We start from the raw sequence: 137,967 nt of genomic DNA, 5'->3' as shown, positions 1-137,967 counted from the left end.
CTTGCAGCTGGCCTTCCCCAGTGGCTCTGATGGTCATGGCTGCCTTTCCCTGGGGCCCAAAGGCCAGACTTTAGTGACCTCAGTTTCCCCATCAGTGAAATGGCGATGGTACTAATCCTTAACTCTTTGGGTTGTTATGAGGATAAAACAAGTTACTATGTAAAAAGCATAGTGAGTACCTGGCACAGAGTAAGCTCTGTGAGTATCAGCTGTCAGTCCTTGGCACTTGGTCTCGAGCTGTGCTCTGTGTTAGGAGCTTCACACACACAACCCCTGACCCCTCACCACAACCTCACTGGAAGGTTTTAGGTTGCCCATTTTGTGGATGGGAAAATAAGGCCAGAGATGGGCGTGACTTGCTCAAGGCCACAGTCAGAGGCAGGGCTGGGACTTCACCTTTATTAATATCCCCTGGTAGGACAGGGAGCTCAAGCTCAGCTTCTCGGCACCTGATCTTCATGGCTGCAGGGAGCTGGGTGCGGTGGAGCCTCAGGTTCCAGGGCTCAGGGTGGGTGTGGGGTGGAAGGGACAGGCTGGCTTGGTGTCAGAGGACAAGGACGGGAGGCTCCTTGCTGGGGCATGTTCTCTACATGCCTGAGTGAACCCAGCCTTCCTCACTGCGTATCCAGAAATTGATGTGAATTTATTCATGGGGAGCAGTTTGCAAGTGATATCTACCCCTCCCCTGGTTATTCCTTCCTGGGCCTGGATCCTATTCTAGGACCACAAGTGGGAAGCCAGTCCTGGGTGCTGTCCAGGGTTCTGAAAGCGACCCGCTGGCCTCCCAAGAGATAAGGAGACAGCCTGAGAGGCTCACCCAAGCTCAGCTGCAGCCTCTCCTTGCCTTCCAGACTGTGGCAGGGTCATGGGTGAGCAGACAGCCTGACTTTTATAAGACCAGATCCCAGGGAATGTTCAATTAAAAAAAAATGCAAACTACATCTGTAACTACATCTTCTAGTAGTTATTTTTTAAAAGTTTTTAAAAGGTGGAATTCATTTTAATAATATATTTAATGCAACATATTAAAAAACATCATTTCAACTAATAAGTTATCAGCAAGATACTTTTAAATATATATATATATATATATATATATATATATATATATATATATATATATTTTATTGATTTCAGAGAGGAAGGAAGAGGGAGAAAGAGAATCATTGATCGGCTACCTTGTGCACGCCCCACACTGGGGACTGAGCCCACAGCCTGGGCATATGCCCTTGACCAGAATTGAATCTGGGAACCTTCATTCCGCAGGCCAACACTCTATCCACTGAGCCAAACTGGCTAGGGCTCAACATTCTTTTTTTGTACTACATCTTTTATTTTATATATTTTTAAATCTTTATTGTTGAGCTTATTACAGATGTGCCCCCCCCCATTGCCTCCCTCCACCTGGTTCCAGCCCCGCCCCAGGCCTTCGCCACCCTATTGTCTGTGTCCATAGGTAATGCATATATGCACATAAGATCTTTGTTTAATCTCTTCCTGCACCCCAGCCCCCTTCTCTCTGAGAATTGTCAGTCTGTTCCATTTCCATGCCTCTGATCCTATTTTGTTCACCAGTTTATTCTGTTCATTAGATTTCTTACTTGTTTCTTTTGATTTTTAGATTCAATTGTTGATAGGTATGTATTTGTTGCCATTTTGTTGTTCATATTTTTTATCTTTATCTTTTTTTTTCTTCTTCCTCTTCTTAAAGAATACTCTTCAACATTTCATATAATACTGGTTTGGTGGTGATGAACTCCTTTAGCTTTTTCTTGTCTGTGAAGCTCTTTATCTGACCTTCAATTCTAAATGGTAGCTTTGCTGAGTAAAGTAATCTTGGTTGTAGGTCCTTGCTATTTATCACTTTGAATATTTCTTGCCACTCCCTCTGGCCTACATAGTTTCTGTTGAGAAATTAGCTGACAGTCATATGGGCATTCAATTGTAGGTAACTAACTGCTTTTCTCTTGCTGCTTTTAAGATTCTTTGTCTTTAGCCCTTGGCATTATAATTAGGATGTGTCTTGGTGTGGTCCTCTTTGGGTTCCTCTTGTTTGGGATTCTCTGTGCTTCCTGGACTTGTAAGTCTATTTCTTTCACCAGATAGGGCAAGATTTTTGGCATTATTTCTTCAAATACGTTTTCAATATCTTGCTCTCTCTCTTCTTCTGTCACCCCCATAATATGAATATTGGTACACTTGAGGCTCCTTACACTACCTTCATATTTTTGGGTTCTTATTTCTTTTTGCTCTTCTGGTTGGATGTTTTTTGCTTCCTCATATTTCATGTTGTTGCTTTAATTATCAGAATCCTCTAGTCTACTGTTGAATCCCTGTATATTATTCTTTATTTCAGTCAGTGTATGCTTAATGTCTGACTGGTCCTTTCCATGTGTTTGGCCTCACTAAGATCCTTGAAAGTCTCACTATGTCCCTTAGATGTTTCTAGAAGATTCTTGAGTAACCTTATAACTGTGGTCTTGACCTCTATATCCAGTAGTTTGCTTTCTTCCATACCTTTCATTTGTGACATGTTTCTTTGTCTCCACATTTTGGTTGCTTCCCTGTGTTTGTTTCTATGTATTGGGTAGAGCTGCTAGGTCTCCTTGAGTTGATAGAGTGGCCTTGTGTAGTAGGTGTCCTATAGGGGTCCATGGGTCAGCCTCCCCAGTCACCTGAGGTGGACACTCTAGGTGCACCCCTATGTGGGCTGTGGGCTTGTTGTAGTTGAGTCTTGATTGCTGTTGGTGTCACTGGGAGGAATGAACCTCTAGGCCAATTGGCTGTGGGGACCAGCTGCTACTACAGTAGGAGAGCTGCTGTGCAGGAGACACCCTATGGAGCAGGACTTGCAGGTGCTCACTGAGTCTGCCCCTTAAGTGTGTTGCTTATGGATGTGTAGAGTTGTACTCTGGTATGGCCTGACACTGACCACCGGGTGCACTGGCTCTTGGGTCTCCAGGGAGGTGCAAAGTCAGCCACTGCCTGAGGTCACCCAGCAGGAGCTACAGAGAGATCTGCAGATTCCTCCTCTTTGTATCGGGTTTGAAGTGCCCAGATGAGGCCCACCTGTGAAGCAAGGAAGGCTGGTGCTAGTACCAGGTCTTGGGCCTTTTATTGATAGGTTTGGGGTTCCCTGACCCAGCTGCAGCTTGTTTGCTATTTTCAAAGACAGGCCATTCATATGCAAAAGCTGCTGCTGGCAGCTGGGGTGAGGTTGTAAATTGGATGAGGCGGGGTCTTAGGGAATCACCAGGGTGGAGCAAACAGAAATGGCTGCCAGTCAGTCCTGAGACCGGAGAGGTCCCAGCACAGGAACAATGATCCCTGTGAGTGCCTCTGTCAGGGAGAAAGCCACCCCCAAGTTCCTACCCTGATGCCAGACAAATGTGTCCCCCAGAGCCTCGCCCTGGTGCTGGAGCTCAGAGGAAGCAGGACCTTGTAAGTTCAGTTCATGGTGCCGGCCTTTTAAGAGGAACAGCTGGGCCTCCAGCAGCCTCAGTGTCACTGAGCTCTAATCTTCACTGGGTTTTACAGTCCGCAGCTATGGGACTCTGGGATGAGGGTCTGGTGTGGGACTGGGACCCCTTGCTCCTCCAGGCGGCCTCCAAAGAGACAATCTTCCTCCCGATTAAATAGTGGCCCACGTGGGCACAGGACCAGCCCGTTCCACGCCTCCGTACCTCCTACCAGTCTCAGTGTGCTTTCTTCTTTACTTCTCTGGTTGTAGGACTTCTAGTCAGCCTGCTTTCCGGCGGTTCTGGACGATGGTTGTTCTGTATTTTAGGGGAGGCGGTGAGTATAGGCATTTGCCTATGCTGCCATCTTGGTTCCTCTCCTTTACTACATCTTGGAAATCTAGTGTGCCTTACCTGTGCAGCACATCTCAATTCCATCTGGACACATTTTGAGTGCTCCATAACCACATGTGGCTAGTGGCTACCATATTGGACAGCACAGCTCCAGACAGAGAAAAGGCAGTGACCTTGGACAAGTCAATGCTGTGTCCTCTGTGAAAAGGAGGTGTGAGTCCTACCTTGCATCCCTGGATCATGGTGAGGGCTCAAGGAGGCGAGGCAGGGAAGGTTCCCGGCCCTAAGCCAGCGTTCCTGGAATCTACAGGTGGGCAGGGAGGGGAAGCAGAAGGAGGTCTTGAAGCCTATGGACTGGTATCAGGCCTACCTTAGCAGAGCTGGGGGCGGCTATCCTCCCTCCTCCCCCAACAAGCATCCCTGGATCCTGCCTTCCCTCTTCCCACCTGTTGCCCCAGACCCTGGGGGAACAGGGGCAGGTGGGGCCTGGCACTTGAACAGACACATTAAAACGCAGTTGGATTTAATTTCCTTCCATTAGACACCAAATAAAAGGAACTTACGTGGCCTAGGTGGCCTGGGGGAAAGCCTGGTTGTGGCATGCTGCCAACTCCTGCTTCTCTGGACTCATTCCCCTTGAGGCTTTCTCTTGCCCACCACAGCAGCTCATGGGGTCCACAGTTGGGGTTTTTTAGGGCCCCCCCCCAGCATCCCCATTATTTCCCCTGTCTTCCTCCAAGGCTACCAATCCCAGGAAGACCCCTACCCTCTCAGGTCCTAAGCTGTGCTAAGTGTCCAACTGAGACTCTAATCAGGGGCTTCAGACTAGTGGGCTGTGAAAAAGGGTGTTGAGCAGGGGACTGGCGTGATCAGATTTATATATTAACAGGATTGCTCTGGGTGGATGGGAAATGGACTGGGGTGGGGGGTTACTGAAGAGTGAGAGAGGATGTGGAGAGACCAGTGAGGAGACCATTCATATGAAGAAAACTTAACTAGTGGGGGTGCCATGCAGGAGGCATGGGATCTACGTATATGTATGTAGTAGGTGGAATTGTCAGCCTTGGTGTGGATGATAGGGGAGGAGCCAAGGATGACCTTTCGGCTTGTGTCTTACACACCTGGATAGATGACCTTGCCATTGGATTTGGGGTACAGGAAGAGGACCAGATTTGGGGGAGACAATCATGACTTTGGCCTTGGGCATGTTAACCTTGAAATACCTTAGAGATGGTCAAGGGGGAGTTTTGAGTGTGAAGTGGGTGGTAGGACAGGACTGGAACTCAGAAGGGCTGGGCTGGAATCACTGGCATGGCAGGAAGCTGGGTTGGAGCCGGCCATAGAGTGAGTGGGAGGAAATAAAGATGGTGTAGACAGTTCTTGAATTGGGGCTATGAAAAGAGGGAGATAAAGCTCAGGGCCCTCTGTAGGCTCTGAAGGTGAATTAGCTGGAGAGAGTGATGGAATGTTTCCAGGAATGGAGAGGCCCTTAACCCCTCCCCAAGATCCTACATAACGACAGACCAAAAATAACCAGCCCTACGGTCCTGGGAGGCAGGGTCCTGAGACCTGATAACAGAAATCATCACAGAGATTGATTCTGCTCATTTTTTGGGCTGCAGGCCAGCCCTGTTCCTGAAGGTGGGGGAGAGGTGGGCGCTCCACAAAACCTCAGACCTGGGAGGAGGGAACCTGGGCTCCAGGGGGTGCACCCAGGGCACAAGGTGGAGACATAGACAAGGTGCCCTGGCTCTCTGCAGCCCTTGCCCCTGCTCCCCCTGACCAGACAGGAGCAGAGGTGAGCCCTCCCCCAAGCCTCAGCTGCCACGGGCCTGCTCCAGGCGGGTATGTCCCCATCCCCTGTGGTGGTATGGCTCAGCCCCAGCCATCAATCCCGGAGTCCCTGGAGTCCACCAAGAAAGTCAATATTTAATTTGGGCACCATGTTAATGCCATCGATTACTGACTCCCCCCTCCACTTCCTCAGGCTCATTTGTCACTTCCCACTGGGGAAAGGGGCAGAGTTTGGACTCAGTAGAGGCAGAACTCAGCCTGGGGTTGGCTTGGGGAGACTGGCCTGCATGTGAGGGTTCTGCTACCCAGCTTGCTTTCTCCCTAAGAATCACTGATCTGCTTTGTTTGAGTTTCCTGAGCCTTGTCTCCAGGAGGGAGGTGACAGGGAAGGGGTGGCAGTGGAGTGTGGTGGAGTGTTGGGGGAAGGCCCACTTTCCTCCCAGGTAGGCCGAGACTAATTCCCTGCAGGGTCCGGAACCAGAGCAGGTGGCAGGTGGTGGGGGGTTGAATGACGGAGGGAAGGATAGAACCCGTGGAGTATGCCGCCACCATGCATGTCAGGTGAGAGGCCAAGGGCTGTGCTGGCTCAGGCTCCCGGAACCTCCCCTGGGTGCCCCGTGCTGAGCCCGTGGGATGCGGTGGAACCCACATGGGGACCTTGAGGCAAAGGTCCACCTCTGGGTCCCAGGCAGTACCTTTGGGTGCATCGAGCTTAGAGGCTTCGGGCCTACCTGGGCAGTGAAAGAGGCTGGGGGAGGGGCAGGACCCGTGTCAAGGCTGGGCTGCGTCCAGCTCCACTGTTTGTTCTTGTCAGTTCTGTGGACCCGGATATGAGCAGGAGAGCTGGGACCCTTGGCGTTCTCCCCCAGCCCCGCCCATTCGCCCTCAGGAAGGGAATGGCCTCTGCTTTGGGGGCCAGACTTGTGCTCAAGTAGCAACTGTACCCCCAACATGTTGAGTTGACTTTGGGCAAGTGAAGTAACCCCTCTGAACCTTTGATTCCTCTTCGGAGATGTCTCTTAGGACCTTTGTCATGTTGTACAGTTTCAGAGGGTCAGGGATGGGCAGGGACAAGCCTTCATGGACCAGAGGGATGTTCCCCAGGGTCCTGACACCGAGTCGCTGCTAAATCTGGTGTGGCCTTGAGAAGCTGCCAACAATACTGCGAGGCTGTCCACCGTCAGTCCCGGCCACCATGGGACCCTTGGTGCTCCTCATTATCCCAGCTCACAAGCCAAGACCCTGCCACCGAGGGGACAGTTGGGCCAGGCCTGCCATCTAGCGCTGGGTGGTGACTGACCGAATGGGCAGACCGTTCAGCTTGGGGCACCAGCAAGGTGGCAGCAGCACATGCGCGCACACACATGAGTGGAAGAGATTCTGCTTTGATGATCATATCCAGAACTCTGCAATTGAAAACCCAAAAAGAAGTTGCTTTCATTTCAGCACACGTGTACGTATTGTGCTTCATGGACTAATACCATTTCTATTATGAATTATGTATGGGGAACACCAGACTCTTTTCAGTGGGTAGGGCATCTAAATGCCTTAATCTGACCCAGATGACTCCCGTCCTGAGCTGCCCTAGGACTACCCAGCTGACCTTCTCTGAGCCACTCTGTCTAGCCTTGAACCAGAAGAGCCTGGCTTAGTCACTCATTTACTCAGTAAACATTGTCTGATGCCAAGTCGTCTGGCCAGGCTCTGAGCTGGACACTGACAAAGTAAAGATGAGGAAGGCATGGTCTCTAGGAAGGATACCAAGGAGGAGGGAAGCTGGGGGAAGGGATGGGCTTTGTTTTCTCTGCCCCAAACCTCCCATTGCTCTTAGAATAAAGTGAAGGCTCCACACTGTAGCCCAAGGGGTGTGGCCTGGTCTGGCCCCTCCCACAGCACTGACTGAGTCTCTTACCCCTCTCCTCACTGCCGGAGCTCTAGTCTTGTGGCCTTCTTTTGGCTCCTCCAACACATTTCATGGTTTCTCCCACCCCAGGGCCTTTGCATGTGCTGTACCCGGCACTTAAAAGTCTCCTTTCGAGCTTCATCTTTTGATTGAAGCTCTAGTGTCACCTCCTCAGAAAGGCCTTCCTTGCATACCCCTTGCCCCTCTGAGTCATTTTTGATCACATCACCCTCATCCATAGTACTGCTTCTCCCAATCTGAAATTATAGCACCTGTTTCCTATTTATTGCCCGTCTCCCTCACTAGACTATGAGCCTGAGGGCAGAACAGAGTGAGATTCACTGATACACACACACACACACACACACACACACACACACACACCATTGCCTGGTACATGACTGGAACGTAAAAGACGTTGTTGAATGAATGATGAATGAACGTAGTGCTTAAGGTTCCCACAGGACATCAAGAGGGTGGGTATCCTGGAAGCAGAGCGAGAGCTCTGGCCGTCAGTGCCCTGCCACAGGCCACCTGTGTCTGTCTCTAGTCCTGGGGAGTAAGTAGGGGGGATGGTGTTGCATGTGTCTGGGAAGGGGAGAGCCCCATAGGATTCCAGCCTCAGGGCATGCATATTGCAGGAGGCTCATTCCCTGCATATTAACTTGCTGCTGGACTGGCAGCTCCCACCGCTGCTGAATTTTTCAGTATCAGGGCAAATGGTTGCTTGGGGGTGGGGGTTGGGAGGACAGAGCATCCAAGTTCAGAAGGAAGGCCATATACATGTTTTGTGTCCATATCATTTGCAGCCATTTAGGGAGGACTTGCTCCTCGGTGGCCATGCGTGGATGCGACACGTGCAGCTGCATGTCTGAGTGTGCTGGGCCTTTAACTGGCCTGCAGTGCACTAGGTGACTTCTGTTTCACATGCCATCACTTCTAAACCCAACAGGGGGAAGGAAGTGCCCTTAGAGAGTCCATGGAGGGTCAGGACTAATGCTTCGTGGACCGTGAACATTTATGGAGAACCCAATGTGCCTGGCACTGTGCTGGGCACCGGGGACTTGCCACACTAGAGAAGCTGATAGTCCAGGATAGGGGGCTGAAGGAAGAGGGAGATAGACATGGACATGAGTAGGGGGGTCTCCTCGTTTAGCCTTCAGGGGGAGGCTAAAAGAAGGAAACACTTGCGCTGAGCTCTGAAAATGAATTGGAAGCTCAGCAGGCAGAGAAAGGGGAAAGGGCGCCCCAGGCGTAGGGTGCCACGTAAGCCCAGGCACGAGGCATGAAACTACCTGGCAAGTTTGCAAGTCGTGTGGTTTGGCTGCAGAGGAGAATGCCGGGAGGATGCTGGGCTGCGAGGGAACGGGTTCTGATCAGAGTGGGCCTGCTGGGCCGTGATGGGGGTCTGGATTTTATTTTGAGGACTTCCCGGGAATCACTGAAACCAACCTGGGTTTTAGAAAGATTTGTGTAGTTACCAAGGGAAAGTGAATTCAACAAATACGTTTCGAGCACTTACTCTGTGCCAGGCACATGCTGGGTCCTGAGGACTGGGTTCTGAATGAGGCACGCACATCTCAGCCCAGCAGTGCGAATACAACAGACGGGTGTAGCAGGTAGGAAGCTTGGCACACACACGCAAGAAGTACCCCATCTCTCTATTTCTGTTAAATCAGCTCCAATCTGACTCACTGTCCTATGAGTTGGCAGAAAATTCTACCTCAACCGTCACTGGTGCCCCCTGTGAGGCTTGTGCAAGGACCTGCTGTCCCGCCTGGGCCCACGCATGGAGGAGGGGCCTTGTCTTGGGTCTACATTGGTCACACGGAGATGGCGATTGTCCTGGTCTACGTGGTCCCTTGAGATTCAGCAACTCAGCTGCTCCTCTGCCACTTGGAGGCACTGAGGCTAGTACCCTAGTGCTTGGGCTCCAGCCTCCCCAGATCTCCGGTCATCTGTCCGGGGAGGTGCTGCTGGACACAGGTCCCCACTGCGTACGGATCCCCCACTTCCGCTCCCGCTCCAGCGAGCTGCTCTCTCTCCTTTCTCTGCCCACACAGGCTGCCCTCTTCTCCCCGTCTCTTGGGAACACTAGCACAGTCACTTCCAGGAGGTCAGCTTTTTTAACAGTCGGGGTGAGCCATCAGACTTCAAGCAGCTTTTGTGTTCCGCCCCGCACAGCTCCCCGAGGCTAGGAAAATCAAAGGGCTTGGCTACCAGCTTGGAACTGGGAGGAAAGCAAGAAAATTAACATTGCAACACATTATCCTGCTTCCAGAGTGGACAGATAGGAGAGACCTAGGCAGTGCTACTCAGAGGGCAGAGGCACCTGGGAGCTCAGACAGGGGACATCTAACTCACCTACGGGGTCAAGAAAGGCCTCCCAAGGAGGGGAGTTGTTTGTTTGTTTGTTTATTTGTTTTTGCCAAACAGCCCTGAGGACAGCAAGGAAAAGTTTTAGGAGGAGGGAACAGCAGGTGTGAAGGGCTCAAGGTAAGAGCCTGCAGGGGTGTGTGACGAACAGTTAGCTGCTCTGTGAGAATAGCTAGGACCGCAGGAGATGGGGCTGGGTGGTGGAGCCTCCTCAGCCCCAAGCCAAGGTTTGGAGTTCATCTTGACTATGAGAAACCATGGAATGATTTTAATCAAGAAGTGGCATTTCCAGATTTCTGGTTTAGAAACACTAGTTGGCTAGTAGTTGCAGAGAGGGTAAAATTGGAGGAAGGGGGAGCCCCTGGCAGGAGCTGCAGGGATCCAGGCAAAGGATGGTGGCTGCCTGGATCGGTGGCGGTGGTGGTGGTGGTGATGGAGAGAGAGGGCATTATCCATAGTCAAGTATGAGGAAGAAAGGACAGGACTTGGGGTTGGGGAGTGGGGAGTGGGGAGGGCAGATCTGTAAATGACTATGTGGGTGAATCCTTGAGATGGAGCAGCCTGAGCAGGATGGTGGTGTGTAGATGCCAGTGGGACAACCAGGGAGAGGAAGGGTTCCGGTGCAACGGATCCCTCCCACCACCCCACCTCTGCATCCCGAGATTCCCAAACTTTCCACTAGATGGAGGGCTGGTGCTGGGAGACCGGCTCCTCTTTCCATCCTCCGCCCCTTACCCCCCAGTGAGATGGGCCTCCACTTAGGCCTTCTCAAACCCCGCGTCCCTGAATTAGCCAGGCAAGCCCATGTATTCGGGGCCATCAGCTGCCCCCACACCCCAGGTCAGTGACCTCAGCCAATTGGGGTCCAGTAATAGGGGCATCAGCCCAGAGACCTCTGTCCCAGGTGACTCCGTGTGCCGCTCTGTGTATATAGGGGTGTCTCCGTGCTCGGGAATGCCTCAGCCACCCGGCCTGTGAGACCCTCCGCAGATACGTCCTCAGCCTGGAGGCCTCCCGGTCCAGTCCACGTCAACGGCGCCATTGTTGCTCTTCCGCCCCCAGCTCTCTCCTCCCTGACCCCACGGTGGGGGAGGAGGCCCCCTTTCCTTTCACTTCTGCCCCAGGCCCCAGAGGCAGGCCCAGGCTGTCAGATGTCCAGCATCTGCGCCATTCTGGATCTGGGGAGCAAGAGACGAGGTTGACCGGAGCTGGGCGGAGCCAGCTAGGAGGCGGGGCCTGGGGCGGAGCCGTGGGTGTGGCCCGACGCAGGTCAGGGGCGTGGCCAGAGTGGGCTGGGGCGGGGCCAGCGGAGGGCGGGGCCGGATCCCCCAACCTGGAAGCTTCCCTGAGTTTCCACCCACAGGCCCTTAGGTCGCCCGGAGCCCCGCCCGCTTTGGCCCCCAGTTCAATAGCGGGGCAGACCGGCTGTCTGGCCCCACTTAACAGAGGTCGTTTCTTGGGAGGCCGCGCCCAGCTCCCTAGAACTGCCAGGCCTTGAGGGGAGGCAGGGAAAAGGGGTCAGGGACGCAGTCTCCGGGCCTGCACCTCACCCTGCACGCCCCGCTCCCACCCCAAGGGCTCCCCTTCTTTTCTAGTTGTCGGCTGGAGGGCCTGAGGACTGAGCTCCCGAGCCCAGCCCAGCCCAGCCGAGCCGGAGGAGTTGGTCAGGCGCCTGCGCCCCCATGAGGCCCCCTTCCCTGCCCCTCTGTGCTCAGGCCTGGAGCCGGCTCTAAAAATAGACCAAGGCTGGGGACCGTGCCCACCCAGGAGGGGGTCTGGGAGGCCTGAGTCACCCTGCAGGGAGGGCATCCCGCCCTTCTCTGGAGCCCAGGCCGCCTGGACGGCCAGGCATCATTCTCTTGGCCCAACTCTGCGCTCTTGGCCGGGCCATGTCGCCAGGGAGCGGGCCAGGCTATGGGGGCCCAGGCCGGTGAACTGCGCAGTAGCAGCCACAGCCGGGAAGGATTAGTAGTTCCTGGCCCTGATTTATTTAGTTGTTTTTGTGTGTCTGGCGGCTGCGTAAAGCAAACCTCACACCCCCCCTCCCCCTTCTTTGGCGGGACAGTCGTGTCTACACCTGCCTTTCTCTCCCGCCCAGGCCCAAGGGACTGTTCTCTGGGTGGGGACCTGGGCTTGAAGAAACAGAAAGTCCCAACTTGGTTCTTAGTGATTCTGGAGCTAACACGCCCATTCTACAGATGAGGAAACTGAGTCCCAAAGAGAGGAAGGGGCATATCACACAGTAGAGATTCAAATCCCAGCTCTGCCTCTTAGCAAGACACTTCTTAGGGCCTGTGGTCTCACTGTAAAGTGCTCACATTGAGGATGACACCCATGCACCTGTGAGATGGGAATAATGACAGATACTTAGGATTGTCCTGATGGTTAAAATTATTTTTTAAAAAGCAGCATTGGCATGTTAGGAGTTACAGTATGCCTAGTTTCAAGCCCAGCTTGGCAAGTTAGTTACCATCAAACTTGGGGAATGGAAGGAGCTCAAGAGTCCCCAGGTTCAGCTTTCCCTTGTTGTCAAAGGGCATGGACCCTCCTCAGGGCAAATAATGCATCAAGGCAGACCTTGTTCTTGCACCCAGGTTCAGTCCCAAGCTCTTTCCTCCTGTCTTCAACCACCAGTCCTCACACCAGGGTCAGGCTTTCTGAATGGTCAAGGCTGACAATACTCCAAGTGATTTTATTTCTTTACATATTATTTGCTACTTAGGTCACTTTGTGGTGGGGGGGGGGGGGGGGGAGGGGGGGGGCGGGGAAACAAACCCTGTCTTATATTTATCAGAAATATCATTTACCTCTTAAAGCTACATGAGATCAGCTATGTAAATATTTAAGGGGGCCGGGGGACTCAGAGATGAATATGGGTGTGAGGTGCAGGGCAAGAGTGCTTAGTGAATTGCTATCCTTCCTCCAGTAAGAATAACGTTAGTAATGACACGTTTGAGTGTCTACTATGGGTTTGGCTTAGTTTCATATTATCTCATCTACTCCTCCCCCAAATTCCATGTGGTTAGGTGTCACTATCACCCCATTTTACAGGTCTGGAAACTAAGGGCTCAGAGAAGTGAAGGGATTTGCCTAAGAGAATAAAGCCAGGAAGCAGACGTAGCAGAACCAGAACCAAACCCTCTCTCAGATCTTTGATTTTATTTTCTGCCTCGATGAAAAAGTTGGGTTTTCGCTCTGAACTTTCTCTCCTTCAGCCTCCCCTCTGGGCTAGGTTGTCAGGCCTGCCCAGCCCAGCCCGGGGCACTATTGGGAGGAGCCGGAGCAGGCGCTGGGGCTGGGCAACCGCAAAAGCATCTCTCCACCCCGAGATTCCAGGATTCGAAGAAATTACGAGTCCAACTGTCTCAGTCTCTTACATGCAAGGAAAGAATCTGGGAGTCCCCGAATGCTCCCTTCCTCACCACACCTCACCCAGGACACGCCATGGAGGGGAGTTTGTCCTGGAAAGGAGCTGAGCCCCCTCTTTCATTCATCCAGCACATCTTTATAAAGTGCCTACTCTCTGTCATAGGCTCTGGGGATCTAATAGTAGCCAAAGCGGCTCTTTCTACGGCATACGGTCTAGCAGGGCAAAGACACTCAAAGGAATCAGTGGCTGATCATTGATTACACCCCTCCCTCTCCCAAGCTTCTGTTCGGATGTACCCTCCCAGCCGCCTTCCTCGCGGCCTAGTGGGAAGGGAGGTGAAGACAGTCTCAAAGCTAAACGCTGGGGTGGGAGCAGGAGGGGCGGGAAGCCTGCCAACAGATTGCGGGTGTTGTGGGGAGGATACACTTTCTCATCGTACGTGCAGAAGAGCTGGCATCTACTGGGTTCCAGGAACTGTGCTCACTGCTTTGTTTGTGTCATCTCAGGCAACCCTCACAGCATCCTTGTGAGCTGTGGACAATTCTGCTTTACCAGCGAGGAAAAGGAAACGCACTCCAAGAGGTGAAGTGATTTGCCAAAATTGAGGTGGGGTTTGAACCCAGTTATTCTGGGGCTGGAGCCCCCAGCCTTAGCCACTGTGCGGAGTTCTTATTTGATTTTTAGGTGAAGAAACTAAGATCCAGAGAGGCCTTGGGATTGGCTAAAGGCCCCACAGCACAGTAGGACTCACTTGAGTTGATTGGCAGCCAAAGGGATGCCTGGGTAAGGGTATACCAACGATCCCATCAGGGCCTTGGGAAGCAACTCTTGCCCCAAAAGAGACCATTGAGGGTGAGCAGGGTCTTGAGGACGGCTGGGGTCAAGGTCAGTCTGGGTGTCCTCAGTGGCACTGAGGCCTCTTGGATGCCTTGGCAGATGTGGGCTACCCACCACTGCCCGTTCTATGCTGCTCTGCGATGTCACGGCTGTGCCTTCTCTGTGCAGGCCCGAGGAGGTGGCTGGAGGCGGGAAGGGGAAGTTTTAGCCCTTCATCCTCTGGGGGCTGTCAGTCTGCCTGGAGGAAGGCGGACTGCCTGTGCTGGGGATCTTTACGCAGTGAGCTTGTCTGAGCTTTTCCTCGGTGCCGGCACCCTGAGAGCGGCTTTCCCTCGCCATTATCTCCTTTAATCCTGTCAGCAAACCCGACGCGGTAGACATGGCTGTGATTTCTGCTTTTCAGAGGAAGAGGCTAAGCAATACCTCCAAGGTATCAAGCCGGCAAGAGCCGGCGGCAGGATTTGAACCCAGGCACCGGCGATCTAACCCCACGCTCTCCGCAAGGGTTTTCCGACGTGGCCCCTGGGCCAGCAGCATCAGCATTGCTCGGGAACTTGTTCAAAAAGCAAACCACTGAGTCAGAAACTCTGGGGGGGAGGCCCGGCAAGCTGTTTAAGTCCTCCGAGCCCGAGGACTTATGCTCCACTGCTTTACAGCCCCTGGAGGGCTGCGGGGCACCTGTCTGAGATCACGACCCTTGTTCTACCACTTCCCAGCCCTATGACCTCGGGACTTAAATCTTGAATCCTGTTTGGCAGATGGCAAAATAAAGGCTCAGAGAGGGAAGAGGACTTGCCCAGACCTCTTCGGTGCGGGCTCTTTCCCAGGGAGGCCTCTGCCCTGTGGGCCTGTCCCCAGATGGCCAGTTCAAACCCAGCTCCGTCCTTGCCAGCTGTGTGACCCAGAGCCGATTACTCCCCTGCTCCCCGCCTGCCTCCTCATGCTCGGGAGGGGATGGAGAGAGTGCCGGGGCCTCCCGTGGTTACTGTGAGACTGAAATGAGTTTCTCTGTGCGTGGTGCCGGCCAGCACTTTAGAAGGGCTCAATAGATGTCAGCTGCTGTTATTAAAGGCAGAGCCAGCATCAAACTCTGGTGTCTTCGAGCGGCCCCCACCCCTGGTCAGAGAATGATTAAGAGTTGAAAGGGGGTCAGAGAGTGTGGGAGTTCTGAGAAGCAGGCTGTCTCCGCCTCGGCACCGGGACATTCTGGGTCGGATAATTCTGCCCTGTGGGGCCGGCCTGTGCAGTGCCGGTGTTTAGCAGCCTCCCTGGCCTCTACCCTCCGGGCATTGTCTCCGGACATTGCCCAAAGCCCCCTGGGGAGCAAAGTTGCCCGGGTTGGGAACTACGGAAGCCATCAGGCCTTTCTGGTGCTTTTAGAGGCTTTAACACGCCAGGTGGATTAACGTGGGATCCTACAGTGTACCTCATGGTGTGGTGGGCCCAGGGTCCCACAGTGGGTGGAGCGAGGACTGCCATCCAGGGCTCTTGTGCCTGTCACCGCTCCAGGGGTCCCTCAGGACAGGTGGGCAGTGCCAGGGGACAGCCACGCTGGGGCCTGGCGTGTTCTGCCTTCCTCCCGCCTGACCACCGCCACATCCACCAGGGTCTGGGCTGACCTCTCCAGAAGCACCCAGGTTACCAAACCAAGCAGGTGCCTGGTGCCAGGAGCTACTGAAGGAGGACGCCCTGGTCGGGCATCGAAAACTGTTGCCGAGGCCAGAGCTGCCAGGGCCCAGGGTGTGGAGCTCACCATGCCCTGCAGGGAAGGCGGGCATCGGCGGAGTGGCGCACCAGTTTGCCCGTTGAGACCATAAAGCTGCCATCAGAGGTGAATGATGGGTCTCCCTGCCACAGGGATGCAGACAGCCATGAGACATGGTGGCAGGGCTGATTTAGGGCCAGGAGAGGGCGGGAGGGAGAACGAGAGACGGAGTCAGAGAGTCAGAGAGCCAGAGCCAGAACCAGGGACGCGGGCAGACAGAGGCAGAGACAGGGTGGAGAGAAGCAAAGAGCAGGGCAGCTCTGAGATAAGCAGAGACAGGAGACAGGGACATCAAGACACAGGGAGTGCGAGCAGAAGACAAAGGCCAGAGACGCAGAGAGATAGAGACGCAGAGTTAGAGACACAGATCCAAGAGCAGAGGGAAGCAGGAGTAGAGACAGAGACAAAGGCTGCAGAGGGGCCAGTCACAGGGACGGAGAACCAGAGATCTGACTCAGACACAGAGAAAAGAGGACAGGGACGGCGAGAGACAGTGTAGGAAGGAGACAGGCCGGAGACACCCAGAGAAACCAGAGGAGGTGGAGACACACCTTGTCCTCGGCTCTCCGTCTCCGCTGTGACCCAGACACCGCGTGTGTGTATCTCTGCATACGTGCACGTTCATGTTTTGTTTTTCGTTAGTCCTCACCCGAGGATATTTTTTTCCACTGATTCTTAGAGAGATTGGAAAGGAGAGAGGAAGAGAGAGGGAGGGGGAAGGAAGGGGAGAGAGAGAGAAAGAGAAACATGGATTGGTTGCCTCCCACATGCACCCTGGCTGGGGCTGGGGATCGAACGTGCAACCCAAGTATGTGTCCTTGATCGGGAATGGAACTGAGACCCTTTGGTGCGGGGGCCGACAGGTTAAGCTTCGCCAGCCAGGGCGTGTGCATTCATGTTTGTGCTCTATGTCACACCTCCTGTGGGTGCATGTCTGTGTCTGAGCTCGGACCGTGGACAGTGCTCATGTACATCTGCCCACTGACTCCCCAGTGGGTGCCTGTGGGGTGCCAGGCTCGGCTGTAAGGCAGTGAGTACCAGCGGACAGGGCCCTCATGGAGCCTGTTGTTTATTAGTAGAGGACAACACACAAACAAACACATACCAGAGCTAGTCAGAGATTGACAACAGAGTCATGTGGCCCTAGATGGTTTGGCTCAGTGGATAGAGCGTTGGCTTGTGGACGGTCAAGGGCACATGCCTGGGTTGCGGTCTCGATCCCCAGTAGGGGGCCTGCAGGAGGCAGCCGATCAATGATTCTCCCTCATCACTGATGTTTCTATCTCTTTCTCCCTCTCCCTTCCTCCCTGAAATCAATAAAAGAAATAAAAAAAATTAAAACAGAATCACGTGATAGGAAGCGACTTGGGGCTCCTCTCGATCTGGTGGTCAGGAAAGGCCACCCTGGGAAGGTGCTTATGAGGTGAGACCTGTTGGAGAGCCAGCCTAGCAAAGCTCAGGGACAAATCCTCCCAGGAGGAGGGAAGCGTTGGTGCAAAAGGCCTGTGGACAAAACCAGTGTGGCAAATTCAGGACTGAGAAAGAAGCCGGTGGGGCCGCAGCGTCTGCAGCTTCTGGGGTGAGGTGTTGGACAGGAAGGCAGAGGCCAGACCATGAAGGACTTGGTAAGGCCAGGGAAAGGTTTTGGCTGGTATTGTGGGTGAAATGAGACCGGGAAGATTGAAGCAGGTCTTGCTGGCTGCTGGGTGGGAAGTGGAGGTTGGGAAGCTCCTACAACAATCCGGGCAGAAGAGGGTGGTGGCTTGGGTGAGGGTGGGGAGAAGTGGGTGGATACGGGCTGTATTTTGGGGTAGAATCGATAGGATGGTGGTGGTTTGCGGGGGCGGGACGGGGGGGAGGGTGGGGGGAGGGTGAAGGAAAGGAAGGAGCCAATGATGACTAGGTTCTTAGACTGAACATCCAAATGAATTATGGTGGCATTTACTAGAATGAGGTAGACAGGGAGAAACAGATCTATGGAGAAATAACCACGAGGTCTGTTTTGAAAGTGTGATATGCTTGTGCGCCTGTGTGTGTGCGCACATACGCTATGGCCCAGGTGTGTATGTGTGCATGTGGGGCTTCAGACCGCCTCTGCTCGGCTGTCTGGGGGCTCCTGGGCCTGTCTGGGACCAGGCCCTGTCTTGGCTCTTCACTCCCCCTCCACTCCCGCCCCAGGTGCTGCCGCTGCCAGGCAGGGATTCCCCACTGGCCAGCTGGGACGGTATGGTGGCTTGGCCCTTGGGCACTGCCGACATCTGGGCAGACTACTCCCGGCCCAGGAGGCCTTGGTAGGCCCACCCGGCAGTGGCAGCAGGCTCGAGGGCAGCTGGTGGCGATTAGTAGTGCTGATTACCTTGTGGCAATGCCATCTGGGGTGAGGGCACTGAGCCCAGACCCAAGGATACCCTGCTTGCTGGCGTGCAGGGATTTCTGGGGCTGAATGCATGTAATGTGTCAGCCTCACTACAGGCATACGTGTGTACATGTGTGCATGTCGGAGTGGGGGTTTCTGTGAGAGCCATTCGTGTCTGTGGCCACCTGTGTATGTGCTGTAGGTCTGCAGGTTTCTCTGCTTGCATGTATGAGTAATTGTGCCTGTGGGCACATGTGTGTGTTTCTGTGTGTATGTCTGTGGGTGTACATGTCTGTGGGTGCATGCATGTGTGTATGTCCAAGTCCCTGCAGTGCTGTGTGCATGCATTCTGAGAATTATGCACCTAGGTTTGTGTCTGTGTGTGTGTGTCTGTTTATGTGGAGGAGTATTATGTATGTACATGTGACTGCATATGAACATAAGTGCCTACATGTGCATGTGGAGTCTATGCACACATGTCGTGATAAAGCGTATCTGACTGCATGCTTCTGGATGTATGTACATATGTGTCGGAGGGAGGAAGGGGCACGGGCTCATTTCTAGACTGTGTCTATGACAGTGTGTCTAGGTCTAGCATGCACCCCAGGCTTGGCTGTTTTGGTGAGCACCTTCGGGTGCTGTGGGAAATATCTGGCCCCCCCCTTCTCAGGGCCTCCAGCTCTGGGTCCAGCCATCCCCTGCTGCCTGGGAGATCTGGGGAATGAAGGGTAGGAATTTCCCAGAATGGCACAGTGGTTAGGAACTTATGCTATGAGTCCAGGTTAGCTGGGCATGGGTCCCTGCCCAACTACCCACTAACCAAGGGCAAGTTGTGTTTCTGTGTTCCAGGTTTCCCCATCTGTAAAATGGGGATAAGAACAGAATTCTCCCTGCTGAGCGGTTGTGAGGATTGACCGAGTTAGCTTATGTGAAGTTTTCAACACAGAGCCTCACCTAGCTGTGTTGCCTAATTTTTCCCCACTGCCCACCACTGGGGCAGTGCCCTCTGGCCAGGCTGGCCTGTGCCTACCCACCCCTCAGGCCAGAGCACCCAGAAGGCTGCACCCCCTCCGCTTCCCGCCTGCTGAGCTCAGCGATTCCCAGGCTCCACCACTGTCGTAGCCACATCTGGGCCGGCTCCGTGCAGGGACCACAGCCGGGGCGCCTCCGTGGCCGTGGTTGGGGTTTCCGCTGACTCAGCGCCTCTGGTTCTGGAGGCGGGAAATCCTGGGTTAGATGGGGCCACAGGGCTACACCACGTCGCTTCTACAGAAGCCCCCCCCCCCCCAAACCAGTTGGTCCCCCTCACCCCCACACCATTCCTACCACTCATGGGCCTCTTGAACCCACGTCTCTGTAGCTGCTCAGCCTTGGTGTCCAGAAATTTGCTGCCTCTGGGGGAGACCCTTGGAAGGGTCACCTTGACAATTCCCCTGCCTCTGGACAGACCTGGACACGTGACCTGCTCCCTCCTCCTCAGAAGTCCAGTCTCTCATCCAGCCTCAATTCCTCTTGCTTCCCCAGACCCTGGATATAAAGCAACGCCTCTCCGTTGCTGGGTATAAGCTTGAATCCCAGCCTCACCCCTCACCCCACCCCCACCTCCCGCCTGGTTCGCAATAATAATGATCCCAACAGTGAATATTTATTGAGCTCCTCTTTTGTGCCAAGCCCAGTAGTAAGCATTTTTACAGATGTTAACTCGTTTCCTGCTCACAACAACCCTGTAAGGCATATAGGTCACTATTCTGTGCTCCAGAGGAGAAATGCAGCCAGAGGTAAACGGTATGTTTGAAGCCACAGAGCGGAGGACAGGGCCTGGAGCCCTGCTAACTGCCTGGAGCAAGGAAGAATAATGGGAAGAGGCCAGAGCAGAAGGGGTTAATTCAAACTCCCCTTCCCGGGTGGGGGCGGGGGGGGGGGGCGGACAGCACCCTCCCCCCAATTCAGACAGACCTAGAAACAGACTAACGGGAAATGCTAGGATGAGAAAGTGGGAAAAGCTGACCAAGGAGGCTTGGGCAGCAGCCACGTCACGGGTGCCATGGAAGTGGGGGGGGGGGGGGAGGGTCTCCACCCAGATACCCCAGCCATCAAGAGGCCCAGCCAGGAAAGGGGAAGGGGGTGGCGCAGGGAGGCCCTTTCAGCTCAGGCCTGGCTCTTAAAGGGCCGGCCTCCCCGCCCACCCACCTGCCCCCAGAGCCCCCTTGCAGGGCAGTTCTGGGCACGCAGGGTCCCGCCTTGCTGGCTGGCTGGCTGGCTCGCTCACCTGGCGGGAATTGGGAGGGCGGGCCTAGGAGGACAGCCAGGCCAGGAACGGGTTGTGTGTCTGCAGCCTCTGCCGCTGCCGAGCCCCCTCCTGGCCCTCCCGCCCTCCTCCTGCCTGGCGGGCGGGTCCAGCTGTGTTCCATTAGCAGCCCTGGCTGATCCCCAGCCCCCTAGAACCTCCCCTTCTTCCCCCACCCGGAGTGGCCGGCAGTCCCGCCAGTCCCGGCAGGCAGGCCGAGAGCCTGGGCAGCATTCAGCCCCAAGAGCTCAGGACCTGGGACACTGGGGACCCGAGGACAGCCAGAAGTGATCGAGGACTCCCCCGTGGGCCTGAGGAACCCGGGCCCTGCTCCCCCTGGCTGGCTGCACTGGGCTGCACTGGATTCTCGGTGAGGTAGGGGGATCTCCAGCCACGGTAAGTAGGGGGCGGAGTGGGCTGCTTCCTGGCTGTGGGCTGAAGGGGACCTTCTGCCCTGACTTGCTGTGTGACCTGGAGCAAGTGGCTTTCCCTCTCTGGATCTCAACTGCCTTCTCTATAGGGGATGAGCTCTAAGCTGAGTCCCAGTTCTGCCTCTCCCTACCCTCAGATCTGTGCCTTTGAATTGGGGTGGGATCATCTCCTAGGCAGGTTCTGTCCCTGTGGCCCCTGGCTCTGGCTGGAGCCAGGGGAGTGGAGGCCAGAGACAGGAGCGGGAAGGGGACACAAATACATCAATGTTCACGCCTCCACATGCATTCACACGTCTCAAACAGTTGGCAGCCCTTCACTGACTGGAAGGAGGGGAGGCCAGGATTGGGTTTGAGAGATGGGATGTGCACACCACCAGAATGGGGGATGGTGAATAAAGTGGGAACAGTTCTGCCCCAGGAAGAAGGGGATTCGGGTCCTATCTCCAAATACGTTGAGGTGAGGGAGTCCTTTCTGTTCTCATTCCCTATCCAGGGCTGAGGGAGGAGAAATAGAATTCATTACAGCCGGAGGGAATGAAGTCAGACTTGCATAAGAACTTCCCTTCAGGAAGGCCATTGATAGGCTAGCTGTGTACACGTGTGTATGCGCAAGCTGTTGTGTCTGGGTATGTTGGTGAACATAGATCTCTGTGAGCATGCCCGTGTACAGGTAGGCTTGTATGCATACATGTGTCTGTGTGTATATCCTGTGTATATCTGTGTGCCATGCTGACACATGCATGACTCTGTGTGTGTGTGTGAGTCTTGGGGGAGGCTGACTGATGTATGGCTCTGCTGGCTGCTTGCTGAGCCTGCATTGATTTATCTGGGCCCATCCATCCAGGGTTTAATAAAACTAAAAGATGAACATCCATCAGCACTGAAGGTTGGCAACAACCTGAGCCCTGGTGACCTGCTCTCCCGCTCACTGTACCCACGGGGGAGGCTTCCTTGGCGCACATGCAGCCCTGCGATGCCTGCCAGGAAAGAGCCCAGTCGTCAGCCCCTGACCTTGTGGGGAGCTAGCAGGGCCTCCCGGCTGAGCTGGGTGCAGCTAGCCAGGTACCAGGCTAGTATATATACAAACACAGCGCCAGGTTGATAAAGTACTGAAATGCTTCCAAGTGTATTGGTGAATGGCCTCTGCCTCAAGCCCCCTCACTCTCCCAATCGGCCTGGCCTTCTAGGACCCTCTAGATGTCTCCTCAATGCAGCGGCTCTCCACCGGCACAGCCAGATGCCGCTTGGACCCTGTGCTCCTGCCAGCATTCTGCTCTGGCTGGTTGGTGTCCATGCCATACCGGTGGTTAAATATTTTGAATATCACCCTGGCCCAAATCGTAGCCCAAAGCCTGTGGCCGGGCCTCTGAGAGGGACGGATGCCTGGCCAGGCCTCCTGCCACCCCAGACCAGTGCGTGGGCCCCATGGGCTGGCTGCTACTTGCCCACACGTGGAGCTGTGCTGCGTGAGCTCAGCAACCCACTTTCCTGGTTTCTGTGATTTTCAGGTGCTGCGGCTGTGGCCGGCTTCTCTGAGCCAGGATGTGGGCATCTTGGGCTCCTGGCCTGTGGCTGCTTGGTCTCTGGGCCACCTGCAGCCATGGGGCAAATACAGGTGAGATGACACATGAGGCCTGTGACTTGGCTCCCTGCGGTGCCAGGTCCTATGTACCTATGTGACCTGGGCCATGTGGGCATTTGTAGGAGAGTCTGGAGGCTGGGCGCAGGGTGGCCTGGGGGGGTTTGTGAGGTGAGCCTGTGCCAGGTGAGCTAGAGTGTGTGTGGGTTCTGCCTGCATATTTGTGTGTCTCTGGGCCTCTCTGTGTTTGCATCTCAGAATCGCTCTATGCATCTGTGCCTATTCCTGTGTCTGTGTGTGTGAGACAGCTACCGTCCTCCCTGACACCTAAACCTCTCCTGTGCACACTGAGCTGGTCGGGCCGTGGGGTAGAGAGGAGCAGGCAGTGAGCTCTCCTGCAAAAGGAAGCTGCATCCTGAAAGAGACCCAGGCCCCTCTGATCCTTCTCAAGGTGGGGACTCCATCCTCCAGCCAAGGGCTCCTCCTCCACGGCTGGCCCTGGATCTCAGATAAAGGGCCCGCCTTGAGGCCCAGACGCTGGATGAGACAGAGGGTGCAGCTTTCCAAGGCCCAAAGCCAGAGGAAGTTGACCGGGCAACTTGCCCTGCCCTGCTGGGTGCCCTCTGGGCTCGGTAGTTTAGCCTCCTAACTGAGCAGAAATAGAACCACTAGAACCCAAATCCAGCCGAAGGAGGCTGATGCGGGAGAGGTATGCACCTGGGGGCACGCGGCCGCCTGTGAATTGTGTGTGTACATATGTGTGTCTGCATGTGTGCACATGTGCGTTGCTCTCCTCTGTCTCACCGGGTCCCCTGGGGGATGGGGCAGAGGATTTCAACATCTGTAAGGAATCTGGGCCCACTGCCATGGGGTGAGTCACCCATTGCTGCTGCTGTTGAATACAGTGATAATCTTTCTGGTCGGACCTGGGGGAGGGAGGCTCCAGTGGAGTCATCGGGCTAAGGGATCCAGGATGTCTTCTTCCGGCCAGGCAGCCTGGGAGTCCAATGTGCAGCTTCCAGGAGCTGTGTTCACTGTCTTGTCCCAGCTACCACATCTGTATTGATGGGAAAGCCTTTGTGATTCTAGCCCCCATCGCTCCTGTTGTAACACCTCCCCCAACACTTCTGCTCAATCAGGCCTAGGGAGGAGGCAGGTCCATGGTACCCACCTGTCCCCTCAGAGACCCGGATTAAGCTATCCCTCTCCAGTAGCCTTCACCTCCTTGATAGCTGGTCCAAGGCACAGCCTGGCTAAAGGTCCACAGTGGGGACTGTAACCTCCTCCCTGGATCCCCAGGAGCCTGGCTGTGCAGCTACCTTAACCTGGGCACATCCATTTCTCTTCCAGGTGAGAAGTGCCCACCTTCGCAGCAAGAAGGACTCAAGTTGGAACACAGAAGTGACTTATCGACCAATGTGACTGGTGAGTGCCCCTCTCATCCTGCTGTCCCGCCCCCCCTCCCCAACCTTTTTCTGGCGTGGCCTGCACTCATCTGCCCCACACTTGGTGTCTCCCCTGAAGGCTTCAACCTCATCCGCCGTCTCAACTTCATGAAGACATCGGCCATCAAGAAGATCCGCAACCCCAATGGGCCTCTCATCCTGCGACTGGGGGCGGCCCCGCTCACCCAGCCCACACGGTAAAGGCCCCAGAGTGACCGCTGGGAGTCAATACTGATCTCAGCCACACTCACCAGCCACGCTGGGTGTTAAGGTGCTAAGGCTCGCAGCACCTGTGGTCATTTCATCCCACCCCCTGGTCTCCACTCCTAGGGCTTGCGGGGTGGGCAAAGCGGGGGTGCCTGCCAGGCCCACACTCCGTCCCGCTCCTGTCTCTGGTTAGCAGTGGTTGGGGACAGGTCTGCATCCTGTGGGTATCATGAGGACCCCAGGATGGGGGTGGAACCTGGCAAGTGTGTGTGTGTGTGTGTGTGTGTGTGTGAGAGTGAGAGAGAGAGAGAGAGAGAGAGAGAGAGAGAGAGAGAGAGAGAGAGAGAGAGAGATCCAAACTCCCACAAATCCCTGGATATTCTGGCCTCTGCTTACCTCTCCAGCCTCATCTCCCAAAATGGTCTTCTTTCTTTCTTGCTTCTCTCATCCTACTGAACCCTTTTCATCTTTTTTAGTGTCTCTCCTCCCTGCTCTCCCCCCCCCATCCCCCCCCCCCCCACACACACCCAGTTATTCTCCCCAGGACATCCTGAATTCCTTGGAAGCACTTGCCACTATTGTAATGAGATGGTGAAACAGTCATTCTGGGGATTCTTTGCTTGTGGTCTGCTCCCCACATCACCTCCCACCCCGTTAGACTTGAAAGCTCCGTGAGGGTAGGCACCTTCTCTGTGTTCCCACTACTGTCCTCTCTAGCAGCCAGACCCACACCTGGCACATAGTAGGCACTCAAGAAATGTCTGTAAATGAATGGGTGTGTGTGGGTTGTGCCGGTTTGGAGGTGTGGGCCTGCAGGTATCTTGCGTAGGCTCAACAGTCCCGAGGGCCCACGGTGGGCAGGAGGTGGTCTCTCCCCTGAGCCTCAGGGCACCCTCCCTACTCTGTCCTCAGCCGAGTATTCCCACGGGGCCTCCCCGATGAGTTCACCCTGGTGCTGACGCTATTGCTGAAGAAACACACACACCAGAACACGTGGTATTTGTTTCAAGTGACCGATGGAGAGGGGTACCCGCAGGTGAGCCCCCCTCCCACACCTATTGCTCTTGGGGCTGAGAGCAGCTCTGTCCCAGGTGGGGATGTCTGAGGCCTCCCCGCTACGCCCCAGTGCCCACCCTCACGGCCACCCCCACCCCACCAGCATCTCTCATTCTGTGACTCCAGCCAGCGTCCTTTCCTTTCTGGGCCTCAGTTTCCCCTCCTGTGAAATGAACTTGAGGGCCCTTAACGGTGCCATGCGGTGGTCCCCGGGCTCTGATCCTCTGACCTGCATCTTTCCCAATTCCACCCAGATTTCCCTGGAAGTCAACAGCCAGGAGCAGAGCCTGGAGCTGCGGGCCCGGGGCCACGATGGCGACTTCGTGTCCTGCATCTTCTCGGTGCCCCAGCTCTTTGACCTGCGCTGGCACAAGCTGCTGCTGAGCGTGGCGGAGCGCGTGGCCTCCGTGCACGTGGACTGCACCTCAGCCTTCTCCCAGCCTCTGGGGCCCCGGCGACCCATCCGGCCCGTGGGCCATGTCTTTCTGGGCTTGGACGCTGAGCAGGCCAAGCCCGTCTCGGTGAGTGCGAGGTGGGGCTCTGGCCTCTGCTCCCGCTTCCTGGGAGCCTGGGCGAGCTCCCTGGAATCTGTGTCTGACCAGGTCCTTCCCTTGCTCAGAATCCTGGCTTGGCTCCCCACTGCCCCCCAGATGCAGCCTAAACATATTCACCCGGCATCCAGGGCCCTTCTGACCTGGTCCTTATAAATGTGCGCCGCGGCAGCTTCCGTTACCTCTCCACGCAGCTCTGCTCTTCTCGATTCCATCCCGGCCGTCCATGTCGCCAGGACTTGCACACCTCCATGCCTTTGCCTGTGCTGTCACCCCCGCCTGTGGTGCTTTTCCTTGCATGCCCATCTGCTGAAGATCGACTGGCCCTTCATGCCCAGCTTGAATGGAGCCTCCTCACCCCCTGTTCCTCCGGGCCAACGTGAACATTTCTCCCTCCTCTCCCTCTTTCCTGCACACGCAGTGTTTTCCCTTTGGGGACAGCGATATTCCTGATGGTCTCCCAGGCCAGACTAGAAACTCTCTGAGGTCAAATCCTAGGGTGGAGCCTCCTCTGTGCCTCACTGGGGACCAGGACTATTTGCTAAAATGAAGTGAAGCTGACTGTGTGTCCCCTGCAGTTTGACCTTCAGCAGGCACACATCTACTGCGACCCGGAGCTGGTGCTGGAGGAGGGCTGCTGTGAGATTTTACCGGGAGGGGTGAGTGGCCCGGCGCCAGCACAGCGGTGGAGGGGGTGTTGGGGCACTGCGCAGGGGCACAGTGTGCTGGAGGTGGGCGACCAGGAGGGGATGCCTAGAGATCTTAAGATGAGTGGGTGAAGGGCGGGTGTCAGCCTTCTGTACTGAACCCAGCCCTTCCCTCACACTGGGCAGTGCCCTCCAGAGACCTCCAAGGCCCGCCGGGACACCCAGAGCAATGAGCTCATCGAGATCAATCCACAGACGGAGGGCAAGGTCTACACTCGCTGCTTCTGCCTGGAGGAACCTCAAAAAAGCAAGGTGGGTGGGCAGGGCAGGCAGGCATAGGGAGACTACCCCTCACCCAGCCTGACTGAGGTCTGCCCCAGGGTCAGTTGTACCTGGGGTAGGGAGGGCACTGGAAGTCTGCCTCTGTGTGTACCATTCCTGTAGGATTCAGGGAGGCAGAGGGACAGCCCACTGGGTGACCCTGTGCCTGCCTGCCTATTGGCATTGAGTTGTGCCCATCTAGCTCTGGCACTACCCAGACCCTCATTGATACCACCCCAGGCCCTCCTGGTGAGGGCAAGATGAGGCTTGTAACCAAAGGCAGTTTCCGGGACAGGGATACCCGAGGCCAGAGGCCAGACCACACTGCTTCCCTTGGGGTTTCCTCACTCTCCTGGGCCCAGCCCCGGTCAAGGCCAGGCTGGTTCTGCACCCAGCACCATGGCCAGCTGTGCTGCTCATTTGCAGGTTCTTTAGGGGTAGCCTGGAAGCCCAGTTCCTCTCTTAGCCCCACCCACTGACTGGGCAACCTCCCTGCCCACTGGGCATCATGCCCAGCCTTTGGCTGCAGGAACACAGGATCTCATTGATTCATGGTCTTATTTTCTCCGACATCACGTGGGTGGGGGGAAAGAAAGGGGTCAGTGGGGTGTCAGGGGCCTGAACAGGCTCTTGATGCCCTAGGAGGTGCCAGATGTCACCTGTCTGAGTACCCCTTTCCAGCGTGGGCCCCAGACTGCCCCCTCCTCAACAGCTCCCCTTCACTCTGTCTGCCCAGGTGGATGCCCAGCTGACGGGAAGAATCAGCCAGAAGGCAGAAAGGGGAACAAAGGTAGAGATGGTGGGTGGGGGGAGGAGCCCACGGTACCCTCAGTTTGCCCTCCATGCCCTCCATGCCCTCTTGCATAAGAGACTCTACTCCCACACTCTTCCCACCTGCCCCCTTTTGGACAGAGCTAAGACACATAGGTGCCAGCTCTGAGGAGGAAGGATGAATGGGAGTGAGGCAGACACAGTACCTGGCACTACTGAGGGCACCTGCTCCTGGTGGTTCTTGGGCAGGGGTGTTAGAAGCAGTGCCTCATCCCCTCCATTCCCTGCCCACCCCATGCCCTCCCTCTTCCCAGGCCCATCAGGAGACAGCCCCCGATGAGGTAAGCCTCCCATCTAGACTGGCAAAAAGAGCTCGGTTGAAGAGGTGCCAGCATGAACCCTTTGGACAAGGCTTTGGGGCACTGGAGCCTGGGCATGGGGGTGTGGGATGACTACACAGCTCCCAGCATTCCTTGGGGGATCAATGCTGGGTCATGTCTGTCTGATGCCTTTCCTTGGCGGCGGCGGGGGTGGGGGGGGAGGGGGTGTGAATTAGCCCTGGATACTCCTGCTAAGTTGGCAGCCAGTAGCCATGGGCATCATGGGGAGAGCCCAGGCCTTGGCCATGGGACCCCAGATTATAGACCTCATTCTGCTCTGACATTCTGTGTGACCCAGAGTCCACTGCTATTCCTCTCTGGGCTTCAGTTTCCTCATCTGAGAAATGCCTGGCTCTGGGTGGGTGGGAATTAAGGGGCAAGGCTTGTTGGATATGATTCCTATCTTCATGCTCCCTCAGACTTCGCCCAGAACATATATGATGTTCTGTGTGCTTGGTGTGTGTGTGGGTATGCATGGGTGGTCCTGAGCTCTCAGAGCTGACCCCCTGGCCTGTTCTTCCCTTTCAGTGCCCACCCTGTGTCCATGGTGCCCGGGAAAGCAATGTGAGTGAACAGAAGGTGTGCAGCATGGGGTGGGCACTGGCTGGGAGTGAGCGTGGCTTAGAGGTTTATTGGCAGCTTCCTGGTTCAGGACAAGGGGTCTTTGTGCACTTTCACACTCCCTCTCTGCCCATCTCCCCGAGCTGGGCTTGACCCCCACCCCCATCCTCACCAAGCCAGGCTGCAGGGAAGGAAGCCTCACGCCCTGTGATCTGGGCCATGCATTGGGATCCAGGGTGCCATGGGGACGGGGTGGTGGCCAGGAGGATCAGGGCCTTGGCTGCAGATCCCAGCTTTACACTCCCCCAAGGACTCAGGCCTGCTTTGCTTGAGGGCCCCCACATGGTCTTGGAGGACTAGAGAAGGGGAAGGACTCAGAGTGACACAGCCCAGCACTGGCCCCCAAAACACATGCTGGCTCAAGGCCTCCCCTCCTCACCCTCTCTAGCTGGCCCTGCCCTCCCTCCCTCTGGGGTCCAGAAGGACAAGGGAGAAGGACTCAGCGCAAGCCCAGCTGGTACCCAACTGTGCCTCTTCCGTGAGCAGCATGAGTCACCACTTCCTCAGGGCCTGATATTCTGAGGTGACAAGTCACATTGGTCCACAAAGGCTACAACTCCTGCTCCCCTCAGCTCCAAACCCCCTGACTTAGGGGGGCATCAGGAAGTGCCCCTTTTTCTACCTAGTCCCCAACCAAATCTGGCAAGGCTGCAGTCCCCAGATATACAGGGTTACCATGGCAACCAAGCAGCCATGTTATCCTAGCAACTGAGGGTCAGAGCTAGCCAAAGCCAGGCAGGTTCAGAGGGTAGGTTGGACCCCTGTGCAAGTTTGACAGCCTTAGGATACCAAGTCAGCTGGCTGGTTGCCTGGGAGACGGATCAGGGACTGGGATTCAGCGTGTTGTTCCTGTCACCATGCCGTGTGCCCCTGGCTAAATGGGTTGTTCTCTCTGGGCCCCGTTTCTTCTCCCTCTCCGAGGTGTAATGCTCTCGCCTCTGTCCCCTCAGGTCACAACTGGTCCCTCTGGCCTCCAGGTGAGTTCCAGATGGAGAGCAGGACACTCCCACCCTCTTCAGAGATCCCAGCCCGTCCTGCAGCGTCACCTTGGGGCTGTGTTTCTGTCAGGGCTACCTGAGCCTGTGTGTGTGTGTGGTGATTAGACATGTGCGTGTTGGAAAGAGAGAAGGATGGGTGTGTATAAGGGTGTTAAGAACTGCCCTTTTTAGAGGCCCCGCTGCACATCAGGCCGTGGGCCACACATCTATGACCTTCCCGAATCCCCTCAAGCATCCTGTGGGGTGGGTATTGTCATTTCACTTATGGAAAAACCGAAACCCCACCATCCCACGTGTGTGACGCGTGTGTCAGAGTGATTGTGTGTGTGTGTGTATGTGGCTACATGCACCTCTGGTCACGTGTTTGCATGTGTGTAGCCCACAGTAGTGGTGTTGAGGGCTGAATCCACATACCTGTGGGCCTGATAGGACCGCAGAGCTTGTGAGTGATGGGGTAGGCCGCATGCGTGCGAGTGTGAGCTTGTGCGCTTATGCGTGCCTGTGAGTATGTAATAGCTCTTGGGGCCACCCTCATGTGAGTGCTGACTGAGTGCTAGGCCCTGTGCCAAGCACTCTACCTGCAGCATAAACACCTGGCACCACACGATGAGATAGTTGCTGACATGAGCCCCATTTTATTGATGAGGAAACTGAGGCTCAGAGAGGTCACATGACTTGAGTCACGTACTAAAGCAGTAGGAGCAGGAATTGAACTCAGGCAGCCTGACACTCATCTCCGTGGGTTTCTGCTGCTCCACGTTTGTGTCCATGCACGTGTCCCTGTGTCCCTGGGTGCTGCGTGTGAGCTAGTGTGCTTGGGTAGGGGTGTGGGGGAAGGGATACCCTCTGCGTGAGACTATAGATTTGCCAGATAGAGCCTCTTGGCCTGGGAGGGACATGTGGTTGAATGCATATGGAATCCATGTGTTGTGTGTGTGGTGGGGGTTGGGTGGGGCTGTGCTCATTTACACACCCTTGTGGGTGGACGGTGGAGAAGACCAGATTTGGGAGGCTCCCCTGTGCCCCCTCTGGTCCCAGCACCCGTTTTGGTCTCATCCACAGGGAGGGAAAGGTGAGCAGGGCCCGCCTGGCCCATCAGGCCTCAAGGGAGAGAAGGGAGCCCGGGTAAGTGGCCAGCCCTGCCTGCTGCCCTGGGGGTGGGCTGGGATGTGAGCCATCCTCCCCGTCATCTCAGCTGGAAACCTGCAGCCTGGCCCAGAGGAGGGATGAGGGCCAGGAGCTTTCTAGGGGTTAGTGTGGAAATCTCTATTTTTCTAGGGGCACCTAGGACTGTGGGATTCCTGGGCCCATCCTCTTCAAAACAGGTCTGGGGAGACTCTCCTAGGGGGCCCCACCCCTGATCCCTTGCTCCCTACCCCCAGGGCAATGACTGTGTCCGAATCTCTCTGGATGCCCCGCTTCAGGTAAGAGCTGGAGGTGAGGCCTGCTTTAGCGTCAGCATGGGGTTAGCCTTGGGGAAGGGGCTGTGCCCTTGGCAGCCCATAGGGGGACCCTGGGCCCCTCTCAACACCTTATCTCCCTGCTCAGTGTTCAGAAGGCCCGAAGGGAGAGAAGGGGGAGTCAGGAGGCTTGGTGAGTGTGGGACCAGGGGTAGGGCAGGGGCAGTGGGGCCTTAGCCTTCCTCTCCTTTATCACGCCTCCTTTTGTGTCCCCAACTCATCTCAGGGACCCGCAGGACCCCCGGGCTCCACAGGCCAGAAGGTAACGGGTCTGGGTTTGAAGGGGTGGGTGGCAGAGAGATCTGTGGGCTCTGCAGACATGAGGAGGGAGGTGACATCAGGCACAGAGTTGGCAGTACCCGCCAACACTCCCAGTCACTCCACCATGTCCAAATTCCCACCAAGACCTAGAGGGAAGTGCCACCGGCCCCAGAGGGAGCGGTCTGGCTGGTTTGGGAGTTCTTCCTGTTGTCTACCCTCCTGTGGGGACGAGGCCATTTAATCTCAGGGGCAGCAGAGACCTGGGTCTCGAAGGAAGTTGCCTCTCCCCTGGATGGAGCTGCCCTGGTTCTTCCAGGCCCTGCCCTCAACCCCAGTCACGTTGTCTCTACCTCTTCCAGGGCCAGAAAGGAGAGAAGGGAGACGGAGGCACCAAGGGCTCTATGGGAAAGCCAGGCCGAGACGTATGTATGGCTCCCAGCCCCTCCCCACCACAACCCCACGTCCCTCAGCCTGGGGGTCTGGAATGCTGGAGTTTAACCATCAGAACCCATGCTGATACCCTCGCCCAGACAGGACAGGCCTGGGAGGGGCAGGCTGTGCCTGAGGACACAGCCAGGAGGGGGCCTCCTGACTCCTGCCCTAAGAGCCCCTGACCTCTAACACCCTGAGGCTGACATCTGATGACCTTGGGGCCCTGGGTGGAGTGTGGCTTGGTGAGGGACAATGGGGTGGGCAGTGGGTCTGTGCCAAGCCTTGGCCGTTCTTACACCCACTCACAGGGCCGGCCAGGAGAGATCTGTGTCATGGGGCCTAAAGGACAGAAGGTGAGCTGCGGGTGTCTGTGGGGTGGAGAGTGGGTGCTGAGCCGAGGCGGCAGCTCTCTCACACCCACATAACACCTGACCAGGGAGACCCTGGCTTTGTCGGGCCCGAGGGGCTGGCAGGAGAGCCCGGGCCACCTGGCCTACCTGGGCCCCCTGGTATAGGACTTCCTGGGATCCCGGTGAGTACTCCTTGCCCCTCTTTTCTTCAGACCCTTCTCCTGCCTGGCCAGTGGTGGGGGGCAAGACCCAGGGTCCTGCTGGGGGAGGGGCTAGAATAGATCTCTCTGTAATGTGAGGCTCCGGCACTGTTTCTGCCCTCAGGGGGACCCGGGAGGCCCAGCAGGTCCTAAAGGAGACAAGGTAAGCACAGGCTAGAGCATGGGCGCATGGGGGAGCCCCCTGCTTGGCGGGAGGAGAGAGAATGGGGCTGGGGCAGCTGGGGTGATGGACATGTGGGGGGAGCGGGGAGGATGGGCTCTGAGGAGGATGGGCTCTCTGCTCAGCCAGGACCCTCGGTGGGGAGTGACCCCCTCCCAGTATTCGCTGATGAGGGAGCCTTGGCCTGGGTTCCAGACATCGGGGAGGGCAGTCTGAAGTCTAGTGATGACCAGAGTGGCCTTGCCTGGAGGGCCCAAGCTCATAGGGCCTTGTGCCTTAGTGAGCAAAGGCCCTGGAAATGTTGGTCGGTCTGTCTGCTGCGGTTCCTCTGGGGTCCCCCAGATCACGTTCCAACCTGCTGCACTGGGGAAGGGGCACACAGAGGCCTCAGGACGCCCTTCCTTTGCAACCAGAGGACTTGGATTAGACAGACATGGAGGACAGGCAGCAGAGGGGGGGGGGGGGGGGGTCTCTGCTGACCAAACCGAGCAGGAGGCGACGGGAGACTTGGCAGAGATGATCCTGCCGTCTGAAGAGGGGACTGCATGGGGAGGGGGTGAATGGGCTGAGGTCATAGCCAGGAGCCTCCCCCTTCACCCTTCTTCTGACCACAGGGCAGCTCCGGGGTGCCGGGAAAGGAAGGTCCTGGCGGGAAACCTGTGAGTGACCCCAATTCGGTGGGGGTGGGGGGGGGCGCTGCCCACCATGTCCAAGTCTGCTTTACCAGGGCTCCCAGAGGTGGGGGGCTAGGTCCTCGGGCCCTCTCCTGATGCACCAGTCCTAATGCCCACTGCTTCTCCCACAGGGGAAGCCAGGGGTGCCAGGGCTGAAGGGAGAGAAGGTGAGTCCTCTGCCGCGCTGCCCCAGGGTGGGGTGGGAGTGGGAGCCCCTCTCTGGAGGTGACACTAAGCATCAGGGGCCCTGTGACCAAGGGTGCTGACCTTCCTCAGTGGACCCCACCCTTTCTTTGTCACTACAGTGTGTGTGTGTGTGTGATTACCACCTACAGAGCCTGGCTGGGGAGTTACACCGCTGGGTTCAAGGCCCGCCTCAGCCACACATGATTTATGACCGTGGCAAGTTTCCACTTCTGTAGATGGGACACGATGCTTTCTGATGGCCGGCTGTGAGGATGCAGTTTTGCGATGTCCAGGAATCAGTTGAATGAATGAGTCAGCTGAACAGAAAGCCCCTCCAGGGTTCCTGCTGACATTGGGGCTAGGGCCTGGCCCCCCAACGTCTAGAGGTCCTTGTCTTCCCCTAGGTCTCAGCCCCACCTTGTCCACTTATGGTCTCTCCGTTCTTCTAGGGTGACCCCTGTGAGGTGTGCCCAACGCTGCCTGAAGGGTTCCAGAACTTCGTGGGGCTCCCTGGAAAGCCAGGGCCCAAGGGGGAACCCGGTGATCCTGCACCAGCCAGGGTGAGTACCTAGGGTGGCCATGGAGGGACCCCACAAAGAACTTGAGGGTATCACCACGAAGTGGAGTTGGGCAGAGAGACTGGGTACTTCTCATGGCCATAGAGAGATTGTGGGCAGAGGGTCTGGGTGCTTAGCTCCACGGCTAGCAGCTGAACCATAGAGTTTAGTGCTGGGCTAGAAGGCCACCCCAGGTCTCCATGGCAACCCTGCAGAGTTCCTAAGGAACTGCTAAAATGCCTTTTGGGCAAGCTGGTGTGGAGCCAGCCCTGATAGTGAGCGAGGCTGTGCTCTCCTTCTGGGATTGGGTGTTGGTGGGGGTGGTGGGCAGGAGTGGGCAGGGCTGGGTTAGGGTCCGGGCCTGGCCTCCCTCCCCCTCTCCCTCACAGACCCTTTTTTTCAGGAGGGCCTGGGAGCTGTAGGACAGAAAGGTGATCGGGTACGTACAGGGACTTTCTCGTGGGAGAGCTTAGCCTGGCCTCATCGGTTCATGAGCACTGGCTCGGGGGTGTTGCTGACCTTGGATCCCCGAGGACACTTGGGTGTTTGAAGTGCTTGTGGTGTGTGACATGGCTGTCATACGTGGCTAGGAAGTTGGGGTGTATCCCAACATGCCCAGTCTCAGCCCATAAACCTTTTCTCCCCACAGGGAGACCCTGGCATCCAAGGCCTCAAAGGAGAGAAGGTGAGGGAACCCCAGTCACCCGGCTGCCCCCTCTGACTATTGGGAGCCTTTTTGATCCCTTCTCTTCCTTCTCCAGGGGGAGTCCTGCTTGTCCTGCAGCCCAGCTGTGGAGGCCCAGCAGCTTGAGCCTCTTGTAGGGGCCAAAGGAGACGTGGGGACCCCTGGCTTCGGGTTTCCTGGCCCTCCGGTGAGTGGCTGCTTCCCGCCAGCCCAGTCCAGCCCGTCCTTGCTATACAGTGTCCTCCCTGGCTCCTTAGGCCCCCCCATCTCAAGGCAGAGGCCAGGGGGAGGCCCTGCGGCCGGTGTCCCCAGCCTGCAGCCTGGTCCCTCCCTTCTTCCTGCACTGGCCCAGGCTACTCGCCCCCGGAACTCCCTCTCAGAACCTCTGAGTCCCCAGTGTATAACTGAAATAACTGCCCCGCTGCCTGCAGGGCCGTGGGGTGTGTAATCCGGAGCCGGCTTCTTTTTCTCCGAGGACACTGGGGCCCATGGAGTCTCAGAGGGGAGGGAATGGGGAAATGCTGTGACTATAACTTGATTGTTTTTCAGGGGAAAGTTGGGGCTCCAGGGCCAACAGGGCTGAAAGGAGAAAAGGTGAGGACGGGATTAGATGTTAGGGACCCCTGGGCTTAGCAGGGAGACGGGAGCCCTGGGTGGGGAGTAGAGACAATATAGACAAGACAGCAAATGTACATTTGCAGTGAAATAAATCCATTAATGTTTTGCAAACTGGAATTGAAGAGCTTATACCTGAAAGCCCTCATGTTCTCCAAGAGAATTCCTTAATGTTGTATTTTTAATTTAGTGATAATATAAAGTAATAAAGTATATTCAAGATAGTCTTATAATAATATAATAATATAAACATTTCTTAACTACTTATTTTGTGCAGGGCACTGTGCTAAGTGCTTGTACATATATTGTTTCCTCTTCCCAAAACCTTGTAGGGTAGGGACCCCATTATTCCCATTTTACAGATGAGAAAATAGAGGCACAGAAAGGCCAAGTAAATTGCCCAAAGTCACGTGGGTGTTTGTGTGCAGAAGTGGGATGGAGCTCAGGAAGTCTGTAATGTTCACCTCTCGGCTGGGTCCTCGATTTCAGTGCCCGTGTTAACGTTTGTGTTTGTGGTTGAACTGGAGACAAGTCACAGCACTGAACTTACAGTGCAGCGTGACTCAGTGAGGGGTTCTGTGGGTGTGCGAGTGTTAAGTGTGAGAAACACTGGAATATATGTCCACACTCGGCTCTCCCAAGCAAACCTGTCGTTTCTCAGATGGAGCTTTGCACTCCCATGTGACCTGATGTTCTCTCCTTTGATCGCAGGGTGATTTCGGGGAGGCGGGGCCAGCTGGCAGTTCGGTAAGTGTGCTCCGGGCGGGCGGCAGCAGCTCTGGGAAAGGACAAGGTGGGAGGTGCTGCCCACTTCCGGGAGATGACAGGCCTGGTGGTGCCTCCTCCTGGCTCAGGCAGATGCTGGGCATCACACGTGTGGTCCTCTTGTTGTTTTTATCACACAGGGGCCACCAGGGCCAGTGGGACCCACAGGAATCAAAGGGGAAAAAGTGAGTATGGGGACATTCCCCACCCAACATTATTCCCTTATAATAATATAATATAAACACTTCTTTACTACTTATTAGTGCAGGGCACTGTGCTAAGTGCTTGTACATATATTGTTTCCTCTTCCCCAAACCTTGTAGGGTAGGGACCCCATTATTCCCATTTTACAGATGAGAAAATAGAGGCACAGAAAGGCCAAGTAAATTGCCCAAAGTCACATGGGTGTTTGTGTGCAGAAGTGGGATGGAGCTCAGGAAGTCTGTAATGTTCACCTCTCGGCTGGGTCCTCGATTTCAGTGCCCGTGTTAACGTTTGGGTAAACTTCCCAAACACATCCATGTCCTCTCCTTCAAGCTCTCCGAGGCTCCCTAATGCCTGAGGGTCCCAGCTGACCCCTTAGCGTGACCCCTGATGACTTGGCCCCCGCCTTCCTTTCTTACCTGTTCTTTTACAACCTCTCCTGAGATATCCCTTACCCATTAGAGGTGCCGTGTCAGGCCTGGCTACATTCCCCAGATTCCAACCTGGCCTGGGGCCCCCAACCCTGTGTCCTTGCTCGGCAGGGGGAGCCTTGCGAGCCGTGTTCAGCTCCGTCCAAGCCTCAGAATGGGGACAGCCACGTGGTGGCCTTGCCTGGCCCTCCTGGAGAAAAGGGAGAGCCTGGGCCTCCGGGCTTCGGCCTGCCAGGAAAACAGGTGAGCTCCAGGGCCTGGCAGGGGGATGCAGACAGGGCTGGAGAGAGGCGGGGACCCCGGGTCTCTTGGCTCCCTGGGCAGTGGGGAGTAGGTGGGTCAGCCAGGCAGGAGTCTGGCTCAGGTCTTTTCTCTTAGTCTATGCAGTATCCGAGAGCAGAGATTTGGGTCCCAGGACATAGCATGATAGGATGTGCAGAAAGAGTACCAGCCTGGGACCAGACAGACCTGGGTTCAAAGTCCAGGTCTGCCTTTTACTAGCTTTTAGACTTGAGCAAGTCCCTTTTGCTCTGTGCCTGTTTCCCGTGCCTGGTGGTGTAAAGCCTAGGATGTGTGTGAAGCACTTAGCACACACTAGGCCTTCAGGAAATGACAGTCACCACTGCGGTGGTTATCGTTGTTACTGCTTTGCCAGTAACAGTAAACACCGGCAGTATGCACAATGAGCCATGCACTGCTTCAATTAGCCCATCTAATCTCACAAGGACCCTACAGTGTAGACGCCTATGCTATTTTATCATCCCCATTTGACAGATGAGGAAACCGAGGCACAGAGAGGTTGAGTAACTTGCCCAGGGTCACCCAGGCAGGAGTCTGGCTCAAGTCTTTGCCCGTGATCTATACAGTGCCGGAGAGCAGAGACTTGGGTTGTATTTCCCGGGTCTAACGCAGTGACAGCCACTGTGGGGTGTCGGGCATGAGTGGATGGAAATGCTTTCTCCTTAGGGCAAGGCTGGAGAGCGCGGATTCAAGGGGCAGAAGGTGAGAAAGCCTCGGTGGGCATGGGTGGGCACCACCTCTTCTCAATGCCCTCTCCTCCTCCTTTTCCTGATTGCCCTGTGCCCACTTCCTACTCTCTGCCCAGACCCAGACCCAAGAAGGGCTCTGCGTACCTGCAGGTCCCGAGAGACCCCCCGCTGGGTCACCTCTGCCCTCCTTGATCCCCACTCCTTACAGGGTGACGCAGGGAATCCTGGAGACCCTGGAACGCCAGGCACCTCGGGGCAGCCGGGACTGTCGGGAGAGCCAGGGGTTCGGGGCCCCATGGGGCCAAAAGGAGAAAAGGTCAGGCAGGCAGGGGGCAGTTTGTTGCATGAGCAAAAGGAGGCCAAGGGTTTTGAGGGGAAGACGGGTGGGGCTGTGAACCTTCTCTGATGCCAGAGCACTGGGAGGGGGCGCCTCAGCTCTTCTCTGAGGCAGGAGTGTCAGGCGCCTGTTGTGACTTCCCAGGCTGAGGTGGGGGCAGTGGAGGGGCAGAGCTCTCAGAGGGACACAAGGACTCCCCCTTCCCCATGCCTCCTGCTGGCCCAGCTGCCAGCCCTGGCTCACTCCTGGCTATGCCCATCTCTGACTAGGGCGATGGCTGCACCGCCTGCCCCAGCCTGCAGGGGGCGTTGACTCACGCGGCGGGACTGCCTGGGAAGCCAGGCCCCAAAGGAGAGCCAGGCCCAGAAGGCGTGGGCCGGCCTGGGAAACCGGTGAGTTCGGGCTGCCTGCCCTCTGGTCCTTTCTTACCTGGTCTTCCCTTTCCCCCGTGGGACCCATGGGCCACCTGTGTCTTTTAGGGCCAGCCTGGTTTACCCGGAGTTCAAGGGCCCCCAGGACTGAAGGGCCTACAGGTAGGTGTGGCTATGGGGGGCCTGAGCTGCAGGTATGTGTGGGTGAAAGTGGGGGTGGGGAGATACATGGGGGCTGGAGTGGGGAATGAAGATCAGCTTTAGAGTTGGGAGAAGGTGGAGGAGGTTAAGGAGGTCAAGGGTGAGTGGGAATCTCAAGCCAAGGATGTCCTTCTTCCTCTTCAGGGAGAGCCTGGGCCTCCGGGAATGGGAGTCCAGGGGCCCGAGGTATGTCTTCAGCCTTGCCTTTGCCTGCCTGCCACCCCTCCCCCAGCACTTCTACCAGCCAGCTGTCCACTCCCATCTGCCTTGAAAACCATGGAGCTCTGCCCTCCCCTAAATGCTCCAGGGCACAGCTCTGGGATGGAGTTGTGCCGCAGCCTTAGCCTTGCTTCTGTCCAGGGTCTTGGTTTTGACCCCCACCTCTCTGACCCTCAGGGTCTCCTTGGGGTGCTCTTCTGAGGGCTGGCAGACAGCCCACCCCAGACCAGGTCTGCCAGTGGGGCAGGTTGGCTTGTGCAGGTGTGGCCCAGTCTGCCTTTTCTGACTTGCAGGGGGAACCTGGAGCCCAGGGTTTGCCTGGCGTTCAGGTACGTCTGTCTGGAGGAGGCTGGCAGGGGAAGGGGCCGCTCTAGGATAAGGGATAACTAGCTGTGATTCCATCTGCAGGGGTTTCCGGGGCCTCGAGGACCGCCTGGCCCCGCTGGAGAGAAGGGTACCAAGGTGAGCGTCTGCCTCCTTGGGCACTAGGCCTGCACTGCTTCGGGTGCCCCAGCAGTGGGCACAGGGGACGAGAACTGAGTGATGCCCATGACAGCAGCCCGAGACCTGGTCTGGTGTGTCTCACCTGCTGGATGACACTGCAACCTTTGTACCCTCTTCCGCAGGGATCTCCGGGGGTAAAAGGAGCCATTGGACCCATGGGACTCCCTGGTGCCAGTATCTCTGGGCCTCCGGTAAGGGTCCTCTCTGTGCTCCGTGCTGGGGGTGTTGCTGGGACCAAGAGCGTTGCTTCTGGGAAGAGGGCACAGGGCTGACCCTGCCCATCCAGCAGCAGGGGGCATGGGAGCAGAGAGGCTCCGCTCAGCTCAGCCCAGCCTCGGAGGAGGAGGACCACACAGTTTGGGGGCGGCACCTGAATAACGGCAATACTGATCACCCGCGGTTTGGGAGCAGTGACTGTGCTGAGGCCCTGTGCTACGCTCTAGACAAGCAGCGATTCACTCAGCCCTCCCCACAGCTCCGTAAGGGAGCGGCTGTTACTGTCCCCATTTCACAGACGAGGAAACTGAAGGCCAGGGAGTGAAGAGGCAGGGCCAGGAGTTGGACACAATTCTGTCTGACTCAAAGCCCATACGTTAGCTCCCCGACCCCCACTTCAAGCCTTGGAGGCACTAGGGATCATCCAAACCAGTGCTACCCATAGCCACCTAGGAGGATGGAAACATTTCGCTCCACACTGCCAGAGACTGCAGCCACGTGGCTGCTGAGCACTTGAAGTGTAGCTCGTGTGCCTGGGGAACTGAATGTTAAATTTCATTTCATTTCATTTCATTTTAACTCCTTTAAGTGGAAACAGCCACCTGTGCCTATTGGCTGCCATACTGGACAGCAAAGATCTCTCTGGACCAGCAATACTTTCAACCCTCAGAGGCCCCCCTCCCCCTGTATTATTGTCCCACCAGAGTCCGATGTCCTGACAGATGTATCTATTGAACAAATTGCATCGATTAAGTTACGATAAATGCCATTTCCTCATTTTCATTCATCAAAGTCCCATATAGCAGCCAGCCTCCACTTCTCAGGAACCCACCAGGATTTTGTGAGAGGATATAATTCCAGCCTAAATCAAAGAAATGCTACCTTTCAGCCAGCCTGGGCCAGGCCAGGTTGTGGGCAAATGGTAGAACTTGTCTTGGGCTTTTAGTAATGTTGGAGATGGCCCAGGGAACAGAATCTTTTCTGTATTTACGGATCCCTGGAGACATTCCACTTCCAGTTTGGGAGTCACTGAGGGATTCCTTCCAGGGTGCTCTGACGCACGCCCCCGGGGCCCAGGGCCTTGCCCACGCCCGCGCAGCCAGTCCGTATTGCCCAGCGGGCCTGGCGGTCAGGGTCCCTCCCTGCCGGTCCCAGGGACTCCCCGTGTAAAGCAGAGGTAAAGGGGAAGGTGGTCCTGGTCCCTGGGGAGCCTTTGGTCCATGTGTGAAGGCGGCATGTCCCACAGGAAGGCAGCCGTCGGAAGGCCCGTGTGCCAGGCCGACCTCCCCAGGCCTGCTTCCCTGAAGCTGAGTCTCATCCAGGAGGCTCCCCAGTCCCCGCCCCACACTCACCAGCTGTGCCCAGAGGCCAGGGACAGCCTCTCGGAGTTTCCAGCTCCTTGTGGATAAAATAGGGGCTGCAATAAATCAACCGAGATGACCTTTGTGATAGAGAGAATGTGTGCCCGCACTGCGCGGGGGGAGGGGAGAGCAGGGACTCCGGGCCACACAGACCTGGGTGCAGTCCTGCTGTTGGGCCTCTTACAACATTTCTTTCGGCCTCAGTTTCCTTAGTTGTGCCGCAGATGGTACCGTCCTGCAGGGCTGGGGGTGAGGACCCACTCAGTGTCCTCTGGTGGGCGCTTGGCCTGGCGTCTGACACTCACAGGCGATGAGGAGAGGCCCGGCTTCTCCCTCCTGCCTCCTCTCCTTGTCTCCTGCGCCTCAGTCTTGTCCTCCGGGGCCTGGGCACTGGGGAGCCTGGTCTGCCTCTGTTTGTCCTGAGCCCTCCCTGCAGGCAGGCCGATGGCTGGCTGCTGCCTGGCACTAACCACTGACCCTGCGCTCTCTCCCTTCAGGGGCGTGATGGGCAGCAAGGACAGACTGGACTTCCAGGAGCCAGAGGGATGCCGGTGAGTAGTGTCTCGAGGCAGCGGGAAGCCGCCGCTGGCCCTGCCTCCGCACCCTGACCTGCTCACCGACCTGTGCTTCCTCCCCGCAGGGTGAAAAGGGGCCTCAGGGCGAGAAGGTACGTCCCATCACTCCGGGGAAACTAGCAGCCCCTCTCGTCCAGCCACTGAAGCGAGCCTGCGTGCATGCCAGTGGCCCTGGACTGGGGAATGGGAACCCCCCTGGAACCTGGCCTTCCACCAGCTTCCTGGTCCCAGGGAGCCGGGGCCCCAAACGCTCTCCACTTTATCTGCTTGCTGACCCAGGGCTCAACCAGGATCCCAGGAGACCCAGAGAGCTCCAAGACCCTGCCCCCCGCCCCCCACCACCCCGGCAGGGGGCAGCTGCATTTTCAAATGGGCGCTGTCAGAGGACAGGGCCAGGGCAGAGATGTCAGGGAGCAGGAGAGAAGGGCCCGGAGGCCAGGCTGGGCCAGCGGGAGTGGGGCGGCAGCCGGGCCAAGCTGCGACTCTCCCGGAGGCGAGGATACCTGGGCTGTGGCAGACAACGGTGAAACGATGAAACGAAAAACGCAGGCACAGCAGCAGCCAGTGTCTGCTGAGTGCTTGCCATGGGGCAGGAACTCTACGTACTCGAATCCATCCCATCCTCATGGCAGTCTGTATTTGGTATTATTATCCCACCTTACAGATGAGGAGACTGAGGTTCAGAGTGGTCGAGCAGACAGTCCAGTGCCCAAGAGACAGGTTCTAGATTTAAACCCTGGCCTCTCCATCCCGAGAGCCGGTGCTGCCTCCCAGATGCCAGTTCCCAGGAGGCCCCCCACCCCGGCCCTCCTCTGACAGAGGCTCCTGTCTTCCAGGGTGAGCCCGGGGAGTGCTCCTGTCCCTCGCGAGGAGACCCTGTCTTCTCCGGCATGCCGGTGAGTGGCGCTGAGAGCCTCCCCCAGTCCGGGGAGAGGCCCCGCTTCCCCCCACCCCAACACGCAAGGGCCCCACGGGGCTTTGTGCCCCCCCCCCCAGCCGCCTCCCCACGCAGCCCTGCGCTTGGTGTGGACGTTGCCTGTAACCTCTCCCCTTCTTTTGCGACCCCCCACTCCCACCCAGGGTGCTCCGGGACTTTGGATGGGCAGCTCCTGGCAGCCGGGCCCGCAGGTGTGTGTCGCTTGTCTCCTCTGTGTCTCCTCTTGTCCGCCAGCGCCCCTCGGCTTGCCCACCCTCCGCTCCCTGCCCCCCAGCAATGGGGCAGAGCTTTCTTCTGGGTCCGATTATGTCTTCTCTCCCTCAGGGTCCCCCAGGTGTTCCCGGACCACCAGGCCCCCCTGGAATGCCTGGGCTGCAGGTAAACGGGGGAGAAGGCAAGGCGCATGCTCCGTGCCCGACCCCACGTGTGCGGCTCCCCTGCCCTGCACACACACCTGCCATTTCTCCCTGCTCTGTGCTTCTGCTCCCAGAGTGGCGTGGAGGGCATGTCCTGCTGTGAGCTAGCCCAGGCACCCTACTGACACCCGTGCCAGGCTCGGGCCTCAGCCAGCTGCCAGGAACCCAGAATCTGGGTCAGATAAAAATGTTTACCCTGGCGCAGAGCTGCACCTGTGTTTGGCACACCTGCTGTTCTCCCGGGGCTGTGTTTTGTTGTTGTTGGGTGGGCGGTAGAACAGCGGACAAACATGAAAAGCCCTGTCCTCTTGGAGCCTGCATTCTAGTAGGAGGCACAGACGATGAGCAAGATAAATACGTAAAATACAGTGTGTGAGAAGGGGGTCCGTGCTAGGAGAAAAACAAAGCAGGGAGTGGGGATAGAAAATGGGAGGCGGGCAGGGAAGAGATTTGGGGGCAAGTTGAAAAGAAGGTGACATTTGAATAAAGAGGTAAAGGAAACGAGGAATGAGCCTGTGAAGGGAGAGCATTCCCGACAGAGAAAGCAGCAGGTGCAGAGGCCCAGGTGGGACTGTGCCCCCTCTGGCGAGGAGGCCAGGGATAGGAAGGGCAGAGGAGTTGGAGTTGAGATCCCGGCCCAGCGGAGATGAGAGGGTTCATTCCAGAGCCTGGCAGCTGACTTTGAATCCCAGCTCTGCCATGTGCTAGCTGTGTGATGCCGGTCAAGTTACTCACCCTCTCTGTGTCTCCAGTCCTTCATCTGTTAAGTGGAGATAGTTACAGCATGTACCTCATGGGCCATTGTGAATGTTAAACAAGGTAATGCCCGCAAAATGTGTAGAACCATCCCTGGCACATAGTAGGTGCTTAGAAGGCATTCATCATCATCGCAACAACTACTACTGCTATTCTACATCCATCCTTTCATTCATTGGAGCCTTCCATCAACCCCAGGAGGAAGGTGGTGTTATCCCTCTGTCACAGCTGGGCGCACCGAGACCCTGAGCAGGGAGGCATCTTGGCTGAGGTCACCGGCTCGGCGTCGGTGGCCTGGCCTGAGCTTCCCGGTGCCGGGCACTTTCTTCTCCCCTGTGCTGCCTTTCAGGACAGTTCCCCAGTGGTTTGCACGCCAGGCCGCCTTTGGGGGAGCTCCTAGGAGGCACAGACAGTGGCTGCTGCATGCCTGGCTCTCAGCTCCCGAAAAAAAAAAAAAGTGATTCTCGCCTGAAGCAGAGCAGAATCACGTGGAACTTTTTATAAACTATGTACTCCCCACGCCCTGGCGATTTTGAGATTTTACACACACACACACACACACACACACACACACACACACACACGCCCATTGCGGGTGGGAGTCTCCACTGGGATCAGTTCCCTCCCAGAGGCAGAAGTAGCGCCAACGCTGGGCCCTCCGGGGGCAGTCACACATTTACCAAGTGCCCGGCTTCCTGCTCCCCTCCTGCCAGGCAGCGGGAATCTGCCCGCAGGGGGCTTGCAGTCGGCCTGGGGAAGCGGGGCAGCCACTTCAAAGGGATCCGAGAACAAGCTCACGCTGCTGCAGTGTGAACCCCGCCCAGACGTGCCGGGGAATGAGGCAGGAGAGGGGCTGCCGAGCCTGGTTCCAGGCACCGGGTCTCCCTCCAGCGCCAGCGCTGAGGCCACCACGGGCACCGGCCCTGTGCCAGGCGGGGCGCAGGTCGTCCTCGCCAGGCCGTCTCCTACGGCTCCTCCTCGGGCGCAGAAACAGGCTCGGAAATACACGGCACTTACTGTCCAAGGCCCAGGCGTGGACCTACCATGTCGCCCGCGTCCATTTCACAGATGCGGAAGCTGAGGCACCGGGGTGGGGAGGTGTGCCCAAGAGGCTAGACAGCGAGGAGACAGCTGCTCACATCTACAGCAGAACAGGTGGGCGCTTTAGTTCTGGGAGGGCAGGAAGAGAAAACCACAGAAAATCGGGCGCGAGCTAATCCCTGGGCAATGGAGAGAGGAGCGTGGGGTGAGTCATCATTTAGGGCATAACTGTAATGAACACGTGCACGGTGTCTTCCCTCTCCAGGGCGCTGTTCTACGCGCTTTACCCTGTTCGTTCATTAAGGAGGCAGAGGGAGAAGGGCAGGGCCTTGACGTGTGGTGGTGCAAGAGGGGGAACCTGGCCTGAAGGACGGTGGCTGGTGGGAGAAGGTGGCCTGTTCTCTCGCTGGGAGCTGGGGCTTGAGGGAGGCCAACTCTCAGGGCGGCCAAGGAAGCCCTGTTTGGGGAGAGCAGGGAGAGCAGCAGCGCGTTCATGCGATGCGTATTTAATGCACGCCTCCTCCGCGTCCGGCACTGGGGCCTTAAAGGGGAACATACTCCCTGCCTCCATGGAGTGTTTCACATGCAGATGCTCATTGTGAGTCTGTGAGGGGGACAGAGTTTGCTTGGCAAACATTTCACATGAGCATCCTGTGTGGCAGGCTCTGTACTAAACTCCTTACAGCTATGGTCTCCTTTAAGCCTCACCGTAAACTAACCCGGTTTTACAGATAAGGAAACTGAGGCACAGAGATCTCTGACCCCCCCCCCCCCCAAGTAACCTGCCACAGTTCCTCAGAGGGTGGGAATTGGTGCCTGGCTAGGTCTGTGCCCAGCCTCACCTGGTGGTGGATGTTCTGGCGAGTGTCCTTGGAGGAATGTGCCGGAATAGTTGTGGAGGGCGGAGCTAAGCCAGCCGTCCTCCTCAGAGTCTCACTCCTCAGAGTCTCACCTCCGGGCCTTGCTTGTCCCGTGTCTTGGCAGCTCCTCGCCCTCTCGGAATTCCTTTTTCTGGCTTTAAGATGGTGATAACACCTCGTTCAATAGGATTGTGATGATTCAATGAGAAAGATATAGGAAAGGACTTAGCACAGAGAGAACCAACAGTCACTTGCTATATAGACGGCCCTCTGCCTAATTTCTGACTTCCTGTAACATGTGCGGAAAAACAGACTGTCGGACTGGTTTTGGGGGTCACCTCGCTGGGCCTCCTCAGCTTTCCCTACACACTGGTCTGGGGGTTTTGAGCTAAGAAGACGGGCTCAGCTCTGCAGGGTGAGGGGCGGAGGCAGTGGGGATGGTGGGGATGACGCAGAGAGAGGAGTCCACTCACCCGTGTCTCTCCTTGGCCGCAGGGAATACCTGGAAACAACGGTTTGCCGGGACAGCCCGGGCTCACTGCGGAGCTGGTAGGTACCGGCCAGGACTCACTGTCCAGCCGCCTCCCTGCCCTTGCCAGGGCCGAGCTTGCCAGTGGGGGGGCCCTCTTCTCTCCCTCTGGGAGGAGCCTGGTTGGCACGTGGCTTCCCGAGGCTCTACCTGATGCCATAAGTCTCCTTCCCCTTCCCCTCCCCGCCTGAGCCCTCCCGTCTGTCTCCTGCAGGGATCCTTACCCATTGAGCAGCACCTCCTGCAGGTAAGAGGAGAAGCGGAGGGGGTGGCAGAGGGAGCTGCAGATGGGGCTGTTTGTGGGCTGTGTGTGTGTGTGTGTGTGTGTGTGTGTGTGTGCTCCCAGCATGTCTAAAAGGGCTCAGCGCGGTGCCCGGCTCCTCACAACCCCTAAGTCAGTACCTGCCGAATCACTGAAGGAACCCTGAGAAGGTACCCATCTTGCGGATGCTGTTGGCAGTTCCAACCACAGAGCTGCTGCCAGTGAGGCCCTGTACCCCCCTGGTTACGCCAGGGCAGGGCCCAGCAGCATGCAGAGCAGAGTGGGGAGGGTGGCAGGGCACTGGTGAGACCCGCAGGCCTGCCCGCCAAGGTTACGTTCCGTGGTAAGATGGGGTGGGGCCTGGAAGAAGGCTTCGGCATCCTCTCTCCAGTCAATCCAGAAAGAATCCGGGGAGGAGATGGGATTCGAGAAGCAAGTCTAGTGGCGCAAGGGGACTTGGGCCTGGGAGGGAGGAGAGTCGGCCTGTGCCAGGGCCTGCAGACACGGTCAAGATCGCACCCGAGGGCTGTGGCTTGGTCTGGCCTCTCAAGCTGGGCAGCGATTCCCTTGGGAACCGAGGGTGGCACAGCCCTTCCTTGCTCAGTCACCTCTGGAGACGAGACCTGAGCTCTGCTCTCCTCCAGCTTGGCATCCTCAGGGGTCCCTCCCAAGCTTTGGCCAGCAGAGTGCGCTGTCCTGGCCACCCACTTCCAGCACTGGACATCCCAGTACCCCACCGGGATACTGGGGCGTGGGAAAGACTGCCCCACCGGCTCTAGCAGAGATGTCTCCGGAAGCAGCCTGAGGCCAGGGTAACCTCCCGGCACAGTTATGCCGTGGATCAGAGCGGGGTGGTGGCGGTGAAACTGCAGCTTCTCCCCCGGGGCTTCCGGCAGCTGGGTCCCCCCAAGTCCTGCCCCTGGGCACGTGACTGTACAACTCACGCAGGATTTACCATTTCTCTGTGTAACATTTCATCCGGTGGTTTCTCAGCCAAGTGCTCTGCAGGGGGCGCTAAGCAGCTGTCTGGAGAGGAGTCAGATGGCACCCAGGGTGCTGACCTGGAGCCCCCACCACACGCACGCACAGCCCAGAGGAAGCCTGGGCCCGTGGCCCGAGCACCAGCTCTGGCCTCAGACAGACCAGGGCTTCGTCCAGGCTCCCCCCGCCGCGGACACGTCACACTGTCCCTCCGGTGTCGGCTTCCTTATCTCCGCATGCGTGTAAGATGACCTGCCTCCTGGTGCTGCCAGGACGGAGTGAGATAACGTGCAGGCCCATTACGGTGACTGGGTGCTGAGTAAATGACAACCGTCATCACGGGGCTTTGCAGTGCAGTGAAGGTGGAGCCGGGGCCCTGCCTGGGGGTCCACGGACACCCCACCAGGCCATGCGTGGACTCCAGGCCCCCGGTCCTCTGAGATTGTAGTCTGCTTTTCACGAGTGGGTTTCATTTTTCTGGGACGAGGACTCATAGCTTCCATCAAACTCCCAGAGGGCCAGGGGAGAGGAGCGCCTTCTCGTCGGGAAGCCTGGCAGGCCCAGCGAACTGGGAGTCTGACCGTTGGGATCTGCCGGGGACAGAGGGCGGGCTCCATCCAGGTGTCTGCGAAGGCCTGGCTGCTCCTGCAGCTGCTGCCCTTGCTCCCGGAGAAGCTGTTTGGAACCGGCCTTTGCAGCCCAAGTCCTCGCGGCGTGTCCTCACAGCGGGCGCAGGTTGCAGGAACAGCCTGGACAGATGGTGCCTCTGTGGGCCCCTCTGCCTCCCCCACACGCCTGTCTGGAAAGTGGCTTTGGCGGGGCCCCACCAGAGCTTCTTCCTGGAGGAAACGCAAAGCCAGCGTTGGGATTGGGTCCCCTGAGGATGGAGCTAAGCTGCCGCAGGGATGTGGCTGGGAAGTGTGGGTGGAGGACTGCCTGCCAGGCAGGTGACGGGGCTTCCCATCTGGCCCTTCCTGGCCGGCTCAGACCCCTGCCCTGCCCTCTCCTCTCCCTCCTAGAGCATCTGTGGGGACTGTGCCCAGGGGCAGAAGGCCCGCCCAGCGGCCCTCCTGCAGAAAGGCGAGAAGGGAGACCAGGGCATCCCCGGCGTGCCAGGCTTTGACAACTGTGCCCGGGTAGGAGGCTGGGTCGGGGCGGCCTTGCTGCAGGGAGGGCTCCCAGTGGCCTCACCTGACAGAGCCCCTCTGTCCCCCACAGTGCTTCACAGAGCGGGAGCGCCCCAGAGCGGAGGAGGCCCGGGTGAGTCGCCCTCGTCTCCCCCTCACCCCCTGCCCTGAGCCCCACCGGGAGCGAAGCAGCCGACTGCTCACTCCCACCATCTCCATCCACTGCAGGGAGACAACAGCGAGGGAGATCCGGGCTGTGCTGGGAGCCCTGGCCTGCCCGGTCCTCCGGGGCTGCCGGGCCAGAGAGGAGAAGAGGTAAGGCCAGGGCCTGGGCCCTCATCTGCGCGGTGGCCCTTAGTTCCCCAGGGCAGCTCCACTCCGGCCCGATGTCTTCTTGGGCCCTCCAGTGGCTCCCTGTCTCCTGGGAGTCCTTCCAGGGCTCCGGGGCCTTAGGTCAGCTGGCGCCCCATCTCATCTGCTCTCCTCACACACTGGCCTCCTCTCTGCTCTTGATCCATGCGACACTCTCCCTCCCGGGCCTGGCTGCTGCTTTGTTGTTGTTAATCCTCACCTGAGGATATTTTTTTCTTTGATTTTTTTTTTTTAGAGAGAGTGGAAGGGAGGGAGGGAGTTAGAGAAACACGATGTGAGAGACACATTGATTGGTTGCTTCCGCACATGCCCCGACCAGGGCCGGGAGTCAAACCTGCCACCCAGGTACATGCCCTTGACGAGGAATCGAACCTGTGACCCTGCGGTGCTCTGGCCAACGCTCTAACCACTTAGCCACAGTGGCCAGGGCCCTAGCTGCTTCTGTCTCCCCACACTCGTCCCGGTCTGACATACCGTGTATTTCTTTCATTTAAGAACATCCCACAGGTATCTACTGAGCACCAACTACGTGACAGCCCCTGTTCTACCGTATTTATTACCGTCCACCTCTCCCCTAGGGTGTAAGCGCCACGAGGCTCAGATTTTTGTATGTTGTTTATTGCCGTGCCCCCAGCACCTGGACTGATGCCTGGTACATAGTAGCTGCTCAGTAAATGCTTGTTGGATGATGGAATGAACTGAATGAAAAGTTTAACATCAGCTTGGACACCAGCTGCCCGGAGACTCTGGCTGTGGTGAGCCAGGAGGAAGGCGCTGAGACCCTGTGGGGCCTGGGCCTCTCTATCCATTTCTCTTGGCTTCCTTTGCAGGGTCCACCTGGCGTGAGGGGCTCCCCGGGTCCTCCGGGCCCTGTTGTGAGTATCTGTGGTTTCCTGGCTTGGTTGACGAGCTCTCAGAGGGGTCCTAGTGCTCAGACACCATTTCGCTGCCTGGTCTCCAGGAAGCGGGGCAGGGCGGACAGAGGAAACCTCCACTGCCTGCTCCTTTCTCTTGTCGGAACTGAGGACTCCCACCCCCGCACCCCTGGGAATGGGCCTGCTGTGCCTGTGGTCCTGCTTGGAGGAGGCCCTTGGGGCGCATCTGTGTTTCCCCGTCCCTGACCCGCTGTGTCGTGCACAGGGACCCAGGCTGCAGGGGGCAGGGGCCTAGGCTTCTGGCTCGTGGTCTCGGCAGCCGGGAAAGCATGGCGGCCAGCCTAGATCTCTGTGCCCCGGTGACACCAGGCCCTCCAGGGGCCAGGGGCTGCGACGGAGCTGCCCTCCACTGCTCTGTAGGGCCATCGCAAGGACAAGCCTACAAAGGAAGGCCAGACCGGGGCCTCCTCCTTGGAGTCCTCTGTGGTGTTGATATGGCGGGAACATAGAAATGACTAGAAAAGACCGGAAGAACTGAAAATGCTTTCTTTAGAGAAAAAAAAAAAAAAAATGGCTGGTGGGAGCTATGTTAGAACCAGGAGCCATCCATCTGGGAGCCTGTGGAGGTCAGGAAGCAGGCGTGAGGGGCTCCACTCCAGCAAGGGGGTTCACTTAGACTCAGGGAGACGCGGGAAGGGCTGCTGGCTGGGGACTGTTTCGTGTCTCTGCTGATGGCAGAGCCATTCCTCCTGGAGCCCAGGGGAGGAGCAGGTGTGTCTGGGCCAAGCCTTCCAGCGAGCCTCTTTTCCAGCTGCCTTGCCATAGTCCCGTGACCTCTCCCACGACCCTCAGCCCAGACTGCCCGGGGAGGCTGTGCTGGTGAGATGTGACCTGCCTGTTTCTCCCCCCAGGGCCCCCCAGGTTTTCCTGGTGCCGTTGGCTCCCCCGGATTGCCTGTAAGAACCTAGCGCTGCTCGACCTCCCTTCCCCCCGCCAACCAGGTCTCTGTGGCTTTTGCTGTCTCCTTTGCCGTCACACCCTCCCCTCCATCCTCCGTGTTTGCGTTGTCCGCCTGCAGGCATGGTAGCTAACGACACAGGTTCCTGAGGTCCCAGCAGCTTGGACATCCTCCTGGTCTCTGCCTTCTTTTCCTTTTCCCTTCTCCCACCTCTCCTGCTTCCTTCCTCTCATTGCCCCCATCCCACTTCCAGCTCCCTTTTCTCTCCCACAGCCACGCATCACTCCCCACGAGTCCTCTCCCATAAGTCCCCTGGAGCTATTTCACCGTCTTAGCTTAAGCGGGAGCCTCTAAGGGGCTCTTTATTCCTCCCCTCTCATTCCTGCCTCCTGCTTCTCCCACCTTTGGTGTTGACTAAAGATTTGCTGAAAGTCGTTCTTGGGGCCCTGCCAGGCACCTGGCACCGAGCCTGGCAGAGATGCCAAAGCTTTAGGGCTTCACATTGCAGGCTGGCATAGGTTTGCTGCCCTGCTGCTTGGCCAGGCTGTCCAGAGGCCCCCGGGAACCGAAAGGCGAGGACGCCTGCATCTTTCCCGTGGTCCTGGAGGAAACTCTCAGCTTCCTTCTCTTCTCCTTTCCTCTTTCTGGGCTCCAGGGCCAGTCTGCTCCGAGGCTGGACACGTGATGCCAGCCAGTTGGGTTTCTGAGCGTCGGGGGGGCCCTGCCCCTCTGTTCCCGGCCTCTTGGCCGGCTCCTTCTGCCAGGTGTCGTTAATTGCTCTGCCTTCATCGTCATCACGGTGTATTTAAGTCATCCCCATCCTCACTGTTGCTCCCTCCTGGGTCCTGGACACTAACCTTTTGTTTGTCCGGTTGCGTGTTTCTGGGGTCTGGCTCCTCTCCTCCGGGCCTGGTGACGAGGGCCCGGGGAGCGGGGGCCCCCCTTGCCACAGTTCCATCTGTCCCCACGCCCTCATCCTGGCCGGACCTTGTCTGTTTCTGCTTGCTTGGGTGAAGGGGCCATCTGTCTGTCTAGCCATCTGTCTTGTGTTGTGGAGAGGTTTGGGCGCCGTCTCTTGCGGGCATGAGGGAGAAGGGGCAGACATGGCCCCTTAATGGTGAGGCGAATGTATGGAGGGCAGAGCGAGGAGGGGGAGGGGCGCTCTGGCTTTGATGGGCATTGAGATCCCTTTCCACCCGGAAAAGTGACAGGGAATGCTCTGACGGAGCCTTCCCCTGTCCCTCCCCGGGTCCCTATAAGAAGGTGATTTTGACGGGGGCGGGGGGACTTGGACAGGTAAGTGTTGGGCACCTGGTGGGACATTTTAGTGGGAGCATCACGCTAGGGACACCTCTCCAGACAGTTGCCACCACAGGGAAAGGACACACACGTCACCCTCCTCAAGGCACACCCCAGAGAGTTACTGCAATAGGGCACACCAATGACGGTCACCTGCCCGGGAGGCACCCTCTGGGATCACCCAACTTGGGGGACACATCACTGTGGTTACCTGTCTTGGGGAGGATGCTTCTGAGAGGCACCCGTCTACGGGAGTTCATGTCTCTGACAGTTAGCCTTCTGGGCACACACCCTATGGACCCTAGGGGGCCACCAGCAGCGCCCCCTTGGCCTGGAACAGAGACAGAGGCTGTGGGGTGGGGGCAGGAGTTAGGGGCTGGGCGGGAATGCCCTCCCCTGCAGTTTCTCATGATTTTTCTCTCCAAGGGTCTCCAAGGAGAGCGAGGCCTCAGGGGCCCGACGGGCGAGAAGGGGGAACTGGTAAGAGGAGGCCGCAGGGGCCTGCGGTAGATGAGGAGCCCTGGGGAGACATCCGGGCCCCACAGTGGCTGCTGTGCGGGAGAGGGGAGGGGACTCCTCCTTTTGAAGCTCTCTGCCCCTCAGCCCCAGTTCCCTCGGGGTGGGGGTCTTCACACCACCTCAGGGTGAAAGGAGGCCCATCTGCAGGCGCCCAGCTCCCTGTCCCCTGGCTTCCACCAGCGTCCCTGGGGGCTCTTCTCCCCACCTCTTCCTTCAGCAGGTCCCTCTGCTTCCCCTCCCTGGTCCCATCAGCCCCTGCCCTGGGCCCCTCCCAGGGTCTCAGTGAAGTCTAGGCCTAGCGAGCCTGGCCTGGGGGAAACGGCCCCTGTGGCTGCTGTGTGGGGTGGGTGCCTGCTGTGCGGGGTGGGTGCCTGCTGTGCGGGGTGGGTGCCTGCTGTGCGGGGTGGGTGCCTGCTGTGCCGGGATGGGTGCCTGCTGTGCGGGGTGGGTGTCTGCTGTGCCGGGATGGGTGCCTGCTGTGCCGGGATGGGTGCCTGCTGTGCCGGGATGGGTGCCTGCTGTGCGGGATGGGTGTCTGCTGTGCCGGGATGGGTGCCTGCTGTGCCGGGATCGGTGCCTGCTGTGCCGGGATGGGTGCCTGCTGTGCGGGGTGGGTGCCTGCTGTGCGGGGTGGGTGCCTGCTGTGCGGGGTGGGTGCCTGCTGTGCGGGGTGGGTGCCTGCTGTGCGGGGTGGGTGCCTGCTGTGCGGGGTGGGTGTCTGCTGTGCGGGGTGGGTGCCTGCTGTGCGGGGTGGGTGCCTGCTGTGCGGGGTGGGTGCCTGCTGTGTGGGATGGGTGCCTGCTGTGTGGGGTGGGTGCCTGCTGTGCGGGGTGGGTGCCTGCTGTGCGGGGTGGGTGCCTGCTGTGCGGGGTGGGTGTCTGCTGTGCGGGGTGGGTGCCTGCTGTGCGGGGTGGGTGCCTGCTGTGCGGGGTGGGTGCCTGCTGTGTGGGATGGGTGCCTGCTGTGTGGGGTGGGTGCCTGCTGTGCGGGGTGGGTGCCTGCTGCGTGGCAGCTCCGGGGGTTCTGGCTCTGGCCACCCTTCTGCCCAGGAAGGGGGAGCAGAAACGTTAGGGGCTGATCATGTCTACCTTTCTTTGCAGGGTCCTCCAGGGCAACCTGGCTACCCAGGTGCCATGGGCCCACCGGGACTGCCTGTGAGTACGGGGGCCCTGGCTCTGGGGGTACTGGAGCCTTGGAGGGGTGGTCAGGACAGGACCAGCTTAGACCTCCCTCAGCAGAGCAGGCTCCTTCCTTCCCCAGCATTTCAGCCCGTGCTCGGCCGGGCCATCCACGCACAGCCCCTGCTGGAGCCCCGGGGTCGCACGGCGTGGTCCCTTCTTTGCCCTTTGGGGACCCACTGCAGTCACTGCACATCAAGGCCCAGACTCTCAGAGGACCTGAGAGGCCGAGACCCACAACACGGAGATTTATCTGCTCCTGGAGTGGGTTGTTAGATAATTGGAGGGTCAGCACGGAGCCGCCACCCCACACAGGAGCCCACTGGGTGGACATGTCCCCCCTTTCCACTGAGGGCCACCACGGCCGATGAGGCGCAGCCCACCTCTCCCCCGTCTGAGTACCAGCTGCAGTCTCCACCCCTCACATTAGTGCGGTGACAGCAGGCCACGGGGCTAATTCCTCTCTCTCTCTGCTCGCTTGTCAGGGCATCAAGGGAGAGCGAGGCTACGCTGGGCCTTCAGGAGAGAAGGGAGAATCGGTGAGTCTGAGTCGCAGCTCAGCACGGGGGCGGGAGCAAGGCTTCAGAGAGAGCCGGGCCCTGCCTGCTGCCCCCACCACCGCCGCTAGAGATTTTCCCAGAAGCCTGGGGGGGGTGGGCCATGACCCCTGCTTCCCTGTCCCCTGAGTCACTCCAGCTGCATCTCAAGCAGTCAGCACAGGCTGGTGGCAGTGGAGGCCAGAGCTGTGAGGAGAATGCCAGCAGGATTCATGGAGCCAATGGCCGCCTGCCAGGGGGAGGGGCACCGGGAGTCAGCTGACAGGAGACCCCTCCCACCCCCATCCAGCAAAGGCAGGCTTACAGGGGCGGCCTGAGAGGCCCAGGCCTGGCATCTAGACCCAGCTCAGCCACCTGGTCGGTCCTGCCCCCATCAGCCTGGAGCCACCCTTTGCAGAGCCAGGCCCTGGCTGAGTGCAGGAGCCGGGCTGCTGTCGGATGAGGGCACAGGCTGGCGAGGTGGTGTGGCTCCCCAGGGTGCCGCAGCTAGTTAGTGAGTTAGGGTGCACCCTGCATTCGAACCTGGGTTTGCCCTTCCCCCTCACACATGTCAGTGAGGCCCCGTGGGTGCAGCCGACCGCGCTGTGCATTCATTCAATAACTCGTGGGCCTGCTGGGCGCCAGGCTCTGAAGATGCTGTGGTGAATAAAACAGGCAGTTTTGTCCCCTGACCTCATAGGGCTCACATTCCAGGGGGTGGGGGGAGGCAGATAAGAGAGGAATAGACAAACACATACAAATGATGAGCGATCTGATGGAGAAAACGGGTGAGGGCCGGAGTGGCGTGCAGAGCACTGTGAACATGGATGGTCAGGGAGGCCTCTCTGAGGAGGCGGCCTTTGAGCTCAGCCCTGAGTGAAGTGGGGGAGGGGCACACGGTTTCTGTACTGGGGAATCCCAGAGGGAGGGTCCAGGCCTGGGAGCACGGAAGGAACAGCTTTGAGCCATTTAATGATCTAATGATCCGAGAGACCTGGAAGGGGTTCGGGAACAGAGGGCATTGTGGGTAGTGGGTACAGTGTGCAAAGGCCCAGGGTGTAGATGTGCAGTGTGTTCAGGGAGCAGCGGGCTGACCAAGCAGGGCAGGAGATGAGAAAGGGAGGGGGTAGTGAAGTTGCGGGGTGGTGGGTACCAGATCACAGATGGCCTCAAACCGCCATCAGCATGGGGGCGGGGGGGGGGGGGAGTGTGCTCCTCCTTCAGGTGGCGGAGGGGAGCCAGGCAAGGTTCTGAAGCAAGAGAGTGTCCTAACCCCTGCCGGGCTGGAGGAGATGGCAGCCAGTCGCTGGCTGGATTGGAGTGAGCCAAGTGGGGGGCAGGGCTGGTTAAGAGCTAGTCCAGTAGCTTAGGCACGAGGGGAAACTTGGAACAGACCAGGGAGGAGTCCTGTCGGCTCAGCGGGCCTCCCACCACAGCCCCTGCCCCCTCCCCTGATTGCCCACCTCCTCCGGTCAGAGGGGCTGATTTTGCTCCTCTGTCCCCAGGGCCCACCGGGATCTGAAGGCCTCCCAGGTGCCCCAGGCCCAGCGGTGAGTAAGGGAGGGGCGGGGAGATGTGGCCATGGGGATCCCTAGGCCTGGGCCTGGTCCTGCCCTGGGGCCTGGGGGCAGGAAGATTGAGTTCCATCTGCATTGTTCTCTGTGGTGACAGGGTCCCCGAGGAGAGCGAGGACCCCAAGGGAACTCTGGTGAGAAGGGCGACCAGGTGAGTGGCAACTAGGACCTGGCTAGCCATTCTGACCAGAGTGGAGGGCTGGGTCCTCTCCTTGGTGGTCACCTTCACGTGTGGAGGGGTGACCAGCTGTAGCCTCCCAGCCCCCATCCATCTGGAGTTGTAACCTCCCACCTCGTGCCCAGAGCCTCGCCTGCTGGCCATCTTGGGCAGAGTAGAGGGCAAGGCCCATGTCTGGAAGCAACATCACCCTGTCACTCTTTCCACCTAGTGGCCGGTGGGAGAGGAGGGCAGCTCAGCAAACTGTCCCCTGCTTCTTCCCGCAGGGATTTCAAGGCCAGCCAGGCTTTCCCGGCCCACCGGTGAGTGAAGACACGAAGCAGCTCTGTCTGATGTGACTCCATCTGGAAGGGCAGGCTGGCCGGCCAGGCTCGGCTGGATGGGCCTGTGGAGGGGAGGGAAGAGGCTCGGGGGCGGGGAGGGGAGGGAGGGACAGCCTGGGTGGCCAGGCCTGATTCCAGGAGCCGGGACCTGGAGATCAGGGCCTCCTGGGTGGGCCCCAGCCCAGCAGGCCGGCCGGACCCAACGCTCCTGGGTGGTGTTTCTAGAAAGCATCCACAATAGTGGGGCACACGCAGCAGGAAGAAGGAGGAGCTCCCCCTCCGGCCCACTTCATTCCGATCTCTCCTCTGTTGGTCTAGGGTCCCCCTGGATTCCCAGGCAAAGCAGGAGCGCCTGGCCCACCCGGCCCCCAAGCTGAGAAGGTGAGCTGGACTCCACGTTGGACACAGGCACAGATCTGAGTCACTCAGCTCCCACACCCCCGTTTCAGCCCCAGCATCAGCCTTTGGAAATTCAAGAACCGCCTCCGTTACATCCAGGGTGGGGGAAGGACCTCCAGGATGGCCCTAGCAACCAGGCCCCAGGGCAAACCCGTGGGCTCCTAGGATGGGCCGTACACCCGCCTGCCTCTGCAGGAGGTCTCTGCCTGGTGGGAGAGGGTGGGTGGGGAGAAGGCAGAAGGGTACAGTGAGAGGGGGTGACTAGGGTGTGACTGGCTGGCCTAGGCCAGCTTCATCTCCTCAGGGGGGATGGGGGGGCGTTGGGGGAAGGAGGAAGTGTGCTGACACTGGGAACCCCAGCGCCCCACAGCAGGGGTAGCTCCGGGCACTTTCCTTCTGGGTCTGACACCAGCAGGAAGAAACTCACCTGGCAGTGTTGTCCCCAAGGGCGCAGTGTGACTTGGCGACAAGGGTGGGAAGGGGCAGACATCTGGGGAGCCCCACACTGGCTGCCCCCCCGGGTTGGGCTTGCTAAACTGCCCTGGTCTGGGGGCGGACGCTCCTGTCTCAGCCCAATTTCTGGGCGTCTCAGAGGTGACAGCCGGTGGTGTAAGAGGCCCAGCACTGACAGAGCCTGGGGCAGGGGGAACCTCTTTCCTCTGGAGCCCACACAGCACAGCTGGGGTGACTTAGGGGGCTCCCTTTCTCTAACTACTCGCTGTCCAGGTAAAGAAGTGAGGCCCGGAGAGGCCAGGGCATCCCAGGGGCACACAGCAAGTTAGAGGCAAAGCTGAGGCCTCCCTCCCAGCCCCGGGGAGCCCCCAGGCTGCTTCCCAGAACCAGTGCCTACCAGCATGGGCAAGGCAGCGGTGGGGCCGCCTCCCTTCCTTCTGAGGGACCTGATTGGCAGCCACTGCCGGAGCCCTCTGTGCTGCCTCTATACTCCAGGGCTGCCTGCTGACCTAAGGATGATCATTGCAGACAATCCCCAACCTCTGGCCAGGGGTTCCATTCCCGATTCCCGGTGGAGCTGACATTTCTCTGGGGCTGTGCTGACCCCTCCTGGTGGGTGGTGGCATTGCACTGCCACCCAGAGCTCTTCTCCCTCCACCCCACCCCAGGGGTTTCTAACTGGATCCCTTCCCCTTGGCCACTCCCATAGCCACTGCTCCAGGGCAGCCACCCTCTCCCCGCAGGGGCTGCAGCAGCCTTCCTCACCAAGCTGCCGATCTGGCCCCCTTCTCCTGTAAACACTCTAATTCAAATGGTCCATTGTCATCACTCCCCTATTTTGAAGCTTGAATGGCTCCCCAGGGCCTGTGGCAGCGGTTTTCACTTTATTTTGTAGTCCTAGAGTCTTGTCATCACACAGAAGCTCACGTGGACCCTTGGTCTATAAAACAGATTCAAGTGGAGCTTCTCTGGCTAAGGCAAGGGAAGGGGGTCCCGGAGTCCCACCCACTGGGCCCCCACTTTGTGCCTTAGCTCCGAGGCCCTCCAGGGACCCCCGGGACTCTGAGAAGTCCCGTTTGAAAATCACAGGTCTTGGTCATAATGTTGAGCCCGGCGCTCAGGGCCCACAGCCACCAGGCTCTAACCTCCCCAGCCTCCTCCACCACCCATCGCACGGGCTCCCCAGACACCCTGGGCTAGGCCAGGCGTGCAACCACTTCCAAGTCCTTCTCCTTCTCCGGAGCTCCCTCTGGCGTGCCCTGTCCTCCACCGCCGCCGGCCAGGCCTCAGACACCAGGCGGAGTCAGCATCTGTGACACTTGTGTGACGCCTCCCCGGCCCGGGCCGGAGTGAGCCTTGCCCTCTTCTGAGCTCCTGTGGCCCCTTCCCCACGGAGCACATGGACGGCTGCGTGGCCCTGATTGTGAGCCTGTGACCCTCACGGGACTGCGAGCTCCTTGAGGACGGGGGCCGCCCCTTCTCTCCGGGGAGAATCAGGGGCCCCGTAGTGCTCGGTGCCTCGTTGGGACTGAGGCGAACTGAGTGCCGTCGGTTAGCGCATGCTACTGAGCACCCACCGTGCCAGCCCCTGGTCAACCTTGGAGAAGACGCTAGACTTCCTAGGCTCTGTCCCTTCGTGGAGCAGCCAGGAATGCTCTGCAGATGAGACAGATCCTCCTGGGGGAGTGGTGTGTGTGGAGTGTATCTACTCAGTCCAGAGCAGAGCTGGGTTAGAAGCCAGCCGTCCTGGCTCCCAGCAGCCGCCGAGCATGTGGCCCAGGGCCTTGTCTCCAGCATGGGATGAGGCTCTGCTGCTTTTGTTTCCAGGGCAGCGAAGGGATGCGAGGCCCATCAGGCATGCCTGGTCCCCCTGGGCCGCCAGGGCCTCCCGGGATTCAGGTGAGTGTGTGCCCCTTAGCCTGACAGGCGTGGGTTATGTGTGCGTGTGCACAGGCGTGTGCGCGGGTGTTTGGTAGGGCTGGGAGTTGGGTGGGGGCGGCGAGGCTGGAGGTTCTGGGCAGGCTGTAGAGATGCCCGTTTCCTGTTCCCAGGGCCCTGCCGGCCTGGATGGTCTGGACGGGAAGGACGGCAAGCCCGGCTTCAGGGTGAGATGATGCGCCGGGGAGGGCACCCCTTCCTTCTCCAAGAGCCAAAGTCCAGGGAACCCTGATGAAGGGACTGAAGTGCCCCCCCCCCCCACCTCTGTCAGGGGGAGCCCATGCCTTCCCTTGGTCTGCCTCTCACTGCACCCCACCTCCCTGGGTCTCGCTTATCCTGGTAGCCTTGGCCAGCTTGGCTGAGCTAGGCCTCACCAAAGTCAGGACAGTGAAGTGAGTAAGTTCCTATCCAGAAACTCAGACAACTAAAGAAATAGAACCCTCAGGTCTTCAGCAAGGGGTCCAGAGCCCCCGACTGGGACCCCAGGCCTAGCTCGGAGCCTGCACAGGCAGGGTGGCCTGAATGGCCACAATGGCATAAGGGTCCTGGACTCTGGCCCGGTCAACAGCTCCTACTGGCTGGCACCAAGGTTCCCAGCCTGTGAGTGGATGGGCAAACCCACAGAAGAAGCAGGTTGCAGGCATGGAAGAACTTGAGCAAGCTCCTTGATTTTGCTGGGGAATCTGAAAGGGATGGAGCCATGGCAATGAGCAGAGCATCCAGGTCAATCCCCGTCTGTACCCAAAAGAAGGAAAACTGAGGTCCAGAGCGGGGGTGGGGTTCATGCAGTGGCCATGGCCAGTCAGAGGCTGAACCTGGCTTAGTCTTCCCTCCGCCGCATAGGACTTCGTTCCATCCTGGGGCGGGTGGGGGAGGGGCTGGAGAAGGGAGAAGACAGTGGCGAGTGAGTTGGGTACAAGCTGGACAGCGTTCCTGCCTCAATGCCCCCGATCTCTTTCCCTAGGGAGAACCCGGTCCCGCTGGCCCGCCTGGACTCATGGGACCCCCGGTAAGTCGAGCTTCAGGGAGGAGCTGGGAGGTGCCACCACTGACCCCTCCGGTGCAGCTCTGCGTTGGTGTGTGGGGGCGTGTTCTGATTTGTTTAACTGGAGGAAAGAGGGTGGGACGAGGCCTCTGGTTGAGGCGAGGGATGTGGCAGCTCCCTGCTTCTCTTCTAGGGTTTCAAGGGGAAAACAGGACACCCTGGTCTCCCAGGACCAAAGGTAAGGGCCCAGCAGGCGGAGCCTGGCCCCCGCCAGAGGGGACACACCGCCTGGTCCTTGCCCGAGATGCCATCCCGGCACCCAAGCCTCCTGAGGCCGCTGGTGCCTGGCAGACTGGGTCGGGGCTTCTCCCACCCACCAGCCTGAGGGTGTCAGAGGGCCTCGGGCCAGAGCGGGGCACGTGGCTGGATCCCTCTGGTGTGGGGGCAGCCACCTGGCGGTCTGGTGAGCTCCTCTCTCTCTTTCAGGGCGACTGTGGAAAGCCAGGGCCCCCCGGCAGCAGTGGCCGGCCCGGAGCTGAGGTGAGGGCTGGGATCTGTGCAGGCTGCCTTCGGACAGGACAGCCTCTGGGCTCTGCTGATCCCGATGCAGCCACTGCTTCGCTCTCTAGCAACATGGCTGCCTCCTCTCCTCCCCTTTCTGGGGGAGGTGTTGCCCAACGCGGCACATCTTGACTTTCTCCCTCCTCTTAAGGGTTGTACCTGGTTCCCCTTTCTATAGGCTGTTGGGTCATTAGCCTAAAAGGGCAGGGCTTGGCCTTCTCCGGCTGGGGGCTCTGCTGTCTCTCTCCACAGTCCTCATGGGCAGGGCTGGGGCCTTGGCCTGGAAGGCTTAGGCCTGGAGGTCAGAGCTCAGCTGGGCTCCTGGGAGCACTGGTGTTCCACCTGCTCTGCTCAGCCCTCTCCCCCTAAAACCCCGGGTGTAATTCTGTTTCTGTGTCGTTTCTTCTTTTTTCTGGCTCCTGCAGGGTGAGCCTGGTGCCATGGGACCCCAGGGAAGACCTGGCCCCCCTGGCCACGCTGTGAGTTAACTGGATTGTCTCTGCCTCATGAGAGTTGGGATTCTGTTGGAGCGGGGGCGGAGGGCGGGGTGGGAGGGGAGGGGGAAGAGAGGGTGTGGGTGAGCTGGCTATAACCCCAAAGAACTGAGCGCAGGAGCAGCCCCAGCGCGTGGAGCCGTGAGGGGCTTTGGACTCACCCAGTCCAGTGGTTCCCAGGCCTTTTGCCATTTTCTTGTTTTCTGGGTACATTCGAATCTACTTATCTTTTTTTTTTAAAATGCATTTTTATTGATTTCAGAGATGAAGGGAGAGGGAGAGAGATAGAAACATCAATGATGAGAGAGTATCATTGATTGGCTGCCTCCTGCTCGCCCCCTACTGGGGATGGAGCCCACAGCACGGGCATGTGCCCTTCACTGGAATCAAACCCAGGACTCTTCAGTCCACAGGCCGGTGCTCTATCCACTGAGCCAAACCCGCTAGGGCCGAATCTACTTATCAAACAAAGATCATTCAGTTATTCAACAAATAATGATTGAGCACCTGCTCCACGCCAGGCACTGTTCCAGGCCTTGGACTAAGGCAGTGAGGAAGCAGGCACAGCGCACAGATTAACGCGGAAGTGTGTGGCGTGCAGGGAGGGACTGGGAGGTGACTTTAGAGCCATGTTCTAGGAGAAGGGGCCGGTTGTCCAGCAGTTTGGGGAAGAGCATCCAGGTCAGGGGTGGGGGAGGGGAGGGGAGCAGGTGATGCAGAGCCTGAGGCAGCGGGGAGCTTGGTATACTTGGGGAGCCCAACGTCAGCATGGCTGGAGTGGAGTTCAGGGGGTGTGAGTGGGAGCAGGAAGCTGAGTTTGGAGAAGACGTGATGCAGATGGTGGAGGACCTGGGAGGTGCAGGCTTGGGGTGGGGGAGGGGGCCGCAAATGGAAGCGGAGATCCGTGGGAGTCTTTGCAGAGGTGGTGGCTGGTGGCCGTGGAGCGGGGTAGCCGTGCACAGACCTGGTGTGGGTTTAGGGGCCGAGGACTTGCTGACGACCTGCATGGGGTGGGAGGTGGGAGCAGTGGAAAGACAGCAATCAAGGGGCACTCCTGTGTCTGGCAGCTGGGTGAGTGGGCGGTGTATTTACTGAGATAAGCGACTTGGAGAGAATATTAAGTAATAATGGATTTTCCGTCTTCTCATCGGTAGCATAGAGGACTGCCAATGGGCGCCTTTGATCAGTGTGAGGGAGCAAGCTGGTGGGGTTCCAGAGAAAGGCGAATCAGCACGCCGGCATTTTATCGCAGCCCTGCTGTGGCTGGCTGCGTGGTTGCAGGCTTTGGGAAATGTTAAAAATAGCTCATGGCCAAAAAACAGAACTCTCAGGTCTTCCGCACTATTTTTATAGGTCGCAAGGGGTCCCGAGCCCCCAGTTGGGGACCCCAGCTCTAGCTCAGTCGCCCCTCATGTTACAGATGAAAGAAGGAGTCACACCCTCTGGATGTGTCCCCACTGGAGACTGGTTCAGGGGCTGGGGACAGGAGGGGCGACAAGAGGGGTGCAGGGTTCCTCTTCTCACCTGTCCACCCAGCCCCGGCTGTGTGCCGGGCCGAGGGCTGGAGATTCCCGAGCGTTCAGATGAGTAGGGCCGACCAGGCCTCCGGAACGTTCCATCTGGGAGTGTGGAGGGAAGTGCTCTGAGAGGCGCATGTGCCCTGGGAGCCCTGGGTGGCTCTGTGTGGCTCCGTTCAGGGAGGTGGCCTGGAGCTGTGCCTCCGCTGAAGGTGCAGGAGATGGGGGAGGGCATTTGGACAAGGGCCAGCCCAGCCAGGGCAGGAGCGCTCCTTGGTGTCTGAGTCTCATAGGAGACCAGGGAGGCCTGGGCTGTGCTGAGCCCCTGCCCTTCACTCTCTGCTGCAGACCAGACCCCCAGCTCCTGCTCTTTGCTCCTCCCAGTACATAAGGCGGCGGGGGGGGGGGGGCAGGGGGGGGCGAGGCTCTGAAGACACCCAGGCCCCCAGGCCTGCCATCTGCTCTGGTTCTGGGTGCCAGCTCATCCCCTCAGCACAGCCCCAGAGGTACCACTCCCTGTGCGGCAGGCATGAGGGTCCTGTGAGCTTGGGGACCCTCAGGCCTCAGCTCTGGCACAAATCTTCTGGCAGAAGCTCAAGTGCAAGACTGAAGGGAAGGAGGACTTAGGGCGAAGTTTAGGGCTTGGTTCTGCTGTCGGTCCCTCCACACCTCCCGGGGGCCTTGTTACTGGAGACTCTTCCCAACCCACTGCCTTTGTCTCTCTTTAGGGACCACCGGGGCCTCCAGGCCAGCCAGGCCCAGCTGGGATCTCTGCAGTGGTGAGCGACAGGGCCCCTCACCCCTCCCTCCCAGGGATTGGGCCCTGCTCTGCTGTGGGCTCCTTTCAGGGGGAGCTGTGGGGAGGGGAGAGCAGTTTGCCCCAACCCTCGCCTTTCTTGGTCAGCCTCTCTTGCCCCCAGAGATCTCCCTGACGGCATGCGGTGAAAGTGAAGGCCTTTGGAGAGGGCTGGAGCCGTCCCAGGCCCTGTCTCCGGTTCAGGAAGCACCAGCTCTCCCTGTAGAGCCCGGGGTTGGAGGCATGGTCCCTGGCACACAGCACCTGCCCCTGGCTCTGTGGAGTTCATTTTTCCCTCTCCCCTCCCCTCTCACCACCCTCCTTCCTTTTGTCCAGGGCCAGAAAGGAGACCAGGGAGCCACTGGGGAAAGAGGCCTTGCAGGCTTTCCGGGCGAGCCTGGCCCACCTGGACACCCTGGCCCCCCGGTAAGACCCCACCTCTTAACGCACAGCCCCAGGGAAAGGGCCCGTTGGCCTTGCTGGTTGAGCGCAGCCCTGCACGTCTGGGGTCTCCGGGGAAGGAGAGGCTGTCTGCATGGAAAAGGCAGCGTGGAGCTTGTGCCTGAGGATCACATCATGTTTGGGAGAAGGGACGAGCTCAGCAGCCAGCGCTGTGCCCACCGCACACCAGGCCGCTGCCTGACCCTGCACAGCACCGCCTGTAGAGATCCCTCCACCAGATGTCAGGCGGGGGACACCTGGCCCCTGATCCGCCCTGCCCCTCTCCAGGGGCGCTTTTGGTAACCACAGAAAACTTGGTCACCGGAATCGAACCCACAACCCTTCAGTTCATAGGCCGACACACTAACCACCCAGCACACTGGCCAGGGCAACAGTACTCCCACTTTTAAAGGTTCTAGGCAGGTGAACCCCATCAGGTGGGACTGGTTGTCAGTGGGTGGAGCTGAGACAGGAACCCAGGCCTCCCAGCCCCCAGGTCAGGGCACGTTCCATCAACGTGGGGAGCATAGCAATGACCCTGGGACTGGTGGCCTGGGATGGGGTGCCTGACTCCAGCAGAGGTGATTGGTCAGCCCATGTGCCAAGAGGACCAAGTCTCACCTCCCACTCACTCTGATTCCTGTCAGCCCTCCACCTCCCCTGCCTGCAGGCTCAGGAGCCTCCAAGATCTGCCTCCATGAATCTGCCTGGTTGCCTAGCAAGCACAGATTCCTCTTCCCCAGCATCCTCCAGAAGCGGGTGGGCGGGGCCCAGGAGGCAGCCTCTACTGTCCCGGGGAGGGAGCAGGCTCACCTGACCAGATCTCTGGTTCACACCTTCATTCAGCAAACATCTAACCTATACTCAGAGCCAGAGAGTGTGCAAGATGCTACGTTTCCGAGCCTGTGCCCAGAGTGTCCGAGGGGAAGGGGCAGGAGCAGGACCCATTGATGGAATGGGGGTTGGGCGTGCCCAGTGGGCAAGGTGAGGCATGTGACATCAAGCGAGGTTGGCATTCATCACATCTTTACTGCTCTCACTTCCCAGGGCGAGCCTGGTGCAGACGGTGCGGCTGGCAAAGAGGTACTGTTGTCCTGGGCTTGTCCTGTCCCCGTGGGAATGCTGCTGCTTGCGCCTCGCCTTACCCCGGCCCCTTTGTGCGTTCAGTAACCATTCTTCATGCAAATGTCCTCTGGACAGATGTGAAGGAAGCGTGCCCTTGTTGCTCTGGGAAGAGGAGTGGGGGATGAGGTGATAAGGATGAGACCGAGACTTGTTTTTCACTATTTTTTTAACTGTGAACCTGGTCAAAAGGAGACAATAAGAATAATAAACTCCAAACAAACAAGGACTGGGCACCAGTCCCTGCCAGGCCCTTCAATATGCTCCAGATTGGCCCTTTCATGCCGACTTCTCACCTCTTTTTGTCTGTGACAAGGGACCCAGCCAACATAATCATCGAAGGCCATGCTCTGGGGGACATTCGTCTCCTTTGCAGCTGTCAGCCCTTCTGTTATCAGGGAAGCTGTCATCATTTCTCACACAGAGCCCAGCCAGACAGCGCAGGGGCCCGAAGCGGTGGGAGGGACCTTTCACAGCACGTGCCTCCCCTGGGTGGCTTGGAGATGCTGCAAAGACTTGACCTTTGACGTTGGATTTCCTCTAGGGACCCCCAGGAAAACAGGGACTCTATGGACCGCCTGGCCCAAAGGTGAGTGGACACGGGCTGGGTTTGAGAGAAGCTCCCGAGTTGGTTAAGCCTGACTCCCAGCTGTGGCTTTAGCCATGGAGGGGGGAGACACAGGCAGGCCAGTGGACAGGAACACACAGTGGACAGAGCTTGGAGCATCCTCATCTCTGAAAACTTCCAACATGGGGCTGTTTCAAGGTTCTTAGCTATGGTTGGGGGAATGGAAATTTCAACTTCATTCACTCATTGATTGATTCATTCATTCAATCTGCAAGCATCTGCTTGATCTTGCTTCCATTCCTGGCCAGGTGCTCACTTAGTCCCGTCACACTTACTCTAGAGCAGTGATGGGCAACCTTTTGAGCTTGGTGTGTCAAACTTCGCCAAAAAACCGAGCATAACTCGGGTAGTGTGTCACTTTGAGGAAAAAACATCATTTCGCGATATTTATAGTTTAAATAACATAAATGTTTCATCCTCGGCATGCGGCCGCCTCAGCAGCCGCGTGTCATCAGAAATGGCACTGACACGCGTGTCAGAGGTTCGCCATCACTGCTCTAGAGATTTTACTGAAGATTAGAGCCTGTGCTGTGGGATCAGAGGGAGAGAGCACCAGCTCAGCTTGGGCGTCAGGGAGGCTGCACAGGAAAACAGGAGCATGCGTCTGGGTTGGGGAGTGCACTGGGTAGGAAGGCGGGGGAGGGCATTCAGGCGGGGAGGACTCATCGGAGAATGATAACCTCTGAGGTCTGGAGGGAGATGAGGCTGCGAAGGTGAGATCAGAACCACATCATGAATGGTCCTGAAAGCCTGGCCACGGAATGAGCCTTTATTCGGAGGGCAGTGGGAACTGGCAGGACATTCAAGCACGGAGTAGCCCCATGAGAACTGTCTTCTAGAAGGACTGTCCTGGGCAGTGAAGTGAGCCATCTGTCAGGATGCTGTGGCCACAGTCCAGAGGCAGATGCTGGGGGCCTGGCTGAAGGATGGAGAGAGGGGCATCATGAGGTAGACTTGGTAGTATTTGGCAGTGCTGGACTGTGACTTCCTGTCCTTGCAGGGTGACCCCGGACCTTCAGGACAGAAGGGCCAGGCAGGAGAGAAGGGAAGAGCTGGCATGCCTGGTGGGCCCGGCAAGAGTGGCTCCATGGGGCCTGTTGGGCCACCGGGTCCTGCAGGAGAGAGAGGCCACCCTGGATCTCCAGGGCCTGTGGGGAGCCCCGGATTGCCCGGGGTACCTGGCTCCATGGTAAGGAGAGGCTGGCAGCTACGGACACTCTCTGGGCATTCAGGCTAGAGCATGGACCATTGTAGAACCTCCTGCTGACATTCTGCAGGAAAGAGCATGACTCCCCTACGAGTGGCTCCTAATTGTGTGTGGGAGGGTGGGGGGTCGGGGACCCTCTCCCCAGAAAAATGCACTGATGCACACAGTGTTTTGGACCATTTCAGAGGGGGTTAGGATTAAGTATCTGTGGGTGGCTCCTGGGACCTTTGCTTCCCCCCATCCTTTATTTCCATAAAATCTACCCCCAGGGAGAGAGCAGTAGGCTTGGCAGTATAATTGAGGCAGGTTTTCTTCTCTTTTCTCAGGGAGACATGGTGAATTACGATGAAATCAAGCGATTCATCAGACAAGAGATCATTAAAATGTTTGATGGTAATTGGCAGCCGCTGGGTGGCAGTGGGTGCTGCTGGCCCTTCCAGCCTGCTTCTTGGCCCTGCCCTGGCCTCCTTCTCCTAAAGCTCAATATCCTGCCCCCCACTCAGCCCACCCCCCACCTACAGGGTTGTGTTCGGTAAGACTTCAGACGTTCCTTGTCACCTGCTCTGTTCAGAGATAGCATGATTCCCTCCCGCCCTCCCCAAGCCCCCACTGGAGCAAAGGAGACAGACAAGAAAATTGACATCAAACGAGTCTGCCTGCAGTGAGCTCAAAATAGTGGGGCGAGCAGCGACTGTAAGATGGCTGGGGTGGCTTCATTCTAAGCTTTTGTTTCCTGTTCATTTGCTCGTCCAGGGCTGGTATGCTAGGGACTGAGGAAAACATGGACCCTGCCCTCAAGGGGCTGGGCATTGAGATCAGGGAGCAGACCTTGAATGCCAAGCAAGGAGTGAGTCGGGCTTCAGTCTGAGGCCAGTGGTGAACTATTGAAAGGTGTTGGAAAAGAGACGTAATTAGATCTGTGCTTCAGAAGGAGCACAGTGGAAAGCAAAGTGGATGCCCGGACACGGGAGACCATAGAGCAACCCCAAGGTCCCTCGCTCTGACGTCCCTCTGAAGAAAGGCTTCTCTGACGCCATGCTGAGGGCCTGTGTGCAGCATCTGCGGTCGGTCATTCTGAGTCCCTGGGGCGCCCTCTGACCTGCCCCTGTCCTTTCTTACAGAGAGGATGGCTTACTACACCTCCAGGATCCAGTTCCCCATGGAGGTGGCAGCAGCTCCCGGACGACCGGGGCCCCCAGGGAAGGATGGTGCTCCCGGCCGGCCAGGCTCTCCAGGAGCACCTGGGCTCCCTGGTCAAATTGGCAGAGAAGGACGGCAGGGCCTGCCAGGAATGAGAGGTAGAGCTGCCCTCTGGTTCCAAAGTGCACCCGCAGTTCTCTGGGGCACACATGAGCATTGTATGAGGTCTGCTGGGAATATACTTACCTGTATGTGTGTACTTCTAATAATCTGACTGGGAGTGTCATTTTTCTGCTCAGGGATAGGACTTCTTATTTTATTTCTTTTGTCCCAGGACTGCCCGGTACCAAAGGTGAAAAAGGGGACATTGGTGTTGGCATCGCAGGAGAAAATGGTCTCCCTGGTCCCCCAGGTAGGAAAAGCCAGCATTTCAGACCAGGAATCTAGAACATCTGAGATCTCCTTTCTTCATGCTCCTTCTATAACACAGCTGTGTGGCACCTCAAATAACTACAGGCCTATCCACCAACATTTACCTCATGTGCTGTGTGTAAGGCCCTCTACTAGGGCCTGTGTGGGGGGTAGTGAAGGGCCAGTGCCTGCCCTCAAGTCCTAAATTGGGCTAGCACAACACAGAGGAATAGAGTCAGATGCTGTTGGGCCAGTGAGTGCTAGTTCAAGTCCTGCTGGGCTGCATGACCTTGACAGGGTCACCCAAGCCAGGAAGTATAGCTAAAGAGAATGACTAAAGCCTGATGACCTGGCACTGAGACCCAGCTTCATCGCTTGCCACATGTGCAACCTCTCTGCGCCTGTGTCCTCATCTACAAGACGAGATAATAGTTCCTTTCTCACGGAACTGCTGTGAAGAGTCAATGAATCCTATCTAATAAAGAGGGAATATGCTAATTGACCCTCATGCCATCACAAAGATGGCGGTGCTCACAGCCAATAAGGAGCGAGTATGCTAATTGACTGCCTCGCCCTTAAAGATGGCAGTGCCCACAGCCAATAAGGAGGGGATATGCTAATTGACTGCCCCGCCCTCAAAGATGGCAGCACCCACAGCCAATAAGGAGGGAATATGCTAATTGACTGCCATGCCCTCAAAGATGGCGGCACCTAGTCCCCTCAGCCCTGCTGGGGCGGCAGGTGTGTGGCAAAGCCGGGCCTGCAGCTCCACGCACCTGCCTCTGGAGTCCCCCAGTCCCCTCAGCCCCCCAACCACCCAGGGCCAGCCCGAGGCACAGGCAAGCCTTGATGGCGGCTGCCCAGCCAATGCCCAAGGCGCAGGCTAGCCTTGGATATCGGTTGCCCAGCCGCCTAGGGCCACCCAAGGCTCAGGTACCCAGGGCTGGCCGAGGCTTGCGCTGCCAGCAGTGGCAGCAGCAGAGGTATGATGGGGCGTCACCTTCCCCTGATTGCTGGGTCGCCTCCAGCCCCTGAGGGCTCCTGGACTGTGAGAGGGGGCAGGTCGGGCTGAGGGACCCTCCCTCCAGTGCATGAATTTTCATGCACCGGGCCTCTAGTAATGCATAAAAAGCACTTGGCCTTGGGCCTGACACATGGAAGCTCTCAGTAAAACTAGCCAATAGTGTTGTTGTTGTTAAATTAATGTAAGAGTCCGATCAGGTCTCATGAGAACATGTTTTAACCTGAGATGTATTCATCAAATGTAAGGTGTTTTTGACAACAGCCATTATTCTTTCCTGTAGTCTGGATCTCCTGATTTTCCTTTTCTGACTTCCCTCTCTAGGTCCTCAAGGTCCTCCAGGGTATGGCAAGATGGGTGCAACTGGACCGATGGGCCAACAAGGCATTCCTGGCATTCCTGGCCCGCCAGGCCCCATGGGCCAGCCGGGCAAGACTGGCCACTGTAACCCCTCGGACTGCTTTGGGGCCATGCCAATGGAGCAGCAGTACCCACCCATGAAAAGCATGAAGGGGCCTTTTGGCTGAAATCACCATCTCCGTTAGATGAAGGACTCCATGGGGAACAAATGGCTAAAACTTATAAGACTCTGTGATGGGTTGTGAATGTTCTGAGTTTTTAATTGCTATTAATATTTTTTTATCAATAAATAAAAAATAAAGTGATGCGTAGTCTCACTTTCAGTGGGGTTTCTCTGGTGCTGCAGCTGATCCCCCTGTCATCCTCCTTGGTCATTTGGTTCCAGAGTCACAAAGGGCATTTCCCTCACTGTCTGTGGTCAACCCAGTGGAGTTGTGGGATGCTGCTGTCACGGTGCCCCAGCTCAGCTCTCTCCAGCTGCTCCGAACCATCCCTTGGTCCTCTGGACTTGTGTCCTGTCCCTCACAGCACACTTCTCAGAGTCAGAGAAGGGGCATCGCTCGGCCTCTCCCTACTAGTGAGGCAAAGCAGGACTGAAGACCCCAATCCCAGCTCAAAAAGGCCCCTCCCTAGTTGCTTTTCTAAAGAAAACAGTGTTTGGTACCTCACCTACCCTTTTCATTTCTTGAGCGTGACCCAAAGCTAATGCAGGTTGCACCTTGGGAAATGCCACCCAATGCTGAAGGCTGTTCATCTGCCTGGCAGCACCTCCAAGTACAGTTTCTTCTTGCTGCTCCAGTAATTCTGTGATTAGAAAGCCTGCAAAACAGGAGGGAAGCTTGGCTCCAGCCCCTGGCCTAGGCAACCAGGGAATGCTTCTCTGGGAAATGAGATGAGACCTCCTGCCTGTACTGATGTATGGCCCTGTCACCAGCTCTCCTGGACTGCAAATGGCATCCTTGGTTAACCTAACATGTGATGCTTTCCCGGACATCTTAGCCTCGCCCTTCAGAAACAGGCTGCATCAATACAAAGTGGTCATGGGCAGGCCACGATCAGATCTAAGCTTATGGTCCTCAAAGTCTGCTGGGAGTCTGGTGATCTATCTCCTGTTTCCTCCATATGTAAAAAGGCTAGAGAGAAAAAGAAAGGAAGCAAGTTGGATATTATAGAAACACTAGAGGCCCGGTGCATGAATTCATGCACTGGTGGGGTGTCTCTGGGTGGCCTACGGGGATCAGGCCAAAACCCACAGTCCAATACCGCCTGCAGCCCCTACCTGCTGCTCCTGCTCATCCCGGCCCCACTGTGCCTGCCACAGGCTCGCACCCAATCAGTCCCAATCGGAAGAGGCTCGTGCCGCATCAGTGCTCAACAGCTGTAAGCCCTGTGTCTGGCGTCCTCCCGAGGGAGTGGCTTGTGGGATCAGGCCAAAACCAGCTCTCCGACATCCTTCGAAGGGTCCCGGATTGAGAGAGGGTGCAGGCCAGGCTGAGGGACTCCACCAGTGCACAATTGGAGCCAGGGAGGGACCACAGGAGGGCTCCAGGGCATGTCTGGTCCTGTCTTGCTCAGTCCCACTAACTTACCAGTTGGAGCATTAGCCCCTTGGTGGTCAGTGCATATCATAGCAAGCAGTTGAGCAGCCTTAGCATATTATTAGTACATTACACTTGGATTGGTTGAATGGATGACCTGTCACTGGACGACCGGACACTTAGCATATTAGGCTTTTATTATATAGGATTTCATCTCAAGCTTCTCGTTCTCTACTTTTCAGACTTCTCGTCCTGGGCGGGCGGCCGTGTGAGAAAGCAACAGGGCACATCCAGAGGGACTTCCAAAGAATGCCTTGTGGCTGGCCCCAGCTTCCCGGAAGGTTTATCCAAGTTGGGTAAACTTCAAAAGGATCTCAGAGCAGGTTCAGAAATGTACTGAGGGTCCAGATGCTGATCCAAATTGGCTGAAGCCTTCAAACTGGCTGTCAAATCTCTCCAGAGCTGGTGTTGCCAGCAGCTCTGAAAATTCCCTTCTCTGGTTGGACTCCAAATACCAGGAGACCCGCCTAAGGGTGGCTTGTCAGAACCGTTGCCCATTATTTTCCTGCCAGGAGCAGAGGAGTGCCATGGCCAGGGGAATGAAACCAGGCCTACTCCTGAGCGTGCCCGAGGTTTTTAGGTGTAGGAGGAGTCCGTTCTTATTTTATCTCCCACCAGCAAGTCTCAGTGAACCCTGGTTCTAACATAAGCCATGAAAAAGCAAACGCATCACCTTTGCCTTGAAGGAGCAGCCAGTTTTGGCCAGTGGATGAGGACAGATGTGAAAATGCTCCCATTGGAAGGCCGGCTTCCCCCTCAGCCCACGCCGTGAAGTGCTAACTGATGACAAAGAGCACGCCGGCGCCAGTAGAAAGAAAGAAAGAAGCAAGGACCAGCTGTTGCATCGGGCAGGACGGCTTTGAAGGCCAGAGGGGAACGTCGGCGTGAGAAAACATCAAGCTCAGCCCCTCGGAGGGCCACCCGGGCACCGATCCTGACAGAATAAGTGATGCTTTCTTCACTTTGGTTCTTGAGTCAGATTCCATGACGGTTAGGTTTACGCTTTCATGATTTGAGTGCTCATCTCCCTGGAGTTTGAAATTGCTGTATTTTCTTGGACCGTGAAGAACCAGATGGAAAGCGGAATTTATAGTCTCTTCTGTTTCCGTGGTCAGCAAAAAAACAGTCCGTGGATTTTGCTCGTTAAGTTCAGGAACCGGGTAAGCAGAAGAGAAAGGAAGGAGGGGCACATGCCTTCCACGCCTTTGAGGCAGCTTTCTCACAGTCCCTCCGCTCGTCTTCCGTCTTCCTGTCTTAGGGTATTCCGGGCTTTTAAGGCAACGCACAGATCCTTCAGATTGGCAAAGTCTAACTTGATGAGTCCATTTCCTCTTTCTACTTCGTGCCAGGAACTGTCTGGGGATCCAGAGGCAGATATGGTCGCGGCCCCCGCAATGTCTATGGGGAGAGCGGACAGTTAAACAAGCAATTACAACAGAGTGGGATGCTGGGGCAGGACCAGGCACTGGGGGAGCTTGGAGCCGAGGGACCTAAGTGTGTCTAGACAGAGATGGATGTGGGCAGAGGGGACAGCACGTGCCAAGGTCCGGAGATGATGGAGTCCAGGACGCTGAGTGGTGAGAGAGAGTGCAGGGTGTGGGTGGAATGCGGACCGTGAGCACAGAGACCGTGTGTCGAGTCAGAGTTGCCTAAGGTGGAGTTCACTGACAGCCAGGTGAAGGATGGACTGAGAAACCCTCTGCTCTGTAAGACGAAGAAAGGCTGCTGCAGGTTTATTCTGCAGAGGAAAATCCCAAAACGTGATTTCTTCTGGAATTTAAATCTTCCTTTTGGTCATATTTGCCCATCAACAGAGTCTATTTAGACTCTTCACATTTGGTCTGTTAGCCTCTTACCCGACTAGATCTTTCTGTTGTTGTCCTGAATAGCTTACGGGAATGGAATGTGTGCATTGATAGATTCCATTATAGAATTCCGTAATGAAAGGGGAGTGTGGCCAAATTGCCATGTCTGCTGTTCCCATTCTTCTGTTGGTTCTGTGGAAAGCTGCAAATCACCCTCTGATCCGCAGCATCCACTTGGAATTTAAATTTCAGACTGGCTCTCGTTGGAATCAAAGAGAATTAATTCCATAATAATTAGGTGAGTGTCAGGCTGCCTGCTCCTAAGCAATCCTGGAGCTGGTGCTGAGCCAGGATGCCTGTGGGGAATGATGTCTCTAGGGGAGGAGACATTTTCCAGTGGATGGGCCTTCCAGCACCAAGCTCTGCCTCACTCTAATGGGTCAACCGCAGGGCTTCCATGAACTCAGGAAACTGCTCTGTGCTCTGAAAAGGGCTGGAATCCAAGAGTTCTTCTTTGGCTCGAGCAGAAACAATAGCAGGAGCCTTGCCACCCACCTCTGTCTGCTTCAGGTAGTTGAGGTTCTGGAACTGAGCTGATTGTTTTTCAGTCTTTGGAAGGCCCTGAGCTGCCTTTTATCCAGCCCTCTCCAAGATAAACACACGTGGGCCCGCTGCAGGTCCTCAGAGGCAGAGCCCTGGACTTGGCTTTGGCTGGTTTCTGACAGCTCAAGAGATGACTTGGATGCCTTGCCCCCCAAATAGCAGTCATCCAACAGGCTGTTCTCCTAAGAGCCCTTCGCTGGGCAGAGGGAGCTGGGACGTGAAGTTCTCATAGGAGTTTAATTTCAGCACCTAGACAGAGCTTGGCAAGTGGTGGGAACTCAGTAGGTTGATATGTTTGTACAATAAAATGAGTGCATGTCGCATTATCCCCTTTTGCAGGCCCTTTGCAGGCCACATGTCACTTCTCTCTGCCGACAAATGTTCCTTGACCTTCATCCCAGACTGCAGGAATTCTTCCTTTCTGAGATTTTGCCATTTGATTCCACCTATTTTTTTATTTTTTATTCAGGGGCCGGGGTGGAGGGGGCGGGGGGGCGGCGGGCAGGTTTACAAAGGTAAAGAAGACAAGACCTACTAAACACTAAGGACTGAGCAGTTAAAAGATTGTGGACCTCGGTTCAAATCCTGACTCCTCCATTTATCTTTTTGGTAGTAGAGAAGTCGTTTAGCCGCTCTCAGCCTCCTGATTATAAATTGGTAACAGTATCTTCTCAAAGGATACGGTGAAAATAAAACAACACATTGTACTTAGCACAATGCCTGGTACCTAGTAAGCATTCAATACAGAATAACAACTGCTAATATTTATTGAATTCTTGCCAGGAACTGTTCAAGGCACTGGCGATAGAGGAGGAATAAGAAAAGGACAACCCAAGAGGAACCCAAGATGGCGGCGTAGGTAAACACCTAAACTGCCGCCCCGCACAACAATTTCAAAACTACAACTAAAAGATAAAACATCTATCACCCAGAGCAGGGGTCCTCAAACTTTTTAAACAGGGGGCCAGTTCACTGTCTCTCAGATCGTTGGAGGGCCAGACTATAGTTTAAAAAAAACTATAAACAAATTCCTATGCACACTGGACATACCTTATTTTGAAGTAAAAAGACAAAATGGCAAAAACACCCGCATGTGGCCTGCAGGCCGTAGTTTGAGGACGCCTGACCCAGAGCCACAGGAGGGCTGGCTGAGTGGAAGTTCTACAACTAGACGGAAAGAGAAAAGAGCATTCAGTGCACAAACGCTGAAAAGCTGAGGTACGGGGGTGCGCGTGATACGGGCTGGCGGCAGATCCCGGCTGGTGGCAGGCATTGCTTTCTTCAACCCGAAGAGAGACAAGCTCCTGATTTCTCTGAAATCCAGTTTCTGGGGAGACGCGCGGGACCCAAAATCCTATGGGGAGAAGCTGGACTGTCTGCCATCGGGTTGGAAAGTGAGGGTGGCTTGCTTGCAGAGCTGCGTGGAGGAATAATTGTTTGCTGCTCTGGGGCGCGAGACATGGGGTCGCAATCAGAGGCGTGGGATGCGGGCTGCCAGCCATTGCTGTTTGCCACACCCTAGCCTAGTGATGCCCTGAGAACCTGCCCCGCACAACCTACAAACTCACCCAAGCTCCAAGCAGCGGCTTTTGCCTATGAATGGCCTTCACTATCGCCGCTTAACCTAGCAAACTTGCAAACCGGTTCAGACAGCTCCATAATCTACAAATCCCAAGCAGGGAGGCGAGGACTGTAGTTCTCGCTGTAGCTCCTGCAGGGTGGTCTCAGACAGTAGCTGACCTGCACCCCAATGGAGATCCAGAAGCCAGATTTCAACTCCTCACATCCATAAGTGACACATTCAAGAGGCAGACTCAGTGAGCACCAAAGCCCCACTGAAACAAGTCCTGCACTATAAGCATGTCTCCAGCGCAGCAGTTCTTCCATTATAAACATAGTGGGTCCCCACAGCCAATTGGCCTGGAGGACAATTCCTCCCAGTGTACCAACAGCAATCAAGGCTTAACTACACCAAGACTTTGCACTCAGCCCACAAAGGGGTGTACCAAGACCGTCCACCTCAGGTGATTGGGGAGGCTGAGCTACTGGCCCCTATAGGTCACCTACCACACAAAGCCGCTCCATCAACACAGGGAAGCAGCCAAAATGCAGAGACACAGAAACATGTCACGAATGAAAGAAATGGAGGAAAGCAAACTACAGGACGACATAGAGTTCAAAACCACATTTATAAGGTTACTCAACAATCTTCTAAAAACCGCTGAGAAACTTGATGAGACCTTCAAGGACCTTAATAAGAATGCCAAAAAAATGGAAAAGGACCAGTCAGAAATTAAGCATACACTGTCTGAAATAAAGAATATACAGAAACTCAACTGTAGATCAACGTACCCCAAGAATCAAACCAAAGATCTGAAATATGAGGAAACAAAAAACACCCAACCAGAAAAACAAAAAGAAAAAAGAATCCAAAAATATGAAGATAATGTAAGAAGCCTCTGGGACAACTTTAAGCATACCAACATCAGAATTTTTGGGGTGCCAGAAGAAGAAAGAGAGCAAAATATTGAAAACCTATTAGAAGAAATAATGACAGAAAAGTTTCCCTACCTGGTGAAAGAAATAGACTTACAAGTTCAGGAAGCACACAGAACCCCAAACAAGAGGAATCCAAAGAGGACCACACCAAGACACATCATAATTAAAATGCCAAGGGCAAAAGACAAAGAGAGAATCTTGAAAGCAGCAAGAGAAAAACAGTTAGTTACCTACAAGGGAGTACCCATATGACTGTCAGTTGATTTCTCAACAGAAACTATGCAGGCCAGACGGGAGTGGTAAGAAATATTCAAAGTGATGAACAGCAAGAACCTACAACCAAGATTACTTTATCCAGCAAAGCTATCATTCAGAATTGAAGGTCAGATAAAAAGCTTCACAGACAAGAAAAAGCTAAAGGAGTTCATCACCACCAAACCAGGATTACATGAAATGCTGAAGGGTATTCTTTAAGAAGAGGAAGAAGAAGAAAAAGGTAAAGATAAAAATTATGAACAACAAAAAGACATCAAATACATACCTACCAACAAGTGAAGTTAAAAATCAAGTGAATAAAAAAATCTGAAGAACAGAATGGACTGGTGAATATAATGGAATCAGGGCCATAGAAAGGGAGTGGACTGAAAATTCTCAGGGGGAAGGGGGTCTGAGGGGTGTGGGAAGAGATTGGACAAAAGTCTTACACCTATGGATGAAGACAGTGGTGGGGGGTAAGGGAATGGGGTGGGGAATCAGGTGGAGGGGAGATATGGGGGGGGGGGGAAGAGGAACACCTGTAATAATCTGAACAATAAAGATTTATTTTTAAAAAAGAATAAAAAAAAGAAAAGAAAAGAAAAGGACAATCCAGCGCTCTCCCTCCCTGGAGCGCGCCCATCCCTTTCCCTTCCCTAGCCCTCTCCCTGCCCTCCACTCCCCCCCCCACCCCCCCCCCCCCCCACTCTCCAGGCACATTATCATTAGCTTCCTGACTCCCAAGCTCCAATGGCCCTTCCTTTATGTCTATAACTTGTTTCCTAAGCCCCTTTCTTCTAGGAATTACTTCTTCTACCTCTGTAATTTACTTAAAAAAACAACAACAATATACATGTAAACTCTAACGAGGACAATTCAAATAGTGACAAGTACAAAACTACTTTAGATGTGGTGTCAAGGAATGTCCCCCCAAGGAGGTGATCTCTGAGCCTGCCAGTGAAGAGCCAAGAGAAGAGCATTCCGGACAGGGAGAAGAGCTGATCCGAAACTCAGGAGGTGGGGATGATGTGGGTATGTCCCAGGGATGGAGACCAGGACGCATGGCTGGAGTGAACTGGGACAGCAGTGGCAGGAAGTGAGGCTGGAGATTCAGGCAGGGTCTTGGTCATAGAGGGTCATGAAGATCATAAGGATGTGTTTAAATGTTATCTTAAGGGTTAAGGAAAGCCTCTGGGGGAATTTAATCCAAGGAATAACATTATCTGATTTACATTTAAGACAATTACTCGGGCTGCTCTATGAAGAATAGAGTGTGGAGTAAAGAGTGAAAGCAGGGACTTTGGTCAGGAGGCTATTGTAATGATCCAGCCACAGATGATGGTATCTTGGATTAGAGTGATCGTGCAAATAGGAAGAAAAGAGCAGATGTGGGTCTATTTTTGAACTCAAGCAAATGGAGATGTGGAAAAACAGAGGCCCCACAAGAATGCTCCTAGGTTTTTTGGCCTGAGAGAAGGGATGGATTTTCTTAGATGGATAGGAATGGGTTTTAAGAAAAATATCAGAGAGAACTCATATAAGGCAGGTTGGAATATAGCACAATAACAGGACCAAGTGCAAAAAGAGGCAGGCAAGGGAGTGGCTAACACTGGAGGTGGAGGGAATGTGAGAGAATGAGGTGGACGATGGGACTGCAACTGAGCTCTGAAGTACTGGCAATGGGAGGAATGTTGTTCTGGCAAAAGGAATGGTTTGAACCTACGTCTGGACAAAGGCAGGTGCAATAACTCATTTTTCAAATCCCTACATATTTATCTGGCAGCTGAGGAAACTGAGATTCAGAGAGGTTAAATAACTTTCCCAGCGGTCATACAGTTAGAACGTGGTAAAATCAAGGTTCTCACTCCAAGCAAGAGTGCTAAATGGTGAAACTGAACATAGTACAAGAATGAAAGAAAGAAGAGGGCTGTACAACATAAGATAGGAAAGGAGAGGTTGGGCCAGACGGTGAAGGACTTGGAGTGCCAGAATGAAGAGGTTAGGGCTTATTTTGGTGTAGATCAGCAGTGGGGGGACGTCTGGCCCGAGGGCTGTGTAAGACCTGCAAAATCATTTGGTCTTGCCCTGCCAAGGCATTAGGGGTGAGTTAATTACATGTTTGACCAAATACAGCAGACCAGTTTTTAAGTGGGTAATTTTGTATGGCCCACAAATTATGTCGTTAAGTATCCAACTGGCCCTTGGCAGAAAAAATGTTCCCCACCCCTGGGATGAAGAGGAGCCATTGTAGGTTGTCCAGTGGGCAAGCAACATAACCTGCACTGTGATTTTAGAAAGTGCCTGGATAGATAGATGGGCTGGAATGAATAAGACCTCATAATATATTCACTTGTTTATTTATTTTTTTAATATAGTGTCAGGCACTGGGGATATAATGACAAGCAAACCCAGACACAATCTGTGCCCACATGGAAGAATTTAACAAATTAATCAGATAAGTGTGCTAACAAGTGTAGAGCCTGAACCACCAAGTGGTAAGTACAGGACAATAAAGTCACTTTGTAACCAGGATTTGACGTGCTTTAGGGACCCGTCAAAACTTCCCTGCTGAGAATTAGGCATCCATTTGTGAACTCTTAAAAAAAAAAGAAAAGACACCTACTAAGAAGGGCTCCTGGAGGCTCACTGGACTCATTTTAAAAAGCAGAGCCTAGCAGCCATTTCTGCACAGGGGCCTCTTACGCAAACTGCACTTCAGAGAGGCCTGCACTGAACTGCCTGCCTGTACTGTATTTCTGCCATCCCAAGGTCATACAGTTAGAAAGCCAGCCCTCATAAAAGGTTTCCTAGAATCCTATTTCAACCAAAAGGATTGAGGGTTTCCCCATCCAACCAGAGCTGTGTGGCTCCCCTGAATCAGAGTAACTCTATTCTGATCAATCAGGACAGTGCCTTTTAGATCAATCAAACGTGAGAATTTGGAGCCCTCATGTGCATGAGGATGGACCAACCAGGAACCAGGGGCAGGGACTTTTGTCTATATAAGCCAGCTCCCCTCTGGCTCTAGGAGCTCAATTTCTCTCCTCAGAAATGAAGAATGTGAGCCCTGACCGGTTTGGCTCAGTGGATAGAGCGTCTCGATTCTGGTCAAGAGGCAGCTGATCGATGTTTCTCTCTCTCGTTGATGTTTCTAACTCTGTCCCTCTCCCTTCCTCTCTGTAAAAAGTCAATAAAAATATATTTTTTTAAAAAAGAAAAAGAAATGAAGAATGTGAATGTTTCCCTGGCTGAGCTAGAATACCCACTAGAGTGAGTAGATTGGGGTGACTGGAGTCAAGCAGAACAGAGCCTTCTAGCCAGAGGGCCTAGCCCCAGGACTGTTCTACAGCTCCACAGTTTTCACAGTCATGCTGTATTGCAATTCCGCTGTTTTGCACTGAATAAAGTTTCCTTCTTCACTGCACCCCAAACTGGGGATTCTTGTTGGTGATGAATTGGCGCCAATGATCATCTGTTGACACACTGACCCCAGTTCTAGGCCATACTCTGCCCCTAACTCACTGCCTCTTCGGACCTGTTTCCCCACTAATGAAAGAAGAGACTATTCATCTAATTTTCCTCTCCCACTTTGGGGGATTTTCCTCTCCACAAAGGCCACACATCCCACTCCAACGCTACTAATTGACTCGTTGCGTCTTGACATTAGAGCGAAGTACTGCGGCCATTACCTTTATCCTTCCCAAGAGGCCTCTGTTCCCTGTTGTCATGGTAACCGCCTGACCACGCCTCGGGCGGAAACTTGGAGTGACACAGGAACTAGTTACTGTGATGGTTCCAGTTTGCCAGGTTAAAATATGGCCACCGCCGTAACACCTAACTTAAGCTTCTCACTAAATGCCCCGGTCTGACTACCCTGGAGGCCACTCTACCGCAGGAAAGAGAGGAACAACGCCACAACAGCGAGCGAACAAAATTCCGGAAACCCCCATCCGACCTTTAACTCCTGCCGCCTCTCTGGGAGGTATCCGGCCACCGCCCAGTGGCGTCACTTCCGTCAACCTCTGCGCCCAGGATTGACAGGCGCACCATCCAATCAAAAGTGGGTATGTCCTCAGGGAGCGGTTTGAGACCCGGAAGTTCGACCCCTCTCCGACTTGTTACGTCAGAATCGACATGGCCGGTTATCCCTATGGGCAGGTGAGTTTGTGAACGGCGGGTGAATCCAAGCAGGGGCCTAAAACCCCAGCTTTGCTTTCTCTCCTGTTTCTCTGTGCCCTTCCCATGCTGAGGTTGACTTGTGCGAGGTCTCGCGTGGATGAGAAGGGAAAAGCGATGGTCGGTTGCGCCCGTCGTACGTTACGCAGAACTGCACGTCGCGCACGCGAGGCTTTGGGGACCTGGTACCCCCCCACCCCCCTCTCCCGACTCAGGCTGGGCTTGGCCTGGGCCCCACGCTTTCCCAAAGCTCCCGCAGGGCGGGTGCCGGGACGGGGTCCTGGTCGCCAACACCGCGTTTAGAGCACTGGTCCGTCGATATCATTTGGGGCGCCGGATAAAAGCACACCCCCGACGTATTGCATCCGAATAATCAGGAGAACCTTTGGTTTTAGTTGACTCCACAAGTGGGCTTGTTTGACTGCTTGGTCCAACACCTCCATTTCAGACCTAGGAAAAATGAAACGCAGAGAAGACACAAACTTCCCTGAAGTCACCAGGCAATTAGGCGGCGAACCCTGGAGCTCTCAGCAAATGCTGCTTCTCCACTCGGCAACCCTTCTTGATCCAGCCACGAACACCCAGCAAGGCGATTCTGTGGCCACAGTCCGTTGTTGGATGGTAGAATGGTTGAGAGATTAAGTACAGTTTGGAGTCAGGAAGGTTCCCCCGAGCGAGGTATTTTGCCTTTCGGAGCCGAAGTTTCCAACTCTGTAAAATAGGGCCAACCTCATACTGGTAGAGCTAAGAAGAGTAATGAAGTGATGCGTATAAGCCATTTGGTACTACTAAGAGTGTAACAGGTGTTACCTTTGCGTATTTTGATTTTTACTAGACGCCTAGAAGGTCAGTGCTGGGAGGGCCCTCAAAATAGTCCCTCCTGAGTTACCCAAGATCACACTCATTTAGGAGATAAAACCCATGCAGGAAAAAATGGTTAAACTAGGTCATATGGGGTATTACAAAGTGCTCAATTGAGTGTAGTTAACATGCCAAAAGATGGGACAAGAACCCTCCGAGGGAGTGCCGCCCGTACAGGTTTTGCACACAGTATTTGGATCTCCATTATCTCAATCATGAAGACCTGGTAGGCATACTAGCAGGGAGTATTATCCCCAGTTTATAGCTGAGGAACCAGCCCAAAGAGGTTAAGTGGCTTGTCGAAGGTCATACATAGCAAGTGAGGGGATGAGGCCAGGGCTAGATCTTAAACTCCTTTCGCTGCATACTTAGCAGAGGTAGGAGAGAGAGAGGCCAGCATGGGCCGCCATTAGGAGGAAGTACTATAACCTAGCAGTGTTTCCCAAGCTCCATTGTATTTTCTGAGTCTTGTGAAATGTTAATAGGTATTGCTAATGGAGGAAGATTCTGTGGTTAAATAAGTTTGCAGAATACTCTGTTAAATAGAGCTGAACAGTTTCACCACAGGGCATCTCAGTATTTCTTAAGCTTACTTAACCATGGACTCCGCCGCGCCCCCTGCCCCCCTTTTTTAATGTGTAGTCATTTTTTTTTTATACTAGTATTCCTGAGAAACCTGGTTTGGGTAAACATTGTCAGGGTGCATTGTTTTTCAGTGGATGGTCTGCATCAGAATCACCTAGGAGCTTGTTAAAAAAGCACACTTTGGGGTTCCATCATAGACCTGTTGTGCAACTAGGAAGTGCCTTATATTTTAATAAGCTTTTGGAGGTAATTTGTATTCGACCTAGAAGAAGTGACATAGAATTTAAGAGCCTGAACTTCCAGGTTGGACAGAATGAGGATAGAATTCTAATTCTACTACTTAATAGTTATATGCCCTTAGACAATTTTATCTAAGGCCTCGGAGCCTCCGTTTCTTACTTGTAAAAAGAGAGGACTAATACTTCACGGGACAGAAATGAGGATGAAGTATGATAAAACCTGTAGGAAGCTTGGCACATTGCTAATACTTATGTGTGCCAGTGCATGGTAGCATAGTTCTTACTGCTGCGATTGTTGTTATGTCACTGCCTGGGCCTATGCTCAGTGAAATATTGAAAAGGAGGACAGAGAAACATATCTGCAATAGAAGTGCTTTTGTTTCCCCATCATACCCTTGTCTACCTCTTCAGCTCCTGGTCCGTGGTATCCCAGGAAAGGAAATGGGTTGTTTTAAAGCATCCAGAAGCGTAGTGCCACTTCCTCTAGAGGCTCCAGCTTATTATTAGGAGTCAGAACTAATTTTCTACTTCCTTTGGCCCAGGGTCCTCAAGCATGACTATGTACCCTTTGGCCCTGTGGAGGAGCCAGCGTGATGGGTTTCAAAGAACTTGGTCTCCGAGGCAGAGAGATTTGGCTTCAAATCCTTGCTCTGCCTGTTCCTTGCAGATAATTCTTGGAAAAGCCTGAGACTTCGTTTCCCCTTCTTTAAAAGGGGGTTGTAATGAGATAATCCATGTAAAGTGCCTGATACGGTGTTTTGGTATAATAATTATTCCACGTGGAAAAGGGATATAGATATATAAATTGTACAGACAGTGTAGTAAGTATTAAATGGGAATAAGTGTAAGGTACTAGGACAGCACAGCTGGGATACCTACACTCAGTCTCCAGGGAAGGACGGTTTCCTAAAGGAGGTGGCATTTAAGCCCAAAATTGAATCTCCAGTAGGAGTTAGCTGGATGAAGAAAGGAATGTATTCCAGTAGAGGGAATAGTATGCTCAAAGGCCAGGAAGCAAGCGAGAGCCCAGTATTTTGGAGGAATTTAAGATTAGTCCATGTGCTGTGAAGAGGGAGAAAGGGGTAAGAAATGAACTGAGAAAGGTAAGCAAGGACCAGATACCTTTTTGAGGAGTGTGGACTTGGTCCTAAGAGTAGTGAGGGAACTGCTGAAGAGTTTTCTCCCATTTGTGCTTTGGAGCTATTACCCAGAGCACTGTGGGAATGGGTTGAGGCAGGAGGGACTGGAGGCAGGGAGACCAGTTTCAGAGCTATTGAACTAAGCTAGGTTAGAGAAAACAGTGATCTGGTGAAAATGGTTTGAGAAGCATTTGGGAGGTAGAGTTGAGAAAACTTGGTGACAGAGGGGAGGAAGGGGAGGTGCCCAGGAAGGCACTAGGGCCTCCCACTTACTGAGATGGGAACACAGAGAGAGGAGTAGAGTTGGAGGGAAGGTCCAGGAGGTTGTTGGATACGTGGGTCTGCAGCTCAGGTGAAATGAAGCTGGAGGGAAAGATGGGACATTTGGAGTGTCAGCTCAGACATGGTAATTGAAATCTTGGGACACTTCCTGGCTCACTGTTTATTGGCTGCAGATTTCTGGACTTTAAATATTTTAGGAGGTTCTGCTGGTGAATGTCTGAGCCACTCCTGTCTCAGGATTGTTTAACCCAAGCATGTCAAACTCTCTGCCCGCGGGCCACATATATTTTTGCAGCCCAGCCAACATAATGGTATGTAAGAAACGTTTTAATAAAAGTTTTGTAACTTAATTTTTACAATATCCTGTTATACGTAATTATTAATAACGAACTACAACTTTCGCTAATGACTGATTACTATAATCGTGTTGCACTCATTTCCCTTACATGCCTTATGCGCAGGCGCACCATTTTTCTCCACTGATACTAGCAGCGAATATTTTAGCAGCCGGTTGACATGTCATTAGTCTTGTACTGAGTTGTTTGGTGTGCACAACAGGAAATATTTCACTTTTGGAGAACAAGAAAAATAGGTTTATTTGCTTATTAATTTGTGCAGTTATTCAATGTCTGGTAAGTTAATGTTCAAGAAAAAATAATAATTTTTATTAAAATGTTCTATTATTTTATGTTAATGATTACTCATTTATTTCAGCCTTTTGTATTCAGTATGTCTATCGAAATAAACCTACATTTCTATGAAAATTGAAGCTTTTTTTTTTTTTTTTTGCGGTCCACATAAACTTAAACCTTGTTTATTTGGCCCATGTCAGCCTTTGAGTTTGACATGCTTGGTTTAACCCCTTAGAATAGGCTCTAGCCTCCTCCAGCAGGCACTTGAGGGATAGCTCCGGAGAACAGACTTACCTTGGCAATGCAGCCTACTCTCTTCTCCATCAGGACTTAGCGTGGATCAACCTTTGACCCTTCCAAGCTTCACAAGAGTCTTGGATGTAGAAACATGAGCCCTCAGAGCCAAAAGAAAATAGAGGACTTTCTGAGTGGATTATTTGGGATATGAGCTCCCACCACATGCAGGAATATAGACAGATTCCAAGATTCCAACAATGGCTGAAAGGTTGGACTGTAAGGTCTTCGGGATTTCTTACAATGCTGTGGCTCTCAAATTGGGTCTAGGAACTGGGGTTCAAAAAGAACAAGATTCTTCTGCATCTCCCTGATTCCTGTGCTGGAAACCTCTGAAAGAGCATTAATCCAACCCTTGCCTCTACACCCCTTTCTACAGTAGAAATCCATCAAATTTGACATGCATTTAGGACAGTCCCTGGCATCGGCACATGGTAGACGCCCACACATTTATTGAAGAATGTAGTATAGTGGAGTCATGCAGATCCTGATTAGAATCCCACCTCACCTGTTTTAGCTGCATCATCACAGGCACAGTATTAAACTCTGCACCTTAATTTTCTCATCTGTAAAATGGAGATAATGCTGCTTTTTTAGGGAATAAAACCACTCTTACAGGACTGAGGATCAGTGAGGGCCAATTGAACTGGAAGCATTTAGCAGAGCCTCAATGAAATGTTAATTTCCCCTCCCCCACCCATTTCTGTGATGCTTTGGAAACCATGGTTACTGAACTCTTCCTGTCTTTCTTTTTTTTTTTTCTTCCCCTTTCATGATCTTGTGTTTATCAGCATGAAATGCTCTTGGGAAAACTCTTAAAAAGGCTGACAGCATGGAGTAGTATAAAAGAACCCGGAGTCAGGGATTCTGGTTTTCATTTCTGATTCAGACCTTTACTGACAACTTGATGACCTGGGAACCCCTTTTCTAGCCTGGATTCTGTCTCAGTTGGTGGCTCCACTTCATATTCTTGTGCAGCAAGAAATCTGCGTCATTCCAAGCATTTTCCTTTCCCCCTCCTCCCTCCAGCTCTTCCCTAACCTAATTAGTTGCCAAGTCATGTCTAGTCTGTCTCTGAAATAGCTTCAGAATTCATCTTGTTCTCTCCATCTCCAAGCCTGCTATCTGGTTCAGGCCCTGCCAGCCTAGGGCTTAGCCTACTGCCTCTCCCTCTCTTAGGTACTGCCCGCCCCCCTCCCCGCTAGCTCATCCTCCACACCGCCTCTTGGTAATTCTCTAAACAAGGCTCTGATCTTGTTCCTTCCCACTGGAAACTCTTCTGTGGTTCTGTTTCCTCCAGCATAAAGCCCAAACTCTTCAGAGTGGTAGTTATTTGTTTAGATTTTTATGGAGGCTTGCAGGTGCCAGGCACTGTGCTGGATCCTGGGGTACTGTGATGAATGCGTCCCACTGTCTGCCCCTGGGGAGCTCACTGTTGCATGGAGAAGACAGCAACAGAAACTACTCTTAAGACACTAATAACTCACCAGCTAACTGAAGTGCTGCAGGAGAGGTGTATAAAGAGCCTACCTCTCAGTTCTTGCCTCTGCCCCTGCTTTTTAGCCTATTACTTGACCACTCCATGCTTGCTCCTAGGTTGGTACCTGTGCCTTTGTCTCTCTTCTCCCTTCTGTCTGGAATGTCCTTTTCTGCCTTCCTGTGGGAGAAGGCCTATGCATCCTTCACTGCCAGCTTCAATATTACACCTACCTCCTCCAGGAAGCCTTCCTTGACCCACTTGATGAATTTTTCATCTTATTGCTCATTTATCATTTGACAAACAGAACAAAATTCCTCAGCTCTTGCCTCCTTGATAGTGTTTAAGTCAGTGATGGCGAACCTATGACACGCGTGTCATCACTGAAAGGTCCCAGGTTCAATTCTTAGGCGGCCGCATGCCGAGGATGAAGCATTTGCTGCTCCTGAGGATGAAACATTTGCGAAATAATGTTTTTTCCTCAAAGTGACACACTACCCGAGTTATGCTCAGTTTTTTGGCGAAGTTTGACACACCAAGCTCAAAAGGTTGCTCATCACTGGTTTAAGTAGATGTTTCTGGTGGCACTGATCAGACTATCATAATTATCTGTGGGTTCCTTGAGGACAGACCCTATTTAGTTTTGTGCCCCCCGGCCTAGCAATAATGTCATCACTCTGTAAATGCTTGCTAAATGAAGTCTTTCAATAGTTGTGCACCTCAGTTTCTTCATCTAAAAATGAGCCTACTAGTTTCTTCCTTTTTTCTATAAGAGGATTTGCCAGAGACCACTGCATTGACAGGAAAGTGCAACAAGGAATTTGGAAAACCATAAACCTTGGGCGTCAGCAGGGCTGATGCCAGCACAAATTGTTCTTACTAAGATTGCGGTGTCTAGAAGCCTTCCCTGACCTGATTATCTTTGAGTAAATGTTTACTGGCCTCTACCAACCTTCGATACTGTCTGCTTATTATGTGCTCTGCGTACATGCTATACTAAAAGCAATGTATGACCAAGCTGAATAAAAACAGGCAAGACTAGGGCTTGTGGTTCCTCTCCCAAAAGAGGTTCCACCTGGCCCCCATGCTTAAAACTTATTTCTTGAGTAGTGTCTTCATTGTGCTTTGGTGCTCCTGCAGTCCCTCCTAAGCCACTGTGCAGGTCATAGCAAGTGGCGCCTGAACAGGGACTTGAAGAGAAGGTTCGCCTAAGGGGAACGAAGTGAAAGTGGAAGTTCGCTGAACGCACAAGCCTGTGCCAGCTGCAACCGTAAGTGGATGGGGACTTTTCTGAAATTAGCCAGGCCATTATGGGGCAGAATTCAAGTGAAGGGGAAAAACATTATTGCAGACTGTTGGCTTACATGCTCAAGGAAAAGGGAATTAAGGTGTCAGAAGGTACTCTCCTACAGTTTTTGCATATCATCATAGACATAATCCCTGGGTACATTAGATGTAGAGTGTTGGGAAAGAGTAGGACAGAATTTGAAGAGAGCTCATCAGCAGGGGAAAAACTTGCCCCCAAATTGTTTCTCCTTGTGGAGCATGGTATTACACTTGCTGGAACTTTTTGAGAGGCAAAGGAGGATAGACCTCCTCCCCTTACGCCCTCCGCTCCTACCGCACCTACAGAGGAGCAAAAAGAAAAGTTGAAGCAATGGCTTTCATGTCCTCCTCCATCTCTGTGTTCTGATCCTGAAATATTGATTCGCCACTAATAGAATCAGCTGTTCAAAAAGCTATCCGAGAGGGATTAAGAGACATGACGGTGGAGGAGAGACTTGCTTTTCCTGTTACAGAGGTAGCTAACCCACATAATTCAAATCAAATACTAAGACAGCATGACAAATTTGACTTTAAAATGATAATGGCTTTTTGTGAAAGCATAGTACAAAATGGTCCTACAGCTCCCTTTACTGGAGAAATCATGACTAACATTTCTGATGCATTCCTGCCTCCTTTTGATTGGTACTCTTTGGCTCGTGCAGCCCTAGATGGAGGGGACTACTTGCTGTGGAAGGAAGAATTTTTAGAGAGATGTCAAGAGCAGGATTGTACTAATCGAGGGCAGAATGTTCAAATAACTTTTGAAATGTTAGCAGGACCAGGACAATACAGTGACTTGCAAAATCAGCTAGGTATGTGCAACAAGCTTATGAGCAGATTAGACTTTGTGGCAGAAAAGCCTGGTGGGCTTTACCAGCTAAAGGGGATCCTGAGGGAGCTTTTATTAAGTGTATGCAGGGACCCACGGAATCATTTTCTGATTTCATGGCTCACCTTACTTGAGTAGTGAGATGGCAAATACAGCATGTAACAGCAGGAGGCACTTGATTCAGCAGCCAGCATATGAAAATGCCAATGCTGATTATAAAAAATGTCTGATACCTCTAAGAAAAAGTGGAACTATTACAGAAGTGATTCAAGCATGTCAGGATGTAGAATCAAGCACTTTTCAAGCAAACTTACTAGCTGCTGCTGTAACAGCGGGGAGTAAAAAATGTTTTAATTGTGGGAAGCCAGGACACTTCCTAAAGCAGTGGTTCTCAACCTTTCTAATGCCGCGGCCCTTTAATACAGTTCTTCATGTTGTGGTGACCCCCAACCATAAAATTATTTTCGTTGCTACTTCATAACTGTAATTTTGCTGCTGTTAGTGAATCGTAATGTAAATATCTGTGGTCTTAGGCTCTACAGCAGCAGTTCTCAACCTGTGGGTCGCCTAAGACCATCGGAAAACACAGATATTTACATTACGATTCATAACAGTAGCAAAATTACAGTTATGAAGTAGCAACGAAAATAATTTTATGGTTGGGGGTCACCACAACATGAGGAACTGTATTAAAGGGTCGCGGCATTAGAAAGGTTGAGAACCACTGTCCTAAAGGAATGTAGGCAGCCAAAAAGGACTCAGGCTGGCGGACAACAGAGGAAAGGCGAGAGCATTCCACCTCCCACTTCAGACAATGCAGCTGCACCCTCCTTGTGTCCTAAATGTCAGAAAGAAAATCACTGGGCTAATCAATGTAGATCTGAATTTTATAGAAATGGGCAGCCCTTATATCAAGGCATAGGGAGTGGCCAGCCACAGGGAAATGGCGAAAGGGGCTTTCCCCAGCCCCGTCCACAACAGGTGGTTTACGCCCTGCAAGGCCCACAGTGAATTCCCTCATCCAAGCCACTCCAGGGAATGCAGGCCTTAATCTCACCAACACAGCTTGGCAAGCTGTCCCTATGGGAATTGGGGTCTGTATCACCAGGAATGTTAGGATTAGTCTTAGAGGAAGAAATGGAAACACACTGAAAGGACGAACTGTTTTGCCTGGAGTCATAAATTCAAATTATAAGGGAAAAATCAAGGTAATACTAGAATGCAAACAGATTATGCAAGTTGCCCCAGGACAAAGTATTGCTCAACTCCTACTCAGACCTTATATTCAGCAAGGTAAGGCTATAGATAGAAAAAGAGAAACACAAAAATTTGGAAGCTCAAATATCTATGAAATTAGTAAAACCCACCCTATAATTAATTTAAAAATGAAGGGAAAACTAAGGGTTTAGTAGACACTGGAGCTGATGTCAGTGTTATTAGTAAAGAATTCTGGTCTCCAAATTGGTCTATAGTAGAAACTATGGGGTCTATTACAGGGGTCAGAGTTCCTGATAATACTCAACGTAGTACTTCAGTGTTAAAATGGCAAAATAAGAAAGGACAAACAGAATGGTTTCAGCCCTATATAGTCTCCGGAATTTCAGTCAACTTATGGGGCTGGATGTTTTGGAGGGTTTACAAGCACATATTGTTACTGGAAGGGATAGCAGTTAATAACTCAGATGGAGTTTCAAGCTGGTCAAGGTTTAGGGAAAAATAATCAGGGGATTAGAAAACCCATTCAATCCAAAGGGAACCCAGAAAGACAAGAAGTAGAATATCAACCTTTTTAGGAATGGCCATTAATCTATTCACCCTCATGCTAATCCTATACAATGAAAAGATAATAAACCTATATGAGTAAATCAGTGGCCGTTAACCAAGAAAAAATTAGGTCATATTCATGAATTAATACAGGAACAACTGAAGGCTGGCCACACAGAGCCTACCAATAGTCCTTGGAATACTCCTATATTGACAATACCTAAGAAGGCGACAGGAAAGTGGCGGTTGTTACATGATCTTAAAGCAGTTAACGCTACTGTACACACCATGGGAGCTTGACAGCCTGACTCCCAGCGCCTTCACAGATACCTCTAAATTGGTCTCTTATAGTAGTAAATCTCAGGAATTTTTTTTTTTTCACCATTCCCTTGGAACCTAAACAAAAATTTGCCTTTTCAGTACCATCCATTAACAATGTAAAGCCTATGAAAAAATATCAATGAAAAGTTTTGCCTCAAGGAATGGCCAATAGCCCCACCTTGTGTAAAAAATATGTTGCTCAAGCTATTCAACCATGCGTTATCCATTAAATGGACGACTTGCTCTTGGCAAGCCAACAGGAAAAGCAGACTTTAGCAATGTTTACCCAATTAAAGCAGCCGTCACCAACCAGTGGTCTGCGGACCACTGGTGGTCTGCGAGGTCTGAAAGGTTGGCGACCGCTGAATTAAAGAAAAAATTTCCTAAATAGGGCTTAAAAATTGCTCCAGAAAAGGTACAATGAGAAATGCCCTTCAAATACTTAGGAACCATAATTAAAAACCAATGTATTAGGCCTCAAAAGGTAGAAATACAAAAAAAATTGCCTTAAAACCCTGAATGACTTTCAGAAATTATTAAAGGACATTAATTGGTTAAGACCTTATCTAAAAATCTCTACAGAAACAATGACAAATTTATTCAACAATTTAGGGATGACACTGATCTTTCCTCACCCCAAAAGACAGATAAATAAAGCTAGGGAGTAGTTACTAAAAATTAAACAGGCAATATCCTCAGCCCAAGTAGCATGGGTACAGCCCAAGTTGCCTGTGTTAGGACAGATTAATCCTACTACAAACAGTCCCACTGGGGTCATCTTCCAAAATAAGGACTCTCCTGCTATTATTAAGTAAATTAATCTAGGGCAGTGATGGCGAACCTATGACACGTGTTTCAGCACTGACACGCGTAGCCATTTCTGATGACACGCGGCCTGCTGAGGCGGCCACATGCCGAGGATAAAACATTTGCTGCTCCTGAGGATGAAACATTTGCGAAATAATGTTTTTTCCTTAAAGTGACACACTACCCGAGTTATGCTCGGTTTTTTGGCGAAGTTTGACACACCAAGCTCAAAAGGTTGCCCATCACTGATCTAGGGCATCAAACCTCTAAAACTGGTTACGTATATAGAACTCATGGCTCAATTAATGCCTCAACTCAAAAAACACTGCAGGCAGCTTAAAGAAGAAAAGCCCCAGTACATTTATCCTCCCCTTACCGGGAAGTAGTTAGAAACCTTATTTCAGAATGATTTAAATTGGCAAATTGGAATAAGTGGATATTCGGGGACACTTAGTTGTCACCTACTAAGAGACAAATTATAATTTTTATATTACACCCCTATTATTATAATACCAAAAAATACTAGACAGGAACCTATTCCTGAAGCATTAACTATTTTTACTGATGGCTCCTCTAATGGTAAGGCTGCTTATCATACAAAAAATTCAGACCCCCCCCAAAAAAAAAACAGAAAAAAGAAATATAAGAAAGAAAAAGAAAAAAAAAATTCAGACCAAGTCATCCACACTAGTCACACTTCTGTACAAAGAATTGAATTAAAGGCTATCAAGGCTGCATTGCAAAATTTCCAGAAGCCTCTCAATATTTCTAATTCTTTCTCTCTGCTACTGGCCTAGTAAACAAAATTGAAACTGCTCAATTAAAATGGCTCAGTGACCCAAGTCTATACTATTTAAACAGTACAGCAAATTGTACAGCAAAGACAATATCCCTTTTATATACTCACTAGAGGCCTGGTGCACAGAAATTCATGCACTTGGGGGGGTCCCTTAGTCTGCACCCTCTTGCAGTCCTGGACCTTCGGCTGATGTCCACCTGCCAGCTTAGGCCTGCTCCCCGGGGGATTGGGCATAAGCTGTTAGTTGGACATTCTTAGCGCTGCTGAGGAGGTGGGAGAGGCTCCTGCCACCGCCGCTGCACTGGCCAGTCATGAACTGGCTTCTGGCTGAGCAGTGCACCCCCTGGTGGTCAGTGCATGTCATAGCGACCGGTCGTTCCCCATCGATTTGCATATTACCCTTTTATTATATAGGATTATTATATAGGATATGAGGGCTCATACCACCCTGCCTGGTCAATTAACAAAACAAAATGCATATGTCAATCAGTTAGTCGTTTCATTACAGCAAGCCACAGAATCTCATCAGCTTTTACATAAGCCTGCCAAAATATTATCTAAATAATTCTCAGTCACAGCAGGCTAAACAAATTATCAAGGAATGTCCCACTTGTATGTTACATCTGCCTCAAGGGCCTAATACAGAAATTAACCCTCGAGAATTGAAAAGGGACCATATCTGGCAAATGAATGTAATGCATTATCCTCCTTTTGGACATCTTGGGGCATTGCATGTTTCTGTAGAAACCATTTCAAAGGTCCTTTGGGCCACCCCATCTACAGGGAAAATGGCAAAACAAATCATTAATCATTGCCTAATTGCTTTTGCTGTCATGGGAATTCCAAAAATTATTAAAACTGACAATGGACCTACATACACAAGCTGTCATTTCCAGCAGTTTTATACAAAATGAAAAATTCAACACATTACAGAAATACCATACAACTCCCAAGAACAGGCAATTATAGAACACCAACATCAGTGGCTAAAATCCCAACTTGGAAAACAAAAAGGGGAAATACTAGAGAAATCTCCCGTAGGTAGACTACATCAAGCCTTAATTACCTTAAATTTTTTCACTTGTAACATTGATGGTAAGACCCCAATGAAGCTGCACTGGTGTTGTGATGAGCCAAAGGAAAAAGGCGTGGTCAGGTGGAAGGATCCTGAGTCTGATTTATGGAAGGGTCCCGACCCTTTGTTAACATTTGGTCGAGAATATGCTTGTGTATTTCCAGGAAACTCCTCCAAGCCTGAGTGGATTCCTGCAAGGAACATCAAACTTCAACATGGATCCACGGAAGGAACTGACCAAACTATTGAAGACCATGCACCGGGAACCTCAATCTGTACCCCCTCAACCTATACCCCCTCAACCTGTATCTCCTCAACCTGTATCCCCTCAACCTGTACCACCTCAACCTGTACCACCTCAAACTGTACCACCTCAAACTGTACCTGTGGCCGCAGACAATCAACCACTCTGCCCCCAGGTAGCATTAGCCCCAAGCAACGTGAGGAAGATAAGGAGTGGGAGGCGAACGAGGCAGACCAGAGAGAGTCTGGAAATGACATGGGGGATGGTGAAGAAGACAATTCATAAAGCTGAGAAAGTTTGTGAGGACACAAGAATCCCGAGAACACCTGAGAATGTTTTCCTTGCCACGCTAGCAGTCGTCAGTTGTGCGGTAATACTACTAGGGTTACATGGGGAAGTGTATTATACTTATGTTCCTGACCCTCCATGGGTGAGACCCCTTACTTGGGCTAATCCCCCACATTACATGACCTAGTATAGTCACCAATAATACCAAGCACCTTGTTCATCCCCAGGGGGGACCACAGGTAGGACAAGGAAGTATCTGGGCAAACTATAATTATACGGGTGTCACCATACAGCTTCCCTTTTGTATGACAAAGAATCAAACTACTGCACCTTTGTGTGTAGAATTAAAGAGAGGTCTTTGGTTAGCATGGACACCAAAGGAAGAGGGGGCAAAAGCCCACATACATCTATTCTCCCTGGGTGCTCCTGGGAGAGGTACAGAAAATGTAACATGAATAAGATGTCCCCCCTAAGCCATTATGTAAAAATTCTTATAAATGGTACCCCACAGGGGAAGAAATTAATTGGCAAGACTGTTATAGTGCCTACTCCACCAACAGCAATCTTAATAATAGTTTTTCTTTTGTGAATTGGTGCCCCCCTGGGTCTGCATATAGTAGCAATCACACCTTAAAATGGAAAGGGACTGCGTCCTACCTGTATATTGAATCTAATCACTCCACTTCGTGGCATGGAGGAGGATTTGTTGGATCTCAGTTACAACATGATCATTGGCCTCTACAAAACACAATGGAAATTAGCTGCTGCACTTCCACCTATAGAATGGTATAGTTATCACTATAGCTTAAATAACTCTACTCATACTTACATCTTATGGGGAACTCCCAATAAGACAGTACTTGCCACCGCCTATGTATTTGATCTTTTTGTACTCCTCAGGCCCCACCCAGGTATGACTTAATACAAGTCAATTGTATAAGGTATCATACACAGGCTGCACACTATCCCATTGTGTTAATTCTACCTATTGAAAGGATTCCCTCCTGATATTAAGACAACCTGCTTTCGCTTGGGTTCCTACTAACCTAACCAAGCCTTGGGAATCTCATCAAACCTACCAACTATTACATGACCTAGTAAACTTAAAATGACAAAAAAATACCTTGGAATGTTAATTGCAGGACTCTATGCTCTAGTATTATTACTTCTGTGAGAATTGCTGCTTCATCCATGGTACAAACTGTTCAAACTTTTCAGTTTGTACAACAAGTTAAGAAAAATGTAAGACCTTATCCATACAAAAAAGAATTGACAGTCAATTTGAAATAGAATTATTGGCACTAAAATGTACAGTTCTATGAATGAGTGATAAAATCCACAGCTAAAAGCAAAGAATGTCCCTACAGTGTCATCATAATTTTTCCTAGATTTGTGTGACCCCCATTCCCTATAACAGCACCTTACACCCTTGGGAATCAGTAAAAATTCACCTTCTTGGTACTTAGGGTAAAGGTAACACAACCCTTGATATTTTAGAATTACAACAACATATTGCACAATTATCCCAGGCAAACTTACAAACTAGTTCCTTAGATGCCTAGCAACAATTTAAAAAGGATATGGAAAAATTCAATCCTTTTCATTGGATCTCCCTACATTTACCTTTTAGCATAACCACTATTGTCTTTCTTATTCTTGGGCTTGTGTGTTTATTTTTAGTCTGCAAAATGCAAATGAAGTCTTAAAAAGACTCAAGCCCTACAGACAGCATACACTTTTCAAGATTTATTAAGAAAACAAAAAGGGGGAGATGCCAGAGACCACCGCATAGCAGCATAGGCATGAAAGTGCAACAAGGAATTTGGAAGTCCATAAACCTTGGGCATCAGCAAGGCTGATGGCAGCACAGATTGCTCTTGCTGAGATTGCGGTGTCTGGAAGCATTCCCTGACCTGATAATCTTTGAGTAAATGTTTACTGACTTCTATCGACCTTTAATATTATCTGCTTACTATGTGTTCTGCCTACATGCTTTACTAAAAGCAATGTATGACCAAGCTGAATAAAAACAGGCAAGACTAGGACTCGTGGTTCCTCTCCCAAAAGAGGTTCCACTTGGCCCTCATGCTTAAAACTTATTTCTTGAGTAGTGTCTTCATTGTGCTTTGGCCCTCCTGTAGTCCCTCCTGAACCCGCTGTGCAGGTCGCAGCAAGGATTGTTGACAGGATTCTGCCAGGAGCATTTGTGTGTATGTGGAAGTGCTTTGTAAACTGTACACGTGAGGGCTTTAATGCAGGGCAGAAAGAAAAGGGTTTGGTTGCTGCCAGGTTGCACCATGCCCCTAGAATGTGGTAGGGAAGGCCAGAAGATCTGTCTGGCAGCCCCTGCTTTGTTGGCCTTGGGTGCATTTCCGAGGGTGCCCTATGCCTGAAGCAGTTTATGGCTCTGTTCACAGGGCTTATTGTGGAGCAGCTACTTCCTGGCTTGGTGTCCAGCCTGTTCTTTGGGTGTGCACAGACTTTGCAGTCCCCACCCCCTTTTCTATCCTACCCTGGAATCCTGTTCCCAATTGCTTAAGGAAAAAATGCTGTAGCAGGAGCAGTGGGAGTCTTTGGGTTTGGGTGTGGGTGGGGAGTGATCTAGCTCCGCCTCTACCTTCAACTCATCCTATATAATAAAAGCCTAATATGCAAATCGACCGAATGGTGGAACGACTGGTCGCTATGATGCACACTGACCACCAGGGGACAGACACTCAACGAAGGAGCTCCCCCAGCCCGCAGGCCCCAGGTCAACTAAGGCAGGTGCCAGTGGGGGCCCTCACCTCCCACCCCCCCTTACCCTGCTGGTCATCCCGCAGAGGGAGGCGACAGGCAGCAGCAATGGGGGGGGCGGGGCTGGTGAGTGGTGGCGCCAGGCTGGCCAAGGTGGATGCCAGCGGGGCCCCGACCCCCGATCGCCCTGCTGGTCTACCTGTGCACAATTTTGTGCACCGGGCCTCTAGTAGTGTGATATGAACAAGTCCCTTCCCCTCTTTTGGCTGAAGAGGTTACTAGTAAATTGGGTCGTCATCTCCCTCCAACTCCCTTGGGAATCATTTTCATTTTTAGGTCTCAGCTCAAATGCTGCTTTCTTAGGGAAACCCTCCCTGATTTCACCATCTCATTTGTGATCCATAGCACATGACTTATGCGTCCATTTTAAACACCTGTTTCCTTATGCGGGTTTGTTAGGTATTATGGAAAGGATTTCCATGCCTCTCCTGTTAACTGTGAGCTCCTTCAGAACTTGTCCCTCTCCTTTATATCTCCGCCTGAGTTTACTGCACAGGGCTTTTCTGATGATGATGATGATAATAATTTAATGATGATTTATTGATCATTTTCTTTATGCCCGACACTGTTGTTAGAACTTTATTTTCCTTTGTTAATGGCTTTCAGACTAATACCTTGCTCTTCTTACAGGCCCTCTCAGAAACTGGCGACCAAGCGTCGGGAGGGCAATATGGCAGTGGGGTACCCCCTGGTGGCGGTTATGGAGGAGGCCCTGCCCCTGGAGCGCCTTATGGATACCCTAACCCTGGGGGCCTCCCCTCTGGAGCTCCAGGAGGACCCTATGGTGGTGCAGCCTCAGGGGGCCCCTATGGTCATCCACCTCCAAATTCCTACGGTGTCCCACCTCCTGCGCCTTATGGACAGGGACCTCCTCCAGGTAAGTAGGGATTTGGGGCTCCAGATGCCTCTGACCTCGGTCTCGGTTACCCAGGGCCCATCCTTGTCCTTCCTGTAATGTGCAGGCAGCCTAGCATCTTGCTTCTAGCTTCAGCTTGCATCAGTGGAATAAAAGTGTTTTAGTTAGCTTTGCTGTGGTCACAACTCCAGTCTCTCTGGCTACAACAGCAAACAGTTCTTTCTATTGCTTGCTCACACTTACTTCCTCTTGCTTACATGTCAGCAGCTGTGCGTTTGGCTGCTGAGATTCTGCCCCATGTGTCTTTTCTTTCCAGGCTCCAGGCTGGAGGAACAGCCGTTATTTGAGATTTGTTCTTTTTGCAGATAAGAAAGAGCAGGAGAGTCAGCAGGAATGCGTGATACCTCTTAAAGTTTCTGCTTTCAATAACTTTATATCTCCCATTCCTGTTCTCTTGGCCAAACCACACCCCCTGGCCCAGCCTCTTACCAATAAGATGGGAGTGGATACTCCTCATGGAGGGGCTCTGCAAGCCACCAGGCAGTGAAGAGGATGGGGGAGACGATGGGGGCAGGGCATAGGTGAGCAAATAATTGGAGATAATACAGCCTATCATGGGAAGAAGCCCCATTTCTGTGTAAGGGAGACTGACTACTATATGTGGAAAGGCAAGGTAGTGTAGTTGTTGATAGCTTGGGATTTTGAGATCAGACAACCTACTGACCTGACCAGATTACTTTACCTCTTTAAGCCTTAGTGTTTACATCTGTAAAATGGGTGACTATCCCTCAACATTGTTAATAAGGATAAAATAAGAATGTGCAGGTAAACATGAGCACAGTGTCTGGCATGTGAGAAGGGCTTAATAAACAGTATTCTCTTAGAAGATTTGTACTGAGACATTCTTAGCAAAGAGGTGTTCAGCATTTAATGTGATAGCAGATATGGCAAGGGCCTTAGCACTGACAGATGCTGAAGCAGGCAGATGGTGAGATGAGCTAGGGGCGGGATAAAGAGCAGAGATACTAAAGGTGAGGTACTGGACAGCATGGCGAGGAAGTGGGGGCTTGGTTATTCAGTGGAGGCAGAGAATCTTGGGTGAGGGTTTCGGGCTCTGAAGATTTGAGTGGTCTCAGGGGCCAGGGGAGGTGAATGCCCACTCCCCGGTTTCCTCCCACACTCATTCAGTCATCCTCTTCACCATATGCTGTTCCCAGCAGACCAAGCCAGCAGCAAGGCAGCCTGGAACCAGTCTGGTGCACCTGAAGGGCCTCCTGGGAATGGCTTGCTGGGAAGCTGCAGCATCTGAGCAGATGTACCCAGGCAGGAGGCTCTGAGGGGGATGTTCAGACCATGGGGTTCTAAACACTGAGCTGTGGCATTTATCTTGTCAGAGCCTAGAGCTTCTGGCCATTTGCTTTCAGCTCAGCAGCTTCATGGTGGACTTCCTCATCCTTTCAAAATCTTGTCTCTGAGCCTACATGAGATCACTGTAGGGAAACCTTACATTGGAGGCTTATCCCTCCAGGGCCTGAGGCCAGAGATAATCTCTGGGGCTGCAGAAGAAAGGAAAGATGTGCCTTAGGCTCTTAGCTACTCTCTCTCTAACTCTTCACCCAGCCGGCCACCCACCATTGCCACCTGGCTACAACAGCAAACAGTTCTTTCAGTGCAGCTAGTGGCCTCCTGGAGCAGTGCTTTAAAGTGTGATCCATATGTCATCTGCAAAAAAAGAATGGGACTCCACCTGAAGCCCCACCTCAGCCCCACTGAATCCAGGATCTAAGGTTGGAGCACCACTGCTCTGTAAGACAGGGTTGACCAGTAAAGGTGCCCCACCGCCCACTGGAAATATCCGGATGGCACTCCAAACCCAAAGGGCCTTTCCAGCCTCCTCACCTGAATTGCTTCTCCCTCCCATCAATCCAAGACCCCTTAGAGTACTCTGAACATACTCTGTGTCTCTGTGTCTTTTCTTCTCCCTGTAACAGCTCTGTCATCCTTTCAGATCCAGTTTACTAAGTATTCCTTCCTCCGTGGAAATGGGACTGCACATATTCCAGGCCTTTTGCTAAAACTTTCTGTTGCTGTTATCTGATTTTATCATCACAACCACCTCGGGAAGCAGGTCTGAAAAAATGAAACAATTAGTCTAAAGTTGCACAAACTAGCAAGGGTCAGAGCTCTTTGCTTTCAGAGCCCGGGCTCTCCCATGCAAACTGCAGGGGCACCTGTTACAGAAACTGTCCCTCTGTGGGCTGTGGCCCTCACCCTCCATGGCAAAGCTGCTGTTTTAGGAAGGACGGTGGTGGGGCAGCCTAATTTCCCATTCAAAGAAGCTAGATAGTCCCTTCGTCAAGCAAACCTCCTGGCCTCATCTGTGGGGCTGGGTGGTGGTTTCTGTGCTCAGTAGGGCCTGTGGCTGTCTCTGATACCGCCCGTGCGAAGGGGCCTTTTTTGTGGCCAGATAAGTCATTAGGTTTAGCAGTACTGTGTAACTGTGGCCTTTCCTAAGATAGTCTTCTGTGCTTCTCCACTTTCATTTATCATCCTTTCCCCTACTCTCCAGCTCACTCCACATGTCTTTTCAAGTGAGTGATCCTTTCCTCCATCTACTGACAGACGCACAAAGCTACTTACGGTACATACTCCCAACAGACACAGCAGCACTAATAACCTGCAGTCACATAGTGCTTAGATTGTAGCAGGCGCTGATTTAGGGTTTTCATATACTTATATCTTCATAATTTATGAAGTAAATGCTACTGTGGCCTCATTTTACAGATAAGAAAATGGCTACGCAGAGAATTTAAATCACCAGGGCTATAAAATGGGGGTTGGGGGCTGAGGCTCTGAGGGGTCTTGGGTTGACAGGAGGAAGAGGCAGTTCAGGTGAGGAGGTTGGAAAGGCCTTTGGTCTGGAGTGCTGTTACACTGAGGCCAGCTCAGCGCGGATTGAGCACTTTCCCTCTCTGTGCCTGCCTCTGTGCTAGCCCCTGGGGGTTCAGAGATGAGTTAGGCTCCTGCCCAGAGGTTGCTCCAAGTCTAACCAGGAAGGTGGTTTAAAAACATGTACACGGTGGAGTGAGCAGGGCCATAAAAGAGAAGGAGTAGGTCCCCTCAGGTCTTTGTGGATAGAGAGAACCCCTAGACAGGGAGGCACTTAGACGCTCTTACCAGCATTTCTGCGGATTGGCCTCGAGACCTCTGTTTGACTCCCTGGTTTGCACCCCTTCCTGCAGGCGGCCCCCCTCCCAATGTGGATCCTGAGGCGTACTCCTGGTTCCAGTCAGTGGACTCCGATCACAGTGGCTACATCTCTGTCAAGGAGCTGAAGCAGGCCCTGGTCAACTCCAACTGGTCCACATTCAATGACGAGACATGCCTCATGATGATAAGTGAGTACCAGCCCTTCCCTGTGGGCTCAGGCTCGGGGCAGAGCCACCTGATGTCTGACAGTAGGTGGGTGACCATTCTCAGAAACACTGTTTATCCAGGGGGGATTTCAGACAGGAAACTGGGTTCAAGGAGAGATCTAGACTGAGAGCGCTTCCCCTGAGATCTTTTCTCGAGTTTTAGGCCCTGCTGAGTCACAGGCTGACTCCATTTCCCATTCTTCAGAACGGGACTCCATGCCCTGGTGGGAGATGGCAGGGAGGGGGTCATCTGCCAAGCCTGCAGAGAAAATGCAGCTCTGGAAGGGATGGCCAGGGGCGGGGGGTGCTGTGGCACTCGATGAAGGTAAGTCTTGGAGAGAGGCATCTGGGCCTTGGGTCTGTGGTTCTGTGAAGTCTCCTATTCCATCCAGCCTGAGGAGAAGGGCTGCCTCCATGGAGAAGGGCTGCCTGAGGACCTTTGGCCCTCAGCCCTGAAGCCTGCCTTCCCTCTTTCCCCGTCTCCCCAAGACATGTTTGATAAGACCAAGGCAGGCCGCATCGACGTCTACGGCTTCTCAGCCCTGTGGAAGTTCATCCAGCAGTGGAAGAACCTCTTCCAGCAGTTCGACCGAGACCACTCGGGCTCCATCAGCTACACAGAGCTGCAGCAAGGTGAGGTGCAGTGTTCTCTTCGCCCCCTAAGCAGAGCAGGGCCTTTTCTCTAGCCCAGTGGTCGGCAAACTCATTAGTCAACAGAGCCAAATATCAACAGTACAACAATTGAAATTTCTTCTGAGAGCCAAATTTTTTAAACTTAAACTATATAGGTAGGTACATTGTTATTAACTTAATTGGGGTACTCCTAAGCTGGCCTTTGCTAAAAACTCAAAGGGCCAAAGAGCGGCATGTGGCTCGCGAGCCGCAGTTTGCTGACCACTGCTCTAGCCTCTGACTACCAGTGTCCACTGCCCTGCTGAATACAGCCCTCAGCACAGACTTACTCCTCTCCTTTTGTGGCCTGGCTGCGGCTTTGAGCCAAGACCTGGGGCAGGGGAACACCTGGGTCCGGGGTCAGGGCTGGACTCCTGATGATGGGACTCCTGGCAGTGCTAGGTGAGACAGGCCCAGCCTACAGAGCCTCAGGGATGGAAATGTAGTAGCCCAGGGTCCTGTGAAACCAGGATGTGTGGTGTGTGTGGCTCTCTCCGCTCTAGTCTCTAGCATGCAGAATGGGAAGAGCCTTGATGGGGGCTCAGAAAGATGACTTCTGTTCCTGGCTCTACCAGAAGGCAGTTACCTTCCCCACTCGGGCCCGGACCACTCTAAATGCTGCAGTTGGGTAAGATGATCAGAGGCCACAGTTCCAGGTCTGGTTCCAGTTCTGACTCTAGAGCAGCGGTCGCCAACTGGTGGTCCATGAGGTCCGAAAGGTTGGCGACCGCTGCTCTAGAGGAAGAGTGTTCGTGGTCTGATGAGAACCTGACAGGCAGCTTTGCCACCTGAGAGGGGGAAAGGGATCCCCAGAGTACCCAGCCCCTTGTCCTGGCTGTGGATTTCAGTCCTACTAAGGAGTTCTGTGGTGGGGAGGGGAAGAGCTCACCATATCTGCACCCTGGCAGAAGGGAGAGGAGATGGCCTGTACTGATCACCTATTCTTTTGCAGAGTATATATTGGTAAGGGTGATGTTATCACAACCAAACTAGTAGTTATTGAATGAATGTTGGCTAAGCACTGTAATAAGTACTTTCAGCATGTTACATTATTCATTCTCTTCATGTGCTAGGTACTGTTTATTATCTCTCTCTTCCTAACCCCCCACCCCTTAGATGAAGGGTCCCTTTTGACTATTCTTTTATGGATGAGAAAACTGAGGCATGGCGTAGGTAGCACACTCTCGGGCCACATAGCCAAAGGAGAGATGAGACTAGCCTGGGGCAGTAGATTATGCAGAGAGGGAGGGAGGGAGGGAAGGAGGGAGGGTGACAATCTCCCAGGCCGAGGGACATGGGCAGCGGCACGGAGGCTGTGACCTTGGAACTGCCCACAGCCTTGCCTGGGTCGATGATGATGATTTTATTATTTGTAACAACACTTACTGAGCGTCTGTTATGTGTCAGGCACTGTGCCAGGTGCTTTACCTGATCTCTTGTCATCCTTAACTGAAACTGACCAGGTAAGTATTGTTCCCATTTAGAGATGGTACGGCGGAGGACTAGCAAGGTTAAGTAACTTGCCGAGGGGCTGTTTGGCTGTCCGCCCCGGTTAAGTGGTCCTAGGGGTCTCAGACTCCTTCTGTAATGTGGACGAGTCAGAGCTGAGCATGGGTGACCTGGTGTCATTCTGGGGCCCCAGGAGCCCCTGACTAACAGATCGTAATGGAGATTTAGAGAAGGGACAAGGCCTTCCAGCTAAGGGGGCATCCAGGCAGAGCCCCTGTTGTGCTGCTGCCATCCTGGACAGACCCTTGGGACTTCTGTCCTCTTCCTCCTTCGGTGCTTGATCCCTCAAAGTCCCCTGAAGTGCTGTGCTCTGTGGAGCTGGTCGATGGCAGTGCTCACGATGGGTTTTTGTGTCTGCTCTGTGTACCCCTCCTCTCCAGCTCTGTCCCAAATGGGCTACAACCTGAGCCCCCAGTTCAGCCAGCTCCTGGTCTCCCGCTACTGCCCGCGCTCCGCCAACCCCGCCATGCAGCTAGACCGCTTCATCCAGGTGTGCACCCAGCTGCAGGTGCTGACCGAGGCCTTCCGGGAGAAGGACACAGCCATGCAGGGCAACGTGCGGCTCAGCTTCGAGGACTTCGTCACCATGACAGCTTCTCGGATGCTCTGACCCCGCCCATCCTTTGAGAGTGGCGTGCACTGGGGCACCTCCTGGCTCTTTGGAGTGGGAGAAGCATGTGGGCCGCTCTCCTTTTCCTGCTCCTCCTGATACAGCGATTTCGCCAAGAGGGCTGGGACCCCTGTGTCATAGCTACCAAATAGTGGGTCCTGGGCTTGACGTAGGAGAGGACTGGAAGTTCCATGTCCTTTCAGCCCTGAGCATAGCCTTGCAGCAGGAGCAGGAGGTGCCAGTCATTATGATCGGCTGGACTCCAGCCTCTCTTTCCCTTCTGTGCCCCGACGTAAGTGTTCATCAGTGTTTTACTATGAGCACCTGTCTCCCCGCACCCATTCTGTCCTATCAAATGAAGCCAGTTTCTCCAAAGTGGAATCTGACCAAGCATGGGAGAGAGGGACCAGGGACTTGCATTCCACCACCCCCATGCCCACAGTCCGTGTGTGTCAACTCCTAGCCACCTGGGGCTGTCCCTGCTCGGGGAGTTTGGGCAGTCTGCTCGCTGAGCATGTTGGGCCAGGCTGCTGCACTCCTCAGCTCGGACCCCTCACGGGTCCACCACTCTCGCCTGGCTTCAGTCCCCAGGGGACAGTTGCCACCTCCCTCTGCCAATGCCCTTTTCATTCGGAGCCAAAAGTTCAGTGAAACTGTAAGCTTCAATAAAAGGATGAACTCTGTTCCACATTTTCCACCATGCCTTCCCAGCTACAGGTTTATGTGCTCATCTGTTCAGTCACTCATTTATCCTTTCATTCAACAAAGATTTAAGTATCTACTGTGTACTGCGCTGCTCAGAAAGTAGCAGCTGAGGGGACCTCGTGTACATGAGGCTGCTGTCATTTACCAGGGTGAAGTTGAAGGGTAGGGGGTTGGACTCAGCTCAAGAGGCCAATTATGTGTTTTATAACTGTTTTAGGGCTGGCATTCTGAGCAGGATGCAGCCACTCCAAACTTTACAGCCTGGCCTTTTTATTATCTCAAGCCCTCCCTGGTTTTATCCTCCAGACAAACTGCATTTATTAAGTCATAACTTTCCCCCCGTGTTTATTAAGCACAGACAGCTGTACTTGTCTGCTGGCTCTTCCGATCAGCATGATAACCAGTCTACACTGAATGTCCATAGTGAGCTGACGGAATTTCAGTCCAAAGCCCAAACACCAGACACCTGGTTTGCCTGGGGGACCTTATCATGGGTGATGGTGCGAGAATCCTTTTGCTTTGGGGGGTAAAGATAAGAGCTCCCAAGCCCTAGGCGGGGCTCTCCTCTGCAGTGGATGGCTGGGGAAAGAAACTATGGCTGTTTGGCAGCTCAGTGAGGCCCAGCAGGTATGTCGGACTGGGCAGTTCAGTCCCATTCTCTGTAGACTAGAGTCGTAGAATTAGATGCATTCCCAGAGGCCAGCCACCATCCAGAGCTCGAACCCCTCATGGCCCCATGTGAGTCCAGCCTCTGCTTGCCAACCTCCAGTGACAGTTCGGTGCATGCCAACCCTCCAGATGCCTGGAATCTGCCATACATTCCCCCCAAGTCTGGGGCTCTTCGGCAGCTTTACACCGAGCATCTCTCCCCTTGTCATTCTGGTCACGTCCCCTGAATTTTCTCCAGTTCATGTGGGTCCCCCAATGGAGGCCTCAGGCTCACATGGCACTGGGTTCAACCAGCAGAGAGTAGGGGAAGCTTCTGTTGTTTCTTTGTTCCCACTGAGCCAAGTGTCTACTGAAACCCACTTTAGAACGATGCCAGTCATAACCACCTTGTGCTCAGCGAGGGCTGAGGAGCCCAGGACCTAGGTTGGTCCTTGTGGGCACAGTTGGTTCTGAGTCTGGGGCCAGCCCTCACACCTCATTCTGCACACTGCACTTCCAAGCCTGGCTACAAGCTTGACCAGCAGCTCTGGATCCTAAGGCCAAAAGGAGTGTAAAATGGGCAGGACAGCCCAGCCCAGCTGACCACCCTGCACATCTGTGGGAATGTCCACTGGTGAGTCATCTAGAGAGCAGGGTGACGGCCCACACCTCCCACGTGTCCTGGTGATGCCTACGAGGAGGGGTGCTTAGCATTCCTGAGCTGGGCCCTGGCAAGACCATGGTTTTGCCCCACTTCCTGATGGGTGAGGTCAGAGGGAGGTTGTGGCTTCTTTAATCAGGTTACGCAGACCCAGCAGTGCACATGGCCCGGCCGGCCTCTGCCAGGTGCCTCCCACTCCTCAGAGCAGTGCTTCAGACTGTGCTCCACCTCCTGCCCTGGCAACAGGCGCAGGGCCTCTGGCAGCCCGCTAATCATCTCGGTGGCAGGCGGAGCACGTCCAGCCAAGTCTGTGGCTTTCCCTTCATCCTGTGAGTCCTCGTGAATAAGCAAAGCCCTGATACCCAAGAAGGCGATGATAATAGGAAGTCAGTCTGTCCGCTCTGCTGTGTGCCCACCCTCCCCCCCTTACCTCCCAGAGCCCACTGGGCCCATGAGCAGACAGGCACGTCAAGGGTTGAGGTCCTGGGCCTCAGACGGCACTGCCTGAGGAAGCAGCACCATGTGTGCTCTGAGGCCTGGCGAGGAGCCACAGGGACCCGGTGTGTTGGGGGATGGAGGTGGGAGTAGTCAGCAGATAGCATTCCCTGCCGCCTCTCTCCCTACCCCCGACTTCCCCACCTTCCTCGCTTTTAACTTAAGAGGCACAGATTTTGTGCAATGACAAGGAAAGGGAACATTCAGTGCCAGGCTTTTAATTACAATTGCTTCGGGCTGCTGGCCTCCACGCCAAATGGTCACATGGAGAGCGTTTTATCACACCACAAAGCCGAAGGATCCAGTCTGTGGTGTGTGCACTCGGCACCTGGTGAGGGTGGGGCTGTGTTCCCACCGGGGAGGGCTGGGCCGGTTCGTTCAGGCGGGCATCGGAGCAGGGCTGGCCGAGTGCAGCCTGGGCAGGGTGGAAAGGTTACTGGGCCCTTCCAGCAGACTCTAGGGAAGGCCTGTAGTCCGGGAGGAGAGGGGTCTTTGGGAAGAAGGCCAAGCTCTGGAAGGATGATGAGGATCGATGGTACTGTGAGGGACAGCCGAGTGAGAGGCATACAATGGTAATCTTGTCCACGACACTACAATTTACAGAGAGCTTTCCACTTTCTTGAGCATGCTTAATCCTCACATCAATCCTGTTTAGGGGACACAGCTCAGAGAAGGGGTGTTACTTGCTCAGAGTCAAACAGGTAGAAAACCAGGACTGGAGCCCTGGCCTCGCACTGCGTCCACAAGCAGTCAGGGCTGGTCCCTCAGGAGCCAGAGGAGCAGTCCAGGCTGGGAACGGGTTGCACCCCCTGGAGCCACCAGGGTGGGTAGCCTCGCTCAGGGCAGCACCGTGGTGACGCTGGTGACCACCACGTGCTCGGAGACTTTGGAGACGGAACATCGGCTCTGCAAGGACAAGGATTTGTGCCTGGCAGAGGAGCGGGGGCTGGGGGTCCTCAGAGAGCCGCAGGGACCCAGGCTGGGCAGGCAGCAGGAGAAGGCAGCTTTGAACTGCTCCCGGAATTTGCCTTGGTTGGGAGACAGAAGACACAGCCATCAGGAGCCGGATGCAGCAGGAAGGGGCCTTGAGCCCAGGGACACCCACGCAGCTCAAGCCAAGCTGCCTGGGAGGGGGTGGGAGGGAAGGGTAGAGTGGGATGGAGAGCCCGGAGCCACCTCGTCACTGCCAGGGGGAGAGAACAGAGGCCGGGAGCAGGTTCCCAGCGAGAAATGCAGTTTTTATCTGATTCCTTGACTGCGTTCTGGCTCTGAGCCCGGCTCTAACCGTGTAAACATGGGGTCTGGCTCGGGGGCCTCAGATCGTCTCTGCCCTCCTGGGCGTGCAGGCGGAGGGGCTCAGGGCTCACCGAGGCTTTCCCATCTCCGTCCCATGGCAATGAAAATGACAGCAGCAGCAGCCCTCACACCAGGCATGAGAGCCTGGGTCCTTGATCCTCACTTCACAGATGAGGCACAGAGGTGCAGGCTTGCCCAAGGTCACCAGCTGGCCCTTGGCGCTGGTTCTAACGCTAAAGCCCTTTGTCTAAATGGGAAGAGTGAGTGGGGAAGGAGGGACTACCACAGCCACCTTGTTCAGCAAGGGCACCAGGGGAATGGATTTAACCGGAACTGAAACCTCCTTGATCATGTTTCAGCGTCCCGCCGGCCTCTCCAGTGCCCAGCAGAGGGCCTAGCACACAGTAGGCGCTCCGTAAATGTAACCACAAAGGAATGCACTGTGCCTGCTGCAGCGTGCATCTCTCTTCTCTCTGAGTTGGAGACCACCTGGCCAGCCTCTGTTGAGTAATTCTTGAGTCTCATGAGGGTTATTATATTGACCCCAGGTCCCTTTCAACCTTTTCTGGATGATTATTTGTGTCCAGGCCTGTACAGTCATCTGGACCAGTTCTTTAGGCCGTAAGTCAGAGGTCAGGTGAGTCACACTTTTGCTGGGCCGGGGGACTGTGTGGAAACGGAGGTGGAGGGCATGGCAAGTGCTGGACAGGAGAGAGGAGGCCCGGGTTGGGGTTGGGGACCGGGAGGCCTGGATTTCCAGAGTGGGGAGCAGGAGGACTGGTGCTGGAGGAGGATGGATCCAGGGATAGCCCCCCAAATTCTGGGCCCTCTGCCAGTGTGTGTCTAGCTGGGCATGGGGAAACCCTCTCCCTGCCTTGGGTTGCCTCTGCTGGTGATGCCCTGAGCCCCGACGATGCCTTGATTACGCAGCCATCCCTCAGGCCCTCTTCCCACAGGCCTGCTTCCCTCTGGAGCCTGTTGACCTCCTGCTGTGCACGCACCTGGCGGGGGTGGAGACGAGCTGGCCTACTGCTGCCCTCCCCACCCACTCACTGGTCTGCATAATCTGCAAAACTGGACCCTGGGTGCTGGCCAGCTTTCTTTGGCCGGTCTCCCACTCAGAGCAGGACTCCTGGGGTTAAGTCTTGCCCCTGAGTGGGAGTGACCAGAGCAGGGTCATGATTCCCAGGAAGGAGGAGGTATGGACCTCCCTCCCGCCAGCCTTTATTTGGTCTGGATTGGGGATGGGGAGACGATTGCCCTGGGGACTGTTGCTGCCCTCGGTCACGGCCCCCAGCCCACTCACCGCTGAGGAAGTTGTAGATGATGGGGTTGGCCGCGCTGTTGGCGTACACCAGCCAGTGGGAGAAGGTGAAGCAGGCGTAGACGGCCTCGCGGTCGCTGGCGTGGTGGAACATCCCGAACACCCTAGGACCGCGGGGAGGACAGTCAGAAATGGGGCAGACGTGTGTGTGTGTGTGTGTGTGTGTGTGTGTGTGTGTGTGTTTATGCTCGTAAGCTACAGGGCTGCAAAGCACAGGAGTTCCCACTGCCCCTTCCATCCACCCCTTTCCTGGGCCTCTGGGTCTGGGTTCTTGACCACAGTTTTGGGTTCTTGAGCACAGAGTATGACTGGAGTGGGCCTAAGGGCAGGCACCAGGGCTCATCTGCTCAGTCACCAGCTATCTGACCCCTGGGTCTCCCCATCCATGTCCTCATCCATTCTCACAGCAACATGATGAGTCATCGACACGCCATCTTTCAAACAGGCTCAGAGAAGTCAAGGGACTGTCCCCAGATCACTCAGCCAGGCAGTGGCCACGCACTAACTCACACAGATGCCTCATGTCAAATAGTCCGTGTTCTTTCCTTGCACCCCGTGGCCTCTCGCTCCCCATGCCCCTGTGCTCCCTCCGCTCAGCGTGCCATCCCTCCCTTCAAGTCTCTGCCAAATGTCACTTCCTCAGAGGCCTTTTTAAAAAAACATATGCTGCCTAACCGGTTTGGCTCAGTGGACAGAGCGTCAGCCTGTGGACTCAAGGGTCCCAGGTTCGATTCCGGTCAAGGGCATGTAGCTTGGTTGCGGGCACATCCCCAGTGGGGGGTGTGCAGGAGGCAGCTGATTGATGTTTCTCTCTCATCGATGTTTCTGGCTCTCCCTTCCTCTTTGTAAAAAATCAATAAAATATATTTTTAAAAAAACACACATACAAAAAAAAAAAACATATGCTGTTTTTTAAAAAGATTTAAAAAAAAAAAAACAACCCAAAAACCACCAGCCCATCACCACCACTCTCTATCCACTTCCCGTATTTTTTTCTTCATAGCAATTGTCACTGCCTGGCTGTATAATGCATATTTCTTTCTTTCTCCCATTGGATGTGGCCTCCACGAAGGCAGGGGTTCTGTATTGTGCACTGTTCACTGTGTTCCCAGCCCTACCATCTGACGAGTGAGTGAGTGGATGAAAGCATTTTCACAGTAGCCCTAGGAGGCCAGGACTGTTACTGTCACATGTTACAGATGAGGAGACTGAGGCTCAGAGAAATGACCTGCCCCAAGGTGATATCATAGCTTTGGGGTTAAGCCAGGTCTTTTTCCAAAGCAAAGACAGCTCCTTCCCCTGACCCCATAGCCACCTCCTCACCCCTAACCTCTCCCCAGGTGCCCTCACCTCTTGAGGACATTGAGGACACTGATGGGCAGGTAGCAGAGGGCAAAGACCAGCAGCACCACCATCAGCATCTTGGCTGTCTTCCTCCGAGCGCGCATCTGCTTCACCTCAGCCAGGAAGGCCCGGGCCCGGGGCTGGGGCTCTGCGCCCAGGCCCTGGCCCTGCTCCTCCGACTGGTCTGAGGGCCGCTTCCAGTTCCTCACCAGGGCTGACGTGGTGCCCGGGATCTGTCCAGCACACACAGAGACAGCGGTGGGGGGAGGAGCTCCTCGGAGGTCAGGCCCTTTGCTGGGCTCTGCTTCAGGCTGGACCCTGGGGCAGGTGGAGGTGGGCGAAGGGAACAAACCCTTGCAATGGGAAGGAACCTAACATTCATAACAGAGACCAACACTCTGCACGGAGTGTGAACACCTGCTTTCATTTTCCATTGGCTCATGGGGGGGGCCACCCCAATTATGCCTTTGGGGAAGATATTGGCCCTTGGTTACAGATGAGGCAGGGGACCCTTGGCAACACCCTCCCAGCACCCACCCATCCTCATTGGGTCCCCTCCTCCATCTGTGGGGCTGGGGTGCAGGTGAGTCTTGCCTCCTGCCTGAGGGGAAGCGTTGGCAAAGGCTGAGCCAGGGAGCAGCATGGAATGGCCTGGCCTCAGAGCACAGGTCCCAGCCTAGGTCGGCGCCCATAAGCCTATCAGGGTCCAGGCTCCTGGAGCAGCCACAGATGCCCCTGAAGCCTCGCCCACCGCTAGACATCGGAAGCTCCCCCCAGAGGGCATGGGTCAGGGTCCAGGAAACAGGGGCCTGGGGCCGGCTCAGCCATTCATGAGCGCTGCGACCTTGCCCAGCGCATTTCCTTTTCCGAGCCTTGGCTCTCCGGTCTGTGAGATGAGAGAGTGACTGCTGCCCTCCTGACTGGCAGCTGTGAGGAGCAGGTGGCATATGTTGGTGGACGGAGGGCTGGTCATGCTCTGGCCTGCATGCTCTCACTGCCCAGACACTGGCCCAGGACTCACTCCTGCTGGTGCCATGGGGCCTCTGAGCACCCCAGTCCCCACAACCCCCCCCCCCCCCCACACACACACACACACAAAACCTGCTGTGGGTCAGTTTGTAATAGAGGAAAGAAGACAGGCCCTGGGCCCGGAACGTCCCTGCCACTCATGGCTGTGGCAAGCTGGCTGCCGTTACTCAGCGTCTGTAAAGTGGGGATATTGCTGCTTTGGTTAGACGGTTGCGAAGACATTGTGAGCAAAGTGCATGATTTGGCAAGCTACACGGAGGTGCTGCTGACCTGAGCACTGGACCCCACCGATCGGGGACTGAGTGCCTGGCCTTCCCCTCCTGGCGGAGGGGTTTGGGGAAGTTGCTTTGCCTCTCTGAGTCTGTTTTCTCCTATGTGAAGTTGGGGATAATATACGGTGGTTAAGAGGGTCCAAGACCGGTGGGAAGTGCATGGGACAGTCAATGGCAGCTACTGATACTAGAAGGTGTTCGTTACCGTTCAGTTCCAGGGTCGGCTCTACCACGTCAGCCTTGAGTTTGAGAGTCCCTGGGCCTTTCCTCTCTCTGGTTGCAGCCAGGATGGCATGTTCTGAGGGCAGAGGACTGTCTACTCCCTTAGACCAGCGCCCGCCTCCCTCCCAGCCCAGACAGTGACAGCAGAGTGGGCCTCACCTGGCGACCCCAGAGCTTGCGGAAGATCTGGAAATAGGCCATGGCCATGAGGCCCAGCGGGGCCAGGTAGGTGACAACGAAGAAGCAACTGTGGTAGATCTTGGGATAGAGGTCATCTGCAGGGGCCAAGGATGCAGAGGTTGGGCCCCAGCCTGCCCTGCGTAGCAATGCCACCTGGCCGCGGCGACGGCCAGAGCAAGCAGCGGGGCCCCACACGGGCACCTTGGCAGAGAGACCCTGGAGTTGCCCGGCCTGAGGGTGTCCACCCTGAGGGACCGCTAGCAGATGCCTTTACCGGAGGAGGTACCCGCCCTGAAGGTAACCTTGGCAGATGTCTGCTCTAAAGTGTCCTCTCAGAGACACCGCCTGGGTGCCCTGGCAGCTGCCTGCCCTAGGGGATGTGCCCCAGAGGCGCCCCCTTCAGGAGAGCCCGCCCAAGGCTACCCCGTTACCTGCCCAGCGCTCATCGCAGACAGAGAAGAGCCGGGTGCGGTTGGCGAGCTCGGGCAGCACACTGCTGCATTCCATGACGGCAGCCTGGGGCACCATGACAGCCAGCGACACAGCCCAGATGCCCAGGATGGAGCCACGGGCACGCCGGGCCGTGCTCTTGAACAACAGCGGGTGGCAGATGGCATACCAGCGGTCCAGGGCGATGAAGCTGAGGGTTAGCACTGCCACGGACACAGACACGGCCTGCCCCAGGGAGACACCAGGTCAGTCCTCTCAGGGGCCACCCAGAGATGTGGAGGGGGCGAGGGGCTCACAGCCCAGGTGCAGGGCACGTCCTGACTCCACCACTTCCTGGCTTGTGAGATTTGGGCAAGTCACTCGCCCTCTCTGAGCCTCGCCTGCGCAGTGGGAATATACCACTCGCCTGGCAGGATTCTGGTGGAGAGAAATGCAATCACGGATAGAAAATGTCTAGCTCAAGACTTGTCCCAGAGTAGGTGGTCCCTGCATGTATCCGCACATGGCTGTCTGTGTCTGTGCCTGGGTTGCGGGGGGTAGGTGGGGGGATCTCTGTAGGAGTATGTGGGGCTAGGGCTGTGTCCTCCAGTGTCAGGCTGATAGCTTGCTCTTGCTGACAGTAGAGAATGACACCACACATGTGCTGAGCGACCGTGACCTGTCTGAAAGGCAAGTCTGAGGGTCCCTGAGGCTTACGTAAGGCCATGGTTTCTGTGCTTGGTGTGACGGCGGTGATGAGGGTCACGGCAGAGCTCACCTGTAGGTAAGGGATGACCTTGCAGAGGGCATGGCCGAAGAGCCAGGACTCGGTGATGTCCACCAGCAGGCTGGCTGGCAGGCAGATGGCCGTCACCAGCACGTCCGCCAGGGACAGGTTGACGATGAAGTAGTTGGTGACGGTCCTCATGTGGTGGTTGCGCCACACGGCCAGGCAGACTGCGGGGTGGGCAGGGTGAGGGAAAGCGGGAGGCAGAGCCAAGCCCATCCCAGCTCGCAGCCCATCAGCGAGCTCCCCCCCCCCCACAACCCCCCGCCGGCCACACACACTACCCCACACCGAGGCAGAGGAGAGAAGCTGGGCCCGGGACTCCTGCCAGTCCCCACGGGAATCCCCGCAGCACCACAGGGGCGCACCGACCTACCCAGCGTGTTGCCCACCAGGGCCACGAGGAACACAGCCATGTAGGCTGCGATGAGCACCCACTCGTATTGCTTCGGGAACAGGTAATCGCGCCACAGATAGCTGAGAAGCTCGTCTTCATAGTCGGGAGGCACCGGGGAGGGTTCCCTGCTGCCATTGGGGACCCCCGACTGGGCCCCCGGGGTGGCCGAGGGCTCCATGAGCTCAGAAGCCGCTGTGGCCAAGGGCCATCATGGTCTCCACAGGCCTCAGCCCACTTCCCTCAGGGAACCCGGAGTCCTGCACCCAGGTCTTTTGGGGTCCCAGCCCCCGATGTCCTGAAGGAAGGGAGGGAGCGAGGAAGAAAGGAAACATTAGGGGATGTGCCAGGCAATTTGCATATAAACTCCCTCTTAATCCTCAGCGTGCTGTGCGGTGGGTTACAGTGGAGAGGGACAGACCTGGCTCCGTCCAGCCTCGGTTTCCCCATCTGTTCACTGGAATAACGGCCACACCTACCTCACAGGACTGCAGTGGGAGTAATGAGCTCTAAAGCGTGCCCAGCGCTTTACCCAGAAACAGGCGCGGGGCTGGCTTCCCCATTATTGGAGAGCCCTGCTTTGACGAGGAGGAGGTAGAAGCTCAGAGAGGTTGAGCCCCTCGCTCAAGGTCACAAAGCTACTATGCCAGGTCTGTCTGAATCCACCACACACCACAGATTTGAGAGATGAACCCATCCGGTTGCAAGTATTCTCCCGTGAACAGGTCACAGGCCTGAATTTTTGGTTGGAAAAAAAAAAGGTCAAGGGAGGCTTTAGAGACCCAGGCCCCGCCCACTAGACCTGCCAGACCCTCCCGGGTGGACACACACACACACACACACACACACACACACACACACGCACCCGGTGGAGCAGGGGTGCAGCGGGAAGCTGGAGACCTCTCTGGAAGTGGGGAGAAAGCCCCTCTTGAATCCCCGAGGCCGCTATGCGCCCCGGCGGCCGCCAGGGGTCGCTGGGGGCCGGCGCGCAGGACGCTCCCTCCATTCATAAATCCGGCCTCGCTCCCCGCCCCTCCTCTCTGGCTCAGACCCTCCTTCTCCGAGGCTGAGAGGGAGGACCCCGCACTTGTGAGGGAGGTTGCCGGGCCCTGGAGACCCCTGGGAGAGGGGGAGGGAACTCCTTCTTATCCCCACCGAACATGGGCGGACCCACTCCCTGAGCAGGACCTGCCTGCACCTCGGGAGCTGTGAGGGGCTGCAGGGTGGGGCGAAGGGGGGGGGGGGACGCGTTTAGGGGTTTTGCAGGAGGGAGCCTGCTGGGGTCTCAGCTTCCCAGCCCCAGGTTATCTCCCCCCCACCCCGACTCTTGGCTCCTGTCGAGGGTTGTTTGGAACCCCCACCCTGGGTCTGGGGGTCTCCCACGCCCCGCACCTGTTGGCTCCGGGACTCCGGCGTCCTCGGTGGCTGATCCCCGACCTTGCAGCGGGGACTTCGCCCCCCTGCGCCGAAAGCCGGGGTCCTGGGGGTGCTGTGGCTCCAAAGCGGGCTGTGGCTGGCGCGGGCTCCGCTGGGCTGCACGCCGCCAGGAGAGGTGGCCGGGGCGGGAGGGGCAGAGCGGGGAGGGGAGCCCCCACCGGTCTCCTCTTCTTGTCTCCCAGCCCCGAGACCGGAGGGCGGAGGGAGATGCTCGTGCCTCCTTACCTCCCACTTCACGCTTGCCATCCGCTCCCATTCATGCGTCCATCCGTTCATTCATGCCTTTCGCATTCATTCAACATTTCTGCCTCCGGCCATTCCCCACGCACTCAGAGAGCACCTACTGTGTGCCGGCGGCCCTGCCGGGGCAGCTTGGGAGAGTCACGGTGCAGAAGGAATCCCAGCGCCACCTCTCCTGGCTGCCTCACCTAGCTGAGGAGGAGGAGGGCACAGGTGGGTCACAGGGGTGAACAGGGCGCCTGCACCGCCTCCAGCCAGGCTCTGACTGCGGCGGCGGGAGCTGCTATCTCCCAGTGACGCCAGAGGCCTGTGCCCATCTCCCAGCCCCACTCTATCTGACCCCCAACCCTTTTTGCTCATGCCTACGTTCCTCCTCCCAAGACAGAGATGGCAGGTGGAGGCAGCAAGTGGGGAGTCAGAGGGGCTGATTGTTTCAACAAGCATGTGCTGAGCAGTGTGCCAGGCAGTGGCCTTCATTCATTCAGCTGCCGTTTATCTAGCCCTGGCCACGCATGACCTCATGTAATCAGTCCAGTGAGGCGGTTGTTATTGCCCCCATTTCACAGATGAGAACACTGCACTGACGGTTCAGCCTAGGTCACACGGCAGAGGTGCAGCTGAGACCCAAGCTTCTCTCCAGGTCTGCCCCTCCTCCCCACACAGAGCGCTGGGCTGGCTGGAGGCAGGCGGACTCACAGCCTGGCAGGTCCCCTATGGTGTGGAGAGAGCTGTGAGGAAGCCCACGGCGGCTGTGGCACAGAAGGACAGATGGACCCAGCCAGGGCATCAGGACAGGCGTCCTACAGCAGGAGCCTGTGCACACAGCCCTGAGCAATGAGAAGGTGGCCCTGAAGGGGACTGTGGTAGCAGCAGAGAGAATTCGAGTTCGAGGAAACCGCAGGCGCAGAGGCATGGAGGTCAGGCCTTCCAGGAAACACAGGTAGCTGAAGGGCGACCTGCAGGGCATCAGGCAGTCACCTTGGCCTTAGGACAGACCTTCCTGACACATCAGCCCCACCCTCCTCTCTCACCTTGGAGACTCACCCTTCCCTCCTGGGAGGCGATGCCTGAGATGTAACCTCCATCTTCCCTGTGGCAGCCAAAGCCCCTTTTCAAAGGATCTGGAGCCGTGAATGTGTGAGAAGAGCCGGGCAGCATGGGGGGCCGGTCCAGTGCCCTTCGCCCTCCAGAGCAGCGGGGAGGAGTGGAGGCGACTCTGAGGCAGACTCGGTCCTGGGCAGGCACAGCACACAGTGGGTGAGGCGGCATAGCAGCCCTCTGGTTGCAAAGCTCTGTCCTGCCGGCCTGAGGTGCTGGCAGAGGGAAGGGAATGGGTGAGGTGACACAAGAGAGGAATGGCGTGTGTGTGCATGTGCATGTGCGTGTGTGTGTGTGTGTGTGTGTGTGTATGTGTGTGTGTGTCCATGTCCCAGCTCTTGCACCTTACCCTACATGTGTGTATTTGAGTGTCCGTATTTAAGTAAGGGCTGTGAGTGTGTGTCAGGGGAACCCCACGTGTGTGTTTGTGTCTCTAGAGTGTGCATGTGGGTAGGGGACAGGCTCTGGGCTGATGTCTGGGGTGTCGCCCTGGGTGGGATGTGTCTGGGTGTGTGTGTGTGTATTGGCGTCTGTGTCTGTGAGGGATGTGTGTGTGTGTGCAGGTGTGTGTCTCTGTGTGTCTGGATGTGCAGTGGTGGCTTTGACTCGCCTTGGCCTCCCAGTGTTCTCCCTGTGAGCGGGGGTGTGAGTGTGGGCATGCCTTTGTGTCCATGGCTCTGTGAGCCTGCGTATGTGGAACTTAATATGTCTGCCCCCACAGGGATGACTCATCTCATCCCCCCACAGTGCCCTCCCCCGATGTAGAGCTGGCCTGCTTTCGATGTGGGGGTTGGGGAGGGGCTGCCGTGCATGGGGGAGGGGAGGCAGAGCGTGCAGGGCACTCGGCAGGAAACGACCAGCTGCGTCGTGGAAGGTGCAGAGCCGGTGTGTGCGTGGGCGGAGGGCGCCAGCTGAGCCCAGCACAGCACAGCCCAGGCCAGAACCCAGTCCTTGTTCCGAACTCCACAATTCAGGCTCCCTGGGCTGGAGTGAGCAAGGGGCTCCCCAAGTCCCCCAAAATCATTGTACATAGGAGTGCACGTGTCTGTGTGGGGAAGGAGGCATGGCTGAGAATCCATCCTCTCGCCCACAGAACAGACCCATCTTGCCTTAAGAGGGATCCCCATTGCCAACCCCCTTCTGCACCTGGTACTGGAGGTGGCTGTTCCCCAGGACAAGGGATCCTGGGTGATCCTTCCTGCCCGGAGGCAGCAGATCTTTCCTCCTCCCCTATCAGCCTCTGGCCAGGCAGGAGGCTCTGGGTCCCCAGGTCCCTCTGGTCCTGACTCTGGCTCCCTCAGCCTCGGCCGGAGGGTGAGATGGGCCAGATATTCAGCGTAGACTGGCACGAGGGAGAGACCCAGGTGTATGCTCAGAGAAGACCCGGGGCCTGAGTGGGGGCCAGTGATGCCATGGAAGACCCTCGAGGAGCTGGGTGTTTTGGTCCTTGGGCCCAACAGCACTGGCCTCTGGGAGCTCCTGGCAAAATGTCGTGTCCATGGGAGAGCCCCAGGGACCGCATGTCCTCCACCTGCAGGCTGGCACGCAGCCCCGACACCTCCTCCGCCCGGGAGCGTGGCCTGAAGCCGTTGCTCTGCCCGAGCTGTCTGTCACCCGGTGACACATGACCTCTTGTTGATCTAATCCTGAGCCTCTGAGCCACAGAGCCCTGTCACATCCATCTCTGAGTGTCAGCCCCGGCCCTGGCCCCAGGTGCTATCCCCTGTCCCTTCCAATTCCAACGTGACTTGCAGTAACCTCTGTCTGGCTAGAACTAGAGTAATCGAAATGTAATTGGGTTTTCAACCTGCAATGCTGCCACGGGCCTGGGATGTGCCTGGGAGCTCTCCGGGCAGGGCAGAGGTGCTTTTCAGAAGAACAGAGATCAGAAAACAAGCAGACGTGTGGGCTGGGGTGGGGTGGGGTGAGGGAGGGCCAGCAGTGACTGGGCTGTGGGCCTGGAAAGGGGATTCTGAGGGCGGAGTCTAGGAGGCCACGGAGGCAGCGGGGGCGTTTTGGTCCTTGGGCCCAAATGCACTGCCTCCTCCTACCCCGCCCCCCCCCCCTCCGCCCCAAGCTCCTGGCAAAGTGCCATGTCCATGGGAGGGACCCAGGACCTCATGCCCTCCATCTGCAGACCTGGTGCTCAACCTTTGTGCCTCTTCTCCTTGGGGAGGCCTGGCCCTCTCTCAGGGTTTGGGTGGCTTGAAGGGGACCAGCATCTACTGAGAGACCTGGGGGCTCGGGGCCCAGAGTCAGGCATCCTGGTGGCTTCACAGCTTGACAGCATCTTTTAGCCCCGGCAGGAGCAAGAGGGAAGGGGCTGAGACAGCCGTCTCCTATCTGTGCGCTCGCTCAGTCATTCAACCAACACTGGCAGCTGGGCTGCAGAGGTGGGGCCTGCCTGTTGCGGGGTAGACCCTATGTATGCAAACGGCTGGGGCGGGTATGACATGCATTAGGATAAGAGCCTGTGAAGTCAGGGGAGGGGGAGGGGAGGGGGCCGGTTGGGACTGGGGCCAACCATAATAGTGCATGTGAGCCCAGAGGAAAATCAAGTCAGCCGCCCTGTCTGTTCGATCCAGTGTTAAAAGGAGGCTGGGAGCTCAGGCTCTGGGACCAAAAAGGCTGGATTGGACTCCTGGCTCTGCCACTTCCTGCTGTGTGATCTTACTCTATCACTTCACTCTGTGATAGGCCGGGTAGTGGCCGCCAAAGATAACCGCATCCTAAACCCCGGGACCTGTGACTGTGATACGTGACCTCGCAGATGTGACTACATTAAACATCTTGAGATGGGACATTGTCCTGGGTTATCCAGGCGGGTCCACTGTATCACAAGGGTCCTCATAGGAGGAAGGTGGGAGAGGCGGGAAGAGAAGATGTGACGGAGAAGCAGAGGTCGGAGTGGTGCCAACGCTGGAAGGGGACATGAGCCAAGGAACATGGGTGTCTTCGCGGAGAGGAGAAGACAAAGACCAGATTCTGCCCTTTGGCCTCCGGAGGGAATGCAGCTCTGCCGATTTCTTGATTTTAGCCTCACAACACTCACGTTGGACTTCGAAACTCCAGAAACGAAAGAGAAGAAAGCGTATGTTTTAAGCCACTGAGTTTGTGACCATCTGTTACAGCAGCCGGGGGGCTCTTGTAGGACTCTTACGCCGCCTCTCCGAGCCTCACTTCACTGGTTATAAGGCCCACAGCAGCCTTCGCCACACCGGGTTGTGTAAGGGCCCGTGCAAACAGCAGGTGCTGGGCACCAGCGCCACAGAGATTCACACCTCCGTACATGTGCTATTTTTAAAAATCATTTAAAAATTTTTTAAAAATTAGAGTGGTCATCATGGGAAGAATCAGGGCTGTGTCAGACATCCTTAGGCTTACCTTGTCCTTCGATATTGCCTTTAATTTGAGCCCATGTTTGGTGTAAGAGGCTGCTAACGATCTAAGTCACAAAATAATAAGTAATATTGGTAAAAAAAACATTTGTTTTTTTGGTAAAAATATTGGTAAAAAATATTGGTAAAAATGATGTGGTGTGGTTATTTTGAAATGGGAACACCCAAGGGGGAGGGAAAGATAGAGAGGCCTGATTTTCTTGGGAGGGGTGGTGCGTGTGTGTGTGTGTGTGTGTGTGTGTGTGTGTGTGTGTGTATGTGTTAGACTGGTAGGTTTCTAACTATGACCTGGGTCACCAGACATTTGAGGAAAATCTTCAATAGGACAAAGATCTAACTTGGAGACATGAGTGAGGGACAGGCCCTTCAGGCCAGTCTGGTGCTCAGACCCTTTAAGTTGCCAACCCAAGAACAAAGCGTGTGACTTGTCGATGTGCAGCGTGACATCGTGACAGACTGATCTAGCCGCAGAGTCTAGCCTAGGCTTGGAGCCTCGGAGAGCCGAACCTAGCCCTGGAGAGCCGAGCGTGGCCAGAGCCCTAACTCTTCTCAATAAACTATTTCGTTTGCATTTTGTTCTATATCCATAATTAAAATATCCTGATTTTGTGTGTTGTCTATCTCTGAATTTCAAAACTTGAAAATCAATGAAGTGCTGTGTTTTTTTTTTTTTAAATTATGATGCATATATGCATAACCCATGGACACAGACGATAGTGTGGTGAAGGCCTGGGTGGGATGGGTGCAGGGTGAAGGTGGTCAATGGGGCAAAAGGGGGACATCTGTGATACTTTCAACAATAAAGATAAATGTTTTTAAAATATTATGATTATGGCTCTGGCCAGTGTAGCTCAGTTGGTTGGGTGTCATCCAGTCCCATGCTTGGAAAGGTTGCCAGTTTGATTCCCATTCAGGGCACATGCCTGGCTTGCAGGCTCCATCCCCAGTAGGGGGCGTGCAGGAGGCAGCCAATTGATCTCTCTCTCCTCCCTCCCTCCTCTCTCTTTAAAAAAAATCAATAAATTTAAAAAAAATGCTATGATTATGTAAACATTATTCTCTGCAGAGCTAACTAGCAGCTTGAGCCCCATGGAGAAGAAACTATATCTTATGGTTTAAGTGCTGCTTAAAGGGAAATACTCCAGGCTTCAAGTTCAAATGTATTTTCCTACAGTCCCTCAGACACTCAGAGTCATGTTAAATTTTAATTTGCTTCATATTTGGAGCATGACTTTTTTATACAACTTTTTGTTTCCCTGGAGTTTCTAACTGCTTTTCTCTTTTCTTCTTGAGAAAAGAAACATATGCCTTTTAAATCAGGTCATTAAAATCCTCCAGCTTCTTAATTACATTATTTGTTGAATGAAGCCCATTTTCTCCTTAAAGCGGTTCTCCTCCAAACCCTCTGACTTCCTGTTCTAATTTTGACTGATGGTTTTATGAACCTCTGGCATTTCTATTCATTGCACTCCTGGGTTCATTCCAGGGTTTCGTGAATCTGTTCTCTCTCTCTCTCTTTCTTGGGTTTTGCCTCTGTTTTGCTGGAGTTTATTTTCAAATAACATTTTAAAAGGGAGTGCATGGAAGAAAAGCTTTCTGAATCTTTGCATGTCTGACAGCGTCTTTAATATGTCCTTAGGCTTATCGAGTGGGGAGATCAACCAGCAGGCTTTGCCGTAGGGTAAGTGAAATAGGTGCAGACAGGCAAGCAGATGCCCTAGGTCCCACCCTGGGCCAAGATAGGGAGGGATTTACTCTAGACACCAGCACTCTGAATAGAACCCTGGTCCTTTTGAGAAAATCACTCAATTTCTTTAGAATGTATTCCTCTCTCATTTTTTAATCTCCCCACGTCCCTGTGTCTTCTCGGTCTGTGAGTTTGCAGGGGAGAGTTGGTGGCAGACGCTGCTTTGTTATTCACTAAACAGACCTTTGTTTGAATATTTTTCAAACTGTGGTTATTCTCATGCCTCTGTCTCATTTTTTGTCATATCTTCTTATTACCTGTATTAATATTTACTTATGGTATTATTTTTCTTTAAATTGACCATCCTAGCCTTACACTATACCTGTAAAGTTGCAACTTTGATGTTATATTTATACCTCTTGTTTGCAATTATATAGTTACTAGAGGCCCGGTGCATGAATTTGTGCACGGGTGGGGTTCCTCGGCGTGGCCAGTGATTGGGGCCCGATCAGAGCTGGCCGGCCAAGGGGTGGGGTGGAGAAGAGGGACTGCAGGAGGTTGGTTGGTGGCAGGAGGTTGGCTGTGGGAGTACTCTGACCACCAGGGAGCAGCTCCTGCGTTGAGCGTCTGCCCCCTGGTGGTCAGTGTGCGTCATAGCGACCGGTCAACTGGTCATACAGTCAACTGGTCATAACAGTCACTTAGGCTTTTATATATATACTAGAGGCCCGGTGCACGAAATTCATGCATGGGGGTCCCTCAGCTCAACCTGCACCCTCTACAATCCAGGAGCTCTCAGGGGATGTCCTACTGATAGCTCAGGCCCATTCCCGTGGTTCTCTGCTCTCTGCGGGGCCTGGGGGTTTCGCTGCAGCCATGGAGATGAAGCCCCCATGCCCTGCTGTCTGCTCTCTGCCTGCCGCCGCCATGCGAAGGAAGCCCCAATGCCCTGCAGTGTGCTTTGTCTGCCAGGCCTGGGGGCTTCGCCAACACTGACACACTAAGGAAGCCCCCATGCCCTGTTGTCCTGGCTCTGTCTGCGGGGCCTGGGGGTGTTCCCACCACCACCTTACTAAGGAAGCCCCCAAGCCTTGCTGTCTGGGCTCTGTCTGCGGGGCCTGGGGGTGTTCCCACCACCACCTTACTAAGGAAGCCCCCAAGCCTTGCTGTCTGGGCTCTGTCTGCGGGGCCTGGGGGTGTTCCCACCACCACCTTACTAAGGAAGCCCCCAAGCCCTGCTGTCCGGATTCTGTCTGCTGGGCCTGGGGCTTCACAGCCATCACCCTGCAAAAGAAGCCCCCAAGCCCTGCTGTCTGGGCTCTGTCTGCCGTGTCTGGGGGCAGATCAGGCTTCGCCGCTTGGTCTGCGCAAACCCCCGATGGGCTGACGGGCCCAACCGCTGCAGCACCTGCGGAGCGGGAAGGCTGGATCTACCCCCTCCAGCGGACAGGCCCAGACACTCCAGCAGCGGGGCTGAGGGGACTGGGCGCCGCCATCTTGTGGCTATGGGGGCCGCCCTTTTGTCGCGGAGTGATGGTTAATTTGCATATTACTCTTTTATTAGATAGGATCTAGATATTTTCTAATCTATATTAAAATAAACACATAACTCTTAAGGTAACGGGTTTTTTATTTACCACTAAATACCATCCATGCCAGTGGTGCATGTACCCTGCTTTGGGGAATGTCTCTAATTAATTACTATGTTAATTACCCTCTAATCAATTGCCTGAGCTTTCTCTGTGTACCTGCCAGTCTGGACCTCCAATGAGGTCTCCTTTAAATAGTCCGCCTCCTCCTCGGTCTGATTCTGACATGCTCAGAAATAAAGTAAAGGAGTAATTATGGAAGACAAAATACCACTTTCGTTGCTGATGATGTAAAATGGGCGGCCTTAGCTTAGGGTAAGAGCTGAAGGACCAGTAACGGGGTCTCCATCCCAGTGTCACCGACTGCTGAGGCGGGTTTGACCATTTCACATGCAGTGGGCTCACACGCTCCGTCACGCCTCTGCCATCCACTGGTGGTAGCATGTGGCTATGACAGGCAAGTATCTAGGGCTCAGGTACATAATCAGAGAGCAGGCAGTTTATATCGTGTACACATTGCTCCAAAAAATAGAAAAAGAGGGGAAACTACCCCTTGCATTTTCTGTGGCTGGTAGGAACTTAACACTCAACCTAGACAAGGACAGATGAAGACAGAAAGCTCTTAGGGCCATTCTCAATTATGGACATAGGTTTAAACATCACTCTTATCAAACTAAATTCAGCAATATGTTTTAAAAAACACATCATGACCGAGTTGGATTTATTCCAGGAATGCCAGGGTATTTCCACATTAGAAAATTGTCATGTTAAGTCTCAACATTAACAGACACAAAAATTAAAAGACACAAAAATTCTGTAATCATTTAAAACAGATGGGAAAGAAACACTTGATAAAATTAAGCAGTTTATAAAAATTCTAGGCAAACTAGGGAGGGGAGGAAACTTCCTTAACGTGATATATGACAAAGGGTTTCTTTCTAAAACCTACAGTAAACATCCCACTTAATGGTAAAAACTAAGTGCATTCCTTTTAAGGTCAGAAACCTAAAAAGATGTCCACTATCTCTGGCTCCGTTCAAAGATGTTCTGCATTTCCTAGCCTGTGCAAGAAGAAAAAGAAATAAATGGCATAAACCATTGAAAAGGAAGAAACAGCATGGTTGTCCTGTATTTGTAGACCATGCGATTGTCTACCTAGAAAACTGAAGAGATTCTACAGAAGAACTAGTAAGACTCTCGAGAGGATTCGTGTGAAGGGACACATTTTCTCGGGTCTGCTGCGTTTCTGGATGCCTTTTGAATTGGGCTTTTTCTTTTCCTTTTTTTTTTCTTTGACAATCCCTTCAAGGATATTTATATGTCAGCTATCTTCAGAACATACACTGAGTGGCCAGATTATTATGATCTCTGAACGCATAATAATCTGGCCACTTAGTATATATATTTTAGAGGCCCGGTGCATGAATTCGTGCATGGGTGGGGTCCAGCCAGCCTGGCCAGGGGGAGGGGACATGGGCAGTTGGCCATCCTGCCTGCTGGTCGAACTCCTGGTCGAGGGGACAATTTGCATATTAGCCTTTTATTATATAGCATATACACTGAGTGGCCAGATTATTATGCACTCAGAGATCATAATAATCTGGCCACTCAGTGTATAGTGTCTCCCTCCAGAGCAGAAGGCAGATTTGCTTACTGTCCAGTATGTCCTGCCGACTCCAAGATCGGGCATACCTGGAGGTCCCTCGCTGTGTGGGATGGAGCCAGAATGGGAAGAGTTTAGAGGTGAGCCCTGAGCCTCCAGATCACTCTTGCCCTGGGTCTCATAAACATTAGGAGCAGGCTGAGGGCACTTCAGCCCATTTGTCCAGACTCTGCCTACTTACCCATCGGCCACAAGCAGGCACCCCCGTCCTCTCCTTGTGGGGGAGATTCCATGAGCAGCTTTGACCACATCCTGAGCCATCCTCTGGGGCTGGGGCTTTTATGTTACAAGAAATAAACTGGGGCTTGGGGAAGTTCACGCCTCCCGGGGCCAACAGATTTCTGCCTACTGCCTGGGGAAAAAAATCAGGATTCTGTGGCAAAGGGCAAAAGGCTTGGGGCATGCTGTCGGTCAGGCAATGGGCAGTGTCTGTTATACCTAGCGTATCTCTTTTCAGATCTTTGCTTTCAGGATTTCTATGTTTTTGTTTTATGTGTGTCTCGCATGAATAGCATCTAGCTGGATTGTGTGTGTTCGTGCATGCTGATAATCTGCTAACTGGTGAAAGCAGCCCATCTACTTCCTTTGTGATTACTAGCATTTAAATTTTTATTCCTAAATCTTATTTTGTGTGTTTTTGTTTTCTTTTCTTTTAATTTTTAAAACCTAACCATGACCTCCTGGTTCATATATTGATACTCAACCACTGAGCAACACTGGCTGAGTTGGTGATTTTTTTAAAAAAAAACAACCTTGGTTGCATCTCTAGTCATATCTTTATTTTTTATTCCCAATGTTGTATATTATGTGCTAGTGATTTACTTATTTTATTAAGGCTTTTAAAAGATTTCATTCACCTTTTTGTTGCTTTCTGTATCATTACTTTCTGCTTTGTCTTTATTATTTTCTTTCTTCTACTCTCTTTGAGTTTTCTGATAGTCTCTCACTCAAGTCTTGAGTTGGAGGCTGGATTCATTTGTTGTCAATCCTTCCTGTTTCCAATAAATGCTTTACAGGCTATAATTTTTCCTCTCAGTTCCACTTTAGCTTATTGTTATTCAGTTTTAAATATCTTATCATCCTTTCTAATAAAAGAGAAACATGCAAATTGACCGCACCTTTGCTACACCCACCAGCCACGCCCACCAGCCAATCAGGGTGAGTGTGCAAATTAACCCAACCAAGATGGCAGTTAATTTGCATATCCAGGCCAGAGCGAAGACTGAAGACAGCGTAGAAAGAAGCCAAGTGCTGCAGAAGGGAGCGAAGCTGCAGAGAAGCAAGCAAGCGGGGCGGTGGAGAAGGAAGGGAAGCAGGCGGGGCAGCGGAGACCGAAGCAGGAAGCCCTCTTGCAGAAATCTCCCTGCAAGGGGCCTCTAATTTTCATGATAATGTTCTCCTCAGCCCATGTATTATTTAGAAATGAGTTTTTTTAAGTTAACAAGCATATTGAATTTCCTTGGCCAACTTTTTATTGTTGGTTTCCAATTTTACTATATTGGGATTAGAGAATGTGACAGAATGATATTGATTCTGTGAAAAATGTAGACTTCCTTAATAGCCACATGCGGTAATTTTTGAAACGTTCTACTTTTCACATTGAACTTGAAAACAATGGGTAACTTGATTGATTGATTTGCTACCTGGTCTTAAGAAAGTTTAATTAAAACTTCTCACTTTGTTTATAGATTTGTGACTTTCTCCTTACAGTTCTGCCAGATTTGCTTTATACACTGAGTGGCCAGATTATTATGATCTCTGAACGCATAATCATCTGGCTTCTCTCTCTCTCTCTCTCTCTCTCTCTCTCTCTCTCCTATATATATATATATATATATATATATATATATATATATTATTATATTTTTTAGAGGCCTGGTGCATGAATTCATGCATGGGTGGGGTCCGGCCAGCCTGGCCAGGGGGAGGGGACATGGGCGGTTGGCTGGCCTGCCTGCTGGTCGAACTCCTGGTCAAGGGGACAATTTACATATTAGCCTTTTATTATATAGGATATACACTGAGTGGCCAGATTATTATGTGTTTAAAGGTCATAATAATCTGGCCACTCAGCGTATGTTTCACCAAAATAAATAAATGTAAGTTCATGATTAGCCTATCTTCTTGGCTGATGTTTCCTTTTGAGTGTATGGGTAAGGGTTAGACTGCTGTTACACAAGACCCACAAAAAACAGATTAAAAAGTCTACAGCCATAGTTCATGTGGGGTTCGGTAAATGGGGAGCCGCAATAGTTACCTCCTATTGCTCAGAAGTGAATCATCAGGGAGACGCTGAGGAGGAAGCCCTCACTCTCTGGCCTGTAAAGGGTATCTCTCTGGCTTAATCCACAAATTCAGTGGGAGGCAATGTGGTCTGTGTTAACTACCCCCCGCTCCCAGCCCCCCGAGATGAGAGTGAGGGAAGAGAGTGAGGTTGGGGTATGTAATCCCTGTTCCTTCACCGCGAGGTCTCTGCTGCTCTCCGGGACTCTCCACCAGCTCAGTCCCCTCTCCCCCTCAGCCTGCAGCGAGGAGAGTGAAAGCCAGGCTGCTGCTGCCCCAGAGCACTGCGCTCTCTCTGGTGACTCCCTACACCCGGCTTTTCATTAATCCTTTGGAAAGCAAACTCTGCCCCACTTCTCATAGAGCATGCCATCTGTTTCCTGTCGGGATCCTGAGTGATGCAGGCTGGCATCGTGTGTTTAAAGGCCATGGATTCTGAATGCCTTTAGGCAAATGTGCACTCTCCCATGCATGCTGGGCACAGGCCCACCACTTCCTGTTCACACTCCGCTGGCTCACTCCTCTGTCTGCCTGATCTCAGAGACAACGGCAGGAAGCTGATGGCAGAGACCTGCGCTAATGGCCCCAGGCTAAGGCAGCGAGTTCCCAGAGCACCAGCCAGCTGCGGGGCACCCCCTGGTCCGTCTCAACACAGGCTCAGCGTGGCCACCGGTCCGAAGGCCAGAGCTGACCCTCTCTGGACAAACTCAGCAGCTTGGGGTCATGGGGACTCACCTTTGAGGATGCTTACTACTTCAGATGGGTCAATACTTTCACCTAGTGCCCCTCGCCTTCTGCAGGACCCAGAGTGAGCCTGGCCCTTTAAGGTGGCGCTGCACATCTCTGCTGTGATTCAGTAGGTTCCGATTCTTCTCCTTCTCCGTCTAACTCCCCTGTGCCTGGCTTGTTCCCCTTATTTCCTCGTTCTTGGGGAAATCCTCAGTCTGGGGCGTGCAGAGATGACAGATCACTCCTCCTTTTACAGACTGGGGCCCTGAGTTCAGAGCGGGAAGGGAGCTTCGGGGAGTCCAATGGGGCTGGAATTTGAGCCTGGCTCTGTCTGGCTCTGGGATGGAGGCTTTCCAAGCGAGGCGTGTGTAGGGGGCGGGGGCGGGAGTGGGGACGGGCAGACATGGAGCCTGAGTGGAGGCATGAGCGAAGGACAGTGCCACAGGTGCGGGGAAACCTTAATGCCCAACGGGGGCCCTCTCCTGGCCAGGCTGGGGCACAGCATCGGGTGAGGAGTGCGGGGTGGGGGCCATGGCCACGAGCTGGCCTCTGGATTCAACAGACTGAGATCTCCACCCAGTTCTGGCCCTTCCTGCTTTGTCCCTTGGGCCAGGGTCTGGGCCTCGCGGAGCAGTTATGAGGACTCACCAGGACTGTCTGTAAAGCACGCAGTCCGCAGTAGCTGCTGGGACCTGGGCCTGCGCAGGCCCCTTCTCCCCACGGCTTCTCCGGGCTGCGGCAGGTGAGGAGTCAGCCACCAGGGGGCCCTGCGGCCGTGGTCCACAGCACCGCTAGGCCCTGCACGTGTGCACCCATCCATTCACCCATTCCTCCCTTCTCCCAGCAAACAGCTCCTGTGTCTCTTCCGGCTTGGCTTTGCTTTGGGAAGACTGCCTTGGGCGTCAGTGTCCGAGCCACAGAATTCTCCTACGTGGATGGAATTCTAGAGAAGTTACCTCCTAGTGCTCAGAAGTGAATCATCAGGGAGACGCTGAGGAGGAAGCCCTCACTCTCTGGCCTGTAAAGGGTATCTCTCTGGCTTAATCCACAAATTCAGTGGGAGGCAATGTGGTCTGTGTTAACCCCGCCCCCCCCTCAACCCCCCCGAGAGAGTCACAGCATTCCCGAGCCTTGATCTCCTCGCCTGTCCCATGGTGGTCACCCCTGGCTGTGGTGGGCCTATTTCTGTCATCTGTTCAATATTCTGTCTTCTCCCTGGAATAGCGGCCCTCTCCTTCTTTGGGGATCCCCCTGCCCCCAAACATGGCTTCCATGGCAGGTGCACACCCAATGAGGGACAGGCCAGTCAGGAACCTCCCCTGTTCTGCTCAGTTTTGTTTTGGATCAGAACTGAGAAAACGGCTGTGTGCTGAGAAGCTCAGGAGGCCCCATGTCCTTCCTCACGGCGGAGTCAGTCTGTAGAGAGAAAGGCGGGAGGGAGAGTCGGCGGTCCGGGGATAATTTGTGTCTCTGGCTCCAGCTGTGTCTGGGCCCAGGAGCCCTGCTCACCATCTGGATGCTGACAGCACCTCGCGGGTTGGCATTGGTGTCTAACGATAGACTTTCTCACAGGGATGTGTGTAGGGTCAAATGAGCGCGAGTGCATGAAGAGCCAGCCCAGGGCCTGGCCCGCTGCAGGCTCAGTAGGCATGAATTCCTTTCCCTTAATGGGCACCAGGCAAGGATGGGGGTTGGCAAGATACCAGGAAGATGTGAGGCAGCAGCACTCTTGATGTGATGTAACTTAGCAGCTCCTGGGAAACTACAGTCAGGTGCCCTGGGACCCTGCAGAGCCCCACAGGAGGCCAGAATGAATGCCCAAGCAGAACATTTTGGTGGGTAGAAAGAATGAGGCTAAGAAAAGAATTCCTGCCCCATTCCTTTGGGGGGTCGGGGGAGGGGGGGGGGGGGGGCAGGAGTTGTCAACAGATACTCCCTCTGGGCCAGGGATACACGCTGAAGTTTCTGGAGGTCCAGAGGATTGTTGCCAGAAAAGGCTTTCCAGAAAAGGGACATTTGAGCTGGGTTTTGTAGGATAAATACGAGTTTTCCAAACATGGAAAGGACTTGGAAAAGACACTGAGCTATCACTACCGATCAACCACTATTCGAACAGAGCTGATTTGTATGAGGATTGAGATGGTCTGGGTTTGAATCCCGCCTCACATACGCTTTAGACTCGTCTATGCTTCTGTTCTCTGTCTGCAAAATAAGGAAATAGGTTGCTTTTAGTGTTAAAGGAGATAAGTACATGTAAAGCAGTCAGAGCAATGTGGTGGCATTGTGGTTAAACACTCAATAAATGTTTAGCTTACTGGGAAAAGCCTTTATGTTATCAAATCAGTCCCATCCCCTTAAAATGATCCAAGCTGTTCCCAGGTACTGAGCCCCTAAGTGCTAAATGCTTAGTGTGCTTTGTCTCATGCAGGCCTCCCAACAGCTCCAGGAGGTGAGCACAGTCACGATGTTTCAGTCACCAGTGGCCGCGTATCTGACAGTGGTCCCAGACATTATGGCGGAGCTGAAAAACTCCTACCACCTAGGGATGCCCTAGCTGTCCTAACGGCGTAGCTGTCCTAATGTGTCTGTTGTGATGCTGGTGTAAATAAGCCTGCTGTGCTGTCACGCCTATGGAAGTATAACAGAATCACATGCACGACCTAATACTTGAGGAGGATCATAACCGACTATGCTGCTGCTTCATGTATTGGCTACACTGTGCTTTTTATAAAAAAAAATATATCTTTACTGATTTCAGAGAAGAAGGGATAGTGAGAGAGAGATAGAAACATCAATAATGATAGAGAACCATCCATTGGCTGCCTCCTGCATGTCCCCCACTGGGGATCAAGCCCGCAACACAGGCATGTGCCCTTGACCAGAATCGAACATGGGACACTTCAGTCCACATCCAATGCTCTATCCACTGAGCCAAACCAGTTAGGGCTACACTGTGCTTTTTATCCTTATTTTAAAGTGCACTCTTCCTACTTATCAGAATGGTTGCTGTCCAACAGTAGCTGTGTGAAAGGAGCCTGTTCTCATTCACCGGGTCTCTCGATTGCACCGTTTTCTTTTGTGCTTGACTTAACCTCGTGTGGTTTTGCGCAGCAACACGCGGTACAGGTTTGTAGCCCGGGAGCAATAGGCTTTGCCGTATCGCCTGGGTGTGCATTAGGCTAGACCCGTGGTCGGCAAACTCATTAGTCAACAGAGCCAAATATCAACAGTACAATGATGGAAATTTCTTTTGAGAGCCAAATTTTTTAAACTTAAACTTCTTTTAACGCCACTTCTTCAAAATAGACTCGCCCAGGCCGCGGTATTTTGTGGAAGAGCCACACTCAAGGGGCCAAAGAGCCGCATGTGGCTCGTGAGCCGCAGTTTGCCGACCACCGGGCTAGACCACGTAGGCTTCTGTAAGTGCACTCTATGATCGCACGATAACGAAATTACCCGGTGAATTTCTCAGAATGTGCCCCCTTCCTCTTTTTGAAATTTATTTTCTTGTTTTTTTGTTGTTGTTAATCCTCACCCGAGGGTATTTTTCCCATTGATTTTTTTTTTCTTTTAAAAAGAGAGAGTGGAAGAGAGGAGGGAGAAAGGGGTGGTGGGGAGACATGGTTGTGAGAGAGACACACTGATTGGTTGCCTCCCACATGGGCCAGCCCCTGACTGGGGATTTTACTGGGAATCGAACCCTTGACCCTTCGGTGTACGGGCCTATGCTCTACCACTGAGCCACGCCAGTCGGGGGGTAGCTCCTCCGTAAGTGTGCAGGACTGTGCTAGTATCCCCACTGAGACAGGACCACAGGCTGAGAGGCAGCATTACCGGCCAGTGTGCAGCCAATAGAGCAGGGTCCAAACCAGGCTGTCCAATGGCCCGGGCCCTAGGCCCTGAGGGAGGAAGGGACTCGCCTCAGGACACAGCCCAGCAAGGGGCTGGAGCGCTGGGGTTTCTTATGGGCCGACTCCAGGGCAGTAACTTGGTTGGGCGGGTGCGGCTTGATGTTTGCCGGGTTCTTTCTAACAACACGTCCGTTTTTAACATCAGAGAACCAGGGGTGGCAGACGGAGGTCACTTAGGCAGGCTAAGCCCTCCACAGTCCCACCCGAACCCTCTCCCACTCCAGGGCTGGGCGGGCTGGGGCTCCCTCGCAGGGGGAGGGACGAAGGAAAGGCTGGGCTGACACCCCCAGGGTCCGCAGGGCCCGGCCTCCCAGCCTCAAGACCTGGCTGCACCCTTATTACCGTCTCCTCCCCAACTGCCTGCAGCTTCCGCCAAAGTCCTTGTAGAAAATTCCAGCCTCACCCGCCCGGCCAAGCGGTCCCTGGACGGGGGTTTTCCCAGCCGGTGGCAGCAGCGGTGCGTCCTGGCGGCTGCAGCCCAAGGCGTTGGTGAGCGCAGCCCCCGCATTCCCTGGTGGGCGTCCCCGCCCCTCCTGGTCCCCAGGGCCACTGACTGGCCTTGACTCCTTGGGATGGGCTGGCCGCCAGGGCTGCCGGGTTCGGGACGTCCTGGCAAACAGGAAATGAGACAAAGGCGGCCCCTTATCGGGCCACGCATTCCTTTCAGGTGATGCCCAAAAGGCTAGGGGACACGGGTCCCGAGGGTCTGCCCACGGGGGGCAAGGACCTCGCCTCCCCTCAGTGACTGGCCTTGGGTGTGGGGGAGGAAGATTCCACAGCCTCCCTGGGCTCCCGGAAAGGCCAGGGCTCCCCACTGACATCTGTGCTTAGAGGGATGGGCTGGGGTCCAGGTCTCCGAGGCAAGTGGAGGAGAAAGAATGAGTCATGTCCACTCCACCATCTCGCTAACGAGAATGCCACTTTATCCGGGGTCTCCGTGTGGGCACCAGGACCCCCCAATGAACCAGACCCACTCCCCCCTCGGGGGACTAGCAGCCCAGCGGAGGAGGGAGTAGACACCCAGATGAGTGAAATCCAGGGTGAAAGGGCGGGGTGCAGGAGAGTTCAGGGAGGGGTGTCTAAGCCACGCTAGGGGGAGTGTGGGGGGTTTGGGGACACATCTGTTGTCCTCCACAGGTATTGTCCGGATGAAGGAAACCTGGAGCTGGCTTTGAAATGGGAGTGGGACGGAGACAAGGGGTGGGTAGAATGGAAGGTCTCTGGACCGGGGGGGAATAGCATGTGCAAATGCCCTGTGGTCTGCAGGACATCTGAGGGGCGGTGAGGACTCTGGAGTTGCCTGGGCACAGGGTGAAGATGCTGGCCAGGCGGGTCCTTATGGCCTTGAAAGCCAGGCTGAGCCTGGGAGCCGGGCAAGGTGGGGCAGAGACAGGGCTTGGAGAGGCAGGCTCAGCTCAGCCAGGGAAGGAGGGGGGCCTCGCCTGGGTGGCTTGGAGAGGCCGATCTGCGGAGACAGGGCCTCAGCTTCTGTGGGGCTGTGCCCCCCTTGCCTGCTGGGCACGGGCACCAGTTCTGCTGACTGGTGGGTTGTCTGCCCCGCACGGGCAGTGCCGAGTCAGCGTCTGAAAGGTGGTTCCCACGAGCTCATGTCTCTCTGAGGGTCAAAGGTCGTGCCATCCATGGTCTACCTCCAAGAGGTTCAGTGCCCAGGGCCACTGACAACGAGGGCTGAGTGGAGACTAAGATGTCCAGTCCACACGCCACTGCCAACCAGCGAGACCTCAGGCAGCCCTTTCTGCTTTCTAACCACATGCCTCCCAGCTCTGGCCTGAAGAGCCACGTTAGTAAAGTTACCCATATTTTGTCTTTATTTTAAAACAGTGAAAAAAATAAATATCTTTGGAGAATAAGAGTACGGGCTGGGATGGGGTCGTGGGGCTGGAGACTTGGTAGTGTCCTGGCGTCAGTGGTCTTGCGTGGGGGTGCAGGGCCTGGGGTCTGCAGGCCGGTTCTCCCGGCCAGGCTCTGTCCCATACCCGCGGGGCGGTCTGGGGCTCCACCAGCTTCGCCTGCCCTCAGCTCCCGGGCGGGGCGCTGTGTCAGCGGAACCCGCGAGGATTAGGGCCCCGGCGCCTGCCTGTGTCCGGAGCAGCACGATCTACAGGCAGGCGGCTGGGGCGGGAGGCCCCACGCCACAGGGGGCTCTTCTGCCGGCTGGCCTGGCACGGTGGCCACGGCCTCAGTGGTGAGCCATGTCCTCCATGCCCACACGGCCCCACACGCCCAGCACGAAGCTCTCGATGTCACACTCGTTGGCTCCACGCACGATGCGGAAGTGGCCCTTCTCTCCCCAGTCTGGGCCCCACGAGTTGGCCGCGGTCTGGGAATGAGGAGGCGCATGAGCAGGGCATGGAGACGCGGAGGCAGGGGGAAGGGGACGGCGGCTGAGGCGCCCGCAGCGCAGGGACTCACCCAGTATTTGAGCGTCCTTCCATCAGGGAGTGACTCCTCTCCCCACCTGCGGGCCAGACCGGGCAGGAGCAAGCGCGCTGATTCCACCTGCTTTCAGGGGCTGCACCCCCAGGCACTCCCTATCCAGGCCCCTGCTGCCTCGGGTCACTTGGGTACGCCCTTAGGACGTGGGCAGGTCTCTGTCCTGTCTGCGCCTCCCTCGGTCTCCACATCTAAGTCTGTGTGCCTGCGCCCCGTGTGGTGGAAGGCACGAGAAGGATAACTGAGGGGCGTGCAGAAAAGGGGGAATGTGGGCCTCCGTCCTCCAGGGACCCCCGTCCTGTGGACCATTTCTCTGGAACCTCACACTGCCGCCTGACCGCCCTCCTCACTTGGGGAGCCAAGGAGGAGTGGGTACCAGGGGCCAGAAGGAAGAGACTCAGGGAATGTGGGTACCCTAGAGGCCCAAACTCCACTGCAAAGAACTGTCATTGGTTGGACAAGTGACATCAGTCACTCTGACGCCTCCTGTTACTCAGGCGGAGGCACTGAAAGCTGGGGAGTGAGTCGCTGTGGGACAGAGCTGAGCAGGTGCTGAGATCGAGAGAGGTTAGCCACCCCTGAACCCTTGTCTGTTGCACTGGACTTGAGCTCTCTCTGCGTGTAGGGAAGGAGCAGTCCCTTGAAACCTTGAAAGGCACCCCCTCTTGGTGTGACTAGGCTAAGTCCCTCCTCTTTGGGAGTCTCGGTTTCCTCCTCTTTGAAACGGGGCTTTGCAGAGAGATGGTCTGGATTCCGGACAGGCTCAGAGCCCCCAGTGTAAGCTCGGCTGCCCCAACCCCTCTGTCCCCCAAAGCCCCTCACCCTGTGATCTTGACCGAATGGGTTCCGTGCCGGCGGTATCGCTCTGGCCTCCCGAGGCTCACCGGGGTGTGGCTGTAGATGCCGCCCTGGTACAGGAAGAAGTCCTCGTGCACCTCCATGAGGGCTGTGGGCAGGGGGCAAGGTGGGGCCAGCTCAGCCGTCAGCACAGGCACCGAAACCCGCGTGGAGATGCACGCCCTGGCCCCGCAGCCTCTCCGACCCGGTGCTGCCCATGGGGCGGGGACATGGTCCCCCCACTTCCGGCCCCTACGGACCGGCTGCTCCGTGCTGTACAGAACACGTGTGCTGCGGGCCCTGTGGAGTCAGGGGGCAGGATGAAGGCTGCTCACCTTGGACAGGGCCGTTCTCCATCAGCTCCTTCATGATCTCCGTCTCCTGCAGGGTGGGAGGCGGGGAGGGGAGTATCCATTAGGGGTGAGGCTCCAGACTTCTGGCTCTCTTCCTCTGCCCCTCACCCAAGTGCAGACTTACACTGGAGCCGAGGCGGTAGGCAGGAGTGACCTGGTAGATGTCATTGGCATGGACGTGGTGATTGGGGCAGCGGGCAGTGGCCTGGCGCTTGCCCCGACCCGTGGCCCGGCTGTGCATCATGCAGCGGGGCGCCGGGCCTGTCTCCGTCTTCTCCCGGCCCGAGAACGGGTAGCAGTGGTCGGACACAACCCTGGAGGGGCAGCAGGAGGGAGCAGGGGCAGAGGGAGCTGGCCTTCCCCAAGGCCCCTGCCACACGCCCTCTTCCCTGCCCACGCGCCCTGCTGCTCACCCTCGCCGTCGCAGGAACCACCAGGCGCCGTCCAGATGCCCACCGCGGCAGCCCCGCTGGTTGTGCTTGTCACAGGACAGCAGGTTCTGGGGCGACAGGACAGGTGCCATGTGCCCCAGAGAATGGATGGAGACGCGATCGGAAGCCACGGCTGGTGGAGGAGCAGAAGGGCCGTCAGAGGGCTCAGGCCTCGGGCCCCCTCCCCGCCGAGCCAGCCCTCGTGCGCACCTGCCGTGGAGAAGGCCCAGGAGCCGGCACAGTTGCCCTGGTCAAGAGGCTCGTGGATCAGGTTGGGCCACTTCTCAGAGGCCTCAAAGGCTGTGGGCAGGACCTCCCCCGGGACCAGCACCGTCTGCAAGACAAAGGCACTCGGCCTGCCTCCTGCTCCTGCCCGCCTGCCCCTCCGCGGCCTGCTGGCCTTGGGGGGCCACCAGGAGTCCAGGGCCTTCTGCCATTTGACCTTGAGCCTCTTGCTGAGGAAGGATTCCCACGACCTCCACGCTGACTCAGTGCGACCCCACACCACCGAGTGCCGCCTGGTGTCAGGTGGAGGCCGCCAGTCCTAAGGCCAGGCCGGAGCCATCCTGCTTTCCTCCTCAGCCCCTGTCTCGCTCCTCCTCTGCACCTTTCAATCTGTCACATCCTCCTTCCCACCAGGACCTTGGGCTTCAGGCCACTCAGGGCAGGGGCGGGAAGGAGCAGTCGGTCCCGTGACCCAGCAGGCTGCCAAGGCAAACAGCAGGAGGCAAATAGCAGAGCCCGGGGCGGGGCAGGGTCTGCTCACCCCAGCCTTGAGCTGAAGTCCCTCTTCAGACAGGGCCGCTCAGGCCAGCCCCTGCCTCCTCCCTGCCTCCTCCCTGCCCACCACTGCGGGGTGGAGCCTCCAGCCCGCGCCCAGCCCTGTCCTGCTGAAGTGCCCCTTCCTCATGCTGGCTGTCCTGCTCTGGTTCCCATTTCTGCCCGGAGAGGGTCCCACGGGAGGGAAGGGAGAAGCCCCCTCCTCCCTTGGGGTTCCGCTGAGCTGTTTCCGAGAATTGCTGCTCTCTGGCCAGAGCTGGAGGAGTGGCTGTTTTCCCTTCCCAAAATACCAAGGTGACCTCCTGGCCACTTGGGCCCTGACCCCGCCGTACTGGGACCAACAGCATTTTTCCCAGGCTGGGGAGGCCAAGAAGGGGCTCAGGCTGGAGGCATAACACCCAGACTCTGAACATCAGTTCTTCTAGTGCAGCCCATCTCGCTATCGGCCAGAACTGAAGGCCCAGAGAAGGGGAGTGACTTGTCCAGCGTCACACAGCCTGTCGGGGAGGGATAGGCCCAGGCCCCGGACGAATAGGACACAGGGTGCCAGGATCCCTGGCATCTTAGGCCATGAGGTGGCAGGACTGTGGACAAGGATGGACTTACGTGAATCTCATTCATGCTGGTGACAGAGGGAGAGGGGCGGATGGTGCCCAGGCGATAGCGAATGCCCTCATCCAGGGTCATGCCCCAGAAGGCACTGTGGTTCCCAGCCCGCCACCTGGAAGAGAAGGGATGGAAGGGACAGACTAAGGCTGGGGGTCCTGGAGGTACATGCGTGTTCGTGGGAGAGATACATCCCGGCTAATAAACATATTCTGCCACATAAATGAGGTCTGAGCGTGGGCATGCCTGGCGGGACATGCACCTCGGGCAGAATGTGCGTGTGCCCCGGGGCATTGCAGGGCCTCTTACCCGTAGTTGCCCTGGTTGATGGCGTTGATCATGTCTTGGTCCACCAGGCAAGGCTCCTGATCACACTCCCACTGCCTGTTCTGCTGGCAGGTGCTGGGAGAACGGGGGGGGGGGGGGGGGGGGGAGAAGTGAGGGGTGCTAAGCAGCCTCTGAAGGGAAGAAGCCTCAGAGGTTGACATGGGCCTGAGATTCTGCACCAGCGTCTACGACAAGATCCTTAGAGGATCCCATGCAGCCTGGTGGTTTAAAATGTCAGCTTCAAGTTCACGATTCTCAAGTGTATATCCCCCCCGGGTCTCTCCTTAAACTCCCTCAGCCCAGTGTCTACCCCCAGGTCAAACATAAAACATCCCAAACGGAACCCCTGGTCTCCCCTTCTCCCATGCCTGTCCCCAAAGCGGCCACTCCATCCTTCCCAGAGCTCAGGCCCAAAGCCTGACTTTCTCTTATTTCCTGATCTAATTCACTGGCAAATCCTGTTGGCTCTACCTTAAAAACGCATCTGGAATCCAAACCACGTCTCATTCTTTCCTGTGGTTCAATCACCTTTCACCTGGATTATGCTGCAGTCTCCTCGCTCTTCTCCCCACTTCTGCCCTGCACCCCCCTTCAGTGTATTTTTAACCCAGCTGCCAGCGAACCCAAGTCAGATCCTGTCATTCCTCTGCCTCAAACCCTCTACTGGCGTCACATCGCAGAATAAGAGCCACAGTCCTTAAGGTGCCAGCAGGCCCGGCATGATCTGTCTTTCTGTCCACTCTCCGACCCCTTCCCCTGCCAGACTGGCCCTCTGACTCCGCCCCCACCATGCTCCTGCCCCAGGGCCTTTGAACTGTTGTTCTTCCTCCAACATCCCATGGCTCCCTCACTTCTTCCAAGTTGTCATTCATGTGTCACCTGCTCCGGGAGGCCTGCCCTGGCCACCCTAGCTTACAATTCCCCATCCTCCGCGCCTCCTATCGCTCTTCCCGGTTTTATTTTTACCCTTCGCATGCCATCACTATCTGGTGTACTACACAGTTAGTTATTTATATCGCTTATACCTGCTTCCTCACACACTCTAAGGTCCTCAGGGCAGGTATGATTTTGTACTGAAGAGTGCCTACAAAACAACACCTAGCACATAGCAGGCACCCAGTAAATA

The 137,967-nt window shown here is 54.6% G+C and overlaps 4 protein-coding genes and 1 long non-coding RNA gene across 11 annotated transcripts in view; 2 read left to right on the top strand and 3 right to left on the bottom strand.

The window, feature by feature from the left end:
• The first annotated feature begins 20,629 nt into the window (after positions 1-20,629).
• On the top strand, positions 20,630-69,786 carry COL16A1 (collagen type XVI alpha 1 chain). 4 transcript variants are annotated; one of them, XM_054721472.1, is made up of 72 exons: positions 20,630-20,896; positions 22,440-22,546; positions 23,861-23,935; positions 24,035-24,152; positions 25,075-25,198; positions 25,473-25,739; positions 26,348-26,428; positions 26,603-26,728; positions 27,474-27,527; positions 27,823-27,849; positions 28,417-28,452; positions 29,460-29,486; positions 30,570-30,632; positions 30,890-30,931; positions 31,056-31,100; positions 31,194-31,229; positions 31,588-31,650; positions 31,969-32,013; positions 32,097-32,192; positions 32,335-32,373; positions 33,006-33,050; positions 33,197-33,232; positions 33,701-33,811; positions 34,212-34,247; positions 34,458-34,493; positions 34,570-34,680; positions 35,043-35,087; positions 35,820-35,855; positions 36,014-36,058; positions 36,620-36,751; positions 37,475-37,510; positions 37,706-37,813; positions 38,104-38,226; positions 38,314-38,367; positions 38,551-38,592; positions 38,919-38,954; positions 39,034-39,087; positions 39,252-39,320; positions 41,204-41,257; positions 41,347-41,373; positions 42,118-42,177; positions 42,362-42,409; positions 42,543-42,596; positions 45,787-45,840; positions 46,035-46,067; positions 48,083-48,199; positions 48,282-48,323; positions 48,419-48,505; positions 49,393-49,437; positions 50,349-50,393; positions 52,121-52,174; positions 53,314-53,367; positions 53,877-53,930; positions 55,433-55,477; positions 55,599-55,652; positions 55,946-55,981; positions 56,321-56,383; positions 58,682-58,753; positions 58,906-58,959; positions 59,757-59,801; positions 59,971-60,015; positions 60,264-60,317; positions 60,764-60,817; positions 63,078-63,128; positions 63,482-63,571; positions 64,634-64,669; positions 65,253-65,297; positions 66,337-66,525; positions 66,870-66,936; positions 67,665-67,841; positions 68,018-68,095; positions 69,440-69,786. In XM_054721472.1, exons 2-72 carry the CDS (start codon positions 22,474-22,476, stop codon positions 69,640-69,642), a joined length of 4,878 nt encoding a protein of 1,625 aa, XP_054577447.1. In that variant the 5' UTR covers positions 20,630-20,896; positions 22,440-22,473; the 3' UTR covers positions 69,643-69,786. The 4 variants fall into 4 exon arrangements, with proteins under 4 accessions (XP_054577447.1, XP_054577448.1, XP_054577450.1 ...); XM_054721473.1 differs by lacking the exon at positions 27,823-27,849; XM_054721475.1 differs by lacking the exon at positions 42,362-42,409.
• A 32-nt stretch (positions 69,787-69,818) lies between these two features.
• LOC129150371 (uncharacterized) lies at positions 69,819-80,212 on the bottom strand. Its single transcript, XR_008557105.1, has 3 exons — positions 80,191-80,212; positions 70,149-70,294; positions 69,819-70,049 (listed from the first exon to the last, which is right to left on the bottom strand). It is a non-coding gene; the product is annotated as an uncharacterized LOC129150371 (long non-coding RNA).
• Positions 80,213-80,317: 105 nt separating this feature from the next.
• PEF1 (penta-EF-hand domain containing 1) lies at positions 80,318-103,932 on the top strand. 2 transcript variants are annotated; one of them, XM_028133302.2, is made up of 7 exons: positions 80,375-80,393; positions 87,061-87,190; positions 93,006-93,455; positions 96,800-97,046; positions 100,268-100,423; positions 100,931-101,074; positions 103,003-103,932. In XM_028133302.2, exons 3-7 carry the CDS (start codon positions 93,057-93,059, stop codon positions 103,230-103,232), a joined length of 1,176 nt encoding a protein of 391 aa, XP_027989103.2. In that variant the 5' UTR covers positions 80,375-80,393; positions 87,061-87,190; positions 93,006-93,056; the 3' UTR covers positions 103,233-103,932. The 2 variants fall into 2 exon arrangements, with proteins under 2 accessions (XP_054577451.1, XP_027989103.2); XM_054721476.1 differs by lacking the exons at positions 87,061-87,190; positions 93,006-93,455 and having other exon boundaries at positions 80,318-80,393.
• A 2,386-nt stretch (positions 103,933-106,318) lies between these two features.
• HCRTR1 (hypocretin receptor 1) lies at positions 106,319-113,199 on the bottom strand. Its single transcript, XM_008157028.3, has 7 exons — positions 113,001-113,199; positions 112,616-112,794; positions 111,840-112,083; positions 111,388-111,503; positions 109,712-109,938; positions 108,344-108,465; positions 106,319-106,769 (listed from the first exon to the last, which is right to left on the bottom strand). The coding sequence occupies exons 1-7, from the start codon at positions 113,197-113,199 to the stop codon at positions 106,579-106,581; spliced, it is 1,278 nt and encodes a 425-aa protein (XP_008155250.2). The 3' UTR covers positions 106,319-106,578.
• Positions 113,200-132,859: 19,660 nt separating this feature from the next.
• Positions 132,860-137,967, bottom strand: part of TINAGL1 (tubulointerstitial nephritis antigen like 1) — a 9,431-nt gene continuing 4,323 nt past the window's right edge. The window contains exons 4-12 of one of the 3 annotated variants that reach the window (XM_008157029.3): positions 136,824-136,916; positions 136,515-136,629; positions 135,339-135,462; positions 135,111-135,261; positions 134,822-135,011; positions 134,680-134,725; positions 134,330-134,453; positions 133,487-133,532; positions 133,178-133,394 (exon numbers count right to left, since the gene is read on the bottom strand). In XM_008157029.3, coding sequence (XP_008155251.1) covers positions 133,254-133,394; positions 133,487-133,532; positions 134,330-134,453; positions 134,680-134,725; positions 134,822-135,011; positions 135,111-135,261; positions 135,339-135,462; positions 136,515-136,629; positions 136,824-136,916 — 1,030 coding nt within the window. In that variant the 3' untranslated portion in view covers positions 133,178-133,253. Of the gene's footprint in view, positions 133,395-133,486; positions 133,533-134,329; positions 134,454-134,679; positions 134,726-134,821; positions 135,012-135,110; positions 135,262-135,338; positions 135,463-136,514; positions 136,630-136,823; positions 136,917-137,967 lie in introns of all 3 variants that reach the window. The other 2 variants (XM_054721037.1, XM_028133228.2) reach the window with 2 other exon arrangements.

Source organism: Eptesicus fuscus, chromosome 9, assembly GCF_027574615.1.
Source record: "Eptesicus fuscus isolate TK198812 chromosome 9, DD_ASM_mEF_20220401, whole genome shotgun sequence".
NCBI lineage: Eukaryota > Metazoa > Chordata > Mammalia > Chiroptera > Vespertilionidae > Eptesicus > Eptesicus fuscus.
Note: the sequence above shows the minus strand (reverse complement) of the source record. Positions and strands in the feature narration are given on the sequence as shown.

Coding starts and splice junctions, on each gene's coding strand:
- COL16A1 (XM_054721472.1), top strand. CDS start 22,474: ATGTGGGCATCTTGGGCTCCTGGCCTGTGGCTGCTTGGTCTCTGGGCC. Junction 25,199..25,472: donor ATGGAGAGGGGTACCCGCAG/GTGAGCCCCCCT, acceptor AATTCCACCCAG/ATTTCCCTGGAAGTCAACAG. Junction 30,932..31,055: donor CTCTGGATGCCCCGCTTCAG/GTAAGAGCTGGA, acceptor CTCCCTGCTCAG/TGTTCAGAAGGCCCGAAGGG.
- PEF1 (XM_028133302.2), top strand. CDS start 93,057: ATGGATCCACGGAAGGAACTGACCAAACTATTGAAGACCATGCACCGG. Junction 100,424..100,930: donor GACATGCCTCATGATGATAA/GTGAGTACCAGC, acceptor CGTCTCCCCAAG/ACATGTTTGATAAGACCAAG. Junction 101,075..103,002: donor CTACACAGAGCTGCAGCAAG/GTGAGGTGCAGT, acceptor CCTCCTCTCCAG/CTCTGTCCCAAATGGGCTAC.
- HCRTR1 (XM_008157028.3), bottom strand. CDS start 113,199: ATGGAGCCCTCGGCCACCCCGGGGGCCCAGTCGGGGGTCCCCAATGGC. Junction 112,084..112,615: donor AGGTCATCCCTTACCTACAG/GTGAGCTCTGCC, acceptor TCCCTGGGGCAG/GCCGTGTCTGTGTCCGTGGC. Junction 106,770..108,343: donor CATCTACAACTTCCTCAGCG/GTGAGTGGGCTG, acceptor CTCCCAACCAAG/GCAAATTCCGGGAGCAGTTC.